Below are 114,995 nucleotides of genomic sequence, written 5' to 3'. Positions count from 1 at the left end.
GACCCATAATTAGAGGCTTTAGCCCTTGATGCAGCTGTCGGTGGTTCGACACCCAGCCAAAATGACCTTTGCATGTTTTCTCCCTCTCTCCACCTCTTTCCTGTCTGCTTACTGTTATAAAAATTTAACAAAACAAAAAAGACATTAAAAAAATTTAATATATTGTATGCAGATCAATACAACGTTTTTAAAAAAGTGTGTGTGCATCAGTTGGTTGATGAAAGTACAATTGTCTAATAATAATAATAAAATAATTACCAACAACGTAAAAATTACAAAAGGCTTTGTAATTACATTAGTTGGCAAGTCTACTGCAGTCACTGCATCTGTAGTTGTGCTATGATAAGATGGGGAGTCCCACAGGGATCTATTCTGGGACCACTTTTATTAGCGTCTCTGCTTCCTGTACATTTTTGCTGAAATTATAAATTTGCTTGTTTTCTAATTGAAATGTTTCTGTACTAATGGTGAAAATTGAGGTAGAACTTAAACATGTTTCTAATTCTAATACAGATTATTTTTTTCTTTCTGTGTTTATTTAGAAAATGTCTTACTAGACAGCATTATGTCTTACACCATGCAAAACATTTTTTCAGATAAATACACACATACATAATATAGGACAAGGAAATGCATTGCACCTTCCACTGTTTTACCATAAGTAGTCCACTTTTCATTTTGTTTAGAGGGGCTTGGTCATATAATAGTTATTTGCACAAGTGCTGACTATGTGCTCAGTAACCATCCAGTTTGAGACTAAACTTTAACTTAAACTATTCAAAGCAGATATTTAGCTAATGACTATTTACTACTTATAACAATGTTTGGATGAAGAGGTAGCTGATGTTTAAAGTAATTATGACTACATCAGATTTACAGACCCTTTTGCAGCCAGCTGTTCAGATCTTTCAATCTGTAGTGTAGAAGCACATCCATTAGATGTAATTCTGAATAAGAACTTGTCAGATAATTTTTTAATTAATGACTCTTTATTCATTGGGTCACTACTGGTTCATTTCTCACCTCTGTTTCCTAATAAACCAATCACTGGAGACAAGATAACATTTATCAGAGGTTGACAGTCAATTGATGGTTAACTGACACTGAGTTAATAACTCGTAATCTCACAACCCCCACTCTCTGAGGAACAGAAGCTTTACATGTGAATCACTCAAGCCAAGTGCAAAGTACTAATCTGTCAATATATTCTATAGCACAAATAATGGCTTCATTTGAGCGACTTTTTAAAAAACTTACTTGTTTTTTAACTTTGAGGAAGAGGCACATTTTGAAAGGTGCGATTCAAAAGTAGCACCTGATTTGTCAAATCAGGCTGGTCTGCTTTAATTTTCAGTATCTTCCTCTGGCTCTGTGCCTGGCTGACCCTTGTTAGATAATGCCTCTTAGAAAAAAGAGACATATTATTCTTAGAAGTATGGCTTAGACGAAGATGAAAGTTACTATTAGCAGCAGCAGCAGAATAAAATCCACTGAGTCATGCTGGTGCCATTAGGAGCAGACAGAGTGCCATTCTTGTTTTACTCCATCTCTTCTGAGTAATTAAAGTACGTCTGCCTAAAACTTATTTCAAGTTCATATTTAGGTCATAAACCAGAAGGGTGCAAATAAATTCCAGGTAACCACGTGGAAAATCATTTTTAGCGTCATATGAATGCATATGACGCTAAAATATGAGTGGTTTGTATCCGTGTCCATGACTGCTCTGGTGGGACCATATCTAGTAACTATAGTTTAGACACTTGGGTGTCTTGAAATTGTCTCTGTTTAACTTTGCCCAACCCCCCGCTTACTGGAATGGACTCCTGACGCGACAGAAATAGAGCAGACCGGCTCTTACAGCTGCACCGAGAATCAAACAGCAATTCCCACGCAAAGTTCAAGCCATCAATGTTGCTTCGGAAACGTGTCGATCTTGAGTTATTTAAGTACTTAAAGACTGTTTAGCCTCTTCATGTCATAAACAAAACTGTGGACTGTGCGCTTTCCATTAATCTGCGTGCGTAAAATTACCAAAATGTGCACAACTAATCACTATGATTTTTATTTTTTTAGTTAATTGACAAACGACTTTGCTCCACTTCATGTGCTCTAATATGCTCAACAATGCACAACTGCACAGTTTACATACAGCACCACAGTGCGCCGCAGTCGCTGCGTCAGAGGACACGTAACGGGTCTGCTTGGATCTGATCGGCCTGAAGAAGGGGCGAAAGGGAGGGGGTGAAGAGGGAGCGCACACAGCGGGTTTTTGCTATAGGAGGCAGCAGGACCACCGTACCCCAGCACCGACTACTCCAGTCAAGGTAAGCCCCTTTGTCTTATTTAGACCCTTTTTATTGTGTCCGATCTCCGCCGGTTTGGTTTAACGCGAGGTTTGCTGCCGCAGAAATTCACACAAGTTTGCTGATTCGCTAATTTGTACTGTGTGTGTGTGAGACTTGGTGCAGAGATGAAAACACCGGAGAAGCCGATATAAAAAAGACTAAATAAGCTTCAGAGGACTGTTGAAAGTAGAAAACGTGACAGCTGAATCGTATTCTGCAGCGTGGAAGGGTGTGGCCCTTTATTTATAGAGCCCCAGTCCCCCCTTTAGACACTGATTGTGATATTTAGTTGAACGCTGCTTGCTGTTTTTGGGAGGGCTTCACAGCTGTCTTAGACAAACACTGAGCTTTTAAAACGAGAACAGAGCTTTTTATTCCTTTTACAATTTTAGCACATGTCAGGCATGCCCTTTTTTTTTGTGACATTCAAACTTACTAGTTTCTCCTTTTTGTATTTTTAAACTATTAATGAAATCAGAAAATGTCCAAAGGGTTAGTAACTGAGTCTCCTTAATGTATATGAATGTGTCTTTTATAGGTTGATTTATGGCAGAGTGGAAAGTGTGAGAAGTCAGTTTCCCTATAAGTGTATTTAATACAGACACTGCTCTACCTGTTCATTCATTGGTCCTGGTCTGCTCTGGTAAATTAATATAAGTATAGGAGATGCAAAACATGCAGCACACTAAAAGAGGAGATTATGATATGTCTTTGAAATATAGCGACCTGCACATTCAAGGACACTAAAATTGATGGTTTGCAATGCTGCTTTTAAGTCAGCATTTCTCTCTCTCTCTCGCTCTGTGTCTCTGTCTTTCTCTCTCTCTTTCTCCAGGTCTAAAACAATAGATTTCTGAGCAGCAGTCACACAGGAGACAAAATACAAACATGGTAAGTGGACACAACTATTCTCTTGCCTTATACAGCAGAAGGGAAATAATATATGGTATTTATTGGAAAGTTTGACATGTATTTGTAAGTCTTTGCTAGCTTTGCTTGTCAAGAGACTATTTGTTGCCCCTTTTGCAGGGTTAACATAACTCTAACTCAGTCACAGTGGTTTGAGGGTGTCTTTGAACAACAATTTTCAAATGTCACCACACATTCTCAATTGGGTTAGGGTCTGGACTTTAACTGGGCCATTCTAAATGTTGAATATGCTTTGATCGTTCCATTGTTGCTCTTGGCTGTATGTTTACGATTGTTGTTTTGTTGGAAGGGGAATCTCTGCCACAGTGTCAACTCATTTGCTGCCTTTAACAGGTTTTCTTCCAGTATTGCTCTGTATGGACCTCTACCAAACCTCTCCTTAGCGCTTAGCAGCTTTATCATTCCTGTGAAGTAAATAATCCCCGCAGCATGAGTCATGTGTCTCATCTGACCAGAAACGTGTTTTATGTGTCCCTTATGTATCTCTTGGCTTGTTGCAAACTGCAAACAGGACCTCTTATGGTTTCTTATTTGCCAGTCTTGTATAACGGTCATTTTTGTGAAATGCTCTACTGTTGACAGATTCCTTCTCCAAAGCTGTGGATCTCTTCAGCTACTCCAGAGTTGGCTGCTTCTAATTGGCAAGCTTCTAAAAGCATTTAACTGGATTGGATTTTATTTAGGTGTCTCAAAGTAAAAGAGGCTAAATGCAAATGCAGGTCACACTGCTTAGATATTTATATGTAAAGAATTTTGAAATCCATGTATAGTTTTCTTTTGGCCCCACAACTATGCACTACTTTGTGTATGTCTGTCACATAAAATCCCAATAAAACACACTGACGTTTCTGATTGTTATGTGATAAAATGCGGTCAAAGGGCTATGAATATTTTTTCAAGGCACGGCACACGTTATCAGTGTCGCATGAAAATGTGGAGATCTTATGTCTTTTGGACATAGTTGGTTTTGTGTGCTGTTGAATAAAGTGAGGACGGAGCCTGGGTCAGCTGCTGTCACCTGGCACCATGTGAGCACACCACATCATAAAGCCAGCAGTGTAGGGTGTCACTGCTACCTGTCCTATCTCATAGACACCACAAACAATATAATTATAGGCTGGTGCTCTGAGGAAGTGTTTAGGACTTGTGAAAGGCTTCTCAATATGACCGGAAATGGCCCGAGCTTACCTGATGAAGCACAAACTTTCAAATCTGCATACTCATAGTAAAAAACAAAAAACTACACTGTGCGAATAAGGAACGAGAACACAGTTAGCATTCAATCCACATTGCCATTTATAGGACTCATGAATATGTGAACTGTTTAGATTAAAGTTTGTTGCTAGGCCCACATATTTGGGACCTTGTTGCTATGCGGCTGAAGCTGTTCAGCTGTCGTGCAGAGTGGTGGTCAGAGAAGCAGAGCATCCGAGCATGTGCAGTCAGCAGCGAGGGGAGTACATTCTGGTTGCATGCTGTAATGCAGCAGTAATCTCAACGACTGCAACTGCAGTAAGAACTAACAGTAACTCAACCAGTTTCCTACAGCTAGAGAGCTTGTTTTAGTCTCAGCATTTTGTGGACAAATTTAAGGGCCCATGATCAAGAGGGAGCAGTTAGATGCATGTGCGTCTGTCATTGTATTTGAGCTATTGTATTTCAAACCCTTGTAAAGACAGGTGGTCTGTGTGCAACCTGACCCTTGCAACATATAGACACACACTTTCGCACCACTATGCACATGGGTGGGCGGCACATACTAAACACAGTATTTCTTTCTCCTCAAGCTGAGGTCCATGTGGTTAACTGCTTTAGGCCTATTCTGGTGTCCAGTCACTCCCAGTTTAACACAACCCATCACTGATTCAAAGGAAGAATCATATGTATCTTTATGTTTTTTGTAAGATATCTAAAATTTAAAAGGGGTTTACATTCTTGAGATGATTGTACTTCTATAGAGCTTTGGAAAGTATTCATTCCCCTTAAACTATTCCAAATTATGTCATGGTACAACCACAAACCTCTGTACATTATATTTGGGATTTAATGAGATACACCAACACAAAGTTTTGTATGGTTGTGAAGTGGAATGAAAAAGAATTAATCTATTTATACAAAGACACCTTTACTCTTATGGCCTAAATTAAATTCAGTATTACCATCTGCCTTCAGAAGTCACTTTTTTAGTAAATAGAGTTGACCCTTGTGCACTCTTATCTTAGTGTAAATGCAATTTCTCTGTGAAAGCCTTAGACGTGTGTTAGAGAACTTTAGTGAATAAATAGCATCACGAAAACCAAGGAACACAGCAGACAGATCAGGGAGAAAGCTGTGGAGATGTTTAAAGCAGGGGTGGGTTATTAAACAATATCCCATTTTGAAATCCAACAGAGCATTGCTCAATTCATCCATGTCCTATACTAGTGTAGTGGGCAAGAGGTATATTCTGGACAGATTGCCTGGCCATCACAGGGTCACATAGGACAACCAGTCATGCACCCACACACCTGTGGGCAATTTAGAGTAACCAATTAACTAACCAGCATGTTTTAATACTGTGGGAGGAAGCTGGAATACACGGAGAAAACCCACATATGTATGAGGAGAAAAATGCAAAGTCCACCCTGGCTAGGATTCAAACCTAGGACTATCTTGATGCAAACCTACAGTGCTAACAAATGAATATGGATATAGTCATCCACCTAAACTGACAGACTGGGCAACAAAAGCATTAATAGGGGGAAATAGCCAAGAGGACAATGTTAACTCTGGAGAGGCTGTATAGATCCACAGCTCAGGCGTAAGTAACAAGATGACAACTACAGGTCCTTCTCAAAAAATTAGCATATTGTGATAAAGTTCATTATTTTCCATAATGTCATGATGAAAATTTAACATTCATATATTTTAGATTCATTGCACACTAACTGAAATATTTCAGGTCTTTTATTGTCTTAATACGGATGATTTTGGCATACAGCTCATGAAAACCCAAAATTCCTATATCACTAAATTAACATATTTCATCCGACTAATAAAAGAAAAGTGTTTTTAATACAAAAAACGTCAACCTTCAAATAATCATGTACAGTTATGCACTCAATACTTGGTCGGGAATCCTTTTGCAGAAATGACTGCTTCAATGTGGCGTGGCATGGAGGCAATCAGCCTGTGGCACTGCTGAGGTCTTATGGAGGCCCAGGATGCTTCGATAGCGGCCTTTAGCTCATCCAGAGTGTTGGGTCTTGAGTCTCTCAACGTTCTCTTCACAATATCCCACAGATTCTCTATGGGGTTCAGGTCAGGAGAGTTGGCAGGCCAATTGAGCACAGTGATACCATGGTCAGTAAACCATCTACCAGTGGTTTTGGCACTGTGAGCAGGTGCCAGGACGTGCTGAAAAATGAAATCTTCATCTCCATAAAGCTTTTCAGCAGATGGAAGCATGAAGTGCTCCAAAATCTCCTGATAGCTAGCTGCATTGACCCTGCCCTTGATAAAACACAGTGGACCAACACCAGCAGCTGACACGGCACCCCAGACCATCACTGACTGTGGGTACTTGACACTGGACTTCTGGCATTTTGGCATTTCCTTCTCCACAGTCTTCCTCCAGACTCTGGCACCTTGATTTCCGAATGACATGCAGAATTTGCTTTCATCCGAAAAAAAATACTTTGGACCACTGAGCAACAGTCCAGTGCTGCTTCTCTGTAGCCCAGGTCAGGCGCTTCTGCCACTGTTTCTGGTTCAAAAGTGGCTTGACCTGGGGAATGCGGCACCTGTAGCCCATTTCCTGCACACGCCTGTGCACGGTGGCTCTGGATGTTTCTACTCCAGACTCGGTCCACTGCTTCCGCAGGTCCCCCAAGGTCTGGAATCGGCCCTTCTCCACAATCTTCCTCAGGGTCCGGTCACCTCTTCTCGTTGTGCAGCGTTTTCTGCCACACTTTTTCCTTCCCACAGACTTCCCACTGAGGTGCCTTGATACAGCACTCTGGGAACAGCCTATTCATTCAGAAATTTCTTTCTGTGTCTTACCCTCTTGCTTGAGGGTGTCAATAGTGGCCTTCTGGACAGCAGTCAGGTCGGCAGTCTTACCCATGATTGGGGTTTTGAGTGATGAACCAGGCTGGGAGTTTTAAAGGCCTCAGGAATCTTTTGCAGGTGTTTAGAGTTAACTCGTTGATTCAGATGATTAGGTTCATAGCTCGTTTAGAGACCCTTTTAATGATATGCTAATTTTGTGAGATAGGAATTTTGGGTTTTCATGAGCTGTATGCCAAAATCATCCGTATTAAGACAATAAAAGACCTGAAATATTTCAGTTAGTGTGCAATGAATCTAAAATATATGAATGTTAAATTTTCATCATGACATTATGGAAAATAATGAACTTTATCACAATATGCTAATATTTTGAGAAGGACCTGTATTAGTCGTGCATTCCACAAATCTGGAAACAGAAGAAGTCCCGTTTGCAGTTTGCCACAAGGCATGTGAAAGATGTTCTGGTCAGATAAAAACAAAATTCAACTTCATGGCCTACATGCAAATCGCTGTATGTGGTGAAAAACTAACAATGTGCACTACCCTGAATACATCAACCCTATAATGGAACATTTTGATAGTAGGATCAATCTTTGTGAATGTTTTTCAACAGGAAGAAGGAAACTGGTCAAAGTTAATGCATTTGAGTTTGTGGTTTTGTCTAAATGTGAATAAATGTGAACATCTTTTAGGGGATGTGAATAGTTTTTCAAAGCATTATTCTTCTATACATCTAAGTTCCCTTTAATGCTATCAAAAAACATGTTTTTTCTAAACTTTCTTCATAACTTATAAATAATGCTGTTGTTTTCATTTCATTTTATAACACTGCCTGAGATGTAGCTAAGCTCCTGCCATTACCGGTATTGATACACTGGATAAGAATCATTCAACCTGAAAAGAAATAAAAACTGAACATGAGGTATACACAAACAGGGTGATCACAGAGGGACTGAGTGTAAAAATAATGTATCATAAGGCCTTAACAAAGTATGCTTCATTCTTAACGTGACTCTCTTGCCTCAACAAAAAATGTTTCAGATTAACTTTATTCTTCTAACAGGTGTTCAGAGGTACAATAACTGATGCTCCAGACTTTGATCCCAGGGTTGATGCTGAGACTCTTTACAATGCTATGAAAGGCATTGGTGAGTGCCTGATTACTCTGTAATTTATAACCAGGGAGATGCATGTTATCTTTACTCCTCCCCTCTAATCTACTATATTTCCATGCATAAAACAAACAAACAAACAGCTCCCAGCAGCTGTGATGGTGTTGCAGTCCGAGATTTGTGAGTAAATGGAAATATTGATTTGTGCTCCTCAGGTAGTGACAAAGAAACAATCTTGGATCTGATCACCTCTTGGAGTAATGCACAGAGGCAAGAGGTCATTTCAGCATACAAATGCAGCTTTGGGCAGGTACACAAAAGATTCTGACAGGGCTTTTATGTTCACATCCAGAATGCTTTCTAAACATCAAACATCATGCTGTCTTTTCAGGATCTGATTGAAGATCTGAAGTATGAGCTCACAGGAAAATTTGAACGCCTCATTGTGAGTCTGATGAGAACTCCTCCCTACCATGATGCCAAGGAAATCCATGATGCAGTCAAAGTATGTCATTTATTCTCCCTCTGGTAATGATGTGATGTAGCTTTTGCTTAATGTTCACCCTCATGTTCTGTTATAGGGAGCTGGAACAAACGAGCGATGCCTGATAGAAATCCTGGCATCTAGGAACAACAAACAGCTACAGGACATGGCTGCAGCCTACAAGGATGGTGAGACATGAAGGACGTGTTATTTTGAAACAGGTTTATTTCCATAGGGCAGCTTTTGATTTTGTGTGTGTCTCCAGCCTACGGCAGGGACATAGAGGAAGATATTATCAAAGACACATCGGGTCACTTTAAGAAGATGCTGGTTGTTCTGCTTCAGGTTATTTCACTAAAGAGACACACACAGCCATTGTGTTATTGTCTTTACAGCCCAAATGATCAGCTCTGAGTTCTTTTGGCGTGATGTTTTCAGGGGACCAGAGACGAATCAGGGGTGGTGGATGTAGACCTGGTGCAGCAGGATGCAGAAGTGAGAATGATTAAACAAATGATGCATGTTCAGGTTTTTCAATATATTTCAGTTAACTTAAATACTATTAATATTTGTAGAAAACAATCCTTTGCACAAAAATACACATATACATGAAGTTTTCCAATTTTTTTGGACTGCGCTGATACAAAGCAAGAAGTTTGGAAGTTGAAAATTCAAATTTTAGTTTGCTGCATGTATATTAGAGTTCACTGGTCTCTTTTCTCTGAATGAACCGAAGCTGGATTCTGCAAAACAAATAATTTTCATTTGCTTGGGTTTTGCTTATTACATGTTTCATGTGCAGCATCCTTCTTCTGAAACTTAATTAACTTGTTCTTCGCATTTGAGCTCCAGGGACGCTACAGAGTATAATGCACAGCTGAAGCTCAGGCTTTCTATTATTCTGATGCTGATGCATAAAAATGTTGCTTTTTAGAATCAATTCAATGAGGCTGCCTCGCACACTATAGGCCTCCACCTTCCTGAAAAAAGAAAAACTCAAAAACAGTTGAAATCTGTGAGGGGGAATTACTTTTTCACTGCCGTGTACACAATCAGGTTAGTTAGATCTTGGACTGGAAGCCCACCGGACCAGATACAAGTGTCATGTTCTTAAAGAAACTTAATAGGATGAACTGTTACATTCGAAGATCTCAAACCTTTTTATAAATGCTAACATGGTAAGGCTCTTCAGTCACTTTTCTGACCTTGTGATTCAGTTACTGGTTCAGTAACTCATGGAGCATGCAGTGGGGTCTGTAAGGTGCCTTAAAACGTCTCTGGGATAAACATCCTTCTCTGTACGAGGGATCAACATGTGCAATTCGTTACCTGCAGTTTCTAAAGAAAGACCAACTATTTTGTCATAAATGCATGTCCGGGAAAAGCTTGGAGTAGAGCTGCTCCTCCTCCACATCGAGTCAGTTCAGTATCGGATGCCTCCTATACGCTTTCCTCGGGAGGTGTTCCAGATATGTCCCACCGGGAGGAGGCCCAGGGGACGGCCCAGGACACGCTGGAGGGACTATGTCTCCTAGCTGGCCTGGGAACTCCTTGGGCTTCCCCCGGAGGAGCTGGAGGAGGTCTGGGCGTCTCTACTGAGTCTGCTGCCCACACGACTCGGTCCCAGATGAAGCGGAAGACAACGAGTACGAGTATTGTGTTTTATTGTTAATTACTTTGTTTTGCATTATTTTAATAAATGTTACGCTTGTACAATGATTCGTACATGTATTTGAAACCTTTTTGTGATATCTTTTATATTTTAAAGTAACTAATAATTTTACATGAATATTTTCTATGTATTCCTAAACATTTATTGTGTGGAATTAGAATTTTTATTGATTTAAGGATCTGAATGGACTTATAACCAGAAATCAATGCTTAATGTCAAATACAAAATTGCATACAAAGATAATCTAAATAGCATTCATGTTCTGAGGACTGCATATGTCTTTCTGAGCAATTTATTCTGAAATCTTGTAAATATTTCCTTATGGGCCTCAGTGGAGTGGTTCACAGAAGATGCCATATTACATAGCTAAAATGCTTCTCTGATCCTGATATTGGTGATAGACTTTGGGTAATTTCTTCCTCATGTTATCCATGTTCTCTCACCTCTGTGTAGAACTTGTATGCTGCAGGAGAGGAGAAGTGGGGGACAGACGAGGCAACATTCATCATAATCCTGGGAAACCGCAGTGTTACCCACCTTCGAATGGGTGAGCCAAGTTCATGGGGAGATTAGCATGGGGGTGAGGCATTTGGTACATTCCCACTGTGACCTCAGGTCTCTGAGGTGGTGAAAACCGTTGTTAGTGTAGAGCCTGGGAATTTCTGCGCAGATTTGTGATGCTAATGCTGGATGTTTCTGAAAACGTCCACTGTTTATAACAGCAATGCATGTACGGGACAGATGACAGAGAATTTTGATGGGTGAAAATGAAGCTTCCGAGCCTCAGAAAAATGTTCGAAGTGTCTAATACGGTGGTGGTAGCATTATGCTGTGGGGCAGTTTTGCTTCCATCAAACTGAATATTAAAGAAGGCACTCGTGCCTTTCTTCAACTTCACTTAAAATCAACAGCTAGATGATGACATTTGGACAAAGTTGAATGAACAGGACAATGATCATAACCCACATCAAAATTAGTTTTATACTAGATATAGGATGCTAACATTAAGTGTAGCCTTCCCAAAGAGCTGATCTCAACCACATTTTAAAATGATGGATTATGCTCAAAAACCCAGTCCTAAATAATTTAAATAAACTGCCAATAACAAGCAGACAGGTGGTCAAATATCCAGTTAAAATCATGCCAGAGGTTTGCTGATAACTAATTAACATATATGGATAGTATATGTATGTATTTTAGCAGGTGTGGATGAGACAAAGTCCCTCACATTAAAATATGCTGTCTTGTTTTTGTTCAGTTTTTGATGAATATGAAAAGATTGCAGAGATGTCCATAGAGGACAGCATTAAGAGCGAGCTGTCTGGAGACTTTGAAAGGCTCATGCTGGCTGTTGGTAAGACATACATACACTCTAGAGTTTTTATATTGAACATAATAAACTGTGGAGTTTTTTATATAACACAGACCCTGGTTCTTGTTTCCTCACAGTCCAGTGTATAAGGAGCATTCCCATGTTCTTTGCCACACGCCTCTACAAGTCAATGAAGGTATAAACACATAGTCATTTTTGTTTGCCTCATCAGATATTGCTAAATTTTTCATGTCTGAAGCCAGTTTAACATCTTATTTTCCACATTGCCTTGTCCTACAAATATTTTGTCACTTTCTCTTTCAGGGCCTTGGTACAGCTGATAACACTCTTATCCGCATCATGGTTTCTCGCTCTGAAATGGACATGCTGGACATCCGAGAGTATTTCCGTCTCAGATACGAGAAGTCACTTTATAACATGATAAATGTCAGGAAATAACGAAGACAAATACATTTCAGATGCATTCTGTTCCAGAACATAGTTCATCCCTGATGTTACTTTGTCTCCTTTATACACTGGAATCAGGACGATACATCAGGCGATTACAAGAGGACTCTCCTTAACCTGTGTGGAGGGGATGATGAGTAAGTTACAGCCTGGCTGCAGACGGTAGCAGTGACCAGTAGAGGGTGATAGAGTACCAACTCTCAGTTAATATTTTCTGAGTGAATGAAACTGAAGCAGCTGTATAAAATGGGTGCAACATGCCCTCATATTAACGCTGCCAACACAAGTGAAAACTTGTTAGTGAAGCTAATATGTCCCGTATAGGATGTCACTTTATTATACAACATATGAACCTTCCTAAAAGTGCAGCCAAGCTTTAGGTTTTGGCTTTGCTGAGTGTGCAATGTTGTGTCAAACTGATCGTTACAGCTTAGCTGGAGAGTTCTTCCCCGAAGCTGCTCAGATAGCCTACAAGATGTGGGAATTAAGTGCCATGACCAAAGTGCAGGTTTGGATCCCATCCACTCTTTAGATGTGTCATTGCATGTTTGCCTCAGCATTACTCTGAACCTGAAATACCTGCTGGCTCCTGAGTAATGTGCTTCTAACTGAGCCATGAGCTTGTGCTGTAGTCATTTGTGCACAGTGATGGCTTTGTTTAACTTTGGATATGATGAGAAAGCTGTTTCCCAACACACAAATAGTTCTTGTTTGTAATCCGCTCTCCAAACCCTTCAACTGCAGATCACCGTAGCATGGAGGATGAATGTCAGAAGGGTCTCAGCATTGCTGTAAACAAATGGCTGTCTCACTAATGCTTCGTAACTCCCAACTGTTTTTGAGCCTACCGACGTTTTTATGTTGCTGTGAAATTTGACCTCATTAGGGCACCTGCCCCCTCAAATGTCAGGAGATCATATGCCTCAGACTGCTGTTTCAGCCATATTCAGCTAAATAATCTTTGAACAGCAAACTGTTATGTGAAAACTGTCTATTTTGCATGTTCTGCTGACCTCTCTTTCTTTTTTGTTGTTGCTCTAAGCTTGCATATATCATGTTTCTAATTATAGCCAGTTGTGTGTGTATCAGCAGCTGGCCCACATTAACAATCGACATCTGTTTATTGATTGTCATCCTTTTAATGTGAGTAATTTCAACTTCCTCAGCTGAGGCCCACAGTCCGTCCTGCGCCTGACTTTGACCCTGCAGCTGATGCACAAGCTCTGAGGAAAGCTATGAAGGGTTTTGGTATGCAACTTTAATACATATGCATTTCTGGTCAGAAGCTTCCATACACTCATTAGGACAGCAATGCACTATTAGCTTTATGACATTTTTTTTTAATTAATTGAATTATTTTTCCAGTGTCGAATAATGATACAACAAAAGTTCAACAAAAGTTGGAATTGTTTTTGGATATTCAGTAATTCACATAAGGTCAAAATTATACGTAGTGTACATACAGTCATGAACATGAAGTCCATTGTGGCTCATTTGTTAGATTTAAAATACCTTTTAATAATTAACATCCTTTAAGCAGATATGAAATACACTTTTCATGAAGCCCACATTTCTGTATTAAAAATGTTTTTATTGGTCTAATGTAATATTTTTATATTAAATGTTTTCTTTTCATTAGCTGTAAGCTAAACATATTCATAAATAACAGAAATAAAGGCTGTGTGGAGTTGATCTATAGAATGTGTTTCAAGCAGTGAATTGAATTACTGAAATAAATGAACTTTTCAATGATATTCTAATTTCTTGAATATGTCTGTATATACACCGATAATATGTTATTAAATATCCCTTAGCCAGTTGCCCTGAACCACATGTACCCACGTAAGTTACGTAATTTAGTAAATAAGACTTTCAAACCTTAAAAAATGTCAAGCATGGTGGTGGCAGCATCCTGATGGGGTCTGTTTTGCTTCTAGGGATTCTGGCTCTAAAATTGTTAACTTTACCTTAAATCATTAGCTGGACTGTTCAAACAAAAAGATTTTCCAACAAGACAATAATCCCAAACACACAGTAAAACGTTTTTGTTCTGAATGAAGCAGATTAACATTATGCTTCTGCAATGGCCTTCCTAGAGCACTGGCCTCAACAAAAAGGAAAATGTATGGACTATGCCTAAAAGCTGGGATTGTCCCTGCTCTCCCAGGAAACTAACCACTTTAAACGTGCTCTGCCACTTCTGATGAATGCTCAGATATTCAGACAGAACCTTATTGATAGCTACAAAGAGCTTATGTTTGAGGCGCACCTTTCTGACACAAATTTAAGACAATATTACCAGTCAATCCACAAAAAATGAACTTTTGCATACCAAGCTTTGCTGTTTCATTATTCTTCCCTGGAATAAGAACAATTCAAAGAAATGGTCATAGATGTCCATGATGAGTTTATGGACATTTCTGAAATTATTCCTGTGCACAATTATGCTGATATTGCAATTTTCTTTGAGCATTTTTTTTAAATAAATTTGATATCCTCTTACCTGTAAAAACAGGAACAGATGAGGATGCGATCATTGACATTGTTGCACAAAGAAGCAATGCCCAGAGGCAGGAAATCAGACAGTCCTTCAAATCCCTGCTGGGAAGGGTGAGAGAAACAAATGGTTGAAAAATAACCCAAAAATAAAGAGATTTAAGATAGGGCACACTTGCAAACTTAATTCTTTTATTAACATATACAACTAAGACTGGGCTTAGGAGACAAATTAAAGTTATAAAGGACCTGCTGTGGTAATTGTTTAAGACCTTGTTGTATTTAATCACCTCGTAGGACCTGATGAAGGACCTAAAGTCTGAGCTGTCAAAGAACTTGGAGAGACTGATCATTGGGCTCATGTTGACCCCAGCAGAGTTCGATGCCAAAATGATGAAAAAGGCGATGGAGGTAAAATACAAGTGGACTCAAAACATCTAATCATCTTATTTATTCATATGCTGCACTTTGGTGACCTCAGATGAACTTAGCATATGTAATATTATCTCTTGTGTTGACAAGATACTGATGGATAAAGTACTCTCCTTATAAAGACTGTACAGTATGTACTGTTAAAATGCACAAATTTATTTAGGAGACAAGATTTTTTTATGACATGCTAGATTGTGTGTAGTTAAAATATAAAGTGTTTTATCAATGCAGCGATAAAACACAATTTGAACCAAATCCTGGGAAATTCACCTGCTGGCACTTTATTTTACATCTGTACAGATTTTTTTTATTTTTCACCTAAATCCCACTTTACCAGTCCCAAACAATTCTTGTAAAACTAAATTAAACCTTTTTGGTATTTAAGTCGATCACAGTGTCAATTAGTTAGTGTCAGTGTTATTTAGTTAACTATAACCTCTTGTTTACCTAAATTATAAATATAATGAAACACATACCCATCTCTACAGGTCCTTCTCAAAATATTAGCATATTGTAATAAAGTTTATTATTTTCCATAATGTAATGATGAAAATTTAACATTCATATATTTTAGATTCATTGCACACTAACTGAAATATTTCAGGTCTTTTATTGTCTTAATACGGATGATTTTGGCATACAGCTCATGAAAACCCAAAATTCCTATCTCACAAAATTAGCATATTTCATCCGACCAATAAAAGAAAAGTGTTTTTAATACAAAAAACATCAACCTTCAAATAATCATGTACAGTTATGCACTCAATACTTGGTCGGGAATCCTTTAGCAGAAATGACTGCTTCAATGCGGCGTGGCATGGAGGCAATCAGCCTGTGGCACTGCTGAGGTCTTATGGAGGCCCAGGATGCTTCGATAGCGGCCTTTAGCTCATCCAGAGTGTTGGGTCTTGAGTCTCTCAACGTTCTCTTCACAATATCCCACAGATTCTCTATGGGGTTCAGGTCAGGAGAGTTGGCAGGCCAATTGAGCACAGTGATACCATGGTCAGTAAACCATTTACCAGTGGTTTTGGCACTGTGAGCAGGTGCCAGGTCGTGCTGAAAAAGGAAATCTTCATCTCCATAAAGCTTTTCAGCAGATGGAAGCATGAAGTGCTCCAAAATCTCCTGATAGCTAGCTGCATTGACCCTGCCCTTGATAAAACACAGTGGACCAACACCAGCAGCTGACACGGCACCCCAGACCATCACTGACTGTGGGTACTTGACACTGGACTTCTGGCATTTTGGCATTTCCTTCTCCCCAGTCTTCCTCCAGACTCTGGCACCTTGATTTCCGAATGACATGCAGAATTTGCTTTTATCCGAAAAAAGTACTTTGGACCACTGAGCAACAGTCCAGTGCTGCTTCTCTGTAGCCCAGGTCAGGCGCTTCTGCCGCTGTTTCTGGTTCAAAAGTGGCTTGACCTGGGGAATGCGGCACCTGTAGCCCATTTCCTGCACACGCCTGTGCACGGTGGCTCTGGATGTTTCTACTCCAGACTCAGTCCACTGCTTCCGCAGGTCCCCCAAGGTCTGGAATCGGCCCTTCTCCACAATCTTCCTCAGGGTCCGGTCACCTCCTCTCGTTGTGCAGCGTTTTCTGCCACACTTTTTCCTTCCCACAGACTTCCCACTGAGGTGCCTTGATACAGCATTCTGAGAACAGCCTATTCGTTCAGAAATGTCTTTCTGTGTCTTACCCTCTTGCTTGAGGGTGTCAATAGTGGCCTTCTGGACAGCAGTCAGGTCGGCAGTCTTACCCATGATTGGGGTTTTGAGTGATGAACCAGGCTGGGAGTGTTTAAGGCCTCAGGAATCTTTTGCAGGTGTTTAGAGTTAACTCGTTGATTCAGATGATTAGGTTCATAGCTCGTTTAGAGACCCTTTTAATGATATGCTAATTTTGTGAGATAGGAATTTTGGGTTTTCATGAGCTGTTTGCCAAAATCATCCGTATTAAGACAATAAAAGACCTGAAATATTTCAGTTAGTGTGCAATGAATCTAAAATATATGAATGTTAAATTTTCATCATTACATTATGGAAAATAATGAACTTTATCACAATATGCTAATATTTTGAGAAGGACACTGTTCAAATGGGGAAACACAAGTGAACACGCTATTCAGGTAACACATAAATTAGGGAATGGCTACAAGAAAAAACTTACTTGCACAAACTCACATATATCTTCAGTCACAGCAATAATTATTAGGTTTAATAAAACTTAAACTGAGACAAACAAAACTGAATGAGGACCCAAGACAATCCTGCAATCACTGACACTGAGGAGGATGGTAAGGAAATTAAAAAAAATCTTAAAAAAATTAATTGTTAGCAAATTGCAGCAAAGATCGGCATGGTGGGATCACCAAGTCTATAAAAACCACCTGTTTTAAGGCTCTCGTGCACATCTTCACATGGGGTGCCAACAATTAAGGAGTTTGAAAAATGTATACATCATTCTACATCAAGCTTTATCTCTGACTCTAAGGTGGAAATCTTTACTTTTACAGCATAATAATACCTCAGTTATAATGCAAGCCTGGATGGATGTCTGTAAAGAGGTTTGTCATTTGCATTACTCAGCAAGCATTTGATAACTAGATTGGTTTATTTTTGACTAATCTGGTAATGCGTTCACTTCCTTGTGCCAAATGCAGCACAGTAGAATTACCTGTGGCTCTGAAAAGATAAAGGATTAGTGGAAAATACTGTTCTGGCAAGTAGGCATAGTCTGATATGAGATTGTCAGAACCATAAGCTTGAGTGAAAACACCACAATTTCATTGTATTTAAACAAACATTTTAACAAAAATGTATGAAATTATTTAATTGCTTTTATTTAAAACAGAAAATCAACAATTATTCCAAGTGTTGCATATTTTTACAGTAATAATTTGGTTTTATTATTTAAACTTAAGCAGAAAATAAAAAAAAACATCACATTTTATATAAACATTTAGGTGAACATGCTAATTGTGCAGAATATAATATCTCTTTGACATGCTGCTCTTTAGAGACTAACACTGGTAGTCCAACAAGCGGATAATTTTAAAGTTAATTGATTAATTAAGTCTGGCTATCTGCTCCTGTAGTCAACCTGCAATCAGCTGCTTAATTGACATTTAGTCTGTAGCTTCTAATTATAGTTCCAACTATAGCCAGATTATACTATAGCCAGATTTCTCATTCTTGTATACGATCGAGCAATGTTGCAGTCTTTTGATCAGCCAGCTGACTGGCAGTGCTCAGCAACAGAAAAGTAAAAAGACTTTAAACTGCAAAAAAGAGATGAAGTAAATGTTTAATGGTTTTGAAACTGTACTGTTGAAAACCTTGGGATACCTTGATACTGGTAATATGTACAGCAGCTGTACACATTACCAGTATCAGTATCAGTATGAACAGATGAGTTTGGAAATTTGTTTATTTGTCAACCAGCATTCGGACTACACACAATTTTTGTTTGTGCGGAACAATCTTGGAGATGTTCCTACTGCTAGAAGGCAGTTAGTCTAATAATAGGGCAGCGCCTGTGAGTGGGCAGCAAAGCTGCGGTGACCCGTCCCCCCCCTTATCTTGTGTCATGATGTCTGTTTGGATGGGTTGTACTGGAATTCTAATTTCCCCTCGGGGATCAATAAAGTATCTTTGAATATTAACTTTCAGAAGTAAGGATACATTATTTCTTACAGTTTAAACCACATCACTGCTTTTTCTTTTGTAAAATGACCACATACTGCTAGCTAACCCAAAAAACACAAGGTTTATGCTGCCTATCAATGACTCTCGCCTTGCAAATGAGCTAAACCAGTTCTACTGGTGCTTCCAGAGTCAATCGGTCACCATCCCCCGTGACTCCTCCACTCAGCCACAACCCCAGTCCACCATTTTCTCCCCTCTCTCCTCAGAATTGGCCAGCTCCACCCACTCCACCCCCTCTCCTCTCCATTTCAGATAAGGAAGTAAATAGACCGTTTAAGAGGTAGAAACTCTGCAAAGCAGCTGGAACGGACTGTGTCTCCTGTCGGAGTTGTCCTTCTAAACTCCTGCGTGTTCGTTTATTTGGTCAAAGCATCTTAATTCTGCTCGAGAAAAAACTAAACTTAAATGTCTAAGAAAGCAAACCACGGACTAGAGGTTGAAGCTGATTCACCCGGCTGGGGAAGAGAGGTGCTGTCTCTGTGTAGTCAGGAACACTTCTGCTCTTCTCTGCCCTGCACCGTTCTTTTATTGAACACACACATACCAGGGAATATACATTTCACATTTGTTGTGCAGCGCCTTATCAGTTTCTCATACATTCTTTTGCTGAAGGTCAGTTCTGAGGCATCTTCTATTGATGAAACTGACACATGCACTCACACCCTTTAGTGCCTGTTTTTTCAAGTTCACAAATAATACATATTGTCCTGCACAGTTAACCTTCTAAGCGCTACAGGTTCAGACTAATTCCACACTGTTATGAACATAAGAACACATTACACTTTGTTATATATAACACTCCCCATCCACTCTAAAGCACTGTGCTTATCAGCTATCTCCGGTGTTTACAGACATTTTGAACACCTCACTGGAGACATGCCATGTGCCATCCTGCTTCAAAGCATCCATCATCATCCCTGTCCCCATCCCTGGCTGTGGTCCATCAGGATCAAAACCTCCCGCCACAAAAACAGCTTCTTCCCGCCTGCAGCTAGCCTCATTAACAAGGCCCTGGTCCACCACTGACACTTAGTACGAATATCTCAGCACATGTAAATACTCTTTCATTTAATTCTATGTTGTTGTTATTTTTATTTTTAATATTTGCCACAGTGCTCTATTTTTCTCATGACATCCGTACACAACTTGTTCTTGTTTTTAACTATATATTTCCAAATGTATTTGTCAGCTGTATGTTTGTCCATGTGTAGCAGCTTACCACCAAAGCAAATTCCTCGTACATGTGAAACACTACTTGGCAATAAAGTTCTTTCTGATTCTAATTGTATCAAAATCAGAGATTTGTTGAGCTGAGATTTCTTGTTACTTATTCAAAGGTATCTGTATAATTCATCAAAAATACTTAACTATTACGAGGAAATAAATGCATAAACAATGAATAGGTACATTGGTATAATATGGTTTGCCTAGAGGCAGAGATGGGGACTCGAGTTTGGGACTCATACTCGAGTCGCACGTCAGTCGCACATACAGTGACTTCAGGTTCGACTTAGACTTGCACTCAAAAGACTTCAGACCTCAGACTCACGATTTGAGACTCGGGAACCTTTTGTTGTCTATTATTGTTTTTTGTGTTTTGTGTGACAATATCTTCTCTGTCTGATCGCCTGCCTGCTGTGTCTTATTATTTTCCTTATGGTGCACATGTGCAAACAATCATAATCATGGCGGCGCCGGTGAGCACATGTTTCTGTCCCACCATTCGTAATAACGTTTGGCAACAAAAACTACACACAACTAAGGAGCAAATAAAAGGGCAAACTGTTGCATCTGTGGCTTAAAAATACAGGATTCAATTCAATTCAAAAATACTTAATTATACCCAAAGGGAAATTAAATGTTGTTGTAGCTCATATTATGTAGGTTTCTTCAAAGAGCCGTTGTAGATGCTGATGTCTTTGGGTAGGAAGGATCTCCTGTAGTGCTTCGTCTTACAGCAGATCTGAAGAAGCCTCTGACTGAAGACACTGTTGTTGTAGGACAGTCTGATGAAGAGGATGATCAGGGTTCTCCATAATGTTCTTCATTTTATGGATAATCCTTCTTTGCACAATGATCTCCAGAGGTTCCAGAGGAGTCCCCAGAACAGAGCCAGCCTTCTTTATAAGCTTGTTGAGCTTTTTTAAGTCCCTGGCTCTGATGCTGCTTCCCCAGCAGATGATGGCAGAAAAGATCACACTTTCCACAACAGACTTATAGAAGATATGCAGCATTTTGCTGCAAACACCAAAGGACCTAAGCTTCCTCAAGAACTACAGTCTGCTCTGTCCCTTCTTGTAGATGGCTTCACAGTCGCATCTCCACTCTAGTCTGTTGTCCAGGTGAACACCGAGGTATTTATACTCCTCCACCACCTCCACTTCTTCTCCAATGATGGAAATAGTTTTGAATTATTCCTGTTTCTCTCTACAGCGCTTTGAGTATCTCATTGCTGAAAGGTGCTATATAAATAAACTTACATTACCCTTACCGTACCTTAAAATCTACAATCATCTCCTTTGTTTTAGTCACGTTCAACATGAGATGATTGTTTCCACACCATGCCACAAAGCGGTCCACCACCTTCCTGTACTCAGCTTCTTGTCCATCTCTGATCCACCCCACGACTGCAGAATCATCCGAGTATTTCTGCAGATGACAGGAGTCTGTCTTGTACTGGACGTCTGAGGTGTACAGAGTGAAAAGGAATGGTGAGAGTACAGTCCCCTGTGGTCTGTTTGTCAGGTAGTCTTTGATCCAGGAGATTGTTGAGGCCTCCACCTGAGTCTTCTGGAGTTTCTGACAAAGCAAATCAGGTTGGATTGTATTAAATGCACCGGAGAAATCAAAAGAACATGATCCTCACAGTGCTGCTGGCTTTGTCTAGATGTCACTGGGTTTGTTGAAGCAGGTGTATGATGGCATCTTCAACTCCAACTCCACAACGATGAGCAAACTGCAGGGGGTCCTGATAGTTTGTTTGCTTACTCAGGTGGGCCAACAGGAGTCTCTCTAGGACCTTCATGATATGGGATGTTAGGGCAACAGATCTATAGTCATTGAGGACTGATGGGTGAGTTTTTTTTGGTACCGGAACAAGACAGGAGGTCTTCCACAACACCAGAACCTTTTTCTGGGCCAGGCTAAGGTTGAAGAGGTGCTGCAGAATCCCACAGAGCTGCTCTGCACAGCCCATCAGGCCCCTAGGGCTGACATGATCTGGACCTGCAGCGATTCAGTCTCTCCAGTTGCATCTTCACCTGACGTCTTGAGACACACAGGTGGAAGGGGGTGGCAAAGGGAGCATCAGCATCTTCTGATATGGTTGATGGCAAACATGTAGAAGGGTCTAGGGCTGAGGTGGAAGATAAAACATTTGAGGTGTTACTGGACAGCTGTGGGTCCTGTGGGTCAAAGGAGGGAGGGATGTCTGTTTGGCTGTGAGCAGGAGAGGAGGATGCTGAGCTTGTTTCTGAACTAAACCTATTGAAGAATGTGTTCAGTTCATTGGCTCTGTCCAGACCTCCATCGGTCTGATCATCCTTCTGCTTGAAGCCTGTGATCTTCATCCCTGACCACACATCTCTGATATTGTTTTGGTGGAGCTTGCTCTCCAGCTTCTTCTTGTACACCTCCTTGCTGTCTCTTATCTTGACTTTAAGTTGCTTCTGTAAACTCCTCAATTATTCTCTGTCTCCCTCTCTGAAGGCTCTTTTTTTCTTGTTAAGCAGGTCCTTCAGGTCACTGGTGATCAAAGGTTTTCTTATTGGGGAAGCATCTCACAGTTCTGGTGGGGATGATGTTATCCACACAGAGGTTTATTTAGTCGGTTACACACGGCATGGCATTGATGTCTTCTCCATGTGGCTGGCACAGTGTGTCCCAGTCTGTAGCCTCAAAGCAACCTTGCAGAGCTTCTTGAGCTTCCTGTGACCATTTTCTCACAGTCCTCTTTATTACAGGTTGTCTCTGAATAAGGGGCTTATATTTCGAGCAGAGATTGTGATCTGATTTGCCTAGAGGAGGTCTTGCTGTAGAGATGTATGAGTACTTGACATTTGCATAAAACAAATCCAATGTTTTGTTTTCTCTGGTAGAGCAGCTGACAAACTGTTGAAACGTTGGAAGTGTAGCAGAGAGTGAAGCATGGTTAAAATCACCAGAAATTGCCACTAAAGCATTGGGGTTTTGTGTCTGTAGCTTAGCAACAACTGAGCTGATGGCATCACATGCAGTGTCAGCAACAGCGGAAGGTGGAACGTAAACTGTTGCCAAAATAACACTGGTAAACTCTCTGGGTAAATAATATGGACGAAATCTTACTGCCAACAGTTCAATATCTGGACTGCAGAGATGACACTTTACAGTTACATGTCCTGGATTACACCATCTGTTGTTCACAAGTACAGGTCCTTCTCAAAATATTAGCATATTGTGATAAAGTTCATTATTTTCCATAATTTAATGATGAAAATTTAACATTCATATATTTTAGATTCATTGCACACTAACTGAAATATTTCAGGTCTTTTATTGTCTTAATACGGATAATTTTGGCATACAGCTCATGAAAACCCAAAATTCCTATCTCACAAAATTAGCATATTTCATCCGACCAATAAAAGAAAAGTGTTTTCAATACAAAAAACGTCAACCTTCAAATAATCATGTACAGTTATGCACTCAATACTTGGTCGGGAATCCTTTTGCAGAAATGACTGCTTCAATGCAGCGTGGCATGGAGGCAATCAGCCTGTGGCACTGCTGAGGTCTTATGGAGGCCCAGGATGCTTCGATAGCGGCCTTTAGCTCATCCAGAGTGTTGGGTCTTGAGTCTCTCAACGTTCTCTTCACAATATCCCACAGATTCTCTATGGGGTTCAGGTCAGGAGAGTTGGCAGGCCAATTGAGCACAGTGATACCATGGTCAGTAAACCATTTACCAGTGGTTTTGGCACTGTGAGCAGGTGCCAGGTCATGCTGAAAAATGAAATCTTCATCTCCATAAAGCTTTTCAGCAGATGGAAGCATGAAGTGCTCCAAAATCTCCTGATAGCTAGCTGCATTGACCCTGCTCTTGATAAAACACAGTGGACCAACACCAGCAGCTGACACGGCACCCCAGACCATCACTGACTGTGGGTACTTGACACTGGACTTCTGGCATTTCGGCATTTCCTTCTCCCCAGTCTTCCTCCAGACTCTGGCAGCTTGATTTTCGAATGACATGCAGAATTTGCCTTCATCCGAAAAAAAGTACTTTTGACCACTGAGCAACAGTCCAGTGCAGCTTTTCTGTAGCCCAGGTCAGGCGCTTCTGCCGCTGTTTCTGGTTCAAAAGTGGCTTGACCTGGGGAATGCGGCACCTGTAGCCCATTTCCTGCACACGCCTGTGCACGGTGGCTCTGGATGTTTCTACTCCAGACTCAGTCCACTGCTTCCGCAGGTCCCCCAAGGTCTGGAATCGGCCCTTCTCCACAATCTTCCTCAGGGTCCGGTCACCTCTTCTCGTTGTGCAGCGTTTTCTGCCACACTTTTTCCTTCCCACAGACTTCCCACTGAGGTGCCTTGATGCAGCACTCTGGGAACACTGTGTCTTATCCTCTTGCTTGAGGGTGTCAATAGTGGCCTTCTGGACAGCAGTCAGGTCGGCAGTCTTACCCATGATTGGGGTTTTGAGTGATGAACCAGTCTGGGAGTTTTAAAGGCCTCAGGAATCTTTTGCAGGTGTTTAGAGTTAACTCGTTGATTCAGATGATTAGGTTTATAGCTCATTTAGAGACCCTTTTAATGATATGCTAATTTTGTGAGATAGGAATTTTGGGTTTTCATGAGCTGTATGCCAAAATCATCCGTATTAAGACAATAAAAGACGTGAAATATTTCAGTTAGTGTGCAATGAATCTAAAATATATGAATGTTAAATTTTCCTCATTACATTATAGAAAATAATGAACTTTATCACAATATGCTAATATTTTGAGAAGGACCTGTACTGCCAGTCCACCTCCTTTACATTTGCCGCTCCTCTTTAAATCTCTGTCTGCTCGTATGGTTAAAAAGCCCGGCAGAGAGACACTGGATTTGGGGATATGATCCTGCAGCCATGTCTCAGTAAAACACATAATACTGCATGCCCGGTACTCTGGCTGGATCCTTTGTAGGGCTTGGAGTTCATCCAACTTGTTTCTCAACGATCTCACATTGCCCATCATAATTGACGGAAGAGATGGTTTGAACTTCCTCCTTCTCTCTCTTCTCTTAGCTCCTGCTCTGCATCCACGGCGTTTCCTTTGCAACTCATCAGGGATTTGGGGTTGTAGTTGAAGTATTATTTGAGCTTTTGAGATATTAATCAACTGCTCCCAGTTGTAAGAAAAATCCCCGTTGCCATGGCAATGCATCATAATGTCTAAAAGTAGAAAAGTAACAGGAAAAATCTTCCAAGCTGCACAGCATCCGACACCGGAGAGGACAGTTGTCCAAAAAATATCAACTGTATCCACCACAAGAGGAAGAGTTCCCAAAAAAGAGTAAATCAGTATCAAAAATAACAGAGCTACTCCAACCTGCTGCCACCTTGAGCGTCGCAATTCTAGAATTTAGAATTTAGAAGATTAGGATGCTGGGTCCACCACATCTAATTTCATCCGCCACCTGAAATCCCACCCGGAAAGGTTTGTTGCTGCGTGATATGAAAGGTTGATGTTAGGATCTATGCTACAAACAAGCTTAGTGCCACAGCGGTGCAAACATCAGTTTGTTATTAGTTGTTACTGCAGGGCTTTTTATGTCAGAATCATTATTGTTCATTTAAATTCTGTTTTAATTTTCATTTTATAATTATTTATTTCTTTTTTAATCTATATTTATGCTGTTAGAAAAAGGCAGGATTTTGATTTTTCTTTTCAAAAAAGATAGCTGATGTAAAACAAAAGAATATTGTATCCACAAACATGTCAGTTTTGTAAAAACTAACATTTTTGGAGAAAAATACAGCTAAAAACTTTATCTGCAAAACATTTGTATGTGTGCTTTGTTTTATTGTATTTTTTTATTTACCAGTTTAAGCTAATGATCATACCTTACATATCACAATGGAACCTTCTATGTAAACCATACAGCAGAAGTGTCATGACAGACCATTACAACTATAAAGTGATTTGCATTTTGATTGCTGTCACTCAAATACTTGACTTGGACTTAAGTTTAAAAACTTGACACTTGACTTGGACTTGCAAATTATGACTTGTGAACATCTCTGCCCACAGGTATGTTGATTAGGATAGAATATTTTAGCTTTGCCACAAAGTGGGGTACAAAGTAGTTGAAATATGGATGTCAATATCTGTATAAAAGATTCGATCACATGTGCTTTCATTCTAGATGCAAGATCTTAGTGAGGTAATTTTTCAAAATATAGTTTTTTTTAGTCTTTTACGTAATTTTAACAGGGAGCAGGGACAGATGAGCATGCTCTGATCGAGATCCTGGTCACCAGGAGCAATGAGGAAATACAAGCCATGAATGCTGCCTACAGAAACAGTGAGTCTGGAATTTAAACTGAAGATATATCTCTTTCTGGACCTGGAAAAGTTTTACTGGACATGTGGTTGACTGTACTTCACAGCCTACAAGAAGTCTTTGGAGGAAGCCATTCATTCAGACACATCAGGCCACTTCTGTCGGATCCTTGTTTCTCTTGTGCAGGTAACCATCCTCATCATGAGAACTCAGACTGTGCATAATTTCCACGCCCACTCACTGGTTGAAAGTCTGTTTTTTTTTTTCTCAGCTCCATCTGACTCTTACAGACACAAAGAAAAATGTTTTCACCTCCATTTATCTTCTTCAGAATGTCGTTGACTGCAGTGTTTGTGTCTAACCACTGACATTCAGTAGATCAAAGTGGGCATCTCAGAATTTACATTTGACCTTGTTTGCTATGGTCAGGGTGCAAGAGAAGAAGGGCCTGCAGATGTGGAAAGAGCCTGCGCAGATGCTCAGGTGATGCAGTGTCTGTCTGTCTGTCTGTCTGTCTGTCTGTCTGTCTGACAAATCGATATTATTTTCCTGCTCTGTTTTCGTAATTAATCAGGAGCTTGCAGATGCATGCAATGCAGAATCTGATGACATGGAGATGAAGTTTATGAGCATCCTGTGCACCAGGAGCTTTCCACACCTCAGAAGAGGTAAAGTTCAAATCTGAATCAATAGCAATGGCCTAGTTACAAATGTAGCTCCAACTCAGGCAACAAACTGGCTTTGACCCAGCTCACGCTGATTGTATTCTTTTGCACTCATCACAGTGTTCCAGGAGTTTGTGAAATGTACCAACAAGGACATTGAGCAGATTATCAAGAAGGAAATGTCTGGCGATGTGAAGAATGCCTTTTATGGAATAGGTAACTGTTGCATTAGACTTTAAGTTTTATTATATTTTACCATTCAGAGTGGGCTTTGCTGACCTCATCTATTCTGTTACTCCTTTCTAGCCTTTCCTCATCCTCTGTTGTATTTTCAGTTCGCAGTGTGAAGAACCAGCCATCTTACTTTTCAGACCGCTTGTATAAAGCCATGAAGGTATTGGTCATATATACAGAAAAACTAATCAGATCATGGTTTTTCATGAAATTATTTTTCTGCTTGGGGAATAATTTGCTAGTAGGTGTGGGAGGTTAATGGAAAACCAAACACATAATTAAATAACGCTTTTCCAGTCATTTTGACCACTAAAATCACTCTACCCTTGAGACACATTCACCCAGTCGTATTCACAAAAGCGCACACATTAATACGCTAATCGGTAGGCATCTTGTGGCTAAGTGCCTTGCTCATGGGGCACATCAATACGTGACATGAGGAAGCTAGAATTGAACCTACAACTTTCAGATTTCAAGACAACTACTCTTCCCACTGTGCCTCAGTCGCCCAATTAAAGACTCCGTGTAATGGAATCTGTCAGCGTATCTGAATCCTTAACTAAAAGGGATGAGTTCAAAATAACTGTGAAATTCAATGATTCAAGACATTCATTCCATTAATAAACAGGTGGTCCTTATTTAAGGATAAATGCAGCAGATGTTGGGCATGCTAGTTATAGTGCATTTCTTTCTGAATATCTGAGTAAACTGTCTTTTTCCAGATATTGTTCAAAAGAGCAGCTTTACGTAAAAGGTCTGAATAAAGTGGGGAAAACACATCAAATAGTGCAGCACATGACAGGCTGCTCAGATAAAAGAATTCTATATTTTTAAAACTGGAAACTAAAATCAGATAGACAAGGAATGGATCAAAGAAAAGCCACAATCCAAAAGGCTCAGCCAATGCTCAGCTCCAGGGTTATTAAAGGTCTGCTGTAATCTATGATTACTTAAAAAGTTATAAATCATGAACGTGAAGCCACTTCAAACTCCAATTGTTGAAAGAAATTCTGTGTTCTGATGAGGTCCCTGTTTGTCAAAAAACACAGTGACTACCTTGAAGAGAAACGGTACAACATTTTTTGGACTGATAAAAGCAAGATTGTTCTTCCAGACAAACTGTCTAGACGCACCCAAGCACTACGTTTAAGCCACAGTATACTTAAAAGCATGGAGCCTTAGCTGTCATGATATGGAGCTGTTTCTCATGGTATGGTGTTGGTCCTATTCATCGCATACCAAGGATTGTGGATCTGTTTAAATACATCGAAATACTTAAGGAGGTCATGATGCTTTAGGCCGAAGATGAAATGCCCCTGAAATTGGTGTTTCAACAAGAAAATGTCCCCTTAACACACCAGCAACAGAGCAGGGTCTTGATTCCAGACCAACAAGATTATTGCAATGGATCCCTGGACCTTAATCCAATAGAAGAGATGTGAGGAGATGGCAAACATGCTGTCTCTGAAGGCAACACAAAGAAATTGTGGAAAATACTCCAACTGTGGAAAATATTCCATGCAACACAGATTTGAAGCAGCTTAGTGATTTAGCGATTCTCAGGAAAGCTAAATAATAATTTATTTAAACTTTTACAGAAGAGCTTGAGTTTGTAAAGAATAACGCAGACATTGCTCATTTTTGAACAGCCTATATTTCTTATACCTCACTTTCTGTAGAGTAAAGAGTTTATATATGCAGTTTTTCCAATGCATGTGTGGGTATGGAAATAAAGGCTAAGAAAGCTAAGACTTTTGAGCTTGACCCACTTTTAAACCCTGCTATTAGGACAAACAAAACTATGAGCAAAGTTGTGCTTTTATTTATATTAATATGTAATGTAACATATTGTCAGATCACAGTAAAACAAATAAATGAGGGGATAAACTCTTCATTGTTTTCAGATTTTACCAGTCACTTTAAGTTTAAAAGTATTATAAATCTGAATAAACAATGTAAGCTCTACTTTCTTCTTCAGGGTCTTGGTACAGATGACAGAGCGTTGATCCGCATCATGGTGTCCCGTAGCGAGGTTGACCTATTCAACATTCGCAAAGAGTTCAAGGAAACACATGACGTCTCCCTCCATGAATTCATCCAGGTAGAAACTATGATTGTAAGTCCAAGATTTTGCTTACTAACACTCTAGCCAAGTTTATTTTGTTTTCATTCTACTTGTGTGTCTGTCAAGTTATTTAGATGTTTTTTCCCTCGTTGCCTTTTTGTTGCTGTGTGTGAGCATGCATTTGCAGATCCTTCAAACGCTGCTGCTGTGGTGAGGTGGTGGGGTACGGTAATCTATAGCTTCCTGCGGTGAACTGCAGGCATGTGGCTACGGCACAGCTGTTTAGGAATTTCCCTAACCCAACTTCCTCTTTATATCTGCTGTGTGACTGGCTGGCTGTTGCACAGATAGGAAGTTCTTAAAGGCAGTTCTATAATAATTTACAGATGAAATCACCCTGACACCAATAGACTACTGAACAGAATGCCCTGAATTTGCTTTGACAGAAATATTATCGAGCAATGCAACAGAAATAAATATGACTGTATATTGTTTTTTAAGTAATACATAGATCATTTTAATTACGACTACATTTTTTATTTAGTTTTAAAAGTGGTTTATATCCACTTTTATTGCTTTAGACATTTTTGTTGTTTTTTTTTATGCAGAGGAAATGCCGATTTGCACACTTTCTAAAAACATCATGAGCTTTTTACAAATTCCAAAAAACTTAAAAATCCACTTTCAAAGCTATCAGTTGACAGAAATCATTTACCTTATGACATCAGAAGATAGGCTTCACCTCAAGTGGGTGTAATGTGAAATGGGCACAACTGGGATTTCTATAAAATCACATTAGATGACACAGGGCTTTTGAAGTGAGATGTCAGCATGATAATAATATTAATGTAAAAATAATGTAAAAACAAGTATATATCATGAAATAGGCCCAAAAGCTGGCTCAATGGTTTACTCAGTCAGTTTCCACAGCCATTTTTCCATAGCAATATTACAATGCATTTTTCTAGGTGGCAGGAAAAGGAGTACCCGAAAAAAAGCCCATCCATGTACAGAAAGAGCATTAAAAGACTAAGCAATATAAATTAGGCCCAGATACTGTGACCGTATTAATGTTTGTTTCATCTTTTTTTTACTGACTTTTTATTGCTTGTTTGCGGTTACTGTTTTCGACTGGATTACAAAATAGACTTCAGGCTACTCGAACAAGTCGGAGGGAGAGTCAGGGGCTGAACCCTGTTAGCTCTCTTTAAGAAAAATAGAGGCAAAAAACAAATGGTTTCCTTAAGTTTGAAACACTTGTTAAAGATCTTTAAATGCAAAGGTGTTTCTTCAAGTTTTATTTTTGCTGTAGTTGCATTGTTACTCCAGTCACGCTGCTCCGTATGTGTATTTGGTTTCAGTGGCGTACAAAGAACTTCAGCTATAAGTTAATAACCATCTATTTTCACCTTTCTACCCATCTGATCTAGTAGCGTATGTGATTTGATCTTCAGCTAAACTGTGCTGCTTCATATTTTTTTAACACATCAAAAAATCTCATGGGTTGATCATCGAAATTAAAAGGCGCCACACAAACAGCAGATATGCATACATTTACCCAAGTGCTACCTATAGGTCGCAGCTATGACCCATAAAAAAGGTTACTTATTTTCACTCCAGGCTTTGCAGATGCTCTGTCTGTGCTGATGAAGATTCTCCTTACTTATTGACGGTGGCGATGGTGGTAGGGGTTTGCCCTGTAACCGGTGGGTTACCAGTTCGAACCCCTGCTCTGTCTGTCTCAGACGTTATGTCCCTGGGTAAGACACTTCACCCGCCTTGCCTGCTGATGGTGGTCAGAGGGCTCTGTGGCAGCCTCACTGCTGTCAGTCTGCCCGAGGGCAGCTGGGCTACAGTGTAGCTAACCATTGTCATTGTGTAAATATGGGTGTGAATGACTGATTGTAGTTTTTGGGTTGTCAGACTTGATAAAGCGCTATACAAGTGCATGCCATTTACTTATCTTGGCATGCTGACTACTTGAAGCGGCTCCAACGGCATGCCAGTCCAATCTGTCTTCTGATTAATTCAGCTAATCATTATTTGACCACTTGGGGGCGGAGGATTGAACTTTCATCCCCAGATGGTCAGATGATTATTAAATCTGAAAATAAAACTGAAATGATGATATTCGCTAACAACCTTTTCTTGCAATACAGGTTTTACACAAAATGAAGGAAACATAAGCAACACACATACAGGTCCTTCTCAAAAAATTAGCATATTGTGATAAAGTTTACTATTTTCCATAATGTCATGATGAAAATTTAACATTCATATATTTTAGATTCATTGCACACTAACTGAAATATTTCAGGTCTTTTATTGTCTTAATACGGATGATTTTGGCATACAGCTCATGAAAACCCAAAATTCCTATCTCACAAAATTAGCATATCATTAAAAGGGTCTCTAAACGAGCTATGAACCTAATCATCTGAATCAACGAGTTAACTCTAAACACCTGCAAAAGATTCATGAGGCCTTTAAAACTCCCAGCCTGGTTCATCACTCAAAACCCCAATCATGGGTAAGACTGCCGATCTGACTGCTGTCCAGAAGGCCACTATTGACACCCTCAAGCAAGAGGGTAAGACACAGAAAGAAATTTCTGAACAAATAGGCTGTTCCCAGAGTGCTGTATCAAGGCACCTCAGTGGGAAGTCTGTGGGAAGGAAAAAGTGTGGCAGAAAACGCTGCACAACGAGAAGAGGTGACCGGACCCTGAGGAAGATTGTGGAGAAGGGCCGATTCCAGACCTTGGGGGACCTGCGGAAGCAGTGGACTGAGTCTGGAGTAGAAACATCCAGAGCCACCGTGCACAGGCGTGTGCAGGAAATGGGCTACAGGTGCCGCATTCCCCAGGTCAAGCCACTTTTGAACCAGAAACAGCGGCAGAAGCGCCTGACCTGGGCTACAGAGAAGCAGCACTGGACTGTTGCTCAGTGGTCCAAAGTACTTTTTTCAGATGAAAGCAAATTCTGCATGTCATTCGGAAATCAAGGTGCCAGAGTCTGGAGGAAGACTGGGGAGAAGGAAATGCCAAAATGCCAGAAGTCCAGTGTCAAGTACCCACAGTCAGTGATGGTCTGGGGTGCCGTGTCAGCTGCTGGTGTTGGTCCACTGTGTTTTATCAAGGGCAGGATCAATACAGCTAGCTATCAGGAGATTTTGGAGCACTTCATGCTTCCATCTGCTGAAAAGCTTTATGGAGATGAAGATTTCATTTTTCAGCACGACCTGGCACCTGCTCACAGTGCCAAAACCACTGGTAAATGGTTTACTGACCATGGTATCACTGGGCTCAATTGGCCTGCCAACTCTCCTGACCTGAACCCCATAGAGAATCTGTGGGATATTGTGAAGAGAACGTTGAGAGACTCAAGACCCAACACTCTGGATGAGCTAAAGGCCGCTATCGAAGCATCCTGGGCCTCCATAAGACCTCAGCAGTGCCACAGGATGATTGCCTCCATGCCACGCCGCATTGAAGCAGTCATTTCTGCAAAAGGATTCCCGACCAAGTATTGAGTGCATAACTGTACATGATTATTTGAAGGTTGACGTTTTTTGTATTAAAAACACTTTTCTTTTATTGGTCGGATGAAATATGCTAATTTTGTGAGATAGGAATGTTGGGTTTTTATGAGCTGTATGCCAAAATCATCCGTATTAAGACAATAAAAGACCTGAAATATTTCAGTTAGTGTGCAATGAATCTAAAATATATGAATGTTAAATTTTCATCATGACATTATGGAAAATAATGAACTTTATCACAATATGCTAATATTTTGAGAAGGACCTGTACTTCATAGATGTGACAGGATTTCACAACATCAGCTTCATTTTTCATACATAAGAAACATGTAAATTGCTATTTTTGATGCGCCAATGTACCTTGGTAAAAATGATCTGTCTGACAACAGCTTGAGGAAAGAAATCATACATATTAAACAGCACTACATTAAATCGGGGCACAATAAGGCTTAAAATATGTGAGTTGGTGTTTGCTAATAGGATGAGCTCAGTAGAGAGTCAAGCTGACTTTGATGCAAAGCTAAGTCAACCTGTGGGGTTTACTGGTACATTTGTCAAGCACTAAGCAAACTCCCTAAAGAGGAACAATCCCAAAAAAAGGCCTCAATCTAACCTTTACATTATCATGATGATACCTACAGTGAACTACTAAATCATTAAGTCAGATCAGCTGATTGGAAAGGGTAATTCCACATCTGACTGTTTTGTTTTATTTTTACAACTATTTTAAAGCCTTTGTTCTGCAGTTCTGCTATTGAGTAAGCCCAAGGTAAACCATGTTTTTCTGTTCCAGCTCGATGATGGCCAAATGTCACCAGATATGCGGTGTGATTTCCTGTAATTCAAACCCCTGCTCTGTCTGTGTTTCCCATCCATTTTCAGGGCGATACCTCAGGAGACTACCGTAAAACGCTGCTGATCCTCTGTGGAGGGGAAGATTAAACCCATCGTCTCTGCAGCTTTGTCTCAGTGACTAGAAGACAAGCTCGTTCAGGCAGCCAAAACAGATGTGGTTAACGTCAGTATTTGTTCCTAACTGTTGTCACTCCTCAGCCAAACCAAGTGTCTTACTGATTGATGAACTCTCAGCCTTTTAAGCCAGTTTTTTTTTTTTTTTTGCTTTCACACCTTAGTTACCCCACTGTTGTTTGTCTTTTATACAGATATAACTTTAAGTTGCTCACATCAGTGTGGAAGAATGAAAATTAGTATGCGCTCAAGCTGTGCCTTCACATTGATGTCCATCCAATCAGTACTGTGATATCAAATATATCCCAATAAAACAAATACCAACAAAACTGTTCTTTTTCATTTTGCACTTCTAAACCCTCCTGTTTCGATGTTTGCATGTCACATTATGTGTATTAGTTTACATTTTGGCAGGGCGTTCCAGCTTTTAATATGTTCACATGGGAACCAATGTTTAACATCAGAAAACACCCAGCCTAATCCCAGGCCTCTTCTGCCAAACAAACTCAAAGCTACTAGCAAGTTTTATCATCTGATAGCAGAAGTAAAAAAAATATAGAGCAAAAAAAGTAAATGACTAAAATGTACAATGTAACAAATAAATACGCAACACTGGCTAAAATTATACTTTCTGTATTGCCTTCATAGTTAATAAAGGGATTTGTTTGTTCAGAGGCAAGAGACGCTTGAGTTTTGTGAGTGTTTCAGTTGGTTGCGTATGTGTGAGTGCAGCTGTTGTCAAGCCATTTTGAGTTAAAAGAGGAAAGCAAAAAAAGACATATGTGGTGAGGAAATCCCCTGCAGTACGCCAAACTCCAAGGCAACAAATAGAGTCTGCAGCAAGTCAGTCACTTTGGTTTTAATGGCACACCCAATCTGAAATTGTTCCATTTGATGATAATTACAAAAGATTATGAGATAACTTCAGTAGCACTATCAATATATCAATAGATGCATTGTTGTTGAATTACCCTTTTGATTGCAGGGGACGTTTTTTGTGTGGTATTGCATGTGCTGCGTGAATTAGAAAGATTGTAGTTTAATAATATCAAAGCCTTTATGTCCTCAGGGAAAGTTATGGGTAGTGCATTAGGTTTTTACTTCTGATCTGCAGCTTTGATAACTGTGATGGTATTATGATATGATCATGCAAAAGAGGCCATAATCTTGCACCTATGCATGCCATATTGTGCACATAATGGTTTAGGACTGGACAACTATCCATTTAAAATGCCAAATTTTATCCTCAGAATAAAATGTATCATATGTTTGAGGCTGTTTTGCTTTTCCAGGTTTCTACACATGCATCCATGACAGCAGCAAAGGGGGGCAAACTACTGTTCCAAAAATGGGTTTTAAATTATCATACTTAGATGTCTTCTTATATGTTGTATTACTCAATCAAAAGGGAGGCCACACGGTTGGACACACACTAGGTTCTGTATAGGCAGAGCCCGCAGTGTCAGGCCATTTTTACTGGGTTACGGGAATTCCCCAAGTCTCGCAGTGAAATTGCTTCCCCCTTATTCACCAGTTTCCTTAAAAATTGCCTCTCCGACAGAAGAAGTAGTGTGGGTGAGTTATTTGTTTTTTAACATTTGAGATGGAATTGCAGAATGTCATAAATGTGTTACTATTGTTTGCATTGTTTGATTTCTTGCTTTTTCTATGGTTGAGGTGGTTGCAGCCATTTTGTGTTGTCAGTGAATTCACTGTGGTTACCCTTGCATCATAAAGCAGGAAAAGGCATTGTGAGGATGATTTTTCAATTCTAATGATCTTATAATTAATTCTAGCTGTTAAATCGTGTAGTATTTTCTGACTATATCACAATGTTGCTATTTACTGTGAATTTATTTCTTGATGTATGTATTTCTATAAAGAGATATATAAAAAACTTCAGAGGTGCATTTAAGATCATCATGTGATATCCTTACCCTCCAGGACTGGAATGCTCAACAATCTATCATATAGTCTTGAATAAAACAAAGTCTAAAATGTAGATTTTCTGTTAAGAAATCGTATTAAGCCTGCAGGAGCTGGAACTGTGGCGCTTTTTAAATGTGTCATAACAGATTCAGAAGCAAGAATTGGCATGTTTTAAGCTATAGGAGGACGGTTGATGTTGATACTTGCTAAAGAAGTGGACATTTTGTGTTATGTTGCATATTGTTGATGGAAATCAGCTGCTACTGGAGAATCCCAGTGCTTCAGCAGGGTGAAGTGGATATTAAGTGCTTGTGTCAATGTGGGGCCTGAAAATGTGGGTCCCTATTTCACACCTGACTTCTGTTTACTCCCTTGTCCTTGTGCAATGAGGAAAAAGGGTTCCAAATTGTTTCAGCCCTCAGCGTGAGGAGAAACCAAAGTGTGCTGTTTGCTGCCCTGCAGGACAAAGTAATGGGTGACATTTCCTGTATCCTCAGGCTTTTGTTTTTTGTTTTGCATTGATAGTCCCAGAGTTATCAGCCTGTTTATTGTTTCAGCACATCACAGCTGCCTTAGGAGGAAATATCTTGCAGCAGCAAACACTGACAAGGTGCTTGGTAGCAGGCTGAGGACAGAGGAAAAAAAAACTTTTGTACGTGCACTCCATGAATTGCCTGTTTGCTTTATCTTATGACCACTAAATGGCTCTCTGGGGAACAGGTTCATACAATTATCCAGCCATCTGTAGCCATTCAGATGCATGCAACTGTGTGTGTTGTTGACGAGTTGACCAAAACAGTTAAAATGCTTTTTCTATTTATTCAAATGATTATGATAAAGATTTTGGGAGGCAGAAACATACATTTTAGTATTTCTATACTCAGTTTTGTCCTTGATGCAAAGTTTACTTTAAGAGGTACACACACAGACACAAGGGAGTAGATAAATCCCTTTTTACAGAACCTTGCAAAAATATTTACACCTCTTGAACATCTTTTGAATGTTATGGCATTTTGGATATATTACATCACAAAGTTGTGAATAGCTTTGACAATGAGGGAAGATGATGTGGTTTTTAAAACGTTGAAACGTTTAATTAATAAAGATCTGAAAACCTTGTCAAACATTAATCTCCTTTTGCTCTGATACACCTACATAAAACGGCCTTCAGAAGTAACCTAAATAGTAAATCCAATCCCCCTTTGTGTAATTTAATCTCAGTATAAATCCAGCTGCAGAGGCCTCAGAGGTTTGTTAAAGAACATTACGAACAAAAAGCATCGTGATAACCAATAAACACAACAGACATCATGGAGATAGTCGTGGGGAAGCATAAAACAAAAGTTAGGTTATGAAACAATGAAACAACCAAACATTTCACAAACCACGTTTACATCCATCATCTGAAAACTAAAAGAGTATGTTAGAACTGGAAACATACACTGACATGGCCGTCCAGCGATACAGGCCAGACAAAGAGAGCATTAAAAAGAGAAGCAGCCAAGAGGCTCGTGGTAACTCTGGAGGAGCATCAGAGATCCATGGTCCAGGTGGAAGAATCTCTAAGCACAACGATTATTAAAAGCTGTCCAACCGCAAAGTCGGCCTTCCTGGAAGAAGGAATACTGTCATATACAATCATTGAAAGCAGGCCAGAAGAAGCCCCATTTGTCCATGTAGGGGACACAGAAAACATTATGGAAGATTGTGGTCTGGTTAGGAGTCTAATCTGATAACATTTTACTAAATTGGCAAAGAAGAATTGACAGAATTTTCAGTCTCTAGATCTGGAAAGTTGATAGAGACGTTACCAAAACAATTTGCAGCTGCAGTTGGAGTCCCTCATCTATGATGATGGTTCTATGAGGCGTTGACTCAGGGGGGCATATTCAGATTTAGATATATATAACATTTTCTATATTACCTTTTCTTTCCTTCATGATTATGCGAAGTGGAATAAAATGTTGTGTTGGTCTATCTAATGAAATCCGATTTAAGCAAATTTAAGTATGAGGTTGTAACGTTACAAAATTGGGAAACACTCAAATGGTTTTTTGCTTTAAAGTTTCTAAAGAGGAGGCCAGTATTCTGAGAAGCTGTTTGTAAACTAATGTTTGTTCTATGGTGTTTCACATATGAACTGAGCGCTTCAGCATTATAGTGCACAGGAAGTACTAATTGTGGCTGCATAAAGTGACAAACAAAGGTTTGAGTCTCAGTATATCAGAAAAGAATCTTTAAACGGTGCCAAAGTCCTGATAGACCGGGTGTTTTCTCTCTTAACTTTGCACCCGATAAGACCACCAAGGATGAAGTTCTAAGTCCATGTTGTCGTAATTGTCTTTGTCAGCAAAAACTCTGCTTACAGTGAGGGGAAAAAGGAAACCTTAGTAGCAGCAGTCCTCTTGTGTGGTTAGGTCTGACTGTGTGAAGTAATTATTGTTTTTTACTTTGGATTTCCAGTTAACTGAAGGCCTGTGCATCACTTTGAGGAAAAAAATGTGATCAAAGATGATTGGTTTAATTCCCACAAGATGTCGCTATTGCTTTGAAGGATTTTATTTTATCCTTTTCAACTTTGTAAGGACTTTTAACAATATTCTTTATGTTTGACTTTATGTTGGGGAATATATAAAGAATTAATAACACTGACAGAGATCAAATTAACCCTTTTCACTCTAGAAGAAAGTAATTTGCTTAATTGTTTTAGACTTGGCAGGTGAGAAATAACCCACATAAAACTGCCAGATTCAAAATTTACAAAACAGCGTTTTTGATTCATTTCTCTCAACATCTGTAAAGATCCAGTTTGTAATCTTCTGGCCATTCAGTGTACTGTTAAAAATATTTCTACACTACTCCTGGCAGATCTATACAGTTGAGTTCTATGTCTTGTTTTTTATCATGTTTTATCCTAATTATAAGTACAGGTAGTACTGCTTTTAAAAATTCTCCTTCTGTATTTCTTATCTACAGAACCATTTAATAAATTAGAGTACTATTGAACAGTTCATTTATTTCAGTAAATCAATTCGCTAAGTGAAGCACAATATGTAGATTAATTACACACAAGCCTTTATTTCTCTCAATTATGAGGATTTCCTCATAATTTCCTAAAAGATTATAATATCCTATCAGATCCTTTAAAAGAAAACTTGGGATATTATCTTTCAGATGGAAATTTAAAAAGGTAACTGGCTGAAACATGAATGGGGATGTTGGTGTAAAACGTGTAAAACCTGTTTACATAAGTATGCACACCCAGAAATGAATCCTTTTTAAAACAATTTTCACTCAAATACAGAATTCAACTTTCTTGAATTCAAATCTGGCATCACATTGAATTCGATTTAACCCAATTAAAGATCATCCATCAAAATTGCATAAATTATTTTTGCTCATGCACAAACCAGATAACATTTTTCTCAGTTACGTTGTACTTGTAACAATGGACAAGGTTATTCAGATTCTTTAAAATATTGAGTTTCTGGTCAGGAATAAATTAGGAGACACCTACAGTTATTGCCAAATTGCTAAACTCATGCATAGTCAAATCACATTACAGGCATATGATTAGAAAATTGTAAAACAGCATTTTAACAGGTGTTTGCCCTGTTTAAACTTCAGACACTTTGACTAGTGTGCTCCTGACTGTTAAAGTGAGAGTGAACAGCATGGTGAGATCGAAAGAGCTTCCTAAGGCTTTCAGGGAGAAGATTGTAGCATCTTATGAGTCTGGTAAGGGACTTAAAGTGGTATCAAAAGAATAAAAAAAAAACATTCCACTGTACAGAAAAAGGTCTGCAGTTGCACAATACTGAAACCAAATGTCAATACACCTAGGTTTTCTTTCCACTCAATTTCACCATGAAAGCAGACTGCAAGATGCTAAAAGAAGTTTGAAGAAACTAAAATGTCATTTTAGGAACTGTAGCATGCTCTTGCAGTTGTTCAGAGACAGCATACGTTTAACTTCCATGGGAGGCATGTAAGAACAAAACCATTACTCTCTAAACATACAATTGCCAGATTGGATGTGGGATGTGGACAAAGATTGGGATTTCTGGAAAAATAGGTCTCAGACTGAATGATTTGGACACTGGGAAAGAGCGCATGTTTGGTGTAAACCAAACATAGCAATCCAGGAAAAGAAGATTATATCAACTGTGAATGAAGCATTAATTCCACCATGTATCAGAGGGTACTTGAGGAAAATGTGAGACCATATGTAAAACAAATAGTAAAAAAGGCTGAAGCAGGGCGTGACGATGGCGCAGGGGTAAAGCGCTCGAATCATGTACGGGAGGCTACAGTCCTCGACGCAGCTGTCCCGAGTTTGTGTCCTGGCCCGTTGACCTTTGCTGCATGTCTTCCCCTCTCTCACCACCCTATTTTCTGTCAGCCAGCTTACAAAATAAAGGCCACTTGTGCCACAAAATAATAAAAAGGGTGAAGCAGAACTGAAATCTGCAACATGACAATGACCCAAAAACATACCAGAAAATTCACCAAGGACTGGCTTAGGATTAAGAAATTGAAAGTCTTTAGCAATGTCAAAGCCCAGATTGCGTTGTCAATGAAATGCTGTGAAGTGACTTAAAGGTTGTACATGCAAGAAACCCCTCAAACATTTCACGATTTTCTTCAGACTGATGTCAGAGACTAGTAGATGGAGACACGGAGTGTCTCACTGACATTTCAGTCAAAGGGGGTAACACTAACTAATGGTTAATTAGACGGCAAGGAAAAAGTAATTTATCCAAAAGCAACATAAAAAGCTTGCAGATTACAGCTTGTACATGCACTCAGGGAAAATCACAGTTTTGCACCCATGTCCTGTGGTCTGATAAAACTGAAAATAAAGTCTTTGGCCATAATCATTAGAGTTGATGGAGAAAACGGAAAGCTTGCAAGTCTGAGAAAACTAGTTCAATCATGTAAGGAGTGGCAGTAATATGTTGTGGAACTGGTGCACTTTCCAAAATAAATGGCATCAAAGAAGAACTTTATGTGCATATGTTGAAGCAACATCTCCAGACCTCAGCTAGGAAGTTAAAGCTTGGGCACAAATAAGAACCCTAAGAATGCTATCGAACAATAGTCACAAAGTGGTTTAAAGACAACAGTGTCAATGTTTAGGAGTGGCCATTACAATGCTGTAGCTTCATTCCCATACAAACTTTCTGAGCAGATCTGAAAAGGTGTGTGAGACAAAGGCGGCCCACACACCTGTCTTAGTGAGGTCTATTCTATCTGGAGGAATGAGCAAAAATTACTGTAAACTGGAAGGATACCCAAAACATTTGACCCAAGTCATACAGTTTAAAGGGCAATTCTACCATATACTTAGGAAATATCCATAAAAAAATCTAAAAAGTTAATAATAGTTTATTCAATCATTATTCTGTTGTTTACCAAATAGTAATAACTTTAGTTATCCTAACGGAACTAAAATGGGAAAGGTTCAGTATAACTAAATGCCAGTCAATGGGAAAAAAATAGTTTGGTTAGGTATTATTTAGTTATTACATAGCTGGTGTTTCTTGATATCTGTTACATTTCTTTTGTCTTGAAAACATTAAAGATTTATTTACACATACTAATTTAATGCAAAACACTCACTGAATTGTCCTTTAGTTTGTATGTTCTTTTTTGTACTTCATTGTTAATAACTTGCATGTAAAATAAGCACTCATTGGAAAACATGCTCAAGAATGGATGAAACACTTCAAAGGTGTTGAGTTAATTTGTACACATCAGTTTAGAGTTTTTTGGGTTGTTTCTTGCTATGATAAGACAGTGTGTGCAAGCCTTGCCTGTACATTTAACACTGTAGCTTCTTAGGTGTGGCTTAATTAATGTACAAATGTTCGTTCGTCGTTCGTCGTCTTCCGCTTATCCAGGACCGGGTCGCGGGGGCAGCAGACTCAGCAGAGACGCCCAGACGTCCCTCTCTCCAGACACCTCCTCCAGCTCCTCCAGGGGGAGCCCAAGGCGTTCCCAGGCCAGCCGAGAGACATAGTCCATCCAGCGTGTCCTGGGCCGTCCCCTGGGCCTCCTCCCGGTGGGACGTGCCTGGAACACCTCCCGAGGAAGGCGTCCAGGAGGCATCCGGTATAGATGCCCGAGCCACCTCAACTGGCTCCTCTCAATGTGGAGGAGCAGCGGCTCTACTCCGAGCTCCTCCCGGATGGCCAAGCTCCTCACCCTATCTCTAAGGGAGTGCCCGGCCACCCTACGGAGGAAGCTCATTTCAGCCGCTTGTATCCGTGATCTCGTTCTTTCGGTCATGACCCAAAGTTCATGGCCATAGGTGAGGGTAGGAACGTAGACCGACCAGTAAATTGAGAGCTTTGCTTTTCGGCTCAGCTCTCTCTTCACCACAATGGACCGGCACAGCGCCCCCATTACTGTGGCAGCTGCACCGATCCGTCTGTCGATCTCCCGCTCCATTCTTCCCTCACTCGTGAACAAGACCCCGAGATACTTAAACTCCTCCACTTGAGGCAGGAACTCCCCTCCAACCTGAAGAGGACAAGCCACCCTTTTCCGGTCGAGTACCATGGCCTCGGACTTGGAGGAGCTGATCCTCATCCCAGCCGCTTCACACTCGGCTGCGAACCGCCACAGCGCATGCTGTAGGTCTTGGCTAGAGGGGGCCAGCAGGACCACGTCATCCGCAAAAAGAAGAGACGGAATCCACTGGTCCCCAAACCAGACCCCCTCCGGCCCTTGGCTGCGTCTAGAAATCCTGTCCATAAAAGTTATGAACAGGACCGGCGACAAAGGGCAGCCCTGCTGGAGTCCAACATGCACTGGGAACAGGTCCGACTTAGTGCCGGCAATGCGGACCAAACTCCTGCTCCACTCGTACAGGGACCGGATGGCCCCTAATAAAGGGCCCCCGATTCCATACTCCTGGAGCACCCTCCACAGGGCATCACGAGGGACACAGTCGAATGCCTTCTCCAGGTCCACAAAACACATGTGAACCGGTTGGGCAAACTCCCATGAACCCTCGAGCACCCTGTAGAGGGTATAGAGCTGGTCTAGTGTTCCACGGCTGGGACGAAAACCACACTGTTCCTCCTGAAGCCGAGGTTCGACTATCGGTCGGACTCTCCTCTCCAATACCCTGGCGTAGGCCTTACCAGGGAGGCTGAGGAGTGTGATCCCCCTGTAGTTGGAACACACCCTCCGGTCCCCCTTCTTATAAAGGGGGACCACCACTCCAGTCTGCCAGTCCAGAGGCACTGTCCCCGACCGCCACGCAATGTTGAAGAGGCGTGTCAACCATGACAGCCCTACAACATCCAGACACTTGAGGTACTCAGGGCGGATCTCATCCACCCCCGAAGCCTTGCCACCGCGGAGCTTTTTAACCACCTCGGTGACTTCAGCCTGGGTGATGAAAGAATCCAACCCCGAGTCCCCAGCCTCTGTTTCCACCATGGAATGCGTGATGGCAGGATTGAGGAATCCTCGAAGTACTCCTTCCACCGCCCGATAATGTCCTCAGTCGAGGTCAGCAGTCTCCCGCCCCCACTATAAACAGTGTTGGCAAAGCACTGCTTCCCCCTCCTGAGGCGCCGGACGGTTTGCCAGAATCGCTTCGAGGCCAACCGGTAGTCCTTCTCCATGGCCTCACCGAACTCTTCCCAGGCCCGAGTTTTTGCCTCTGCCACAGCCCGGGCCGCAGCACGCTTGGCCTCACGGTACCCGTCAGCCGCCTCAGGAGTCCCACAAGCCAACCACAGCCGATAGGACTCCTTCTTCAACTTAACAGCATCCCTTACTGCCGGTGTCCACCACCGGGTTCTGGGATTGCCGCCACGACAGGCACCGCAGACCTTACGGCCGCAGCTATGGGCAGCAGCATCGACAATAGATGCAGAGAACATGGTCCACTCGGACTCTATGTCTCCAACATCCCCCGGGATCTGGTCGAAGCTCTCCCGGAGGTGGGAGTTGAATACATCCCTGGCCGAGGGCTCCGCCAGGCGTTCCCAGCAGACCCTCACTATGCGCTTGGGCCTGCCGAGTCTGTCCGGCTTTCTCCTCCTCCAGCGGATCCAACTCACCACCAGGTGATGATCAGTGGACAGCTCAGCCCCTCTCTTCACCCGAGTGTCCAAAACATGCGGCCGAAGGTCTGATGATACGACAACAAAGTCGATCATCGACCTCCTGCCTAGGGTGTCCTGGTGCCAAGTGCACTGATGGACACCCTTATGTTTGAACATGGTGTTCGTTATGGACAATCCGTGACTAGCACAGAAGTCCAATAACAAAACACCACTCGGATTCAGATCGGGGAGGCCATTCCTCCCGATCACGCCTCTCCAGGTGTCACTGTCGTTCCCCACGTGGGCGTTGAAGTCCCCCAGCAGAATAATGGAGTCCCCGGGAGGGGCACTATCCAGCACCCCCGACAGGGACGCCAAGAAGGCAGGGTACTCTGCACTACCACTCGGCCCGTAGGCCGAAATGATAGTCAGAGACCTCTCCCCAACCCGAAGGCGCAGGGATACAACCCTCTCATCCACTGGGGTAAACCCCAACACGAGACGGCTGAGCTGGGGGGCAACAAGCAAACCCACACCAGCCCGCCTCCTCTCCCCGTGGGCCACTCCAGAGTAGAAGAGAGTCCAACCCCTCTCAAGGAGATGGGTTCCAGAGCCCACGCTGTGCGTGGAGGCGAGCCCGACTATTTCTAGTTGATATCTCTCGACCTCCCGCACCAGCTCAGGCTCCTTCCCCCCCAGCGAGGTGACATTCCACGTCCCTAGAGCCAGCCTAAGCATCCGGGGATCGGGCCGTTGAGGTCTCCACCTTCGTCCGCCACCCAATCCTCTTTGCACCGGTCCCTCACGGTTCCCCCTGCAGGTGGTGGGCCCACTGGGGGATGGCCTCGCGTCTCTCGTTCGGGCTTGGCCCGGCCGGGTCCCGCGAGGAGCAACCCGGCCACCAGGCGCTCTCCGACGAGTCCCGACCCCAGGCCTGGCTCCAGGGTGGGACCCCGGCTCCGCCGTACCGGGCGACGTCACGTGCCTCGATATTGTGTTCTTCATGAGGGGTTCTTGAACCATTCTTTGTCTGACTCATCACCTAGAACCTGTTTGCCATGGGAGACCCTACCAGGGGCATTTAGGCCCCAGACAACATAGCCTCTAGGATCATTTGAGCACTCAAACCCCTCCACCACGTTAAGGTGACGGTTCAAGGAGGGGATGTACAAATGTATTGAAAACCATTTGTTTAAGTTTAACAGAGCACTTATCCCATTCATCTTCATGTTACAGACATTTATTATTTTTCCAAGCAAGATGTGTTTTACCTTAAATGAATAATGAACAAGACAATAAATAATATTTGCAAAAATATATAGGCTTAATTTTTTGCCATGGACACCAGATCACAAAAACAGAACTTTTCAGTAAGTTTGAGAATAACATAAGCATGTAAATTGCATGTAGGCTGGACTGATAAGCGTTGTCATCCTAAATTATCTCATGATAACCACAATTCCATTTTAGCGCTAAAATTATAAAAGATCAATAGATAGGCTACATTTAATCTTCTATGCTCATAATCTCTATCGCACATGAGTACTCCAACTAACCTCTGAGCTCTTCTCAAAACAGGATGACTCTATTTACCAATTGGATGACTTCTGAACGCAAGCGGTTGTACTGGATTTTATCTAGGTGTATTAAAGTAAAGCGGGCTAAATATTATTTGTAAAAAAATAAATAAATAAAATGAAACCACTTTAAAATAAAGCGCTATTTTGTTATGGTTTATTACAACAACAAAAAAAAAAAACTCAGCAAAATTCAGTGCAATTTTGGGGTTACACCCTTGCAAAAGAGATAAACATTTTGAGAGATTAATCAAACATCTATAGCCTAACAATGAAGTATAAAATGATACATTGTTGTTTTAATCAACTGTTTTATTAAGCAGTAAAATAAACAGTAGGAGCTATACTTGTCGCAGTTCTCTTTCCCACACTGGTCCTGTTAACGTGCAGTGAACACTCATTGCTACCTTGATCTAGGTCTTCTTGCCCTCAAACTTCAGAGGAAATATATGATGCAACAAGAGAAACCCCCCATCAGCCCCTCTGAATTTATCAATGAGAAATAAAACAATTCAGCGAAAACGGTCGGGTTTGCCCCTGTTCTAAAATGGGTCACTTTCTGAAGATAAAAAAAATGAATGGGAATTGTCTAAATTGCAATCATTTCCTTTCAAGAGAAATGTGTTATCTATTTTTTTGGGAGCAGCTTTTACCCACTTTCTGTTATGTCAGCCATTTTTGCAATGAGTGGGCACTGCTTTTGTACGTATTTATCAGCGAATGATGGGGATAGAGTAAACGCTTCTTAACAACTGAAGATTACCTGACTAAATATGGCATTTAGCAATGCTTTTTTTGGCTTCTGTGTTTACATCACGGTCCGCGACTCTGCGTTGGACAAGGAGCTGCGCTCTGATTGGTCGGTTTGGCTGTCAATCACCGCTGTTTACATCAAACGTCGCGAGGTGGAATTTCCCAGGTTACGGCATAGACTCAGTAGACTACTTCCGCAGTAGATGTCTGTCTAGCAAGAGAGACGAGAGGCCACAGCAAGCTGAAAGGTACTAAACCCAAAAAAACATCTTTGTCCTGCTTTTTTTCGGTTCGTCGTGTCGCTCATCTTTCTGACTTACTTTTTGCGCCGATAGGAGTCCGTTTAGATTAAAAATATGGGAGTTTAAAGGGCTTCCTGTCCCGCATTGTAGCCAACAGTTAACGAAGATGTCGTTAGCAATTTGCATGACAACAGCGAAAACTAATATTAGCCTTTTTCAGCCAATCAAGGTAGCTATCATCAGTCGGATTGGGGTGTATTTCAGTCTCGAGTGTTAAATATGTGTTTCATATTAGAATTATCGTTATTTTTTCTGTTTTTCGCCCCTCTGCTTTTGTCTCTCTTCCTTGGTTCTGAACGTTGTAGTTGTCTTATTTAGCCCTCTCACACGCCAGCACACTCTCCCCAAATGTGTCACCCCTGTTAGTGAAGCATCAAGAGGGGGAGGTTGTTGCTTTTGTTGTCACTCGGCTCGTCGTTTCTGTTACAGCGATGGTTTTTCACTTTCTCTGCTAGAAACTAGAAGTTAAAACGTTGGGCTTTTGAGTGGGTGTCTTGAATCATCTGCAGACCTTCTGCTGTGACTTTGGTGGATGCACAGCTTTTCTGGAAAACGAACAATAAACTGTACAACCAGTGCTTCAGCAGCTTTGTTGGAGCAATAGAGCTGTTTTGTTTGATGTAAACAGTGGACAATCAGTGTAGATTTGTGTAATCAGAACTGTTTTGTGTGAAGATCACCTCCATGTGTATCTGTTGTTTTCTGTTGAATTGGCTTGTTTTAAATCACATAAAATAAAACGGTGTTTTTTCCTCTTTCCACAGTTCAGAGGACCATGTTTAGGAAGTGAACCACGACAATGGAAGGGAAAGGTCCGTATCGCATCTACGATCCCGGTGGGAGTGAGGTCAAGGCCAGGGATGAGATCGTGGGGGGCAGCAGCTATCGCCAGCTGCTGGAGGAGAACAGCATGCTGAGGGAACGGATGAAGGGACTTAAGAGCTTAGGTAGGTTCCAGATCAGAGCATGTTTCCAATGTCTGGGAAGTGAGGATGACACAACTCTGCTGAGCATCAGGGATTGTCATTTTCTTTATGTTATCTATGTGACAGGAAACAGAAAATGGTTTGAAGAATGTCCTCCATAACAGTCCACGTGCCTTCACTTCCCAGGCTGAAAATCCACACGCAAAAAACGAAACTGTTGTGACACAAGTGTTATAGCATATTTTAAAACCCGAAAGTCTTCCTTGGTTATCTTTGGATCTACATACCAGCAGTATGATTAGACTGAATGCTCACCTAGAATGTACCTTTATTTCCCACCGAACATCTGTCATGTTTTATATACTGACTGCTCCTGGTGACGGTGCTCTTTTTAGACTGTGACGAGATTTCTTTTAAATAATCTCGCAGGTGATTTGCTGGAGGAATCCCAGTCGGAGGCGTCAAGGCTTCGGCAGCGAGTGGAGGAGCTCGTGAGGGACAACGAAGCCTTAAAGTCAGCCAGCTTTGCCACCAGTCTGTGTGCAGGAGCGCCGGTTCACACCGAGACACAAAGTAAGTCCCACAGATTTCCTCCGAATGAGGAATTTAACTTGGTATACAACCCAGTATGATGACCAATTAAAGGAATATAATGGTTTACTTTCATCTGGCTCTTGTTTATTTCAGGCAAACCCTGTTTACACCCCACTGCAGAGAAAGAGGAGCAGTCAAGCTGTTTAGGGAGAACACTTCAGCCGGAGAAGCCCCATGTATGTGCTGCGTTTTATCTAACGTGACGTGTGTTTGACGTTTTTGAAACAGTGACAGATATTGAACCTTTTTGGTCTTCACAGGAGGCCTTGTTGGAATCTGAGAGAGTGATTATGGAGGGAAGGAACTCGGATGCCTTGGCTGTACGTATACCAAATACAAAATGTGCCCCAGAATTTTGCTTCAAGCCATTTTTGAGATCAGAAGATCTCAGTCTTCTTGGTTTGACTTTAGTACGAAATATTTTCTGTGGCTTTTGGGGCTAAATTCAGGATTTCCTCTCTATAGCAATTTCCTCAAAATTAGGAATACATCACTGGTGTGTTGACTCACCTACGAACACAATACTGGCAGCTCCATCTGAGTCAGTGAAGGGAAATTCCAGGATTATTGCAGACTAGAATTACTCAGATTCATTCACGCTTTACATCCTGGGACATGGGTTGATGGGACACCTTTTATGATATTTTAGGCACAACTTGTTTTAGTTCACCTTTCTTGAATTTTAGCACTTAATGGACAAGATTATTAAAGCAGAAAGGTCTGAGTGCTAAATTAAATCCAACAGGGCAAACGGGTTTGACTTTTCAGAAAAGTTTGCTTCTGCTTTCCATAAAAAGAAGCTGAGTGTTTATGTTGTACATTAAGCTGTGTGCGGACTTGAATAAATATGTAAAGACGGCGCCGCCTACTCATCTTTGCGAAGATGACTGACTTTCTACCTGTGTGGGTATCTCCAGGCCGGGTTGGTGGCAGGAGCAATTCCCCAGCTTCCTCAGGAGAACAACGAGCTGGCAAGCCAGCTGAAGCGGCTGGAGAGCTCTTTTAGCATATTTGCAGAGGAGTCTAACCCAAACCAGCTGCTGGCTCATCTCGGCCGCATGGCAGTGGAGTTTCACCATCTCTCCTCAAAGGTCCAGAAGAACGAACAAAGGACCTCCCTCTTACAGGTATGAAACATGGGAAGTTAGTTAGCACATTTATGATGTTATTAGAACCCTTCTGGTGCTGTTTTGTTTTGAATACCACATTGAGGTTTGTGAAGCATCACGTTTTACGAGTTAGTATCTTGTCAGGTCTGTTTTGCAAGGAATGTACAGTTCTTTAACAAATCACTGCACTGGTAGCTTCAGTTTAATTTTACAAGCTTTCACTCTGACATCTGTAAAAATATGGACAGTTACCGAGTGTCTGTAACTGTCCAGTCTGTGTTTATAATACTATTTGTTGTTTGTGCCTAAATGTTTTATTCGGCACAAAATAAAAAGGCTACTGTAATAGCAAAAATCTTTTATTTCTAAAGCTGTCTTTATGAATTGGAGGTGCGTCACAACTCATAGCTATTTAAATTTTGTCAATTTGCTCATGTTCTGCCGATATGCGCTTATAAAAAATGACATTTGTTTATTTAAAGAAAATGAGAACAGTGTTTCGGGAGGTTTTTAAAAAGTGTTATGTTTAAACATTTTAATTTTAGGGCTTTAAAAGGCCTGGAAAAAGGTCTAGATTTTCCATAATGAGGCTGAACTTTTGTTAATTTTAGTTGCGTCTTAAATTTGTATGGTTGCTCATTTATTACTACTTTTATAGTAAGTTGGTTTCTGCTGAAACTGGTTTATTGTAACTTTAGGCATTTAGAGTTCTTGTTTTGTTATCCAATGCTTGCTAATCAAAATGGGTATATTTCACAAGGTTTGGTTGCAAAATAAGGATTTCAATAGTAAAACCAGTTATGACCTTTTATAAAGCTTGATTATATATACTATAAGAATGCATCAGAGTAAAGTAACCCAGGTGTAAAAGCACTAAACTTGCATTTCCAGGTCAGACAGCTACTTGAGTTGATGCAGTTGTGTTTATTTACCAAGTTAAATATAATTTCTAACATACTCAAGTTGATTTTTTGGATTTCATGTAGTTCTTACGTTTAAAGGACCTGGTCGTTAACACAAGTTGTTTAAAGCTGGCAGAAAACCCAGATAATTATTGGCTTAAAAATGGCATTCTGGTTTATTAACATGGATATCAACACCACTGTATTTTGAAACAATTTATTTCATTGCAGCTTCTTTAAAGACAGGAACTTTAGGCTAAGAGAAACAACAACAAAAAATCCAGTGCCTTTGTACAGAATAGTGGTTATTATTATTGTTATAAATGTGGGTCTTTTGGTCTCTTTGGTTTTTCTAGACGCTGTGTGAGCAGCTCAGGCAGGAAAACAATGAGCTTCGAAAGAAAATGGAAGAAGATCATCATATCAGGAATCGAGACTTGGAGCAGCTGAGGTAATGTTTCTCCTTCTCTTTCAGCTTCATTGGACTGTTGTGTCTCCTCAGTTGAGCAGAAACCCCTTTGGTTCGAATGTTTGAGCAAATAACACGTGAGACCCGCTGTTTGTTACGTCACCTACAGTCAGTTTGTGTGCTTGAACCTCTTTGTTGTGAAAACAGCTTCCTGTCTGTTTTGATTTTGTGACACTTCACATTCTGTAATTTCTGCTTGGAGACTGCTGTTGACCATGCTTTCACTTCTGATGGGGGATTATTTCAGTGCTCTCTGTCTGTGTCCCCACTGGGTCTTCTAGGTTCTTCCCAAAGGACATCCTGAAATGACTGTAGAGCATCAGAGTCCAGGGAATGAAAAATGGACTTCGTTCTGAAATACTATCATTTTCACTTTCTTGCTTACTTAGACTGGAGAATCAGAAACTTAAGGAGTTGGTCACAGGAGGAACAGCAGTGGTGTCGACTGCTTCACCGCCAGAAACGGAGACTTCAGAGGCCAAAGACGAGCCGGTGAAGGAGGAATCTCCTGCTGTTCGACCTAAAATGGAGGCCACCACACCGCAGAAGGTACATTTATATTAAGATACAGTGCATTGTGTTATTATTTAGAAGATTTTGTTGATTTTTATTTTTATTGTTTTGTATTTTGTTTCTGGCTGGCTCACATTTCCCTTTGGAGATTAGCTCAATTAACCATTTCAATGAGTTTGTAATGTGTGTTCATGTAATCATGGAGATTTGTGGAATTAGGAAAAACCTTCTGTCTTACTCCCACCCCACAGAGTGGAAAATCAGAGAGAACCCCAGCTAAAGCATGTGACATAGAGGTGTACGAAAAGAAGATCAAGCTTTTGGAGAAGCAGAGAAAGGATGTGAGTCTTCGCTTCATTTTTTCTTTTTAAGTAGCTGCCCATCCTCTTTTGCCATTGGGGAAAGTCTCTGTGCACTTTGTTTCCTACATGTTCATTGTTTGTTTGTTTCGCTTTCTGGCGCTGCTTGCAGGTTCTGGAGGTGAACAAGCAGTGGGACATTCAGTGGAACGCCATGAAGTCACAGTTTGAGCAGAAGGTACAGTAATGACTTTACGGCCGCCATGAACAGTGTGGGAAGACGTCTCTGATTGACTTTTAGACCGCTTGAATGCAAATTCCTGTAAAAAATATGTTTAAATTGATATTACCGATTATTAAAAGGTCTTTGATGACATATTTTCCCCCATTTTGGCTTTTATTAAAGTTTGGGGAAAATCACAAAAGAAGAAAAAAAATACAATACAATAAACAGTTGTAAATGCAGTTTAAAGTGGAAATTCCATTTATTTGAATTGATTAAAGGCATTTCTGAAGATGTTAAAATTAAATTAAATTTCCACCGTACTCTGGGTTAGAGATTGCTTCATGTGTCAAATTTGCCTGAACTGCTCTAACATATTTTTGATGATTTGTTCATTTTAGGTAGTTAAGTTTCTTTCTCATTTGTTTCCAAACTGGGAATTCAAGGTGGGTTCACATTACTGAAAGCAGTCAGGAAGCAGCACATTTTTTGCATTTTGCCAAGAAAACAGTCAAAACCATAGTTTAGGTCTACCATTGAAATGATTTGTTGTTTCAAATCGATGACCGTTTTTAGGTTACCTGCAGGGGACTTACGAGTCTGATGTTTGTGTGCAGTTGGCAGTGAAGTGCAGCAATTACATGCATGTCCTTTTTTTTTTCTGTTTCAATGTGCTTGTCCAGTGGAAACGGTGCAATCTTGCAATAGCTTGCTATTTGAGCATACTTACCACAAGGCCTGTCACACTTCAGCAAGAATTCCCCTCACCTCTCCGGTACCCGCTGACTTCCTGCTGTGGTGCAGTCAGAGGGCAGCAACAACACACGGATGTACACACACTCTCGCAGTCCTGCTCACACACCTGCACTCGTGCACGTCCCGCAGTCGTGAACATACCGACATTCACACTTTGTAGAGACGGGGACGCCATGTAGTCTTAGGTTGAAACCACAGAACCCCAGATATATCCATTTGCGTCACTAAGGTTCGTTCATATTTTATACAAAGACAGAACTGCATCTTTGCAAATGTGTTCTTTTTGTGGCTTGGTTTGTAGTTTGATAAGGCACATTTCCTAAATGCTCTATTTCAACACAGGCACCAGCAGATGTTTATCTTTACCAGAGTTCTTATTTTCAAGTCTTTTTTTTTTTTTTTTCCGTTTTGTTTTTTATTTATTTATTTTATGTTGCGTATGCAATTTTTGTACATTAGATTTGTGAGCAGAGTTGTCTTCCTGTCAGATCACAGACCTCAGGCAACGGCTGGCTGAGTCCCAGAAAACCGTGCTTGAGCTGGAGGCCGAGCGAGAGCAGAGGCAGCGCGACTACGACAAGAAACTGCTGCTGGCCAAGTCCAAGATCGAAAATGTACAGGTGCGCTCGGTTTAAAATAAATCCAAATAATTGGGAAAAATAGGAGGTGGGGCCAAATGTCACAGACTTTGTGTGTTTCAGGGCGAGAAGGAGTGTTTGAACTCTGAAACAGCCGAGCTGAAGCAGAAGGTTCGCTACCTGCAGGATCAGCTGGTGCCCCTCAGCAAGCAGAGGGAATACCAGGAGAAGGAGATCCAACGCTTAAACAGGGTGAGTGTGCAAAAAAGGATCAAATGCAGATCAAACCAAAAAATCAACCTGTTTGTTTTTTGGATTTTATGCTCACGTTGTCTTTTGGCAGGCGTTGGAGGAAGCCTTGAACTTGCATTCCCCCTCATCCTCTCAGCAACCTCCTGGACAGGGCAACTTTGCAGATGCAGCCAATAACCTGAAAAAGCAGGAGCTCCTCACACAAATTGCTGTACTAAAAGAACAGGCAAGACGACATGTGAACAGTCATATTTAGCCGGAGTCCCATTCCACTTCTTGTGTCTCAGTCATAGCCTCAAACCCTACATTTCTAAAGTATAGTGTCCCGGTTATTTCTGTGGCAGTTTACAACTTTTTTAAAACCTGAGATTTTTCAGAAGGAGCTGCTCCTGGAAAAACACTTTAATGGAAAATAAGCTCTTTAATGTCCAGTACAATGAGTCCCAGTATATCACGTTCGGTATCTCAGTAAACGATCAGCCGGCTTCGAATAGCGAAGCCAAATATTTCTTAGTTTTTAAATATTTTATGAATAGAACAATTATAATTTCTAGCCTTCTAAAACGTATTTTTTCTCAGTGGCTTATTTGAAAAACAAAGGGGTAGGAGTTGCGCTTCTAAAAACTTTTTCTGTTAACTTATTTGAATGGAACTGTGACCACTGCAAAGTCTAGCTTGAGGTGTTTCAGTGCATCAATTTCCATATAACCTTTAAATAACCATAGCAAAATCTAATATTTTACCATCAAACGAACATTATGTGCAGTTTAAGGCATTCTCTGGGTTTTATTTTTATTTGCAGGTATTCCAAGATGAAGAAAATAGGAAACAATAATAGCATACTATGTTCCTCCAGTAAAAAATGAATGCAGTGAGGATATGAAATTGAAACATATTTAAGTATACCTCCGTCAGAATAATAATTAGTGCATTAGAAGCATGGCTGATGATGCCTATACAATACAAGTCTGTTATTACTATAGACCATATAGTATATATTCTGGTTGATATATCAACAAAATTAATGGAAAGCTAAATTAATAAAAAATACAAAATGGTGGATTTTTTATTGGGGTACATTTGACACAATTTTTAATTCCTTAACAAGCATAAAAAACATAATGTATCCTGAGGTTTCCCTGCTGGGCTGTTATCACTGCACATACTGTTACATATGTTTATATAGTCGGAATAGAAGAGAACCGACGATGAATCAGCTTCAGTGTCTACTTTCTCAGTGGAACGTTTTCACCACTACCTGAATTAGGTGGCAAAGGATAGGAGGAGGTGGCAGAAATAATTATAAGAAACAGGGTTCAGCTTAAAGATGCTTCTCCGTTTAAATGTATATATATATATATATATATTTTATTATTATTTCAGGTGAAAATCTTCGAGGAAGACTTTAGGAAAGAAAGGAGTGACAGGGAGCGAATGAATGAGGAGAAAGAGGATTTGAGACGGCAAGTTGAGAGGCTCCAGGGTCAGATTACTAATTTGACCAATCAGGTAGGATTTGTTTTCTTGTTTACATCGAAGATTTAGCTTTTAAGTCTTACATAGCTATTTCATCTTGATTTAAGATTTTATTTCCCTTTTTTGTGCCTGTTGGTTTAGCTTCATCAAGCCCAGAACGAGTGTCAGAGAGAACGGACAGAGAGATGTAAGCTGGAGAGACTGCAGATGCAGCATCACAAACAGGTACTGGCTGCTGAGCTTCATAGTATGGCAGGTTGATTTAAAATGGTTAATAAAATGGTGCCGTCAGACTAGGTAAGTTGAACTGTTGGATCAGGGTGGCCATTGAATTAAGTACATTTGATCAGGACCAGTGCAGTGTCTGTTTAAGTCTTTCAGAACTAAATTAGTAAAAACACTTGTAGTGCCCCCTTGTGGCTGAAAAGGCTTTGATGCAAGATCTTCAATAAGTCGATAAAGAAAACAGCCCAGAGGTCTGCCTCCAGTTAGCTGTCCAGTGCATTTGGGATCAGCAGGTGCAGCTGGGTTGAGGGTCTGCAGCACGAAACGCTGCAGTTCCGCTAAGAGCAGCAGCCGTGCAGTGATTGGGGATCACATGTGTACTTGTGATACCTCGTAGGGGCAGCAGCAGGAAAGACGTACCTCAGACCCCACGTCGGGCTCAGTGAACGGCCCGCTGAGTCCTCCCTACTGTGGTCCCTTTGTGCAGGTGGGAACGCAGGGCCTTGAGGGCTGGCCCATTCATTTCCCTCCCCGGATGCCCAACGCAGCAGGCGCCGCAGCAGCAACAGCCGCTGCTGCACCACTCCCAGCTCGAGACTTCCAACCTGTTACCTCGGTAAACCTGTTTCTCTTTCTCCTAACTGTCCTCCTTACATTTATTGTGAGAATCAGAAGCCTTAATGACTGCTGCTACTGCTGCTTATAACACAGAATATGTTTGGTTTTAACAGTAAATTGTGTGTTCTGTTTGGTTAGGGTTTTCCTTGGCAGATGTCATTCTCACAACCACGAGGTGCCAGAGCGGTAGGAGAGAGTTCAAGACCTCCACCAGAGAACGCAGGTAAGGACCATGGTTACATTTGTTTTCAGACTCAACTTGCTCTATAATTACATTTTTGGGTTTTATTTTGGCAATCCTTCATCCAAATGCCAAAACGAATGTACCAATAAATGGGTCATTAAATTCACAAACTTCTGTCTGTCTTTCGGTCGGTCGGTCTGTATAATTGTGTATATGTATTTTTACAAATAAGATCTGAAAAGTGTGGCATGCATTTGTATTCACCCCCCTTTACCCTGAGACAGCAAAATAAAATCCAGTGTAACCAACAGCCTTTAGCAAATTATGTATATTAACAGCAGTTATGTGAAGGCGTCAGAGGATTGTTGGAAAACATTAGCAGACAAACGGCAGAATAAGGAACATATCACACAAGTCAGGGATCATGTCAGAGAAGCAGCCAAGAGGCCCGTATTAATTCCTGGAAAAGCTGCAGACATAGTTGAGGTGGGCGAATGTGGCTAAAGGAGAATAAGATTTTACGTTTTGATCCTCATGCATTCACATTGTGACAGAGAACTAAAGCTGCTCATAAACCTGAACACAACATCCACACAATAACACATGGTGCTGGCGGCAGCATCATCTTGTGGGGAGCTTTCCGTTCAGGCATGTATAGGAAAGCTGGTCAGTGTTGATGGGAAGATGGTTAGAGTTACATACAGAGCAAACCTGGAAGAAAAGCTGCGAAAGGAGAATAACGACCGTAGCCATACAGCTAGGGCTACAGTGGAATGGCTTAGATTAAATCATATCGGTGTGCCAAAATGGCCTAGTCAAAGTTTAGACCTAAATCCAATTAAGAATCTGTGGCAAGTCTTGGAAATTGGTGATCACAGACTCTCTCCATCCAATCTGACTGAGCTAGAGCTATTTTGGAAAGACAAGTTGGCAAAGGTTTCTGTCTCTAGATCTGCAAAGCTGGCATAGACATAGATAGATAGACATAGATGCCCTAGAAGACTTTCAGCTGTAATTCAAGCAAAAGGTGGTTCTACAAAGTTCTGGCATGGGGAAGCTTATTACAAGTGCAAGCCACACTTTTTACATTTTTAGGTGCATTAATAAATGAAAATCTATATTTTCTTCATTTCAAAATGTCTTGCTTGCTTTGTGGTCATTTATTAAACCACAGCAATGCATTGTAATTTGGTTGTAATGTAATAAAGTAAATGGGGTATGAATACTTTTGCATAGCACTGTATGAAATTCACCGGTTGACAAATGTTTGAAACCATAAAGGAACTGCGAAACATTCAACTGGAAAGTTTGAATCAGAACTAGTTTATTGGGTCGACAGTAATGCAGCTTTGTGTCTATTTCTTTGTACCCCTGTAGATCAGTCAGCTGCAGCAACAGCAACAGGGTTTGGCAAAAGGGAGCGACAGAACATAGACCCCGGAAAGCACTAAAGCATCACTGTACCCATCTGATGGAGTCTGGGTAGTAGCATGAAACTGTCTTTGAGTTGACAAGGTGTGATTGAGATATAATTTTCCTACTGAACTGTAGATATCTTATTGTAATGTTGTTTATACTTGCGTTTTATAAGGCTATTTGTGAAACACTTCGCTATTCTGAATATATATCTATATGTATAGATATCTATATATATATATATATATACAATCTATATATATAGATTATATATATATAGATATAGATATATACATACACTTAGATTTTTTTATTTTTATTTGAAACTGAAGTCTTTTTGTTAAATAATTACCATTGCTTATTGTTTTTTTTTTTTCTTCCACAAAATATACCTATGTAATTGTCTCTCTGCAAGTACGTATCACCTTAACACATGACTTTACTTGTAGGGTTAACTGGAAGCCATTCCCCAAAAACAAATAAGACGTGTGCTCATTCCAGCGCCGAATGATTATATAGGTACAATAAATCATAGAAGTAAACAATGTGAATGTTAATTGATTTCTGAGGATTTCTACAGTGCCATCGGTGTTCTAGAAATGTCTAATATGTGTAACTGTTCAAAAGTGGTTGTTGAATTACAAAAATCTAGGGAAATGAATATTGATGGTATCATACCAAAAAACACGATTGTGATTACTAATAATTTATTTATAACCTTCTGTTTGGATAGTTGCATTGACTAAGTGTAAATCATTGTCTTTAGTAATGCTGTTCTTTCTATGTTGTTGGTGTAATCCCAATATATTGTAGCTATTGACATTGTATGTTTGTATCAGACACAATACACACATTACTTACACAACCTTTTCTATTTTTTCCATGATGATGGACCTAATCTCATTAAACAACACTTCTATTTGGTTTTACTACGCATTTTGATATTTATACTCACTTTACTGCACACTGTACAATTTTACCGTAGCCCCAACACACAGTTGCAAACAGAGCTTCAAAATCTTAAAGCAGCAGGAGTGATTAGAGTCCTATTCATACGAGAACTTGCATATTACAGCTCTGCTCCTCAGAGGAAGAACCTCTGCCAGGATGTCTGACCACGCTTTCAATCCCCATCTGGAAAAAAAAATCAGCAATATGTGCCAAAGGGGATTAACCTGCAAAGTCCTGCCACATAGTGTCAGAAGACCTCATGACATAACACAGGATCAAGATGTTGGAAATATGGTTTAAAACAGTCCAACCAATCTCAGAAAACACCAGTTATTTCCTCAGAATTAAGTTTTTGAAGTAGTTGGACGAAGGGGTTGAAATTGTGCGGGACAGGACTTTTGCTCAGTTTTGTGTAATGACTGAAAGTTGCGGGGAACAAAATATTCGAGGGCTGAGAACTGAGACATCAGCAGAGTTGCACTTTGAAAGGTAATGCTGTAATTTCTGGCAGGTGTATTTTTCTGGTTTATAGTTTTTGTTTTTTTTTCCTTTTTGCTGTTAGCAAAAAGCACATGTGAGACTTTTTGTATTTGACTGGCTTAATAAATCTGTTCTAAATGTCTTACCTTCCTTATTCACATCGTCTCTGTACCACCGCAGCGTGGAGTTTTTACAATTTTTGTTGTGCTCTTAAAGAAAACTCGGCACATCAGCGTCCCTTTTATATTTTTGATTTATTGAAGCTGAAAACACAAAGCAGATTTTGCTATAATGGCAAACAGGTCCTGGGATGAGAAGATGCCATGATGCTGTGGGATTACAGGGCAGCTTGAATGCACTGAAAAGCTTTCCTGGATCCCCGGACTCCAAGGAGGCACTACAGAGTTCCTGCTTTCGAGCCTCCTCTTCATTCAACATGTCATCTTCGTGTATCAGAAACTGTCACATCACAATCCTATCTGCTACCCGATATCTACTGTGCTACTGTGCCTACTACCGCATCATTAAAAGGACAATGTTAAACGCCTATCAGTTTTAATTGAGAATTCTCTGCGTGTAGAGTTGAAGAAGGTAATTGCGGATGTCCGTTCGGACTGTGGACACATTGATGCGCGGGTGCCATCTCATCACTGCCTTTCCGTCGGGTCCCACCAGAAACTTCTCAAAGTTCCACTTGACGTCGCTGGTTCTGAGAGGCTCCCAGAACAACCTGCCGTTAGGGGTGCCAAAGTCATCCCCGACAGGAGGGCAGGAGCTCTGGATGGCAGAAAGTTGAGTAAATCAATCATGTGTCATGCCTACACATACAGGTCCTTCTCAAAATATTAGCATATTGTGATAAAGTTCATTATTTTCCATAATGTCATGATGAAAATTTAACATTCATATATTTTAGATTCATTGCACACTAACTGAAATATTTCAGGTCTTTTATTGTCTTAATACGGATGATTTTGGCATACAGCTCATGAAAACCCAAAATTCCTATCTCACAAAATTAGCATATCATTAAAAGGGTCTCTAAACGAGCTATGAACCTAATCATCTGAATCAACGAGTTAACTCTAAACACCTGCAAAAGATTCCTGAGGCCTTTAAAACTCCCAGCCTGGTTCATCACTCAAAACCCCAATCATGGGTAAGACTGCCGACCTGACTGCTGTCCAGAAGGCCACTATTGACACCCTCAAGCAAGAGGGTAAGACACAGAAATAAATTTCTGAACGAATAGGCTGTTCCCAGAGTGCTGTATCAAGGCACCTCAGTGGGAAGTCTGTGGGAAGGAAAAAGTGTGGCAGAAAACGCTGCACAACGAGAAGAGGTGACTGGACCCTGAGGAAGATTGTGGAGAAGGGCCGATTCCAGACCTTGGGGGACCTGCAGAAGCAGTGGACTGAGTCTGGATTAGAAACATCCAGAGCCACCGTGCACAGGTGTGTGCAGGAAATGGGCTACAGGTGCAGCATTCCCCAGGTCAAGCCACTTTTGAACCAGAAACAGTGGCAGAAGCGCCTGACCTGGGCTACAGAGAAGCAGCACTGGACTGTTGCTCAGTCGTCCAAAGTACTTTTTTCGGATGAAAGCAAATTCTGCATGTCATTCGGAAATCAAGGTGCCAGAGTCTGGAGGAAGACTGGGGAGAAGGAAATGCCAAACTGCCAGAAGTCCAGTGTCAAGTACCCACAGTCAGTGATGGTCTGGGGTACCGTGTCAGCTGCTGGTGTTGGTCCACTGTGTTTTATCAAGGGCAGGGTCAATGCAGCTAGCTATCAGGAGATTTTGGAGCACTTCATGCTTCCATCTGCTGAAAAGCTTTATGGAGATGAAGATTTCATTTTTCAGCACGACCTGGCACCTGCTCACAGTGCCAAAACCACTGGTAAATGGTTTACTGACCATGGTATCACTGTGCTCAATTGGCCTGCCAACTCTCCTGACCTGAACCCCATAGAGAATCTGTGGGATATTGTGAAGAGAACGTTGAGAGACTCAAGACCCAACACTCTGGATGAGCTAAAGGCCGCTATCGAAGCATCCTGGGCCTCCATAAGACCTCAGCAGTGCCACAGGCTGATTGCCTCCATGCCACGCAGCATTGAAGCAGTCATTTCTGCCAAAGGATTCCCGACCAAGTATTGAGTGCATAACTGTACATGATTATTTGAAGGTTGACGTTTTTTGTATTAAAAACACTTTTCTTTTATTGGTCGGATGAAATATGCTAATTTTGTGAGATAGGAATTTTGGGTTTTCATGAGCTGTATGCCAAAATCATCCGTATTAAGACAATAAAAGACCTGAAATATTTCAGTTAGTGTTCAATGAATCTAAAATAAATGAATGTTAAATTTTCATCATGACATTATGGAAAATAATGAACTTTATCACAATATGCTAATATTTTGAGAAGGACCTGTAGTAGTACATCATTGTAAAACTTAAGGAAAAGTAAGCAACTAAAAATCTGTAAAGTGTGGCATGCATTTGTATTCAGCCCCTCTGAGTCAATACTTTGAATGCACTTGCTACTGCAAGTCATTTTGCTCATTCTTTTTTTGCAAATTAGCCCAAGCTTGGTCAAATTGCATCTAGGTTTTGGAGTTTGACTAGGCAATGCATTGTTGATCTATAGCAATACATTGTAGCTCTGCCAATGCCCTTCTGGAAGGTGAACTCGAGCATTTTGCAGCTTCTAACAGGCTTCTTCTAGCTCTGTCCACCATCGATTTTCCCTCTTCCTACTGAGGAAAAAAAAGCATGATCCTGCCTCCATCATGTTTACTCTGGGGAGTGTTTGTTAATGTGAAGCATTTTCCACCCCAGACATTTTTCTATGTGGGCAAGAAAGTTTGGTCTCTTCTGACTTGACCACCTTCTTCCTCATGTTATGCTACACAGCTTGTGATAAACTGCACTGGTATTCTTTCAACAATGGATTTTATTTTTTGCCAGACCTCCATAAAAGCCATATTTGCATTTCAGATGATGGATTGAACAGTCCTTGGTGAGATGCCCCAAGTTTGGGTTATTGTTTTACAACCAAACCCTGTTCCTTGGTCTTCATTAAGCTGTTTCTTCAGTAACGTTTTCTACCAAACCTCTGGAACAGCTGGATTTCTACAGAGACTAAATCACACACTGGCAAAGTTTATTTACTTAAATGGATGACTTCTGAAAGCAATTGATTGCACTGGGATTTATTTCAGGGTTTCAGAGTAAATGGGGCTGAATACATATGAATGCCACTTTTCAGATTTTTATTTATAAAAGATTTTGAAAACTGTATCATTTTCCCTCAGCTTTACCATTATGCACACCTATATGTTGAACCATTGCAAAAACGCCCAATAAAATACGGGACAGGGACGTTTGTGGTTTTGACATGTTACAATTTGAAGCATGTGAATTTTAGTAAACACAAATAGCTTTCTGTTTTAATAAAATAAAATAAAAATCACGCATGGAACTTGCAAATCCATACTGAATGTTAAGAAATCAGCTATTTAAAAGAGCTTAAAGGCACAGTTGGAATGCAGGATTCATAACGTTTTTTTTTGGAAGACCTGGACTTACTTTGAGGAAGGTGAAGACCTGTTGCTCAGTTTTTCCATTCACATCACCCTTCTCAAACAGCTGAAAGTTGGGAACGAATCCGTTGCCTGGCCTGACGTGCCTGTTGTCCAGAAAGAAAGCATCTGATCAGTGGTCATGGCTCACAGCAATGCAGTGTGGCAGCTACCTAAAAGCTCCCTCTAGCTGTTAAACCCCATGATGTTTTTTGCAAAGACCTATAATGACTAGTGGAACTGGGAACATTGGTTCAGTGTGTTAAAAAAAGATAAAGCTATTATATTGCCAAAAGACATTCCTCTTTTTTAAATAAAGCTTGATTGACAGAAGAGTTTTGAAACATTGGGGATTTCTCTGCAGATTCAGCTAGTGCTATGATCAGTCATATAAATGTTCTTAACAGACTCCAGTTTAGGGAATTCTTAATGTTTTACATTGTTGACTTCCTAGAGGCAGCGGTATCAAGTTCCTCATCAGCAGCAATTTGGGGAAACACAACTTGATGGCATTTACTTCCAACTTTGAGTTCTGTGTTAGTTTTTACTTTACACAGTGTTCCTCTTTGTGACTGCTTCGAGTTTGACCTGTACAAAAACAAAAACAAAAAACAACAAAACAGGAGATTTCTTACTTTAAACCCAGCAGGATTTCATGTTTCAGCCCCGGCTCCTGTTTGCCAAACTGGTTGCAGGGAAAGCCTAGAATATTGAGACCGAGGGGTTTCAGCTCCTCTTGCAGTGCATTCAGTTCTGAAAAAAGACACCAGGAAAAAAAAAAAAAAAAAGAAAGAAAGATGGTGAATGGAGCAATGTTTAAATCACAAAGCCGACAGTGTGCAGCTTCTTACCTACATACTGAAAGGTCAATCCTCAGTACGTAGCAACATTGACAAAGAGAACACTCTTCCCGGCGAACTCTCTGAAGCTCACAGTGTGGCTTCCATTTAGAGTCCTTGCGTGGTATTTGTAGATGGTGCCATCAGTAGAAGAGTCACACCGCTGTGGGTACACAGACACAGGGTTAATGAGTGTTTTGACCAGAACAGTAACTAATCCTGAAAAACGTGCTTGTATGACGACTGTGTCCCCCCTCTGCTCGTGTTGATTTGTTTTTATTGTGTATTTTGCGGATTTAGACAGCAATGCTACACCAACCAGAAGTAGTAAAAAGTGTGTTCCTGATTCTAAAGGTTAACGTAGACTAATTTAAACATAAGTCTGGGGTCAGTGACTTAAGTGATTTCTTAATAGACAATCAATTACCAAGCATACATGTCCTATATTTACCTAAACCAGGTTTGTTTTACATGGATCCAAAATGGATCAAAACGGATTCTGCACACTCAAAAGCAGCTTCTTACCTTATTTATCGTTCTGTTTTGGAAACTATCGCTGCCTCAGTCTGGTTGGAACAAGAGCATCAGTAAACAATTATTTTCAAGCTATACCACTGAAGTAGATTTAGGTCTGGACTTTGACTGGGACCTTTTAACACAAGAATTTGCATTGATCCAAACCATTCTATTGTAGCTCTGGTTGTTTGGTTTGGACCTACTGGAAGGTAAACCTGTGCCCTAGTCTTTTGCAGCCTTTTAACTGGTTTATTCACAGTATTGCTCTCTAATTTTCCCATAAACTGTGACCTGCTTCCCTGTCCCTGCTAAAAAAGAAAAAAAATCTTCTCACAGTATGATGCTGCCACCACCATGTTTCACTGTGTGGATGATGTGGTCATGGTATTAGTTTTCTTTCACACAGTGCATTTTACATGTAGACCAAAGAGTTTAATTTATGTCTGGTTGCTATGGATTTTTTGTGCCTATGCGTTTTGACTTACTCTTACAGGGTGACGGCGACTTTAACTGTGCATTGTATGTGTTCACCTGGCCGCAATGCAATTTTCCCTACGACAATAAAGTGAAGTGAAATGTTTTCTTCCCCTTCATATCTCTATTGTTGTGTGAGTTGGAGTTTCCCCTGCCAACAGCCCCCGTGCAAAATACATTCAGTGTCAACAGGAACTTTGCTCTATTAGCAAAAGAGGCACAGCCTGTACGCAAACCAGCCTAAATAATCAACTTGAAAGCCACATTTTCTAGATCTTGCAGCTCATTCTTGATGATACCTTTCTTCCAAAGGTAGCTCAGATCAGAAAAGGTGATGAAGTTTGGTGGAGAGATGGAATATATATATCCTTTTAAAGGAGAAAACTGGTTAATGCAGAACGTAGATTAAAAATGTACTAATACAGAATAGTTTAAAACACGGATGAACAATCGCAACAGGCTGAAAATAATGCAATAATGTATATCAATTATAGGCGACGACATAAATGGCATAAAATATATAAACAAAACATACCTGAAATAAAGCATTATTGTGTTTTAATCAGTTTAAGCTGAATTAGCAGCATGTTTTTATTTTTTTATTTATCTCAATAAAGCAACAGGTGTAAACGCCGTCAGACAATAATAATAAAAAAGATGTCTGACCTCAGGTTATTACATCTGTCAGTGTGTTTTCGTCTATCAACAGGTACCTGGATGAAGTCGCCTCCGGCGGCGGCGCAGGGTCGCAGCAGAGCGAGCAGCAGCAGCGGTAAGAAGGCCCACATGATGCCGTCTTCCCCCGACACGGTGACCGCTCTCCGTGGATGTCTCCCAGCTTCTCCTTCCGGAGAAATGAACGTCTGTAGCAGGGGGTGCGGCGGCGTGGGGGGCGGGGGGGCCTGAGGGCTCAGGTGACGCCCTCTGCTGACGGAAACCGATTGTAGTCAAAAAAAAAAAAAAAAAAATGAATGATTGGGCTACAGATGTTTTGGTTGAGATGATGTGGCTCAACATCTATTAATAGTAGTTAAAGTTCGAAAACCCATTTTGAGACAAATACATACAACACGCGGGTTTAAGCAGAGCTAGACACAGTATCCGTGAATGCGAGATGGTGAGGCATTCTTCCCTAAACACAGTGTTTTTTTCTTTTATTCATGGATCATTTCTCCTATCTGGGTTTAGCGGTTGCCATAGGGATCTGCCACTCGGCCATATGCCTCGTGGGAGGCTGACAAGCCTCTTTGCATGCCTGTCAGAGCACCTCAGTGACTATCTGTCAACGCAGTAATGGGCGAGATATCTCACTGCCACTTTAAATGACTGACTGGAGAAGCACACAGAGATAACTCTGGCCAAGAAACTGTCAGATTACTTTGTATTACTATGCTACCTCTAAGTAAAATCCGGTGCAACTAATTGCCTTTAAAAAAATAACCTAATTAGTAAAAACAGTCCACTTACATGTAATTGGCAGATTTTTATTGAAAGAGGCTGCCAATAGGTCCATGGCAACTCTGAGGGAGCTGCAGAGATCCACATCTCAGGTGGGAGAATATGTTGACAGGACAACTATAAGTCATGCAATGGACAAGTCGGGTGTTTATGGAAGAGTACCCAAAAGAAAGCCATTGTTGAAACAAAGGCATATATATATATCCTCTTTGCCAGACTCCATAGAGGGGACACCAACATACAGCCCTGCAAGAATTAGGAAGGTATAGAAAAACATTAGATGCATTTAGAAATTTCTTTCCTCTTCACAGTTATGTATACATTTATTTTGTTCTATCACATGAAATGCCTGTGAAATGCATTAAGGTTTTTGGTCGTAATTTGACAACATTTTAAAAGTTCAAGTTTTGCAAGGCACTGTAACTTAAAGGTCAACTAGGAACTGGGGTTGTGAACTGGGAAATACTATACATTCTTTGTGCAGAACATCAGATCTAAATTATGTCCAGGATGTTTAACTGCATCCCTTATATATACAAAATTAACCAATCAGAGTGAAGCCCATTCTAACAAATATAGCATCCATTTTTTAAATATTTCATATTTGTAACTAAACAAAACCTCCATGTACTCACTTTTCCCTCTTGTACATTATTCTTTTTTAAATTTGACAAAATGTAAAATATTTCAAGGGGCATAAATACTTTTGCAAGGCACTACAGGTCCTTCTCAAAATATTAGCATATTGTGATAAAGTTCATTATTTTCCATAATGTAATGATGAAAATTTAACATTCATATATTTTAGATTCATTGCACACTAACTGAAATATTTCAGGTCTTTTATTGTCTTAATACGGATGATTTTGGCATACAGCTCATGAAAACCCAAAATTCCTATCTCACAAAATTAGCATATTTCATCCGACCAAAAAAAGAAAAGTGTCTTTAATACAAAAAACGTCAACCTTCAAATAATCATGTACAGTTATGCACTCAATACTTGGTCGGGAATCCTTTGGCAGAAATGACTGCTTCAATGCGGCGTGGCATGGAGGCAATCAGCCTGTGGCACTGCTGAGGTCTTATGGAGGTCCAGGATGCTTCAATAGCGGCCTTTAGCTCATCCAGAGTGTTGGGTCTTGAGTCTCTCAACGTTCTCTTCACAATATCCCACAGATTCTCTATGGGGTTCAGGTCAGGAGAGTTGGCAGGCCAATTGAGCACAGTGATACCATGGTCAGTAAACCATTTACCAGTGGTTTTGGACACTGTGAGCAGGTGCCAGGTCGTGCTGAAAAATGAAATCTTCATCTCCATAAAGCTTTTCAGCAGATGGAAGCATGAAGTGCTCCAAAATCTCCTGATAGCTAGCTGCATTGACCCTGCCCTTGATAAAACACAGTGGACCAACACCAGCAGCTGACACGGCACCCCAGACCATCACTGACTGTGGGTACTTGACACTGGACTTCTGGCATTTTGGCATTTCCTTCTCCCCAGTCTTCCTCCAGACTCTGGCACCTTGATTTCTGAATGACATGCAGAATTTGCTTTCATCTGAAAAAAGTACTTTGGACCACTGAGCAACAGTCCAGTGCTGCTTCTCTGTAGCCCAGGTCAGGCGCTTCTGCTGCTGTTTCTGCTTCAAAAGTGGCTTGACCTGTGGAATGTGGCACCTGTAGCCCATTTCCTGCACACGCCTGTGCACGGTGGCTCTGGATGTTTCTACTCCAGACTCGGTCCACTGCTTCCGCAGGTCCCCCAAGGTCTGGAATCGGCCCTTCTCCACAATCTTCCTCAAGGTCCGGTCACCTCTTCTCGTTGTGCAGCGTTTTCTGCCACACTTTTTCCTTCCCACAGACTTCCCACTGAGGTGCCTTGATACAGCACTCTGGGAACAGCCTATTCGTTCAGAAATTTATTTCTGTGTCTTACCCTCTTGCTTGAGGGTGTCAATAGTGGCCTTCTGGGCAGCAGTCAGGTTGGCAGTCTTACCCATGATTGGGGTTTTGAGTGATGAACCAGGCTGGGAGTTTTAAAGGCCTCAGGAATCATTTGCAGGTGTTTAGAGTTAACTCGTTGATTCAGATGATTAGGTTCATAGCTCGTTTAGAGACCCTTTTAATGATATGCTAATTTTGTGAGATAGGAATTTTGGGTTTTCATGAGCTGTATGCCAAAATCATCCGTATTAAGACAATAAAAGACCTGAAATATTTCAGTTAGTGTGCAATGAATCTAAAATATATGAATGTTAAATTTTCATCATGACATTATGGAAAATAATGAACTTTATCACAATATGCTAATATTTTGAGAAGGACCTGTATATGTGTGACCTTACCTATAACAAGGCTGCCTGAATGTATTTTTCTATATCTGTACAGCACACTTTATTATACCATGCAATACCATACCCTACAACATGCGTTTTTATTAAGGCATGTTGCTGGCTGTATAAATAAACATGAACAACTTTACATGGTATTACACTTTAATAATACTTACAATTATTTGGTGGAAAACACGCTCAAAGCCTATGTTAGAGTAAGAGAAGTGACTATGTACATGCATGCCTGGGTGACCTAGGCTTGAGGATGTTGAGCCGCTCTACGAAACTAGGCAATGTAGTTTTAACGTTAACCACCGGAGGGCAAAGCTGAGCCTTTTCTGTCCCACCAACCAACCGTGACAAATACAACGCAGAGGAACGGTGAACTCAGCTCAGGCCAGCCGGTGAAAGATGGCGTCTCTTCTGCAGCCAGATAGAGTCGTCTATCTGGTTCGTGGAGAGAAAAGGATAAGAGCCCCGTTATCCCAGCTTTATTTTTGTCGGTATTGTAGCGAGTTGAGGTCGCTGGAATGTGTGTCTCATGAGGTACGTTATGTTTTTTTTTTTTTTTTTTCTCCGATAGCGGGTAGCTGCTTTGTTGTTAGCCGACTTGCTTATCGCTATGACAGATGGGCGGGACTTGTTTACTCATTCCACGGAATGTGTGGCTGAGCGCCTGGTCATTCAATTGGCTTTCCTGAATTTCCTTAATCTCATTGGCTGGGCGGTTTAACTTCCGTTGGAGTTAGCATCAGTAGCGTAGACTGGCTAGGTAGTTTATGCTATACTTTAAGCTTGATGTCAGACAATTTAAATAACTTGAAAATATATATCATCTGCACCTTTAGGAAATAAACACATTTATACTAACGTTGGACTGTCCTTCTTAACAGTTATGTTATATAATTTAGGAAGAGTAGCTTCATAATGAGGCCAATAGTTGGGAACACCACACCCAGAGGTAGCTGCACTCCTTTAACGCATCTTGTGGGTTTCTGTGTAAATATTTAACAACATTTAACTCGAAAGTCCGTCTTTCCTCCTAGTAGACAAGGAAACAAAGTAATAATGACATATGTTATATACACCGCCAATTACATGTTTTGGTCCATATACTAAAGATGTGTAATATGCCTAAAATAAATTATTTTATTTTGGTAAACTAATCTCATACAGAACTTAAAAAAAAATCTCCAACCTTTAAATTCTCTTCATTGATTCAGTCGGAAAATAAGTCCGAATTTAGGAAGAAAATCTTTCACAAAATCACTGAGATAATTATTGGTACCCCTAACAATCTATTTACAATAAATTTAAATAAGCATTTACTATTTATACTTCTGTAAGTGGATCCGTTTCTAAAAACGTCTGATTAATATTCCATGACGTTTTATTTACCCAGGCTGGGAATATTACCTGACACAGAGGCCAATTTCTTTTTAAATCTCGCCACCGCACACAATGACAAGGATGTTAAGGCAGGTAAAGATTCTCCAAAGCTTCCTGTTAGAGCGCTGCTTTGTCAAAGCGTGGTATCTTCATTCATCAAGTCTCCATAACAACCTTTAGACTCTCTCTACAGTTAAGCCCTAAAGCTTTCATAACTCTGGCAGATTTACATATTTTCTTTTTATTCAACCATATAGTTGTTTCTGACTGCAAATAAGAAGGGCATCTCTCAAAATATAATAAAACTATGTAACAGCAGGGTCAGTTTTTATTCACAAAAAGTTTTATTTACTATTTTGTAAAGTTTGGAAATAATTTATACCATTCAAAATAATCAGTGGAAAATATTGATATTACAGCAATCCTACCTTTTTTTTTATAATTACAGTTTTTTGGCATGTGGCCACTTGTATTTCGACTTGGTGATGAGCTCCAAGTCTTTGAAAACATTGCCATCACCCTAATTTCCCACAGCTTCTCTATATTCATGTTGGGACTGACTGGGCTACTCCAAACATTAATATTACTCCATTCAGGGGAAAAAAGACATTTTGGAATATTTCAGGGATTAGTTTAATATTAATTCTGCCTGGGGAATGACTAATTTCAGGCTTAACTGTACATGCCAACAAACTGGGAGTCATTCCATAAAACAGCCTTTTTTGTCCTACCATATAAACGTAAATATGTGCAGTTTGTTAAACTGTTCTGGTTCTTTAACTGGAACCATTTGCTTTGGGCAGATGAGACTAAGATCGTTCGGTAACAAACACTCCTGGTGGGTTTGGTGTGAAGCAAAGGATGAATGTGAGGGAAAGCACCTCATGGTCACTGTTAGGTATGGTGGAGAATCTTTACTGCTGTATGCCTGTTTCTCTTGTGTTAAATCTGTGAAATCTTTCAAATACCAGGAGATTTTACCTAAAAATATCGGGCTTCAACCTGTAAACTGAAAATGGGTTGTCATCTTTGGGTCCTTCAGCAGATTAATGATTCAAAACAAATGTCCAGTTAAAGAGTATATTGAATTACAGTCCTTTTCGCAGTTTCTGTTTATGTAATTTCTAGGCCTCTCACGATAACAAATTTTGCTGGACGATAAATTGTCCCAGAAATTATTGCGATAAATGATAATATTGTCATTTGGAGGCCATTTTCAAGTCATATAATAATGGCATAAAATGCAAGTAACTAATTCCCTCTTAAAGATCAATAAACTTTAATTTCTAAATAACATTTAACACTTGAAGACATTTTAATTATCCAAAATAAATAAAGAACCAACGATAAATAAAATGGATCATGAAGTCTCTGTTAATTTGCCCCTCAAAATTGCCCTTCAAAAAATATGAATCATTAGGATCAGACAGGAAAAACAGGAAACAGGCAAAATGGCCAGTTTTATAAACAAAAAGTGCAAACTAACAATAAAAGCATTCAATTTGAATAAGAGCAGATGCCTCAACAGGCCATATGTGAATCTGTAGCTACTAGTCTGGCAGATTAAACTTTTAACACACTGAGGAACGTAACTAGACCACACGCCTGATGGAAGAGTTCACTCCTCCCTACGCGAGCGAAATGAGAATGGACAGGAGTGAGTTGAGACCGATACACCGGAGTGTAAACTTTTGTCGTCCAGTCTCTTATGTAGAACGAAGTCTCCCCCAACAGTATCGCAGTTACATAACTTTGTGATAAATCCCTGAAACGTTCAATGCTTTTGATTTAATCAATCTAATAAAATGCTTCATTTAAAGCTTGAAATTGTTCTTATAGTTTGAATTACAGCCGTTGAGAATGGCATTCTTATTAAGTTTTACGCGGACAAACTGACTCCCCTGTTCTTTCTCTGACTCTGCTAATTAGGTGGACTCCCATTACTGTCCAAGTTGTCTGGAGAACATGCCATCAGCTGAAGCTAAGCTCAAAAAGAACAGGTGACGGCAGAGCTCATACGCACCAAAAGCTACTTCTACTCACTGGAAATGTCTACTCACTGATCCACTGTTCTCTGTCTCTGCACTGCCGTAGGTGTGCGAATTGTTTTGACTGCCCGTGTTGCATGCACACGTTGTCAACCCGGGCCACTAACATCCCAGCTCCTCTGCCTGACGATCCTACCAAGACAACCATGAAGAAAGCCTACTATCTGGCCTGCGGTTTCTGCCGCTGGACCTCAAGGGATGTAGGAATGGCTGACAAATCAGTTGGTAGGTGCTTATACAGTGTCGTCACTAATATGGACAGTAAATCTTACAAAAAACACCATTATCAGATGTAGCTTTGCTTGTGGTTATGTCTAATGAATTGAAACATTTTGTCTGTTGCAGCCAGTGGTGGATGGCAGGAGCCAGAAAACCCCCATGCTCAGCGGGTAAGTTTGAATACTCTTGAGTTCCTCACATGTTCCTTGATCAAATACTGCATTCTTTTCAATAGCTCTATGAGAAAGTTACATCCACACATTCAAAGGCTACGGCAACCGCAAACAGCTGATGTTACTTAGGCTTTAGATTTAGCACAAACAACAAATCATTCATTCTTACTATTATTTACAGTTAGAGTATCTAAAGTCACATGGTTGGTTCAGATGCACGGACTACTGTTACCCACTGTGCCCAGTTCAAATCTACAGATTTCAACTGGGCACAGTGGGTACTGATATTTTAAAAGAGTTTTAAAGAGTATATTGTCAAATATTTAAGTTTTTTTCAATAACTGAGTTCAGCAAATTATTAAGATCATTATTACTCATGTGGACCTTCTGGAAAAGTACATTTCCCCCAAGTTAATAGTTTGACTGTAGAAGGAAGCTGGGTTTGCAAAGAGCAGACTTTAATGATGAATGGGTGCCTCTCAAGCTGGGATTTGTCTCGTCTTACATGATGTTGTGTTGTCATGTCGCTTCATGTGATAGCCTTTTAAAAGCTGCAGGGCTAAACACGCAGCTCTGTTCTGAACTTCTGCACCCGGATATTCTTCATGTGTTTTCAAGGCTGCTTCTATTTGATACACATGTGCCGATCCATAAGGGCCGTACCGAACATTTTCAACATAATATATGTGTACTGTTCCAGCTCTACCATGCATTAGTATTGTTGTGATCTTAAAAGCATGTGTTTTGTTCAGAAATTCACAAAGAAAACGGTGACCTCTCTGCAGATGACTTTTTGTTTGCCACAGATCTCCAAGCTGATTGAATATTACCAACAACTCGCTCACCGAGAGAAGCAGGAGAGGGACAGGAAGAAGCTGGCAAGGAGGCGACAGTGCATGCCCCTGGCATTCTCGGTACTCTGCTCCCCCTGAGAGAGACGCTTTCACGAACTCTTTTCAGAAATGTCACACCTTTTTCTTTAACCTTTTAAAATGCCAAACGGTGGCGCCATTTATTTTGTACTTGCTGAGATCAACAGTTATTTGCAAGTTAAAGAGCTGATCCACTGTGCCTCAGTCTGAGGTTTAGCCAAAGCAGGTGCCAGCACACCTTTTATATAAAGAGGGAAGGAATAGTTGGGTTTGTTTGAGCTCTGAGTGAAATACTGAATACGTTTTTGCTGCTTTCTATGTTTTGGTATCAGAACAGCCTCTAGGTCAAGTGATGCTAAAATGAAAATATTCATGTCTTAAATGTGGATCATGTTTGTTTTTCTTGTCACACTTTGCACTCCTGCTTTCTGCTTTTAAAACCAACTGCATTGACATCCATTGATACAGATCAGTCCTTCCTGTATGTTGTAACCATGTAAGATGTGATGTCTTGCAGTTATATTTCCATCTCAAATGATCATTTTTGTTGCACTTGCCTGTCATCAAATGCCACTAATGTTTTGCTTGATTGCTTTGGTTTCACCTTGATCTTTATTCTCTTTTTTTCCTTTGCTTATGCACTCTGATATTTTGGTTTTTACCCCCCAGCAACACACTATTCATGTGGTGGTGAGTTATATTTTCATGATTTGGGTAGTCTTATACTGTTGCACTTTAATCTCTTTACTTGTCAACTCTATCACTGCGAGACCTCACAGATCACATGAATGTCTCCTTGGTTAAAATAGGCGTAGATTCACACAATGATGGCATCTAAATGTCTGTTTATTCAGGAGGAAAAAAAAGCATTTAAGCCTAATTAAGTCAAGAAATTGTCCTCGTCTTTCTCCAGCTGCTCTGTTCTATGTTCGTTGTATCTTACCAGAAGGTATACAGAACTCTGTCTGGCTTATTTTTTGTCCTAATGTCAGAAAAAGCTGCTATCTGTTTTTGTTAAGAGTTGACATGGATTCATCTCTTGGACAAAGGCTTTGTTAAGGAATTGTCATGTAGAAAAACAGATGAATAAATCATGGTGACTCCTTGTTAGTTCTCATTTGGCCGGCCGCCTAGTCACGTCTCTTCTATCCGAATTCACCCAGGAAAAATACGGCCTTGGAACCAGACTGCAGAGGCAGAAGCCTGGAGCCCCCATATCTACCCTGGCTGGACTTTCGTGAGTTATCCCTCATCAAATATAAGAATGTTTCTGCTTTGGGCTCTGATATTTGCATGACTTTTAAATACAAGAAGAGCTAGTGAGAAGTGTGTGTTTCTGCTCTGTGTCCCCGCATCATGATGACTTGGACAAATGTTTTACCTTTCAGAACCACTTCAGTGGTTTTTTCTGGCATCTCTGTAACAGGACGCTTAATCCCAGAAGTAGAATGATGAGACGATTCAGTTGTTTTAAAATGGTAACTTTTGAAAACCTTGGCATATCTTGCAACCTGCCCTCACTTATCTGCTTGGAGGCTGTAGGTACCTCCTGAGTCTAAATAGATTGTCTCCCTACAGTCAGAAACAGGTTCTTTTCTATCGGTTTGGTGCAACTTCTTATGAATGTGTTCAGTTTTATGTTTGAGGTCCAGATATGCTGTATATGCTTGCTTTAAACATCCCATTTGGGTCCACATTGTTTCAGATGTGTTGTGTTTCCTAACTAGCCTTAAAGAAGGTGAGGACCAGAAGGAGATCACCATAGAACCGGCCCAGGCCCTTGATGAAGTAGAGCCCCTGCCTGAGGATTGTTACACTAGACCTGTCAGTTTACCCGAAGGTAAGATTTTTGTCAAGAAGCAGCACTGGATGACCTTCTGATGGTTGCTGAGCAGAATCTGTGTATGTCCGTGTGTTTCCAGTGACCACGCTGCGCCAGAGGCTGCTGCAGCCGGACTTCCAACCTGCAGGAGCCTCTCAGCTGCACCCCAGACACAAACACCTCCTGATGAAGCGCTCGCTGCGCTGCAGGGTCAGTACAGCTCTGGTATTACTTGGGTCTCTAATGGTCTTGTTTATTTTCACAGTATTTTTCTTAATTGCTCTCCCCAGAAATGCGAGCACAACCTGAGCAAGCCAGAGTTTAATCCAACTTCAATCAAGTTCAAAATACAGCTGGTGGCTGTGTGAGTAGTCATCAGCGTGTGTACAAAGTTTACATCGGCCTCAGGCCCGATTGGGTTAATTAGCGGGAAAATTGATTGTGCAACTGAAAATGCAGGTTCAAGAAATGTTCAAGAAATGAAAAAAGTTTGCTCTGGAAATTAAACACATTTCACCAAAAACCAGTGATTAGAATCAGGCAGAAATAATTATATAGTTTTAGTTTAGAAAATGAAATGAATAATTAATTGAGCTGTTCAGTGATTTGAGGATTTCATTTATTAATGTAGTTTGGATGTTTGGCTGATGGTGGATTTCTCAGTCTTCTGTTTTCCTCCAACAGGAGCTACATCCCTGAAGTAAGAATAATGTCCATTCCAAACCTCCGACACATGAAGGTCAGTGTCTGCCCTGGTTCTGTTTTAGAAAGTATATTTTTGCTCAAGTTTTGTCCTTCTGGATTACTTTAAGTAAAAAAAACAAACATGTTCTTCTCAGCTAAATGAGCTGTTAATTGTAGCTGAAGTCCTGGTCTAAAATCTTTAAAACATCCTGGATCAGAGCTGTCTTTACATGTGAACATAACATACACAGGGCTCTTTAATGTGGTGTTTATGTAGTTTAAAATGACTCATCTGTAGTCTTTTATTTTTTGTATTTAATTGAACAGCGATAGGAAAGCTCAAACGTAGCATTATTTTTGAACTTCTACATTTAAATGTTGTTCACATGTTTCACAACAAATAAGAAGCTGGCGTTAACTTGTCTAATAACAGCTTAGGATGCCAAGTATGTCCTCATTTTCAGCACATTTAAGAACATGTTTGTTTGGAAAATGTGGAAAATTTCCTTTTTAATAAATTGGTTAAAATGGACTTTATGGAGAATAGATGAGAGACACTGCAATAGAAATAATAAGCAGCAAAGTTATAATTATTTTTAAACAAAGTTACCTTTCTTTTCTCCGTGCTGTTTAACACAGGAGAGTCAGGTGCTGCTTACCCTGACCAACCCAGTGGAGAACATCACCCATGTCTCACTGGCTGCTTGTAAAGAAGAAGATCCTGATGACATTAACAGCACTGCCAAGGTCTGTTTTAGACCCTCTACTGTCACCAAGTTCCTCTTTAATGGGACTGAAGCTGCAGTTGAATAACCTATTTTTTATTTTTAAAGTAAATGATCACTGATTAAAACTAAACATTAATCTCATCAGACCAGTTGATTGGAACAGTGGCTCCATCACTGCCGCAATAACAAACCCAGTCAGTCTTAATTTGCAGCACACCTCATGAACAACGAGAGCAACACGAAATGCTTCACGTGATCTAAAACCAGGGGGCAATGAAAACTATTAACGACTAAGCAGACGTTAGAGACGTTCGTTGTTTTTAAATAAATGATTTATTTAGAAGTAATGTTTTATAAAAAGGATGCCAGACTAGTAATAGTTGTAGACACAATACAAGCTTAAAACAGGTTGCAAAACTCATCACAAGAATTTTAGCAATCTTTCAACTTCTGGCAGCCAGCAGTCAATTAAATTGTTAAAAAAAATTCAAATTTGTTGCTAAAATTATTCTTGTGCTTTTTTAAAAAATAATTATTATTTCTTTTTACTTCCAATAAAATAACATCAATGAGAGAATATTTGCTCGTTTTTGTATAGCTGGCATTATGATGTGCTGCCAAGTCTGTTGAAATTAGGAGGAATTTGCATATTTACGCATAATGTATTTATTACTATGTTGAAATACGTTTAACAGGAATATACTCTGGGGCCAAAACGTTTTTATTCAGCCACTGATTGTTCAAGTTCTCCTACTTAGAAAGATGAGATAAATTCTTTAACAATCCTACAATGTGATTTCCTGAATTTTAGTTTTCCTCATTTTGTCTCTCATAGTTGAAGGTGTACCTATGATGAAAATTACAGACCTCTCTCATCTTTTTAAGTAGGAGAACTTGAACAGTGGATGACTAAAAAACTTTTTGGCCCCATTGTATCAAGTTTATATAATGCTTATTTAATTTTCTTTTTAATTAGTGTCATTTAACGCTATAAACTCAGAGTAAGCTGTACCTCAAGCTGTCTTTTTATTTCACCATGAACATTTCTCAGTTTTTTTTTTTCTTAACATCATTATAAGAACGGAGAGACAATAAAAACCTTTTTCCTTTTTTAGGTTCTTGTTCCCAATAAGGAACTGGTGTTGGCAGGAAAAGATGCTGCAGCTGAGTACGATGAACTGGCTGAACCTCAAGACTTCCAGGATGACCCAGAGTGAGTATACGACACCGACCGGGCTCACACACTGAAGCGTTGCTTCTGGAGAAGTCTTATCCTTACCTCTGCTCTTTTTTTCCAGCATTGTTGCCTTCAGGAAGTCTAATAAGATTGGTTTCTTCATCAAAGTGATCCCTCAGAAAGAAGAGGACACAGATGTCACCGTTTCATTTAGGATGTGCCATGACTTCCGTAACCTCGCGGCTCCAATCCGGCCGAGCGAGGAGGGAGGCGACGCTGCTCCGGAGGCTATTTGGCTCACGCATCATGTAGAGCTGAGGCTGGGGCCACTCGCTCCCTGAGTGCACGTAAAAGCCTTGGGCTATTTTAACTAGTCTCTTTAAACTAGAGTTCATTTAATGGAAACTGATCTCTGGTTCCGCTCCGAGCTTCAGATGCTTTTGTTTTAGTTTACCTTACTTCTCCAGTGGTTGCAAAGTAGCCATCATCTGCTGCTCAGTCCATTATAAAATTATAGGAAGCTACTTTTGACCACCGACTGGTGCATCGGTTTCACCTCCCTTTGAATGATTGTTGTGCTGCGACTCCAGGTGAAAGGTTATATTTCACTACATCATCCTCTTTCTCTGTTTAAACACTATACAGTCTGTTAGTACGAAGCAGTTTCAGTGTGGGAGTTTAGGATGTATTGATGTTGTTCAAACAGTGTTTTCTTTATTCCCTGTGTCTGTATGTGGTTATAATTCACTGTAGCGCTGAGCTGGTGCGACCCGTTCAGACTGAGCGAGTGAAATCAGTGAGCAGAATCAGAAGTAAGAGATGAGAACAATCTGAGTCTCAACATCGGCTCTTGTTTATGTATCTTTGTCAGCATCATTTTCTGCAGACCATAGTTTTGTATTTGCTTGCATGCTTTATCTATACGAAATACAGCAAATGCTAAAAATTGTCTAAACTAACCTGCCAATATTTCAGTGTTGTACTGGAACCTATTTAAATCACTTCTTACAGTTTAATCATTTCCACTTGAAGTTTGCAGACTAAGAAGACTTCTTAGTGTGTTTAGCAGCTCATTGGAATTGCATACAAAGCTTATTAATCTAAGATCACCTGCATTTTATACACCCAGACAGAAAGTATACTTCGCTGCCCTTCTACAGGGCAGATCATAGGTCATCTCTGCACTGTTGTCACACTTCACACCTTTACATGCAACGGCCTCCATAAAGCTGCAGGAAGCTCGGTAAAATAGTTTTAGGTACAAAAAGCTCATCATGTATTTGTACGTCAACTTTTTCCCTTCCTCTTGGCTTGCAAACATTACTGACTAGCCTGTAGGTGTGTGTTGTGCAAAACTGTCTGATGTGTCATCTTAGAAAAAGCAGAGCTGTACATTACAATTAACCCGCACTACTGGCTAATAAAATATGCTGTAATGATGATGGTTCACATGACTTTTACATCATTTAATCAAGAGGTGCTTTTTGTTTTCTTTTATTGGATGATTTATGGAGTATCTTCACACCCAGCACATACAATAAAAGCATTTAACCAGAATTATGAATGATGCAGCTTGTTTTGTTGCTGCTCACAGGATGGCCTCATACTCCTAAATGTGTTCAAATATTTTCCCATACTTCCCACTCAACGTCTTATATGTGAGTTTCAGGCATTGTATGTGGATTATATGATGCAGAACATCTCTGGGTAAAAAGGAGTCGTATGAGTACAGAATGTGTTGCTTAATCTGGACCTATTTAACACCCATTTAGGAGGCTCAACTCATCATGCAAATATAGTTAGTTCTCTGATAGGAAGCCTATTGTGAGCTCAGACCCATATAGCCTGAGTAAAATCCTAATTGTGCAAAAAATACACATTGGGTTATTCAGAATATATAGCAAACCTTCCACCTTGGTCAGGCTTTAAATGTAGAGTCCGCTTGAACTACAGATTGTAAGGAAGAGCAAGTTGAGCTAGTGCCTATCTACAGCAGTCATTGGACATGAGGCGGGATACACCCCAGACAGGTCACCAGTCCATCCCAGGGCAACACAGAGACACAGACTCTCCCACCTAGGGGCAATTTTAACTAATAGTCTTACCTAACAGTCATGTTTTTTAAACTAGACGGAAACTGGAGTACAAAGAGAGAACCCATGAATGCACGGGGAGAACATACAAACCCTAAGCATAACGCTCATCCAGATCTGGAAAATACTTGAATTATATTCCAAATTCTTTCATAATATGTAGGAACCTTCACTGCTAAGTGAGTCAAAACTGAGAGTTTGCAGATTTAAGTGTTATATATGATCATGTTAATCTCTGAAGGTGAGTCATTACCAATTTGCTATTTAAAAAAAAGAAAAGTTAGATTTGCTTCAGTGGGGATGCAAGCTGTCAACATGACAGCTTGTTGGTTATTTTCACCACAGGATGGCGCTTTTGGCTAACAGATTTTTAGACTGCAGATGTAAACGTAATGAAGCTTAGAGAGGATAGAAGCATCTAAATCCAGCCTTGAGTTTTATTTTGGGTGACTGTCCATGGGAAACAGACCAACGAGTCCTTTTACAGATACTAAGAATCCAAGTTTTTTGTTCCGGAATAAAATCTGGAGCAGGCAGTAACGATTTTTTTATTTGCAGCAGATATTATGTTTAACAAAATCAGTCCTGTTCAGGGGAATGGTTTGCACACATGCTGTGGTGTTTCTGAAAAGGCAGTTCAGATATGTGAGATGCAGGTGGGTTGCAGCTCCCCACTGAGGCCCTCTGCTTTGTAAACAGACCCACTAGGTCTAGGTATAATAAAGCCATGATTTTCTTCTATCTCCAGCACATATAAACAGCCCAGAAAAGGGGGCCGTCACAGGAGCCATAAATCACCACAGAAGATGAGGTAATAAAGCAGGCATGGGGCAAGTCCACAAAACCAAAACAACCCAGACTCCCTCATCAAACTGAGCTGATGATAGCAGTAGCTTAGTGCACAGCAGTAGTGTACTAAACATGACTTTCTGGGCTCCTGCAGCACAGCTGAGAATATCCTATTTTATAACAAGATGCAGTGCTTTGCTCGGTGGATCTGTATGCACAGTCCGTCTTAATATAATTCAGCAAAAGCGGTGTAATGAAAAATGACAGGATTGCATGTGGCGCATTATGATTTATGCAGTAACCATATAACTGCGTCACGAGCAGGCCTCGAAAAATCCCCCAAAACCCATCTGCAAGACAAATTCCTGGCTTCCTCCAGTCGGATTAAATATTTTCCTGGATCAAGACAAGAATAATTTACCATGCACCACAGCATGCTCTGATTTGCACCACTTCCCAATGTAAACACAAAAACTCACCTTTGTCTACAATATGGACTCTATTCTGTAGATGAACTTTGTGTTTTTGAGCAGATCCAATGCACAAAACAATGCAAAAGAATTCAAACCACTTGAACTTGTGATAGATTGACATAAAGTAGTGTACATTGGGGAAAAAATTTAGCATAATTTTCAAACACGTTTCCAAAGATTCCCCCCTCAGAAGTGCTCTGATACCCCTAAATTAAATTTGGTGTAACCAATTATCCTAATTACCCTAATTAGTAAATAGACTCCAAACAGCAACAGGAAGACCGAGGAACACAGCCAACAGGTCAAAGGTAGAGTTTAAAGCAGGGTAAGATTTTGAAAACAGTATTCCAAGCATGGACTGCATGGTGGTGGAGTTGGTAGCATTGTTGCCTTGCAGGAAGAAGGTCTGGGGCCTCTGCATGAAGTTCTCCCCTTATGCTTGGGAAGAGCAGTCCAAAAACATTGGTGTGTCTCAGTTGCCCTTAGGCGTGTCCTGTGTGTTTCTGTGTTGCCCTGCGATGGACTGGCAACCTGTCCAGGGTGTACCCCACCTCATGTAGAAGAAACAGCAAATATTTGGAAGAAGGTGCTTGAGTCAGATGAGACCATCATGAACACTCTTGAACACATCATACCTAGTTAAAAACATGGTAGTGTCAGCACCATGCTCAGTGGATACTTTTTTTTCTGCAACTACAGCGAATCTGGAAGAAAGACAAAGACCCAAAACATAAAGCCAGAGCTAAAGTGGAGTGGTTTAGATCGATGCAGATTTGTGTGTTAGAATGGCCCAGTCAAAGCTCAGACCCAGATCTGCTTTGAGATCTTGAGCAACACTTTGTGTGGGTAAATGAGATAACATCTCAATAAAATACCAAAATACACAAATTTCTCAGGGTGTAAATACTTTTGCACTGTCAGTTACGTAAGAACTTCTTCATTTCCCAGCCCTCTCCTTATTTTTGCCATTCTTAAAGACTAACTTGTTTATTTCTGAAGAAGTTTCCCACTGGATTACTAGTCTGACTGCACCCCGGATCTTTCCACGATTACATCATCACCCAAACCGCCAGTAAAACTCACCCACAGAGGCAAACGAAATGAGAGAAAACAGAACCTTAGCAAGAACAAAAAATCCCCTCCTTTAAAAAAAAAAAAAAATCTTATGATTTCTGTCAGACACAGACAAATTGCAAGGTAGAAGCTCAAGGATGAAGGTTTGTTTTCTCCATCACGTCTGTCAGGTAGATTATCACTGCTAATGTCATCCTCAGAGGGATCTCAATTTTCTCCTGGTTGCCTTCTACAATGGCTTGGACACATCCTGTTTCTGGCCATGTCATCAAGGCAAAATGCAACCTAGTAGCTCTTCATATTCACACCCCCCACCCCGTTTCAAGGTTGAGTAGTGGGGCCTGGAGGTGCTCGGGGTGATTAATCACCTCCTTCATTTTCTGCTCACCAGACCATCATCTGGTTAATTAGCGGTAATTGATGGTGTCTGCCCAGATGAATAACTGCAGGCACATGGGCTTCCAGATCTGCGAGAACCAAACTTGTGAAACCTGAGCTTTTCAAGAGAAGGGATTAAAAAAAATCATTTTCTACCAGATTTTCTCACCGCCACTAGTTGGTTGATTGGAATGTTGATTTTGGACGCTCGGTTGAAAAAGAACGCTCTGAGAAAACAGCTGACCTTGGACGCTCGCTCTGAAACCCCGCCTGACTTAACTGACAGAGACGCTGGTCTGCTGGTCTGCCTTTTTATTTATAATTTGCTCTTGTGTGCACAACTTTGTGTAAGGGCGCAAAAGTCTGTCAGGATCTCAAACCGAGGCCTGCGCTCCAGAGCGAGGACTTGTGGGACTATGCTGGGAAGACACTGGAGGTGAAAAATTTCCTGTTTGCCTACAATATTGTGACTCAGTGGAAATATAAAGTACCAGTGAAGTCAGAGAACTGGGACTAGAAACTCAGCGAAGAAAGTCATAATTGAACAGAAGCCTCACAATTTGTAAGTCAGGTTTTATTAGATCTTTCTGTTATTTGCTCACAAATACTGCAAGTCTGAAATAGTATCAAAATAAATAAGTATGTGGGTCACTTGGAAAACAGTCGAATTGAATTGATAATGCTCCCACAGTGTTTATAGGTAAAAGGAAGAAATAATTATTAAACCATCATTAACTACTTCTACAAAGAAAATTTACAGTTTATTGCAGAAGTTTTCACATCCTTTGAACTTTTTCACATTTTTCTCACATTGCACCTGTAAACATCGATATATCTTATCAGGTTCTTAGCAGTGTATTATGGTCAGCTGGAAGGAAATTGGAAGGAAGGAACATTTTGTCTATAGTGTCATGAGTCAATACTGCACAACATTTACTTCCACATTTCTTTTTGGGGGTATGTCTCTACCAGCTCCAACCATCTAGAGGCTGAAATTTGTTGCTTGTTGTTTTTTGCAAAATAGCTCAAACTCAGTCATGTTTAATGAAGAGTGTCTGAACAGTAGTTTTTAAGTCATGTTCTCAACTGTGTCTATCTCTGGACTTTGACTAAGCCATTCTAACATGTCTAATATAGCTATTGCTAAATGTCCAAGGTCATCCTGGATGGCCCTGCATTTAGCTCCATTCATCTTCCCATCAAGTGTAACCAGATTCCCTGTCCCTGCTGAAGAAAAGCACCCCCACCATGATGCTGTCACTATTTTGCTTCGTCATGGGGATGATGAGTTCAGGGTGATGGTCAGTGTTTGTTTCCTGTCCCATAAGATACTTTAAGATGTAGGCAAATATGTTCAATTTTTGTCTCATATGGCCAGAGCACTTTCTTCCTCACCTTTACCGTTTCTCCTAGATAACTAGTGGCAAACTACAGAGGTAGCTTCTTATAGCTTTCTTTTAACAATAGCTTTATAATTATGTTCTACTTTGTGTTGGGCTATTGCATGAAGTACACTGACGTTTGTGGCAGTAATGTGACAAAATATCACCTACTTGCCCAATGACTGTTGGAGGTGGACAATCTGATCAACCACATTAAACCACTGGTATAGTTTCATGTCTAAATTTGACATCAGTATTCTCCCCATCTAACAGGCTTATATCCCTCAAAAAGGTAAAGGAGGGATACTTTGTTTGCTCACATGACTTGTTCTATATTGACAAAGCAAATGACTTATACTAAGATAAGGAAAAATAAATGATTGTCAGCTTTTTCTATGAAGGTCTGATGAAGGCCACGCATATAAAAAAAAGAAAAAAAAACACAACCTGAATGAACACAAGAATATATACGTTACTTTTACAATGAGCCAAGGAAGCCATGTCACAAAATGTGCTCTCCTGCAGCACAGAATCAAAATGATTGAAATAATCCAACAGATTAGTTTGATTTTATTGCCTTTGCCTGGCTTTTAACTCAATAAAGGCAAGTACAAGATAATCTTCAGCAGTAAGCACCATTTCATTAATTAAATGAAGTGCTTGCCTTGGAGAGAGCCAGCCATACGCCACCGATAATGCACTGTAAAAGGAATAGATGATTCCAATTAGGACAACATTTGTAGTGAAAGTCTTATTATTGTATCAGTCTGGCCGCTTGTTTCTGCAGCCTTCTCGGGCAGCTAAGCCCCATTAGGTCCTGATGAAAATGTGTTAGTAGCGGAGTGTGGGCAGATAGATGTTTGGGACTGAGGTGGAGGGTTTTAGCTGTGCAAAGGCCGCAGGGAGAACAGACTACAAATACTGTAAATCCATATTCAGTTGGTACAGGCGCACACATACAAGCTCCCAACACCAAGCTGTACAGTAATTCAAACATGGGAGGAAGACTTAATCAATACAATCAACGAGGGCATCTCTAGATTTACAGCTCAGGAATATAGATTGGAAAAGTGGAAATGTGAATTTTGATTTCATTCAGGCACTGACATCCCAACAGATGAATGCTGAGAACTAATTTTTTATTAGGTGTACTAGATGAAACTATAAAATTTGCATGTAAACTTAAACTTTCATTGATGATGGATAATTACTTTGGGAATTCAGCTTGTGAATGAGTTTTTCTGGCCATCTGTATTGCAGCCAAGAATCAAGGATGTGCTTTGACTCAGTATATGTTTTAAAAGAGTGATCATGATTTATAAGCTGCACACTGCAACAGACCTATAGTGCCTTCCACATTTTGTCATAGTATATCTATAAACTAAAATTTCATATGATTTGAATGCCATAGACCAAAAATGTCTGTCCACCTGTCCAACTGACAGGCCAGGCAAGAAGATCATAAATCAGGGAGGCAGTAAAGAGGCCCGTGGTGACTCTGGAGGAGCTGCAGAATTTGTAAGAGTTGGCAATAATAGGAATGCTAATGTTAAGAATAAAACATAAATCCCATCTAGAGTTTTCAACAAACCATGTAGGGCAGTTAACCTTCCTGATATTTATTTTGCAAGATAAAAAAAAATAATAAAAATTGCAAGCAGAACAAATGTATGTATGTATGAGGTTGCAACACAGACCTGTTTATATGCAACACATTAAACAGATCTGCATTTCCATGACGCATAAAATGTAACGTTTTGGCCTATATGCAAAACTCTTGGGTGCAGAAAAATTTGCACTATCAACCTAAATTCACGAGTCCCACAGTAAAACATGGTGGTGGCAGAATCTTGCTGTTGGGATGCTGCTGTTCTGCAGGGATAGGAAAGCTGGTTGGAGTTATGGATAGATGGATGGAGCTAAATATGCAATAGTTTTGGAAGAAAACCTGTTGGAGACTGCATCTGAAACTTGGGCAGTGGTTCACCTTCCAGCAGGACATAGGCAATAAACACACAGTCAGAGCTACAGTGGAATGATTTGGATCAAAGCTAAGTCATGGATTAAAATGGTCTAGCCAAAGTCCACAACTAAATCCAAATGACAATCTGGCAAGACTTAAAAATAAATGTTCACAGGCAAGTATAAATGCTAAATATAAATACATGCCACACTCCTGAGATGTGTTTCTTTGTAAAACAAAAATAAAATCCATTGATTGTTTAACTTCGACTTCACAATCATGCACTAATTTCTGTTGGTTTATTAAATAAAATCCCAATAAAATAGAGTTTGCAGATGTAACATGACTGTGAAAAAGTTAAAGGGCTAAGAGCTCCAGTTTTCTATACAGGACTGACACAACAGTTTCAAAATGTGATGATAGTTTTGCCAGTGAATATTGTTATTAGTTTATGTCTCAGGATTAGTTTATGTTGTCAGGATCTGCTTAAAGTAGATGGAGGTTTGTTTGCCTTTGTCTAAACCATGTTGTTCTCTTTTAATTTCCTGTTGATCCGACTCAGAGAACTGATTTCCTGCCTGCGTGGGACAGATAATCTTGTCAATCTGCTCACGTTATGTGGAAGAATCTAACTTGATTCAGCTACTAAGAATTTTGTCTGAAGTCTCCCCACCAGCAGAACCACCATGCTGTTCACTGCTGGAGTCCAGGCCTCATCACGTCTGTTGTCTGTAATTTGAAAATTAGCGCTGAGAAGACTTGATAGTGGTGTGTGTGAAACAGTACACTATTAACACAATATCACCAAGAGCTGGTTTAATTCAGTGTGGCAGACAGTCCAAGAGACAACGTGCCGCAGAAGCAGTTTGATCTGGCTGCAGGAAAAGGGAAGTCATAGAAGACGAATAATGATGATGAAGGACAGAGAGGTACTAAGAGGTCATGAGGGAAAGAAATATGTCTTCAAAGGACTATGTTGGTCTGGAATCAACCTGAAAAATCTGTAACTGCTTTCCTTTGAGGACACCTCATTTCTTTTGCTACATGTGTCTTCAGCTGTAAACACTTATAGGACTCAGGGCAGCAACGTAAAAAGTCTCAACTCTCTGCAAAAGCACACTGCTGTGAAAAAATATGTATCCCCTTACAGATTTCTTCTTATTTGTCTCACTTGTCAAAGGTCCCGGCTCGACTCCCAGCCGCGGGTCTTTCTGCATGGTGTTTGCATGTTCTCCCTGTGCATGTGTGGGTTCTCTCTGGGTACTCCAGCTTCCTCCCGCAGTCCAAAAACATGACTGTTAGGTTAATTGGTTTCTCTAAATTGCCCTTAGGCATGAATGAGTGTGTGCGTGGTTGTTTGTCCTGTGTGTGTCTGTGTTGCCCTGCGATGGATTGGTGACCTGTCCAGGGTGTACCCTGCCTCCTGCCCGTAGACTGCTGGAGATAGGAACCAGCTTCCCCACAACCCACTATGGCAGAAGCGGTAGAATATGACTGACTGACTCTCTCACTTGAATGTTTCAGATCATCAGACTGATTTTTTACCAAAAACTGCATTTTTCAAATGATGATTTCATTTATTAAAGAAAAAACTATACAGTCCAACCTGGCCATATGTGAAAATGTAATTACCCCCTTTGTTAAATTATAAATTAAAATAATAACAAAATTACTCCAACAGTGTAACAATAATTCATCCAGGAGATCACAAAAGAAAAAACAACTCTAAAACACATCTAAAAACAACACAAGGCCTCATTTATATGAGTGTTGATAATTCAACAATAAGAAAGAGACTGGATAAAATGGCATCCATGGTAGAGGTCCAATGCCAAAACCACTGCTGACAAAAAAACATGACTTTTGGGAAATTATTCTTTGAACTTACATGACAAATGTGGAACTTTTTAAAAGGTGGATCCAGTTACATCTGGTTTAAAACTAACATTTTAGAAAAAGAAGATCATGGCAGCAGTCGAACATGGCTTTAATATTGTGATGATTTCTGCTCTGTAGCAGAAAATCCTGAAGGAGAAAGTTCAGCCATCAGTTTGTGAACCTAAAGTTGAGCAAACTTCACAATGATCTGAATGGCTCAAAAACAAAAATAAGGTTCTGGAGTGGCCTTGTCAAATTCTGAAGTTAAATCTGACTGAAGGGCTGTGGCATGACTAAACACTTACAAACTCCCCAGTGTGGCTGAATTAAACCAAATGTGCAAAGAAGAACAGGACAAAATTCCGCCTTAATGATGTAAAACACTCATTGCCAGATATCACAAACGCTCATTGATGACAGTTTAGGGGGTTTAGGTTTAGGGGGCAAATACATTTTCACATGGCAAGATTGGTTTGGATTGCTCATTTCCAAATCATCATTTGAAAACATTTGTTTTGTATTTACTCAAGTTATGTTTGTCTGATATTAACATTTGTTTAATCTGAAACATTCAAGAGTGAAACATGAGGACAAATAGAGGAAATCTGTAAGGGAGACCCCACAGGATGTTCACACAGCGGCCCAGCCACAGATGGGAGAAACCGTAGCTGTGGGTGACATCTCACAAATGGCCTTGACCCTAAAGAACCTGACCTCGTTCACTGAAGCAACACCTCCCTTCTGGATCCAGATCACTCCGTTCAGAGTTGGAAAGACTTTCCTCAGGCTAAACGTTGAAAGCAGGACCACCGCCGAGGTGTAGCCTCATGCAGATTAAAGTCACATGGAAAATTCTGTGCTGTCATAGAAACGAAGTTTTTAAAATTCAGAGGGAGAGTAGAACAACATGTGGGTGTCGCAGCCTCAGGGCTGTGGTGACTTCATGCTCTCCTGATGTGGTTATGCTTCATATTGTTAGCTGACGCAGGCAAACTTCCAGCACGCTCTCTTATTAAGGTCTTTTTTTGTCCTCGTTTCACTGAGCTCATAAATATTTTCATGCTGAGGGTTATCAAAACAAAATTCTATTCTATCTACAAAAATCAATTCCTCCTGTTTGATACTTCTTTGCCTTTCTTTTTGCTTGAACTCCACTTTTTCATCCGACTAAATCCTCAAATTAGAAAAGAAAACATGTAAATTTTACAGACCATTTGAGAAAAAAAACCTTTCTGGTTCCTTTGCCAGCATCCAACCTTTAGCTGGGTCATGGAGGTAAAGCCCACTGTATCCTCTAGGCCTCTGAAACCGCCCTCTAGAGCCAGAGAGCTTCAGGCTCATACCAAGGAAGGTCAAACCCACCCTTAATTAGGATTATCAAAGGGAATGCAGTGTTGAATTTATTAGCAAGTATTTTTGCTCTGGCTTGGTTTACCTATGGTCATGAACTATGGTTTTCTTGAGTCAGCCCGAACAGGAACTTGGTCTCACTGGCTATTGATTTTCACATTTTCTTATTCAGTGCGGTAACTGGATAGGCCCAGATGGCTGCTCCTGGCAAGATTGACAGGCGCATGTTTCAGGCTGTTTATATTTGGTCTCAGGGGATGGTTTCATAACTTACAAAGCTCTTATATCAATACCTGATTAGTTTACACATAGCAATGACCTGCCAAAAACATTGCTAAAAGTGAGTTCTGTGAGTTAATTAATTTTGAATAATTTTTTCAGTTATTTGGTTTTCACATAAATACGTAGTGGATAAAACTGAACGCTGTAGTTTGTGTTTGAATACCACCTATCTGGCAGAGCAGATGCTTTCTCTGGATGTTCTGTTAAATATTGGCCACATTTCTCCAATGTAGAGCCCAAAAGGAAAGACACACATTTTGTGCAGGTTCTTAAATTGCAAAAGCTGAACTTGTTTGTTTTGGAATGAATTACCCACTAAAATGTTCTCCTCCAAAAACAGGAACACGTCACTTTAATTCTCCCCAGACTGTTGTTATATCCCAATTTCGTCTGAATGGAGATACGGTGGAACCAGAGCAATCTGTTTGCCCTGGCTGCAAACAGTGATTTGATTTGCCAGTGGAAAGCTCACATTACTGATTTTACAGCTATTTAAATGTTTCTGTTTGTCCAATAATCTGATACACATTTCATTGAATACATTGTTAAGGTTTTTACCTGAGACTGATTCTGAGTTTGCACAATAAGTCTTGTTGTAATCCAAGTGTCTGTTTGTTCACTTAATGATATCATTATGTAAGTCGTTTGGTTAATGTCTGCCAAGTGCCCAGGTTTGCACACTTAGAAAAAAAGAATGTGCCACTGTAGCGGAAATCACTTTGTTATTTAGGAATTTAAAACACAGGAGTTTAGGGAAAAATTGAGAGGTGATGATGCTGCAATAACATCAGAGCTTGACCCTCTGTTATTCTTCAAAATTCAAATCTGAAGCTCTAAAGTCCAACGTGAGCTATTTTAATGAGAGTAACAGTTTGCCAAAAATTTCTCCATTTTAATGTGCTTTTTGTGTCCAAGCCAATTCTGATATGGTTAATAAATATGAGCCTTATGATATCAGTCTGCTTTGATAGTGTCACTCCTGAAAGAAGAAAAGTGAGGAATTATCGTCTCATATGTTCTAACACTGTTAACGCATTTATGTTTCTGGTTTCTTTTCCTGTGTCTCTGTTTCATTAAAGCTTTAAGACTGAGTATTTTCTTTCTTTCAGCTTTCTAGCTGGAACTTCATGAACATTTTAGTTGGTTACTATGTGCATAAAACATTGGGATTCTGTTATGGGCTGCACACTGGTGCAGTTGGTAGCACCGTTGCCTTGCAGCAAGAAGGTCCTGAGTTCAAATTCTAGCCTGGGGTCATTCTGCATGAAGTTTGTTTGTTTGTCCCATGCATGTTTAGGTTCTCTCCATGTTTTTGTGGGCTCTTTCCACCGTCCCCACAATCCCCAGACCGTGGCTACCCAGAGCCACAGTCTAGAAACATGACTGTTAGGTTAGTTGATTTCTCTAAATTGCCTTGTGTGTGTGTGCTTAGCTGTTTTTCCTGTGTTGCACTGTGGTTAGCTGGCTACCTGTCTAGGGCGTACTCTGTGACCATCTAAATATAGGCAATGGATGGATGGATGGATGGATGGATGGATGGATGGATGGATGGAACTCTTATGAATGTGTGAGCCAACAAGATCTTACATGCAGGAAACAACTTTGTTCACATCTTGCTTGGATAAACAAGATTAATAGCAGAGCTAATGATGGTGGGAGTTCTATCATCTTAAATTAACTAACATCTCAAAATGTCATACTGGTCCCCCTTATTACCCATTTTCTATACCCACATAATGCTGTTTAACTCAATGAGTGAGAAGTGGGGGAACACCAGTACGTCTATAGTAAATCACAGTGTCAACAAAGAGACACATAGGAAAGACAACCAAGGACACACCCAAGGGAAATTTAGAGTCAGAAACTAACTTATCATGTATGTTTATGAACTGTGAAAGAAAGAAAGCTGCAGAACCCAAACCATGAGTTGTTGAGTGTTATAAATTTCCATAGTAACAATCTAATGTAAAGGTGACAATGGTTTAAAGTCCCTTGACATCTTTAGGACTTGTTTTAAATTGGCAGAACATTGCTTTTGTCTTTGCCCCAGTCTGACTAGCAGTCTGAAATTAATCTCTGTTTTATCAAAGCGATGATGCTAAGACAGGCATTCTCAGCAGGTAAGATATTGACAGGCCATAACGTCCTGACAGAACAGCACTTAAAAAAAAAAGACTGACCTATTCCTTTAACATTATAAATAGAAATGTAATTTAATCCGAATTGAAGGGTGAATTACGATCTTAGTTGACCCGCTGATGGAGATTTTAACCAATTCTGATTCCTGTTTAAAACTTTTACAACATGTCAGGGTATAAGAATATATTTTTTTCTAGAACTTCATGTTGTGAGTGGTCATCAATTATTTTTATTATTAGCACAGCCAGCGTTACGCCACATCTGTGACAGAACAGTCAAACAAGGTTTCACTTCTAATTTTAAACAAAATCAAAATTATCAACATTTAAAATTGCTTTCAGGATCTTGTTCTGCCAATAAGGGTTGGTTAACGTGACTAACATTAACCCTAAAACAGCTGTCACCATGGAGAAAGTAGATGCTTTCCTTAGTTAAAGTTCCAGCATTTTCAAATACTACATGTTCCATGACAGTCAGAGGTTGAAAGCTCAAAAGGAGAAAATAGAGCAACTTTGCTGTACTGTGTTTGGCCTTCCTGTTATCTGTCTAAAAAGTCTCTCTTACTCTATCAGCCTAAATGAATTACAAACATGCCTCGACATGTAGAAAATACAATTCTCTTTGCTTCCTTTGACTTCAGTGTTAAGTACCTCACTGATTAGTGAAAATATTTAACATTGAGTTTTTTTCCTTTGCAACAGCTTGGATACTGAAAAGTGTTGCTGTTAGTGCGACATGCTTAACTATAGGTATAGTGCGTTTACTGATGGAGGAAAAAATTTGCATGTTTTTGAGTTTACAAGCGACTAGTCGCCAGTCAGATGAAACTGAAAACTGTCTGATCACAGGCCGATTCAGATCAGTGCAGCTCTTCTTATGAGACATACTGTGTTTAACATTTTAGAAACAAACACACCACAACAGCACTCAAGATTATTTTATGTCTATTACAAATCTTTTAAAAAGATTTATTTCTGTAGAAGGGGTTTCTGAGAGATATTGGAACCATCTCCCAGAGGAGCTTCCAGGCTTTGCTAGCCAGGAAATGGCACGGGAAAAGGTGCTGCCGTCAAACCCAAGCGCACACCCATTTTATCCTGCCACTTTTTAATTCCTTACACACACACACACACACACACACACACACACACACACACACACACACACACATTCATGCCTCACCTCAACTCACCCCTGCACGCTGCCACGCAAAACCTCTCCATTAGAGAGAGTGTGTGTCTTGGCTCATAGATTATTTATGACGAAAAAAGAAAAAACATTTAAACAAAAAAGATATTTTTGCCCTTTACCAGCTCATATGATAATCATACAGTAGGTAGAGTGGTGTTTTCATTCTTCACCTAGTAATAGATGCATCATGTGTCATGTCTTTCTAGATTTGCCAAAGGCCTTGATCAGGGCAAAGAAAAATGAAGAGACACACAACTTTGGGAGTGGATTCACCGTGACTGCTCAGCAACATGACTAGAAAAGGATACAACGGGGCATTCTCATGGCAGCACACACCGCTGACATCTGTTTCAGAGTCATGTTGAATAAATCTTTTAGTATTTGTCTGCTATAACGTAATTTAGATGTACTGCCCATCATCAAAGTCAGTTCATTCTGTCTGCTTTGATCTACTCCATATCAGTTTTGGCAAGCTGGCTGCTGAGACTTGTCCGATCGGAGCCAGTTTCCAGAATTTCCCTGTGGTTTTTGTTTGATGGCAGAAGCGTGACAGCTGCAACTGCATGCTCAGAAGTGGAAATTTGAGTCAAAAGAAATTACATTCTTCATCAGACACTCTTCTTCTCCTAAAAAGCACTGGGATGGAAACCAAAAAAGACAGCATTGGAGCTGAGAAGGCTTTTGGCTACCCGCCCAAACACAACAAAAAACATCAGGCTCAGAAATCGTCGCATGCAAATGTTGCCATGCTGCTTTTGGAAGAACAATCCCAGTGGATCCTGGTTATGTTTGTCCTTGGAGGATCTGAGACAGGAAGTGCACCCCAAACATTTTTCAAGCTTTTGTTGAAAAGCAGATTTAGCACTCTGGGTCCAGTTAGTCAGCCATTCCAGACTGACCCGAGCTGCATGCCCGCTTTTTTCCGCACATCTGTAAGAGCTTAAAACTCAGTGGGCTGGATCACAGAGACAGAACTGGGCTTTGTCAGACTTCAGATTTGGTGCCAGGACGCAGCCTAAATGGATTAAAGCCTCTGTTAGAGGGCACCCGAAATGCACTGTTCACTGTTCCCCACCAGCGGCTCCAGTCCATTCGGCTCATTGGAACTTCTTTATATCCCAGTCAATATATCTTTTCTAGTACTGGAGGTTAGAGTCATGCTTTTGTAAAAAAACACAAAAGACTAAACAAAGATGGAGAGTTTTGTTTAGGCAGCCTTTATCCCCCCTGCTCTCCCTTTTATTCCTTTCTGCCACCTTTCCTCTTCTTTCTCTTTGCTTTTCGACTACCCACCTTTTGCTCGGCAGCCTCAGAAAGGCATGTGTTTTCATTGGTGCAGCAGGGGGAAGTGGGCCATTGTCTGGACAGGATCTGGGCTGAGATCAGCAGATAGCTCAGATGGTGGTGCAGGGTAGAGCTTGAACCGCCATCGTCATCATTGTTTTAGTTGGACCTTGCGAACATTAAGTTAATTCCATAAACGGGCCAGACATGCAGGAAACAGCGAGTTATAAAAACAAGCCACAGGTTGTGCCTTATTATCATTTTTCTGAACTCATTCATTAGAAATATGTAAGCATTGATTAAGTGACCAGATGCTATCAGCCTTCCTGTATTCATTTGGAGTACATATTGACATGAAGTATAATCAACAGATTGCTATTTCTTGTATGGACTGTGTACTCAGAACAGACAGATGGTTTTGAACATCATCTCAGCCTTCATCAAAATCTGCAGTCAGTTTCTGAAATGTCTGATTTCATGGTTGATTATGGCCCACACCAGTGTTGTAACTGTCAAGGGTGCACATCTTGGCTGCCTCTCGCTGTGCAGAAGTCGGAAATGGGGTGGGGTTGGGGTCAGACTGAAAGGATGGGATGCACAGTACTGATTTATGTTTTCTGGCAAAAATGCAGACCATTAATTCCTGGCTGCAGGCTCAAATTACATGCTTTGTTTGTGGCAGCAGTGCGTGACCTGAAATAGCTGGTTGGTCAGTGCCATTAATTTGCTATAATACAAAAAGGGCTGGTAGCCAATATGAAACAGTGCATGAGTGGGAATACAGACCATTCAAATCTTCAAGGCCCAGCTCACTTGTCAACTGCTCAGTATTCTTCAAGACTTCTTTTGACCATCTACAGCTTCATTGATTTTAAAGCAAGAATTAGGTACACACCTTTGAAATTGTTGTGAATTTCCTCTTATCCACAATGGTTTAATATTATAAATACAGATTCAAACATAAACCCTGACTAATACTTAGTTAAATATCCCTCAATAAGTTGCATTGTCATGTTAGAACACCCAACCATGTCCAATTTCCAGCCATAAAATTATTGATTTGATTTGAAGACTTTGAGGGTTGCTCTCATTTGTTGTTCTCCACCTGCCTTGTGCATTGCACCTGTACCCATGGCAGTAAAACAGACCCCTGGCATAATGCTACCACCACCATGCTTAAAAGTTGGCACATTTTTCTTTATTTTGAAAGACTCACTTGGTCTCATGTATGTACATTTTTGTACATACAAAAACTCTTAAACTCGAACCCTTTCTGAGTCACATTTTCCTCATCTGCAAGTGAAGGGTGGAAGAGTATGGAGTTAAATTTGTCTCAATATTATTCAATCAAACAAAAAACTAATCTCAATCAAAAAAAAACTAATCTCAATCAAAAAAATAATATTCAATCAAAAAAAACTAATCTCAATCAAAAAAATAATATTCAATCAAAAAAAACTAATCTCAATCAAAAAAGATTAAGTTGTGATCAAAACTTTCAGAGTTTTTTCTCACAAAGAGAAAAAAGTTATTTGCAAAACATAAACTTTTATTTGCGCATGTCAAAAATCTTTGGTTACGAGTCTCGCTTTTTTGGTTTTGACGCTCTCTGTTTTTGGTTGAACTCAACGAATTTTGAGTTCTGGAAACATGAACATCCTGGGCGGGGCCTAAAGACGAACGCTGTAAGACGTTTCCCTATTGGTTAGCGCTGACTAAAGCAGCAGACTCTGATCCCCCGCATCTCTGAACTTCGGCTCGAACTGCAGGGCTTGCAGCGTCGCTTCAGTGAGGAGACATCAACTCTACAGAAGAAAACTACGGTTAAGCGAGCCGACAGTCAGAAATACGCGGTGACGTCAGCCGACACCAGCTCTCTCTTAAAGATTAGTGCATACAAGGCGCATTACGGTAATGGAGCAGAAAGGACGCAGATCCTGGCAAAGGTTGAGAAAATAAGAGGAAAACAGAAAAGTAACCTTCAGAACATTTATATTAATTACATTTTTACAACTTTCACATTCATGTTTTATGTAAAAGAATAAATATTTTATATTTTACTGTACAGTTTTGGAGAAATATCTTGTCAAAATACCTCAAAATGCTCAACCATTATATGCATTTGTCCCACTTTCAGGAATTTATTTCTCCAAAACCATGAGAGGTGACAACACAATCTCTTCAGATTTTATCAGAGGGTCATCTATATTATAACCAGAATTAGTATTTCATAATTTCACTGTAGGTTTCTGGAGAAATACACAACTACCCCAAGTGTAGTATATATAATGCACCTTGTATGCGTGACGCTAATCTTTAAGAGAGAGCTGGTGTCGGCTGACGTCACCGCGTATTTCTGACTGTCGGCTCACTTGACCGCAGTTTTCTTCTGTACAGTTGATGTCTCCTCACTGAAGCGACGCTGCAAGACCTGCAGTTCGAGCCGAAGTTCAGAGATGCGGGGAATCAGAGTCTGCTGCTTTAGTCAGCGCTAACCAATAGGGAAACGTCTTACAGCGTTCGTCTTTAGGCCCCGCCCAGGATGTTCATGTTTCCAGAACTCAAAATTCGTTGAGTTCAACCAAAAACAGAGAGCGTCAAAACCAAAAAAGCGAGACTCGTAACCAAATATTTTTGACATGCGCAAATAAAAGTTTATGTTTTGCAAATAACTTTTTTCTCTTTGTGAGAAAAAACTCTGAAAGTTTTGATCACAACTTAATATTTTTTGATTGAGATTAGTTTTTTTTGATTGAATATAATTTGTTTGATTGAGATTAGTTTTTTGTTTGATTGAATAATATTGAGACAAATTTAACTCCATAGAAGAGCAATAATTGATTAAACATGTCTGTTATTGTTAAGGTTTGTTTTACATCTTTTTTGCTTCCTGTTTAGCTAGGTAAAAAAAGATCAGGGGTTAGGCTTAAATTAATCCTTTGACAAAGTTCACTAAATACTCAGAGGCTCAAACCATCCCTGATTCAGTTTCAATCTGCTTTGTCATATATTCCTTTCTAAACCTGCGTTCCTGTCTTTCTTTCTTTTCTGATGTATAAATGATAGAACGGCTCAAAAAAGCCTTTACAAAATAAATTGAACATTAGTCATCCTGCTCGCACAACTGCAGCTTCTTTTTCTGTTACAAAGTGAAAATGATCCAAAGCAATATTCATAATACAATTTTGATGGTGAAAATGCAGAATCTTTTACCTCTGATAATTTTTGGGCTAAAAATCAACTTTTGATAGGTCAGTTGACAGTGACATAAGGCGGTTATAAAACAGGAGGATCCAGTGGTGAATAATGAAAACTAGAGGGTATAAATACAGAGGAAAGGCCGAGAATGGACCTATGAACAAGGGGTCTAATCAGGAGAAATATGGAGCGGCTGGTGACAGGGAGAATGCAGGGCAAATTAAGGAGGGAGACTAATAAACATATGAGCTGGGAGTTCAGGGAAGTAACAGAAACATCTAAACACGAGAATGAATCGTGAGCCTAAACTGTAATGAATAAAACTAAAATAACAGCAACGGAAGAACATAAACAACACGGAGGAAACAGTTCATTTAAAAAATGAAAACTCAAACCCAGTAGAATCATGATACTGAGCTTTGATGTAAACTGCAACCAGTCTGGATCTGCTGTCAAACATAAAGTAAACCACAGCTTGTTTAAAGTTGTTTAAAGAATACCAGAGATTTTTGCTACTTAGTTAAATTCTAGAACAAATACACTGCTACTCATTTTGTCATTCGCAGCAGCCCAAAGAGGCCAAAAATCATGGATCACCTTGAGACACGCAAATACACTCAAGCTGTAGCAACTAAAGTAGCTGTGTCAACAAATTATGTTACTTTTATCTCTTCAAGTCCACCAGAAAACACATCATACATTACACACTAAACCTTTATTAGACCGACAGTCCCGTTACAGAAACACCAGAGTATGTGCTTAGTGTGTGAAATTAACTTCATTTCCTTGATGAGTATTTTTCACTTTAATTCATATTCTGTGGGATCCAAGGCCTCTGATGATCTCCATAGTACGTTATTTCCTTCCTGAATTCACAGATTAGTCATATAACTTTCCTGTGGTCATGCCAAGCAGTGGTCCATTTGGCTGTAGTTCATCTTTGCTCATGGCTGCTTCTGTGACCAGTTTCAGCACATTTGCCCAATACAATCAAAAACCTTACATTCCTTTCTGTTTCCATTACCATACCCAGTGAAGGGAATTCCATGCTGTGTAATTTAAGAATATTGGAGTTTTCAGTAATTTCAACTTAATTTCCTGAACTTAAAAAACTTTATTTTATGGATAAAGCCTAACTGCTCTTATCCAACAAAATTATAAAACCATACATGTTGGTAAAGGCAGAAAATATGTTGGTACTTCTCTGATGGTAAGTTCAATTTAGAGTGATAAAAGTATGATGTGGGCATCTAAAATTAGAATACATTCATGAGAAAACCATTTCCCTAACACTTTCCCTTGGAGTATTTACAGAGAGGCAGGCAGAGCTCCCTTTCCCAAAGCTTGGCCTCTGGTTCTAAGCAAAAAGAGAAGAAAACTTTTCCATCTATCTCCAAAGCAGCCCCTGGGTCTGCAAGTGGAAGTTTTAATGGGAGTCAGATGTACTCTTAATCAAATAAATATGTCGGGAAATGTCAGTGAGCCCAAACAGGGAGAAATGAGACTACAGGAACTGTGATAAGTTTCAAACAGCAGTAACACATGACAGGTTTTCTACATTAGAGCCAACAAAAAAATTTTGTTTAGTCTTAAAGAGTAGATTTTCACCTCCACAGCAACCATGCATGTATTTTTTGGTGTTAAACACTATTTATGAGCTGCTTTACATTATGAGTTAAGACAAACAGCTTGTAAACAAGAGACAGGCTGGAACATTTAATGTTGGAACTGCAAAGTTTGAAAGCAACTATAATGAATAATTCTACCACTGAAAAAGATCAAATAACCTTGTTTGCTAATAAAGATGCCACATTATGCTACTCTGCCTTTACCCACATCTTTACAACATTTGTTTGAGTTTTTAAGGTTTGTCTACAATGATTAGCAGCAGCAGATTTTAAGTTGCTACAAAGTTCGAGCCATGTTATATATTACAGAATGTTCAGTATGGAAAAACATAAATATTCCATCCTTCCATTTTCTATCTCAGCTCAGTCCATTCAGAGCCGCTTGGGGAGCTGGTGCCCGTCTCCAACAGTAAAAAAGAGCTGTTTAAAGGTTACCAGTCCATCACAGGCACACAGAGCAGAGACAGACATACACAAACATATCTAGAGGGGAATTTAGAGTGGTCAATTAACCTTACATGTGTGTTTTGGGGCAGTGAGAGAAAGTTGGAGGACTCAGTTTAAACCCAAGCATTTACAGAAGAACATGAAAACCCCACGCAAAATGGCTCTGGGTGGGAGTTAATATCACCAAGACATCGGCAGCATGACATCTGGGAAATTGTGAAGGTCAGACATTTTTTTTCAGAATATCTTAATAGCTAAGCTAAGACCACCCCATTAACTGATTATCATGCTATTCAAAATGACTTTTTCTTCTAAAAAGGGAGCTTTTGTTCATATTGCTTGAATAAATAGGTAAACAAAGTTAGCAACACTGGGAAAATGTAAGTCAACATATCTTCATAATGTTCAAACTTCAGCACTCTCTTTAGTGATACTGAGAATAAATTTTGGTATCAGTTATTTGCAAGATAAATTTGAAGGAGCTCCCTGGGATGTAGAGCTAATAATCACCAACAGCCAAAAAAATGAGTTGGTCAATCCTCTTGATCCTTGCTTCATCATAAGGTACAGCAGAAGAAATATGTTGGAGCATGTTGTGGTGGCTACCTCAGCGGTCAGAACTTGGATCTGGGAATGACATCAAACCAAACTTAACTATGTCCCATTTCCATACCCCAAAACCAAAGGGATTTTCTCATTGGTAGTGATCCCTAATGGCTTTCACCAATACAACCTAATCATAATGTATTTTCTGCATTTTGTCAATCAAACTAAAGGAGTGTGCAAAAGATTTAATGACATACAGTATAAATAATCAAAAGTGGAAATTAACAGTTTATATTGCAGCTATCATAAAGGTGTTTTTTATTAAAAGCTAAAAACTGAAAAAGTCCAAATCTGGCAGTACTGCAATTTGTAAATGTGTGTTTGCATGGTGGTACTTACAAAACATAGCATTTACTGAGATTTTGAAGAGTGTAAGAAACGCAGCCTTATTTTACTGCTCCATAGTCAAATACTGAAACTCAGAATCCTATTAAGGGTCTTTTCATTGATTGTAAGATTAAAAAATTAGTTCTAAGACCACTCTGTGGTAAATAAGCCTTATGCAACCCCTTAACAGACCTGTCACGTTGAAGTGTATTTTATTCCTGCTGCTATTAGATCTGGTCACGTGTTGCCTCATGCTCTTCAGTGTTCCCATTACAAAAAGCTAATCTATGCAATCAACTTTACATTTGTTAAATATTTGTTTCAGTACCAATAGAAAGCATTCAGTGGTTCAGCCAGAGCTATTCACAATTTCACACGTTTGTTTCTCTCTCATATCTTTTATGCTTGTTTTTAGCAGCTGTGGGCAACTGTTTTGAGTTTGCAGATTCAGTTTGCATTTTTATGTAATGTGGGAAGCAAGAATAACCAATTTGGCAATGACAACATCTGTATGCAATTGCTATTTGTGTTAGATTTTAAATATAATGATTTTCTACCCACAAAACAAGCTGCCACTGCTGCTCAGCAGGACTGCATGCTGATGTTGCACATGGCGCAAATGCTGTGATGATGGCATGTTGCCTGTCAAACCTGCCTCTGCCTTCAACCTTCGTCTTACTTTTTACCCCCCCCCACCCCACCGTTTCAAATGCATCCCACTCATTGCATATTTGAGCGCTCGAGCATGCCAAGAGCAGATTGACCACCATCAGCCAATGATGTCATGTACTGATGCACGCTCATTCCACATCAAAGGAACAAACTTGCAATTTCATCTCTGTCACACAACAAACTCTTTTTTTCTGTCTGTAGACTCAACAGATGCTCGCTCACAGAAGGGCATGCAGTAAAATGCCACCACAAACAGCTAAGAAGAGCACACGTCTACTTCAGTGAGCTTTATATTTGATTTGTCAATCAGAGGGCAGTCTTTGGAGTCACTTGAGCCCTAAAAGATAACTGAGGCTAAGCTCTGACCACTTTAGACCTCTAACGCCCATAGATATATATAAAAACCCCAGGTCATGCACAAGTAACTCATGCGAAAGCATCACTGCGTCTGCTGCTCCGTTCAACTCCTCAGGCTTTGGCTCAGTTATCAAAGGACATTCCCATGGCACTCCATTTTACTTTCTCATCCAAACTGCCTTAGCCCACAGAGGATATTTGCAGTGTTAAGAAAGAAAGCATAAAAAGACAAGAAAAAGTCAAAATAAAGAGAACGCTAAAAGAGGAAAAACCAACACAGCAACAGAGCATCACACAGGAAGCTTGTCGAAGTATGTTTTCTCTATTTACAAAACATTCATTGCTGTTGTTTGGAATGCCTGCCTATAAAAGGAAGAGCAATAATTGTAGTGTGGGGCCTCGCAGGACACAAATTAAGGGTGCTAGGCAGTTTGCTGGAGCCGTACATCTCAGTTGTGCAAGTGGGACAAATAAGCCTAAAAACAAGCCTGTGTGGGATGATTAAAAAAAGATCCCCTGGTGTGGATCTTTTACTTGTCCTGCACTGCATTTCTGTGCACATAAGAGACCCGGTGGTATCATCCAGGTGGGTGGCTGAAGGTGGGTGGCTGAAAACAATAGTGGATGAAGGTTTTGCTCGTAAATGGGTTTTCCATTACACATTGCATCAGTTGAAAAGTGTGCTTTTTTTAAATGGTCATTGTAAAACACTTTTTTTGTTAATTGGCAGATGGGATTTAACCTGAGCTACAGCTTCAAAAAACCTGATGCTAAAGGTTATGTATCATCATATTTGCTAGTTTTTCTTTTCCACTTTGTCCAGGGTTGTAGCTCATGATTTCCATGACCAAAATTGAGAAGCATGTAAAAAAGCACCTGGCTGCTGAGAATGCAGCCAAAAGCCACTATAGAGTAATGAATTTATGTGTAGAAATCCATTGTCTTATTTATCAGTGCACATCACTTTGTCCTTGTCTTTGGTGCATGAGGGAGAATGTGGTATTTATTGGATGGGGATGGGTGAGCAGCATCTTATCTTCTCCAGACATGAGGTTTCCATTAAAGTTAAAGGTGGCCTCTTTGTTCATCTGGTATTGATGTGTGTGCATGTACAAACAAGCATGCATGCATTCAAATACTCACAAGGTGCGATGTGAGAACTCCAGCCATCCGAGTAACCTGGACAGAATATGGGTTCTTGTGAATCGTCGCATTTCAACTTTAAAATGTGATGTTCATCTGCTTCAACTTAGTCATACACCTGTGGTATTACGGTTTTGGATCTGTCTGCTTTTCAGTTTTCCCAAGAGAGTTAGAGTGATGCATCATCATCAAGTCACGCCTTGTGGAGAAGACAAAGAACGAGCTTCAGTGACTGCTTTACTCAGGCTCTGACAAAAAGAAATAAAAATCCGCCACCATGGAAGTGTCCCTGTGGGGATGTGATTCTCACTACACACCAGAATTGCAAGAAGACTGCTGTTCCTATCTCACTTTCAGATGCAGGTACTTCATACATTCACCAGGGGAGACAGACATTTTTTTCTCCAAGAAATGTATTAGAATCAAAAGCAAAGGTGAGGTAAAAATAGTACTTGAAATATGCAGACAGCTTATTGAGATACTGCTAGAAAAAAAAGCCAGAAATCGGAGAACGTTGGGTTCTACTAGTAGAAAACAAAACTTTCAGTGGAGAGATGTTATGTGTAATCCCACAAGAGATGCACCGCAAACATTACAAACCACTTTACCACTAAAAAGCTTAAAAAACATTTTAAATTTGCTTTAGTCTTTGCAAGTGCCACCACAAGTCCCTCCACCCAGCACATTGTGACGACATACACCTGGCTTGCACATAAGACTATATGCAAGATTCATATTAAAGGTTATTTAAATTCTTGTAAAATAACATACACCTCTGATTCCTTTGGCAAAGCCCATAAAACGGAGGCAAGTCACAGTAAAACTATGCACCATATCAGCAAATCACAAAGAAACCAATAAAAAAGGAAATAATAGATAAAGGCTGGTCTCAATATAATTGTTAGACTCAATAATTTTTAGACTACTAAAGGGCAAAAGCCTGGCTATGCATGCAGCATGCTAAAGAACCATCCGCCTTAAATTTAAACTGCTTAATGTCAATCATGTCAATCAATTAATGACAACAGTTCCCCACACACAGAAATGCAGAAGGTTTTCATGGTTGTTCTGATAATGGGTGTTTGATATTGCTTTAAACCTCTTAACTTATAAGTTCCCTCCATTTTTTTATAATATTTTTGAATGTTTTCTGGTCGCTTTTTCTTGGGCTTTGAACAAAAGTAATGCTGTTTGTACATGCATATACAAAATGTTTAGCATTGTATCAAGGGTGAGGGCAAGTATTTTTATAGCTTCTTTATAGATGTATGAAAAATTTTGTTAGTTCACTTTATGGTGGAATCAGAACTATATCCCAGAGCAGGCGCAGTAAAGGGCAAGGAAAGTTTCCATAGGGGACACTGAGCTGTTGTTGCCAGAGCTTTCAAACTTTTGTGGACCTTTTCTCACAGTGCTGAATGTTTCCATGCTCTACCATGGCAGGGCTGTAGAACCTATTTTTCTCTATACACAGGCTGTGTATAGAGAATTGAACTTGAATCCCAAGATGGTCACGTCTTTAGTAAGTATGGAAAAAGAAAACCCAAAAAGACATTATGGTAAATGCAATTGACCTTTTCTGGACACATTAGGACAAAATGTACATTTTACATCCTTTATCTCAATATGCAACCACTACACAAAAGGGTGCAAGATGAGCGAAACACATTAACATAACAGAGCTTTGATGTTTCACAAAATGTGTGTCTTCATATTTAGACCTATGTAAACCATGATTTTACATAGAGTATGCCAACTGTGTGAGAGCATTTTCCCTAATAAAAGGGCTCATAAAAGAGACTGCTTTTCTAACTTTCTGTAGTGGCGACCTGTGCTACAGTGCTAAAGCTAGCATGTACATGTACAAAAACAGAAACAATAATTAGGGATTTTGTCTCAGCAGTGTTATTTTTATTTCTGTTTTCCTCCATAACAGTGGTACAGCTGACAAGATGTTTCTTAGCATTTTGCTAAAAAAATCATAGATTTTGTTCAATGATCCAGATTTGTTGAAGCTGTGTCTTTAAGAGGCAGTTACACTGGTTTTATACAACCAGTGTACTGTGCCTGGCACTGACTGAAGTCCAGAGGACACTCGGTGCTGCAGAGACTAATCCCTCCTGACATGAGCTGAATGTAATATCACCTCCCAAAACACTAAGGCGTATAAAGCTGATTAGCTGCCAAGCAAATGTGATTAGCTAAAAAGATATTCAGGGATGAAATAATTGACTGGGAGCCAACTTTACAGTCAGAATGACTGTAATTTTAAGTAATCCCCCAAAATGGGCCCAAGTCACAAAGTCTGCCCAAATTAAAATGAGTAAAAAACAGTTTAAACTAATTCAGAATCGTTAAAGTTCCCTCCCTTCATTAAAACAAAAGTCTAATATATGTTAAATTTAAGCTATGAAGCGAACTTTGTTACTTTGACAAAATGGCTGTTTGTACAGAACCTAAAAGCTGGGAATCTCCCACAGTTTAGTCACAGTGATGCATCTCAACCTTCATAAATGAGTCATTGTGTAAAAATGTGATCAGGAAGCTTGTAACGTTTATAGAGAAAATTCTCTCCTGGGAATTTTTTAGGAAAAGAGAGAGTTCACTTTGACTGTTTTGCATTCATAATAAGGTGGAACTGTTGAAAATGCAACTAATTTGCTTAATCTTATCTTGCAAGGTGAACAAAGTTTTCTTCTATTTAGCTTTTCATGTTGAGATGGGCGACTGCACATTATCAGGCCCCGAGTCATTTCTGCAGCATGCTGCTGCTGACGCTGTCTTTGCTGCTGTTTTTCCCATCTGACAGGCGGCTGGTGGGCTGCTTACATGTTTGCTCGTCAGAAAATGCGGTAATCTTTTGCAGTCTCTTGGACCTGGCCAATGAAGATAAATTACCAGATCAAAGCCCTGCTTTACCCTGACCCATCCATCGACCTCCACTGACCCTTTTAGCACTTTCTCTTTAAATGGAAAAGTTATGTACCTGCCCGTATCTTCACTCCACACAGAGTAATGGAATCTAGCACAGACTGGTGAAGGACTGTTAAACCTCTGGATTGAAAATGATGAGTAAAACACACGTGGAACAGCAAGAACACCATACAGCCTGACTCACAAATTTGGCAATATTTAGAACGGTCTTGCTCATAAAATGGCTTTTCTGTAAGACTATCCACAGTGCCTTGCAAAAGTATTCATACCCATTGAAAATGTTCAGCTTTGGTCACATTACAAACACGATTTTCAGTGTTTATTGGGGTTTCACTCTGTAGACCAAAATTATATGGTGCATAATTGTAAACTTAAATAAAAAGGAAACATGTTTTTTTATTTTTATATATATATTTTTAGGAGTTTTAAAGTACCGAGGGGCTGAATACAAATGTACCACACTGTTTTAGATTTTTATTTGAACACTTAACATATAGCCAGAGCTAGAATGGAATGGTTTACATCAAAGTTACTTACATCCTAGAATCGCCCAGTTAAAGTTCCGACCCAAGTCCAATTGAGAAACAGTGGCCTGGAATTTTGTGTTCACATATTTTCTACATCCAGTCTGACTGAGGTTGAGCTATTTTGAAGGATAGGATAGTCTCCAGATGTGCAAAACTAGTAGAAACACATCCCAAACCTGCAGTTGTAATTGCAGAAAAATGCGCTTCTACACAGTAATGACTCAGGGGAGGAATACAATGCCACATTTTTCAGATTTGTATTTGAAAAAAATGTTGAAGGTGAAGTCTTTTCCTTCCACCTGTATCCATGCACTACTTTGAGTTGATCTACACTGAAGCTTATGTTTGTAACGTGACAAAATGTGAAAAAGTGAAAGGAATATGCATACATTGATAGGACTCTGTAAGACATGTTTTGCACTATGAATGAAATAATTCTGGACTCAGTAATGTTTTCAACATCACATTAACGACATCCTTTAACATGAATGTTTTTGCAGCTGTGTCATTTTTACATGAACTCCACACATCTTTTTGCAGTAAGTCATTCCTTGGTGACAAATTGAAACCTTCTCTGGTTGCTTATCTTCCCTGAGAGATGTAGAACAAGGCAAAGAAAAAAAAAAGCTAAACCAATAAAGCCTCCAGTGTACCGAAAATAAATAGGAGCCTGCAGAATGGAAAAAGATACAGCATAGTCTCCTAATTCAGAGTAAAGGAGTGAGAAAGCCTCGCAGAGCCCAGATGGCAGAAGGTATGAAGGCATGAATTTAATTGCTTCCAGACAGGCAAGCATACAGGGGATGCAAGGTACTGTAGCTGTGCAAACACACACTGGGGATGTTTGAAGGAGTAGAATATTATTACAAGTCACTTCTGCCTGTTAGAACACAAACGAATTTTGGCAAAGGCATGAACAACGGCACCAGTCTGAGCGCTGACCAGTAATCTCCCCTAAAAGAGTTGATTATACAAAAATGGGTCAAGAATTTGTGCGGTAGGGCCTTGATAATTTTTTGGTTAGATTTTCACAAGCACAAAACACTGCAGTAACTTCAAGAAAACATCTTACTTATATCTCTCTAAATATTTAGAATCCATGATTGGACTGAATTATTTTTTCACAAATCCATTAATGAGTTCATATGTGCAGCATTTACATTGCTCCTATTTAATACATTAAAATATCTTTGAACAATTTACTGAACTGGGATTCAGAATTTAAAATGAAGAAGGGTTCTACTTTACAAACACAGTGGTGATTGTTTCCAATAACAGATTGGATATACAGTGTTTGAAAAGTTATTTGCACCCTTCGTATTTTTCCAATTTGTATCACTTTATCTCCCTGGGGTCGACCCACAAATACTCTGACTCCTCATTCATATCTTTTTTTCATATCTTAAGTTGATTAAGGACTTGCTCCCCTAATTAGACCTAGAATGTTTTAATTTACTTTTGAAATATTTTTTGCATTGTCATGCCATTTTTGTTAGAGCCACATATTTTATCTAGAAAAAAACAAAATATATGATTTATGAAATGCAATGTTGAATGTTTGGCGTGTGTGTGAGTATGGTCAATCCCAACCCAATCCCAATTTATTTTCCCCCAGTGGACCCACTGTCTGCAGGGGGAACCATGAGGGACCGAGGTAAAGAGGACTGGGTGGCGGTTTAAAGCGGAGCTACTTTGAAGGGGTGGGTTTGCTTGTTGCCCCTCAGCTCAGTTGTCTAGTGTTGGGGTTTACCCCAGTAAATGAGATGGTCATGCCTGCGCCTTCGGGTCACGGAGAGGTTTCTGACCGTTGTTACAGCCTATGTGCAGAGCATCGGAGTATCCAGCCTTCTTGACGTCCCTGGCGGGGGTGCTGGACAGCTCCCGTCACGAGGACTCCGTCATTCTTCTGGGGGACCTTAATGCCCACGTGGGAAACGTCTATGACACCTGGAGGGGTGTGATTGGCCTCCCCAATCTGATCCTGAGTGTTGTTTCATTTTTGGACTTCTCTGCCAGTTGTGGATTCTCCATAACAAACGCCATGTTCAGGCATAAGGGTGTTCATCAGTGCACCTGGCACCAGGACACCCTGGTCGATGATCACCTTTGTAGTCATGTCTTCTGATCTTCGGTCGCATGTCTTGATCACTCAGTTGAAGATAGAGACTGAGCTGTCCATCAATTACCACCTAGTGGTTAGTTGGATCCACTGGAAGAGGAGGAAGCTGGACAGACTCAGCAGGCTCAGCAGGCCCAAGTAGTGAGGGTCTGCTGGGAACGTCTGGTGGAGTACTAGGTCAGGGATGTATTTAACTCCCACCTCCGGAAGAGCTCTTCCAAGATTCCGGGGGAGGCTGGAGACACTGAGTCCTAGTGGACAATCATCTCTATCCCTATTGTCAGTCATCTTCTTACGCTCACCTATGGTGTTGAACTCTGGGTCATGAATGAAAGGAAAAAACAAGATCCTGGATACAAGCAACTAAAATGAGCTTCCTACGCAGGGTGGCCAGGCACTCCCTTAAATAGAGGATGAGGAGCTCGGTCATCCAGGAGGGGCTCGGAGTAGAGCCACAGCTCTTCCACATGGAGAGGAGTCAGCTCAGGTGGTTTGGGCATTTGTTTCGAATGCCCCTTGGAGACCCCCCTCAGGGGTGTTTCAGGCACATCCTACCAGAACGAGGCCCAGGGGGCACCCCAGGACACGCTGGAGGGACTAGGTCTCCTGGCTGGCCTGGGACCACCTTGGGCTCTCCCCAGAAGAGCTGCAGGAGGTGTCTGGGGAAAGGGAAGTCTGGGTGTCTCTGCTGAGACTGCTGCCCACCATGGCCCGGTTCTGGATAAGACGAAGACGAGTATAAGTACGACTTCATTTATTTCAGTAACTCAGTTCACTAAGTAAAACACGTTATATAGATAAATTATGCTCAAACTGATGTTTTCAAACCTTTATTCTGTTACTTATGATGATTTTCTGCTTACAGCTAGTGAAAACATGACTTTTGAGATTAAAATATTACATTAGACCAATTAAAAAAAAAACATTTTCAATGAAGAAATGTGGGCTAAATGAAAAGTATATTTAATAGCTGCTTAAAGGTTTTTTATTTCCAAAAAGTACTTCCAATCTGCCAAATGAAACTCAGAGCAACACATATTGTAATTTATTAAAGTTGACTCTATATTGTATTTGTGTGCAATAATGCAACAAAATACACCCCCTGCATTACATCTTTTGCCAACAAGTGGTTAAACATGTAATTTCATGACAGTTAAAAAAAAAAACAATTCAATCAAGAGACTCCGATTGAAAAGGTAGTCAGATGAATGGCCCTATGTTATGAATAAATTAAAGTAGATCGACAAACATTTTGTGTGAATGGATGTCAGTGGGGACCTATTTGGGTAAAGGGTCCTATATGTGTGGTGTACATTTAACTTTTAAACTGTGAAGATGTGATGAGAAAAGATGGGGCAACTTTTAACTTTGATTCGAACTATTAACCTTTGGAAAATATCATGCCTTTATCATTAAAATACGACAAACATGTTGGCTATTAAACACAAAAAGTGGCTATAAGGACCCAAACACTTTCTTGGGGTTCCTTTCAATTTGCTTTTAGAAACGGGAAGTGTGATGTGCATGTGTATTCACCCTCCTTTACTTTGATGTCCCTAAATAAAATCCAGTGAAACCAGATTTAATGATCTAATACAATTACTTGTTAAATAACCAGAAATTTCAGGATGAAATGAGAACCAGATGTTTTCTAATTAACGGACAGGCAATTAGATGTGAGTGGCTTGTTAGAGAACACACTATGTATGTGAACATATACATCTGATTATTTATTAATGGTACAACCTCATGCTTCATTTATAGCTAAAAATGGTTTCAGCCAACAAACAGGTGATTTTACTCAGTTTTATTGTTCTTTTCCCAGTTTTTTGTCCTTCCAGCAAATCTACACACGCACACTGGGACCTCCTATTTTCTGGTATTTCATTGCATAAGTCTTTCACAGTGAAGGAAGGCAGATATTTTGAGTTTACTAATGCAATTTGCACAAGGACAAAAGACGACTAAATATTTTTGGACCTTGCATTGAGTGACACAACTTAAGTTCTTGCTCCTGCTTGTGTGACAGTGATTTACTTGTTTTCTCCCTGGCTTAATTTTGATAACAAGTTGCAGAGTGCCGATCCAAACAAGGAGCGAGCATTCTTGCTGTCTTGCTATTCCTCTTTGCAGAAAGGAATCCAAAGCGAAAAATGCTTTAGGAAGGAAATTGGCTAAACTAAACAGAATCATTTGATCCACAAACTTGGGTCCAAGTTTATTAAATAGTTAAAGTGCTACTATGAACACTTTGTTGCTTAGACAAGAAGACAAATGAATGCAGAAGGAGCGGTGTAATAGTTAAAGCTTCTACCAATTATTTAACACCTGACATGGCAGTACAGGGAAGAGGGAGTATAAATGTTGCATCACATTCCAGAGATTTTATGTAATGCCCTGTGCAGATTACAACCTAGAAATTTAATCAGAGACCTTTACCTCATGTTGATTACTGCCCAGGTCTTACTCAACTATGTGACCTCTAATACAGATCTGAATCAGAAATATAGTTTCACTCAGCAGATAACTACAAAACAGGGCACACATTCAGAACTTGGTGGTACATGGAGACGAGGACTGAAAACTATGCTTTCTTCTTCCACTAATAAATATTTTTTTTGTTATTTTTTGCAACATCCGAGATTTGTTTGTTTTGGCCACTGCAACCATGTGAACACTGATGAGCGTGATTGTAAACTGGATAACAACAAAAATGTATTACATTAAGACCCACAAATCAAAAACAGGCCAGCTGGCGGAAAAAGGAAACACTGATTGTGTCCAGAGTAAAGCCCCTGGGATTCATTTGCAATTTCTGCTTAATTCCCCCATGTCTGAGCTGCATTGTTGCCAGGAACATAATAAAGAGGTGAGCAATGCTGCTGCATAGATGATTTACTTGTTGTTTATGTGTATAAAGCTCTACTGGCAACTTAGGTGCCCAACCCAGTCTGTGGAAGCAGTTTTTCAGTGGAACATGTACACAGTGCCTTGAAAAGTATTCATACCCCTTGAAATTGATCACATTTGCCACAGATATTGCTGCACTCATAGTTGCTATAGTCTTAGGGTATCTCTCTAGCTTTGCACCTCCAGAGACTAAACATTTTGCAAATTCATCTTTGCAAAAGAGCTCAAACTTAGTCAGGTTGGATGAAGAGCATCTGTCAACATCCATCTCAAGTTTTGCCACAAATTCTCAACCGGTTTTAGGAATGGACTTCGTCCTATGATCTATATCATTCCTTTAAGTATCAAAAACAAGTTTTAGAATTAAATTATAAATTTTATTCCCACTCTCCTTCACCTCTGACCTGATTCGATCTAACTTACTGCATAAAAGTTACTTTGTCTTAATGTGACCTCTACACTCAGACAAGTCACGGCAATGAACAGGAAAGGTAAAACTGAACAGTATCTCAACGAGCTTTTTAAATGTTATAATAGCGCTGCATCCTGATCATTTGCCATATATCCTGTGACCAATCTGTGACAGCGACTTACAAACAGGCGTAGGTGTTGCTCCTCAGCACTCTCAAAAAAAGCATCTAAATCTAGCTGAAAAGTCTCTAAATTGGTTTATTCATCTCCTTATAATTAACATATAACATACAAAAATGACAGAGGCTTAAATGCAGGCTCTCAGGCATAACAGGGAAATGTTTTAAGCCTCTACACCTTTCAATTCAATTCAATTCAGTTTTATTTATATAGCACCAATTCACAACACATGTTGTCTCAAGGCACTTCACAACAGTGAGGTACATACATTCCAATTAATCCTAATCATTGAACAGTGCAGTCAGATTCAGTTATTTATTCAAATTGGATAAAACGTTTTTCTGTCTAAGGAAACCCAGCAGATTGCATCCAGTCAGTGACTTGCAGCATTCCCTCCTCCCGCATGTAGAGACAGTGGACAGTCACTGGCGTTGACTTTGCAGCAATCCCTCATACTGAGCATGCATGTAGCGACAGTAGAGAGGAAAAACTCCCTTCAGTTCCCTTGGCTTCTGCCAACCACCAGAGGTATCTTAACATTTTTTGCCACCTTTTTGTGACCTGTTCATATTGGTGGTTTATATTAGGGGCTATCACTACATTGTATTGTATTTTTGTATTGTATTAATTTATTTTGCTTATTAAAAAATATTATTTTGTGGGCGCAGAGGGAGCTAACGATGTGGTGGCTGGAGGAAGAGTCAGGATCGAGCAGGATTGGATTTGAAATTATTATCTTTATTTTTGCAAATCTAATCCTCTATTTTACAACATAATCAGCTGATCATGCTGTTATCTGTGGCCTTATTCCTGCTACTCTTCTATGCACACCAGAGTTGTAGAGTACACAACTATTCTTTATCCTGTTGACAGATTCTCCACACTAGCTGTGGATCTATGCAGCGTCTTCAGGGTTACTATAGCTGTCTTGGCTGTTTTCTGAGTAATGCTGACCTTACCTGGCTGGTCAGTTTCATTAATGACATCTGAAGCTGTGCCATTTTCTTTCTATTTTCAGGTGGCATACTGAACAGTACTCTGGGAGATGCTCAAGGCTTAGGATACTGTTTTACAGCCTAACCCTTCACCATCACCTTATCCCTGACCTGAATATTTTTTCAGAGCACTATAAAAAAGAATTAATGTCCAGCATCCAATTTAGAGGCCCAATACCATCTGTAGAAGCAATTTAGACCATAAAACTCCACCTTTTCTTAGTGTGACTTTTCCCCACGTAGCGTATTTGGTGTCTATATTGGATTTGGAATGTTTGAGTCCCAATAAATGTTTTAGCAGGCGCCACTCTGGCATCCAAGTCATTGTAATCCTTTAGGCATTGCTACAGACTGATAGCGGAATTAGACTTTTGGAGTTTCAATCATGGCTTTGCAGCAGCATACATCATCTAACCACATGCAGACACACCCCAGCTGTGCCAGGCATTCCCTCGCCTCTGCTGGAAACCGCAACGCCCTCTGAGGTAGTTTATGACGAATACAGATGTCTCACTGAAATTAAACAACAGCGGTCCTGTAACGTGTGTGTCTTAACCAAATTAACCCTGCAATCCCATCGTATCGTTGAAGACTTGTAATCAACACAGTTGGGTTTGGAGTTGTCCCTCAAGTGCATCAATAGACAAGAGCTGAGCTTCATGGTAATTGACAGAGATCGCTCATTAAAACACTCGAAGACATGATGAGTTATCACTCCTTCTTTTGTGTCTGTTTCATGTTTATACTATCCCTCTAAAAAGGACAGCAGCTGTATCCCGTTAAGTCCCGAGAGCCGGTATGGGAACAAAGACAGGCTAGCGGATGATTCAAATAATTTCTAGGCCCGGGACCTAGCAAATGCGCACCAAAACCTTTCTTTGTAGCTGAATCCAACTTGAGGGAGAATGCAAACCAGACCAGAATAATTCAGAGACTTTGCCTTTTCAGGGAATGCCCCTCTTCTGAAGGAATGTGTGCTAACATTTCCTCTCCGCTTACGGCTCTCCCACACACACGCAGCTGCCCCTCAGACGATCAGGCCAGAAGAACAGAAGCAGGGACTGGAGACGGGAAAAAAAGAAAGGGAAATACAGAAAGTATTGGCACATCTCCAAGGTGCATGGGGTCTAACACATAAGAACATGATGAAAGTGGATGGGTGAAAGAGATGGTGTCCAGAAATCCTGCTGAAAAAAGGGGATGGATTGATAGTGAAAAGGGGAATAAGAAATCTAAAGTTGAAGTATAACAGAAAAGACAAGAGGAATGAATGTTGTGTGAAAAGAAAATGATAAAATATTACAGAGGAGGAGAGTTGTAGCGGGAGGAAACAAGTGTCTCAGAAGGTGGAGTGGCAACAGAGTACTCGAAGTAGCCTTTTTAGAGATTTATTGTCTGAGCTGCTTTGGAGGACCATCCATCGGGAGAGAAGGTACATGACAGCAAAATCAGATCCAGCCCAAACTTCTTAATATGAAAGGATGTCCACAATCCCAAATGATTTTGGAAGTAGATGTTTTTCTTTTGAGAAACTCTGTGTGACCTGCTCTTTGAAACAGGGGATAAAACCACTGATAGAATAACTGAGGAGATATAAGCAATGTTGTCTTATATGGCTGAGGGGTGATGTCCCTTGTAATGCCTGGCAGCTGTTCATGTACATTTGACTTAGCTGTGCAGTTTCCACTGTGAGTACACCAGTCTAGTGCTTGCAGTCAGTCCTTACTGGATTTTTAAGATGAGTGAAATGCATCTAAATATATAAACCTAATAATTTTAAGACTCAGAAATATTACACTGAACCACATGTTACTGACAATTACAGTGAATGAATCATTTGAGTCAGGGAGGCTTCACCCAAAGGTTGGATTACACACTTGAAATCATCAGCCTTGCAGAAAGGTCAAACTTCATTCACTGTAATCTATGGAGCCTGAGAGAGGCTGCAGACAGATTAATAAAAAGTAACAGCATGCTTTATGGATAGCTTTTGGGGAGTATTTATGAATAGTTAATGTTTTACAACAGATTGCAGTAAGAGGGATCCCAGTTTGAAGAATCAAGGAGGAATTCTCATAAGGGAGTTAGGCTAATAGCTTTTAGAATACATGTAGAGTTTTGCATTGAAGATTAGCCAAAAATGTCCTCATACCCTGAAATTAGCTTTTTCACTTTCACTAAAACTCTCCTGACAAAATATTGATTTTTAATGTGTTGTATAGCAAAAAGTTGACTTGTTAACTGTAAGCAAAGCTAAGTGACACCATACTATGCTATGAATACACTGTACTATGCTAAACTGAGCGTAGCATATATCAACTTATGCTTTACACCATTCAGAAAGATCATCAGATGGGAGTCAAACCCAGGACCTTCTTGCTGCAAGGCAACAGTGTTAGCAACTGCGCCACCATGCAGTCCACTATACTAATCTATACGCTATATGCTACAATATACTATACTATACCCTACTATACTATACTACTGTATATCACACTATACTATGATATGCATATACTGTACTTGGCTAAACTGAGCGTAGCATACATCAACCTATGTTATACTACACTACACAAAACTATACTACACTACGGCACACTGCAGCACATTAAATTACCCTGCACTACCCTGTTATATATTATACAATACTGTATTCATTTTACACTATACAATTCTTTACTACACCAACATATTCTGTAATGGTGTAGTTACTTCAGCAACGTTTGTTTTTTAAAAGTACTTCTAGAACGAGTTTTACTCTTCTGTATTTTTTACTTCTACTTGAGTAATATTATTTTGAAGTAACAATACTCTCACTCTCACTACCCACCTCTAGTTACTTCACTGATGGAAGAACAAGAACGTTTTAACTCAAACATGCCAAAACCAGTACACAGTCACACTCAGTTTCTGTTAAAGGGGGAATTCTTGTTTGTACAACAGATTCATTGTCCCAGTGTTGTTTACTACGTGCAGAGGCAACTCTAACATTTGGAAGTTAAATCAATATTTACTAAACAATATATATTGCCACAAGAAGTAGTTTTGCTCTGTGAATCCAACGTTATGTTCAAACAGTTACTTAGTTCTTGAGTAACAGTTTGACTAAATACATTTTACTTTTACTTGAGTAATTTTTTAGATGACTAGTTTTTACTTGTACCAGAGTCAAAACATATTGAAGTAATGCTAATATTATTTGAGTACAATTTTTGGCCAAGCTACCCAACTGTGTGCCACTACAAGGTATACTATTATATGCTTTACTATATTATACAATTTTACACAGTATTATACAAAACTACAGCACACTAAATTACACTGCACAACAATAAAC

At 40.1% G+C, this 114,995-nt stretch overlaps 4 protein-coding genes across 9 annotated transcripts; 3 read left to right on the top strand and 1 right to left on the bottom strand.

Annotated features, from left to right (window-relative positions):
• The first annotated feature begins 2,224 nt into the window (after window positions 1-2,224).
• On the top strand, window positions 2,225-34,681 carry anxa6 (annexin A6). 4 transcript variants are annotated; one of them, XM_047353390.1, is made up of 25 exons: window positions 2,225-2,324; window positions 3,181-3,236; window positions 8,389-8,473; window positions 8,653-8,747; window positions 8,829-8,942; window positions 9,019-9,109; window positions 9,187-9,266; window positions 9,360-9,416; window positions 11,047-11,140; window positions 11,852-11,947; window positions 12,043-12,101; window positions 12,230-12,352; window positions 12,452-12,510; window positions 12,803-12,881; window positions 13,540-13,621; window positions 14,889-14,983; window positions 15,167-15,280; window positions 26,467-26,557; window positions 26,643-26,722; window positions 26,966-27,019; window positions 27,111-27,204; window positions 27,322-27,417; window positions 27,537-27,595; window positions 29,414-29,536; window positions 33,923-34,681. In XM_047353390.1, exons 2-25 carry the CDS (start codon window positions 3,234-3,236, stop codon window positions 33,980-33,982), a joined length of 1,983 nt encoding a protein of 660 aa, XP_047209346.1. In that variant the 5' UTR covers window positions 2,225-2,324; window positions 3,181-3,233; the 3' UTR covers window positions 33,983-34,681. The 4 variants fall into 4 exon arrangements, with proteins under 4 accessions (XP_047209346.1, XP_047209345.1, XP_047209348.1 ...); XM_047353389.1 differs by having other exon boundaries at window positions 29,414-29,551; XM_047353391.1 differs by lacking the exons at window positions 2,225-2,324; window positions 3,181-3,236 and adding an exon at window positions 8,224-8,247 and having other exon boundaries at window positions 29,414-29,551.
• Window positions 34,682-46,445: 11,764 nt separating this feature from the next.
• On the top strand, window positions 46,446-58,752 carry tnip1 (TNFAIP3 interacting protein 1). 2 transcript variants are annotated; one of them, XM_047353387.1, is made up of 18 exons: window positions 46,446-46,582; window positions 47,401-47,583; window positions 47,992-48,135; window positions 48,250-48,332; window positions 48,417-48,476; window positions 49,074-49,283; window positions 50,524-50,618; window positions 51,026-51,185; window positions 51,401-51,490; window positions 51,621-51,686; window positions 52,916-53,047; window positions 53,129-53,257; window positions 53,349-53,483; window positions 54,641-54,766; window positions 54,875-54,958; window positions 55,446-55,574; window positions 55,715-55,799; window positions 57,138-58,752. In XM_047353387.1, the coding sequence occupies exons 2-18, from the start codon at window positions 47,436-47,438 to the stop codon at window positions 57,209-57,211; spliced, it is 1,950 nt and encodes a 649-aa protein (XP_047209343.1). In that variant the 5' UTR covers window positions 46,446-46,582; window positions 47,401-47,435; the 3' UTR covers window positions 57,212-58,752. The 2 variants fall into 2 exon arrangements, with proteins under 2 accessions (XP_047209343.1, XP_047209342.1); XM_047353386.1 differs by having other exon boundaries at window positions 55,356-55,574.
• A 90-nt stretch (window positions 58,753-58,842) lies between these two features.
• gpx3 (glutathione peroxidase 3) lies at window positions 58,843-64,967 on the bottom strand (the record flags this gene model as incomplete). The annotated part of the gene is made up of 5 exons (XM_047353395.1): window positions 58,843-59,384; window positions 62,202-62,301; window positions 62,830-62,947; window positions 63,046-63,196; window positions 64,737-64,967. Coding segments are annotated over 5 exons (822 nt in total), but the record flags the coding sequence as incomplete, so codon positions are not given.
• Window positions 64,968-68,166: 3,199 nt separating this feature from the next.
• dctn4 (dynactin 4) lies at window positions 68,167-78,485 on the top strand. Of its 2 annotated transcripts, XM_047353393.1 has the most exons (14): window positions 68,167-68,362; window positions 71,135-71,205; window positions 71,300-71,478; window positions 71,599-71,642; window positions 72,452-72,559; window positions 73,187-73,207; window positions 73,681-73,754; window positions 74,245-74,357; window positions 74,440-74,549; window positions 74,630-74,703; window positions 75,024-75,078; window positions 75,663-75,770; window positions 76,867-76,964; window positions 77,050-78,485. In XM_047353393.1, exons 1-14 carry the CDS (start codon window positions 68,228-68,230, stop codon window positions 77,267-77,269), a joined length of 1,410 nt encoding a protein of 469 aa, XP_047209349.1. In that variant the 5' UTR covers window positions 68,167-68,227; the 3' UTR covers window positions 77,270-78,485. The 2 variants fall into 2 exon arrangements, with proteins under 2 accessions (XP_047209349.1, XP_047209350.1); XM_047353394.1 differs by lacking the exon at window positions 73,187-73,207.
• Window positions 78,486-114,995: the final 36,510 nt, after the last annotated feature.

Source organism: Girardinichthys multiradiatus, chromosome 23, assembly GCF_021462225.1.
Source record: "Girardinichthys multiradiatus isolate DD_20200921_A chromosome 23, DD_fGirMul_XY1, whole genome shotgun sequence".
NCBI lineage: Eukaryota > Metazoa > Chordata > Actinopteri > Cyprinodontiformes > Goodeidae > Girardinichthys > Girardinichthys multiradiatus.
This window is presented reverse-complemented; position numbering and strand designations above follow the sequence as displayed.

Excerpts from the sequence above, each read along its gene's own strand:
- anxa6 (XM_047353389.1), top strand. Across the intron at positions 26,558-26,642 it reads GAATGCTGCCTACAGAAACA|CCTACAAGAAGTCTTTGGAG; the intron begins GTGAGTCTGGAA and ends TGTACTTCACAG. Across the intron at positions 27,418-27,536 it reads GAATGCCTTTTATGGAATAG|TTCGCAGTGTGAAGAACCAG; the intron begins GTAACTGTTGCA and ends TTGTATTTTCAG.
- tnip1 (XM_047353386.1), top strand. The coding sequence starts at position 47,436 with ATGGAAGGGAAAGGTCCGTATCGCATCTACGATCCCGGTGGGAGTGAG. Across the intron at positions 48,136-48,249 it reads GGTTCACACCGAGACACAAA|GCAAACCCTGTTTACACCCC; the intron begins GTAAGTCCCACA and ends TGTTTATTTCAG. Across the intron at positions 53,484-54,640 it reads TTGCTGTACTAAAAGAACAG|GTGAAAATCTTCGAGGAAGA; the intron begins GCAAGACGACAT and ends TTATTATTTCAG.
- dctn4 (XM_047353393.1), top strand. The coding sequence starts at position 68,228 with ATGGCGTCTCTTCTGCAGCCAGATAGAGTCGTCTATCTGGTTCGTGGA. Across the intron at positions 75,771-76,866 it reads ACATTAACAGCACTGCCAAG|GTTCTTGTTCCCAATAAGGA; the intron begins GTCTGTTTTAGA and ends TTCCTTTTTTAG. Across the intron at positions 76,965-77,049 it reads GACTTCCAGGATGACCCAGA|CATTGTTGCCTTCAGGAAGT; the intron begins GTGAGTATACGA and ends CTTTTTTTCCAG.